Below are 142,634 nucleotides of genomic sequence, written 5' to 3' on the forward strand. Positions count from 1 at the left end.
TGCTGCAGCATGAGTTCGATCCCCAGCCCTGGAGCTACCCACATGGTGCAGCAGACCTCTCCTGACTCGCCCGCAGCTCCCCTCAGCCGTGTATTTCAGTCAGTCTGCCTGTTCTGCTCCCCATTCTGTCTCCAGTGAATCCTCTCGCCCCCCCACACCTCTGGCCTGTACCCCAATTCTTGTATGCATAAATAAATCAATCTTTAAAAAAATAAATAAAATCACCACACATCTTTAAATGCATCAGCTGCCGACGTGGCCACTCAGGAAACCGGGTGTCCAGTACCTGCGAGCGGGAACGCGGGCGCACCCCTCCTCCTACTCTGCCTCAGGCGCTCCCCCCGCCCGCGCCCGCTTCCCTCGAGTTTCACTTTCCATTCAGTAGGAAACGAAAGCCGGCGGCGGGGCGGGGCGGGGCGGGGCGGGGCGGGGCGCGGGCGGGGCGTGGGCGGGGCGTGGGCGGGGCGGGGCGGGGCCGGAGCCGGCCCAGGTGACAGGAGGACGCGGTCGCGGCTCGCGCCTCTCGGTTCCAGGCAAGGAGAAAGACGCCTCTTCGGAGCTTCCCCAGCAGCGAGCTCAGCGGTGGAGGTTGGCCTCTTGCGTGGCACTTGAGGCAAGTCTGGTGTTCATTTTGGAAGCCTTTTCCCCTAGGAGGTTCATGCAATGGGGCTCCCCTTTTATGCCACTTGAATGATCTAGGAGTTCGTTTGGGCTCTGCAGATTAATAGTGGTCTGTGATCCATCACGAACTTAGATTGGACCAAAGCTGATATATTTATATATTTATTATATATTTATTTATATATTTAGTTAGTTACATATTTATTTATATATAAATATATATAAATTATATATTTATATATTTATTTGGACTTTTTGCATGACTTTGTGGTTGGTTAATTTAAAAAGAAATCACGAAAGTGTTACAAGCATGTGTCATGTTCAAGCAATGCAAACAAATATGTAAAGTAGCAACGGATGTTTATCTTAATTCTCAGCTCAATGTCATTTTTGTGTAGACCTTATCAGAAATTTTTATATGTACAAGTCTTTTAAAAATTGCTTTGTAATTCGCTCCCTCCTCTCCCTAAGATAATAGTATGGGCATTTTTTTCCATGGCAGACTCATTTTAAAAGTGGTATGTAATATGCGAAGTATGTTATTGAAGTAATCTGTGGACATTTGTTTCCACTTTTTGCTGGAACAGAGGATGGAGCAGTGAATATCATTTGATGTACACATTCATGTGAACAGGCAAATATATTTGTGGAAAATTTCTAGAAGTTAGATTGTTGGATCAGTGCACATACAGATTGAGAAATTTTAAAGATTTCTGTCAAATTGTGCAAGTCACAGTATCTTAGTTTTACCCCACCCTTTTTGTTTCTGATGGGTGCTTTTTGCTTGTGCGTCACTCTACTGCATTAAGAGAAGAGGGTACTCTTCTGTACCCTCCTGCTTAAATCTCTGTTTTACTTTTTTCCTGGAAGAAAGCTATATTTCGACCCTTAAACATAAACTCCATTCTGTGATCTCTGAAAATCTGAGTTCAACATGTTTGAAAATTAAAACAGAGGCTTTAACTGAATGGGTTACAGAATTGAGATAATTGTGTACTTTGGGATGGTTTCAGAAAACAAAGTATATATGTTAAAATACTTACAAACATTTCTTTTAAGTGTTGTATATAGAGTGAGGCTGGTGGTTAAATCTAAATTTGCTTTGTTTTTTTTTTTTAAAGATTTATTTATGCATACAAGAGCTGGGGTAGAGGCCAGAGATGCGGGGGGTGAGAGGATTCACCAGAGACAGAGTAGGGAACAGAACAGGCAGACTGACCAAAGTACACTGCTGAGGGGAGCAGTGGGTGAGTCAGGAGAGGTCTGCTGCGCCATGTGGGCTGCTCCCTGGCCGGCCTGGGATCGAACTCGTGCTGCAAAGGCTGCGGACCGCCCTATAGTGCGGTGCCCAAGCCCTTGCACCACCAGGGAGGCCCTAAATTTGCGTTTTTTAATGTGTTTATTGGAAAACAGTGGGTGGGAGAGTATCCAGCTGTACACACCACCCTGGTTTATGGAACACCATCAAAGAACTTAACAAAAGGCTTCTTTTCACTATTAAAATGCGTTGCACAGCTTGGCATATTTCTATAATGATGGGCTTACAAAGGGGAAAGTTTAACATGTATACAGCCTCAAAGAATAAAAGCCCTAGCCCCATCCACATGGACTGTTTCTTTGGCGAGAGTAGCATTACGACTTCTTGATTTGGATTTTATCTGGTGTCTTCTAAGCTGTGGGCCCAGCACCTGACCATTTTCCAAGAAACCCACAATAAATGATTAAAAGTGGGGTCTAAATTTGTTGCTACCTTGCTTGGTTGGGTCCAGAAAACCGTGTGGCAGCTTGTACTGTGTTCCTGGCCTGTTAACTTCCTTCTGCTTCAGACATTTAAAGGTGAGACAGTTTTTCTTATGGTGAGTCTAGTTGTTAGTGAAGAGCTTAGAGAGACCCAGACCAGCCCAGTTTTCCTGTATCATGTTTTTTTGCTGTTTCTCCGAAGACTGCAGTTGATTCTGTGGCTCCTGTGGTGCTGAGCTTAACTCAGCAGTTTCTGTCCTTCATCTACCCTTATTTTAAGGGTAAACATTCCAGGAAGTGTGGGAGCTAACTAAGTTAGTTTAGTACTTTGGAACAAGGAAAAACAATAGATTTTATTTTTTATAACAATTTTAGGTCTACAGCAAAATTCAGTGGGAAATACAGAGATTTCCATCAGGCCTCTTGCCCCATAAGCATGGCATGCCCCTACTCTCAATATCTTGCCCCAGAGTGACTGGTTGTTCCATTGATAAAACCACACTGGCACATTGTTATCATCCAGTCTTCATATTTTACCTCAGGACTCACTCTTGATGCCACTGACAGGTGTGTAGTAACATTTGTCCATCATGATGGTGTCATTCCAAAAAGCTTCCCTGTTTTAAAAATCTTCTGTTGGAACCATGTTTTTGAGTCTGGGGTTGAGTCTGAAAATTCAACTTCCGTGGAATCGAGCCATGGTGGGTGCCTGGTAGGTGCTTTTCAGCCTCAGCTTGGTCCTTTGCGTCCCCTGCACCTGTTTTGCTTGCCTCGTTGTCTTAGAGCTGTAAGTTTCACTTTCCTGACTCTTGTCTGCTCTCTGTGATTGGCTCTAACTGTAACTACCTTTTTCTGCTGCCTCGGGAAAGCACTGGGGGCCCTTGCTACTTACTAACAATAGTACTTTGTTAAAATAAATGAAAATCAAAAACAAAATAAAGGGGGGCACTGGGGAAAAAAGAAAATGAATATTTACTAAGAAAAAAGTTGCTTGTTATGGGAGCTATTTAACATAATTTAAATAATGTAAGGCACTGATATTTTGGTGTATTCTACCTTTAGATGATCTCCTTTCCATTGCATTTTTTAAAAGATTTATTTATTTATGCATACAAGAGCTGGGGTACAGGTGAGAGGTGCAGGGGGAGTGAGAGGATTCACCAGAGACAAACGGGGAGCAGAACAGGCAGACTGACTGAAACACACTGCTGAGGGGAGCAGCAGGTGAGTCAGGAGAGGTCTGCTGCACCATGTGAGTAGCTCCCTGGCCGGCCTGGGATCGAACTCGTGCTGCAGAGGCTGAGGATTGCTTCGTAGTGCCGTGCTTAACCTCTTGAGCCGCCAGGGAGGCCCTCCTTTGCATTTTCTAAAAGAATTAAGAAAAATTCTAACATTTTGTCTCCACCCTAATTCATTAAATTTTGGATCTAAGAATAGCAACATTATTGCCAACAAAGGCTCCTTTACAAGATATTAAATCTAGCCCCTAAATGAAGTAACAGGAAATTTGGAAATTAAGAGAAATTATCAAGGAAAGGAAAAAGTGATTTGTAATCGCACCAAAAAAAGTAATTTGTCACCCTTTAATGATATTTTCTGTGTATATTTTATTTGTGTGCTTTTTAATTTTTGGTGTCTGTGTTTATATATATAAAGTTAGTATTATAAAATAACATTCATAGTACAATTTCTTTATACTTTTTTATTCAATGAATTATCATAGTCATTTCCCTTACCTTATTAAACAGTCTAAAATTTTTTTCCCTAAGATTTATTTATTTATGCATACAAGAGCTGGGGTACAGGCCAGAGTGTGGGGAGTGAGAGGATTCACCAGAGACAGAGTGGGGAGCAGAACAGGCAGATCTACTGAAATAACTGCTAAGGGGAGCAGCGGGCAAGTCAAGAGAGGTCTGCTGTGCCATGTGGGTAGCTCCCTGGCCAGCCAGGGAACGCACTCAAGCTGCAGTGGCTGTGGATTGCTTCACAGTGCTGTGTCTTAACCCCTTCCACCACCAGGGAGGCCCCAACAGTCTAAAATGTGAATTTAACCAGAGTATTCCATTTATGAGAGTATTCCATAACTTACTTAACTCTTATTATTGCATTTCTGTTTTGGGAAGGCCATATGAATAGTGCTGCAGATCTTGAATTTGAGAGGATACTTTTATTTTCTGGCAGCTGGCAACAAGAAACCCCCCTTTTAAAAAAAAACATTTAATGTTTATTAATTGGAAGACAAAGCAACCTTTAAAAGAATGGACAAAATAATATAAAAATGCTTCCACCATAATATCCTATTGGCTGCAATTTTTCTTATCAATGGTTTATTTGATTTTATCTGTAAAACACATAAAGGAAATAGATCATAAAAATGAATTTTGGTAAATAGTCTCTTACAAAGATCTCTATAGTGTCTCTTATTCTTTTCTTTTTTTTTTTTTTAATATTTATTTATTTATTTATTTATTTATTTATACAAGCACTGGGTACAGTCAGATGTGCGGGAGGGTGAGAGGATTCACCAGAGCCAGAGCGGGGAACAGAACAGGCAGAAGGACCGAAGTACACTGCTGAGGGGAGCAGCGGGCGGCAGGAGAGGTCTGCGCGCCATGTGGGACCCTCACCTGGCAGCCAGGGATAGAACCGGCGCCGCAGAGGCTGCGGGCAGCTTCGCAGCCCAGCGCTCAACCGCTGTGCCACCGGGGAGGCCCTCTTATTCTTTTCTGAAGCTAGACTCCTAGAAGTAGAATGGGTATTAATTGGCATTCTTCAGCTGCAAATGACAGGATCTTATCTCAAATTAATTTTTTTAAAGATTTATTTTTTATTTATTTATACAAGCACTGGGTACAGTCAGAAGCGCGGGAGGGTGAGAGAATTCACCAGAGCCAGAGCGGGGAGCAGAGCAGGCAGAGGGACAGAGGCACACTGCTGAGGGGAGCAGCGGGCGGCAGGAGAGGTCTGCGCGCCATGTGGGACCCTCCTCTGGTGGCCGGGGAGCCGCCGGGGGTTGAACCGGCGCTGCAGAGGCTGCAGGCAGCTTCGCAACCCAGCGCTCAACCGCTGCGCCACCGAGGAGGCCCTCAAATTAATTTTAAAAACTGTAGAGGGGACTCTAAATGGAGAAGTTTGGTGGCCAGGCAGCTTGAGGCTTGGCTGGATACAGGGCTTACGCTGGTGACCTCAGGAATCTGTTTCTGAGTTTCTCCAGCTCTTGGAGCCAGCTCCTTTCACTGGCTCTTTGGTGGATTTTTTCCTGTGCTGGAAAATATGGCTTGATTTATGTTCTTCCTTCTGAAAACACCGTGTAAGACGTTTAAGGGCTGCTGAAGATCAGCCCTGATTGGATCACATGACTTTTTCCAACAAACCAGCCCAACACTACTTGGTCCTGCATCCCGGAGTGGGTGTGGCTAGTTGGGATGAGCCCCAGCCAGTCCTCATAGTGTGGAAAGGACCTGGCAAGCCCGTTTGCTTGCTTCTTTGCTAGGGTCCCATGAATACATTGCATCCCCCGGGAGCTTGTTACAAAGGCAGAATATTAGGCCCCACTGCAGAGCCCCGGGACTGAAATCTGTATTCTGGCATGTTCCCTAGGTAGCTACCGCACAGAAGCTGCTCCAGCCAACACATTTGCTGCCCGGGTGGGGTGACCTACAGGTTTTAACGCAGCGCAGCTACTTTCAATGAGTTTCATGAAGGTTGTTTTCAAAGTTAGTCCACCAAAGGTGCCCGAGTTCCTGGTAGCTTTGTTTCCAGATAAGGAAGTCTCCTGCAGGAAGATGTCAGAAGAGGGCTTCCCAGTATTCATCAAAACCAAAGAAAATCACTTAGGACCCCACCCTCCTACAGTTAGTAGTTCTACTTTAGTGTCCATGCATTGAAAAACATGCAGAAATTTTGTTGCATTCAGAAAAGCTTTTGCAGGAACTTGTGTTATATAGTCACAGCACTGCCGGCATGTTGGCACCATCTGGCAGAACAGTAAAGGGCTGGGTGGTGATATCTGGTTGTAGTTGAAGTCACCCTCTCCCCACTTTACTTAAATGCACACCAGTTTCTGCATCTTTCCTGAAACTGAAAACTGCAGGATCTCTACAGCAGTCATCACATGAGAAATATTTGGTCCTGTGAACAAACTACAGGCATTAAGTGCTGCAACTATGGTATGAGTGGTGTGTGTGTATGTGTGTGTGTGGTTTATTGTTCAATCACTTACTAAGCTGACTATGGCTTAAGCACATAATGTCTCCTTTTCCACGGTTCTTATACAGCCCCTAAGTATACAGTAAGGCAACTCTAAAACCTCTCTGTGTCAAGTCATGTGCTCTGGACTGATGAAAAATAATGGAAATGGCTCACTGTCCTTCTCCTTCAGCTAGCATTTCTGCAATATCCATCTGTGTTGTAATTACTTCCTGAACATCCATACTAAAGGATGCAAGCAAAATACTGTATCGGGACAGGCTCCAGGATTTATGGATCCCGTGGTGAAATGAAAAACACAGTGGTCTTTATTAAAATATTAGTAGGAATTTCAAGAGGGCCACGGAACAGCATTTAAACCAAGCTGGGGCTGTTCTGAGTGCAGGTCTCTGAGTGCAGTGAGTTTCCACACGCGTGAAGCCAGCCCTGATGGTGTGTCTGTGATTCCTAAAGTATTCACAGCCTTTATCTTGTTCCACGTTCATGACAGTTTGTTGACATTCATATTTCAAAACTGCTTTTCCAGGGCCTCCCCTGGTGGCACAGCAGTTGAGCACTGGACTGCGAGGTTCACTCCCTGCGAGGTTCACTGCGAGGTTCACTGGACTGCGAGGTTCACTCCCTGGCCACTGGCGAGGGTCCCACAAAAAAAAACAAAACAAAACAAAAAAAAACCCACAGCTGCTTTTCCAATCATAAGTATTTTCTTTAATCAGATTTGCAGGCAGAGACCCTGGCTGAATTCCTCTTTAATCCACCATGCTCTTAAAGTTTTCTGCCGTGCATGGCAGAAAATCATTCAGGCATATTATTTTTAGAAACTATTTTCCAGAGCCATGTTGTCCCAAGGATTCATAGGTTGGGCAACTCTCGAAAGTTAAAGAGTTTCATTTACCATTGAATTCAGTGACAATCTAAAGCAATCATTTTAGCCCCCACGAAATAGACTAAAATACTACAAAGAGTTGTGGGCTTGATTCATTTGAATAGTCTGTTTTTTCTTCTATGGTCTTCAGATTTTTAATATTCTCAATTATACCTGGATTGAATGATAATTTATTATTGATTTTTAGTATTTTTGTTTTCCCTTTCATGATAACTTGAAGAATTCATAAACATTTTTCTTAAAGGCGCATGGCTTAAATGGGATTAGGTATTAAGATTTAAATGCCATTCTTAAAGACTATTTTGTTTAATATTATAACTTCTAGTACACAAGCAATGTTACAAGGCATGTAATTGATACACTCTTAACTGTTCTTCTAAAATTACTTTTAAATCTAATAAGTAGTTGCAAGCCCCCCAAAGATATAATATCCTTCATAGACTAGCAAATTTATTCTCCCTTTAATACATGTGATCTTTCTTCCTGACCTCTCTACGTGGGTACTCTCCATGTTTTCCACTAGGGGCCAGTGTCTCCATGCCCCACTTGGTTTGGTTTCTGTTTTTCACCAGAAGACAGTGCATTAAGACTTTGATGGCGCATCTGCCTTGAAGGCTAGTCAGTTAAAATGAGCTGACAGGTCATTCAGATTTTTCATCAGTTATGTTACCTCACCTTAACTGCTCCAGTAGTGCATATGCTATGTGCAGAGAGAACAGTGAGGCCCAGGCCTATGTGAGACTGTTTTCCTCAGGCCATTAGCCGACTCCAAGTCTGCTTAATTAATGAACTAATTAATCATAAAATAAACACTCATGAAAGCTTTTCACCTCAAACTAGAGGATCACTAGTCATGAGATGCTTTTCTCTGTGTCATGTCCCTGCCTCCCCATCAGAGTTATGCTTTAGCTTGGTGATTTTTCATGACCTATTTAAAAAGCTTTATCCACGCACACATATTGATGCTTCAGCAACATAATGTTCCATTCTCCTTGAGCTTAAATCCACAAAAAAAGTCATCATATATTGTCTTCTGAGAATTGCCTTTTTGATTTGACATTTTTCTCCTCCTGTCCTGGTTTTGTTTTTCTAATTATATTTCAAGTTCTTTCCAAAACAAGATCTTAAAATCTCACATCCACAGCTTTACTCTACACACGCTTGGGTTTTTTATTTGCAAACATTAAGCTCCTGGATGTAAGAGGTGACAAAGCAGGGCTGTCTCCATGGACTGGGTCCTTTGCTCATGTCAGGAGAGGAGGTAACAGAGGAATTTTGGGGTTGAAGTTTTATTCCCAAAAATAACATAATGTTTCCAAGGCACTGTGCTTTCAGATATTCTGGGTTTGGTTCAGCTGCCAGGTGAGCTGATACATTCACCTGGATAGCCAAGTAAGACCAGCTCCTTGAGGAGACTCACTCTATTTTTGGTCACTGAGAGCTGGAAAGGGTGCAAGAATTCTGAGATTCCCTGTAAATACTTCCCTTGGGAACGCAATGTCATGAATGAGGTCTTTAAACAAACAGCACTACTTTTCCTAAGTTGCTACTCAACCGCTGTGTTGTCTGTCAGAAGGACAGTCTTATTCTCCACCATGGCTTGTCTATTCTTCAAGATCAGTTCCCAGACAGACTCCAGATTTGGAAGATCTCAGGTCATATAAGATTCCACTATATGAAGTATTTTTACGGTTTGAGGGGTCACCTTGACGATGACACCACAGAAGGTCTTTCCCAGGTGACATCTTGGATTGGTCCCCGCACCAGTAAGCTCCCCCCAGTCATCGTTTGGGTGAATGCAGCAAAGGCAGGAAATGTTTATCCGGCACTTCCCATTGTGAGGCTCCAGGAATTGTGTGGGAATCACTCAATTTCTTTAAACCTGAGCTCTTTCCCTTTTCTTTGCTTTCTCTTCTCCAAAAATGCCTTTTTGGGGGCCTCCCTGGTGGCACAAGGGGTTAAGCACCGCACTATGAAGCAATCCGAAGCCTCTGCAGCACAAGTTCAATCCCCGGCCTGCCAAGGAGAGACCCACATGGTGCAGCAGACCTCTCCTGACTCTCCCGCTGCTCCCCTCAGCATTGTGATTCAGCCAGTCTGCCTGTTCTGCTCCCCACTCTGTCTCTGGTGAATCCTCTCACCCCCCACACTTCTGGCCTGTACCCCAGCTCTTGTATGCATAAATAAATAAATCTTAAAAAAAAAAAATGCCTGCTTTGCTGGGTGGCTTTGAGGACCTGATACGCCTTCCCCCTTTCCAGATTTTCTGGAAACAAAGGATTCTTCTTTTTTTGCTCTTGCTGCACCATCTCTCCAACACCCTCAATAGTATGTTTCTAAGATTTCTAAGATTCCTCATGTCGGACATATTCACTCGTGTAGTTCACTCGTATGTTCTGAGGAATATGATTTCGTTGTATTGATTTATTGCAGTTCACATACCTTCTCCTGTTGATTGAACTGAGTATTTGGAAATTTTCCATGGTTTTGCTTTTGCTAAACGTGTTGTTATGCACATTCTTGTAAATGTCTCCAGGGACGTGTGTTGGAATTTTGGGGTTGAAAAATGAATGTTTAACCTTACAAGATGATGCCAAATTGTTTTCTCAAGCAGTTGTACCATTTTATACTTCTCCCCTACTGGTATGATCTAAATGATTCTATTTATCCATATCCCCTCCCTCTTTGGTTTAATTGGAATTCTTAGTTGTTGCCAGTTGACATTATACAATGGTATCTCATTATGGCATGATTGCATTGCCCCAACTATTGGAGATCAATTTACTATAAAAATTAAAATTCTGGAACGTTTCCATTTTATTCCAATCTGAATTTGCATTCACCTTTGCAAACCAATTTGCATTCACCTTGGAACACACCCTTCTCTGCATCTTCTGCTCCCAACCACTGATCTTTTTTGCATATCACCTGCCTCGCCTCAAGATGACCCTTGTTTCAAACTATAATCTTTCCTCTTTAAAAGATTAAAGATTCACTTACTCTGTAATAGGGAAAGGGGAGTTTCCCTGCTCCACCCTAAAGAAGGGTGGAGCTAGCAGGGAAGTAAAGCTGAAGAAAGACTGGCAGAAGCAGCCAGGGAAAAAGCAGAGGACCAGAGGCACATGGAGCAGAGAGACATGTGACGAGAAGTCATGCTTGCTTCTCGGACTTGGACTTGCACCAGAGACTTGGGGAACACGGAAAGAGACGCTTAAAACAGAGATGGGTGAGGCCCATGGGGAGGCTGAGAATGGCAGCCTTTGTCTTTTGATTTCCCTCTTTTCCTTCCAGACTTCTGCCCCTTTCCTATGGGTCCCCACCAGAAGGTGCCTTAGACACGTACAAGCATTTGGGCCTCAGCTGCCCTGTTTTGGGCTCACCCTGTTTGTCATTTGCTCCTGAGGGGATGGGTAACTTGGGGTGCTTGATTTGGAAACTATATTCTTTCACTTCCACTTCTCTCTATTGCACACTCATTATTGCACACTGATTATATTCAAGTTCTTTTCCATTGAAGGTCTTATGCACTAGAGTATTTTTGTCTTGATGCAGCAGATGACAGAACCTATTTAGGGCAGGCAGGTTTCAGGGTCCCATCTGGGGTGCCCCTCATCTTGCCTACTAACAAGTCCATGAAATGTGTCTTTGTAAACATCAGTTAACATAAGTTACTTCACTTGATCGCTGAGTCCAAATGGGCTCCTCATACCCTATTGGTCAGAAGTGAGATTGTATGCAGGGCATTTAGCAACATATGTCAAGAAACTTAAACTTTATATATACTTTGACCTTGTAGTTATATATTTTTAAAAGATTTATTTATTTATGCATACAAGAACTGGGATGCAGACCAGAGGTGTGGGATTTGAATGGATTCACCAGAGACAGAGTGGGGAGCAGAACAGGCAGATTTACTGAAATTCACTGCTGAGGGGAGCAGCGGGCAAGTCAGGAGAGGTCTGCTGCCCCATGTGGATAGCTCCCTGACTGGGGATCGAACTTGTGCTGCAGTGGCTTCATAGTGGGTCATCTTAACCCCTTGTGCCACCAGGGAGGCCCCTGTAGTTATATACTTTAGGAATCTCTCCTAAGTTCAATATAGTGTCTCGGTCGCTGATCATCTGCTAAGTCATAGGATCACAGATTTATTTGCATGGGGATGAGACACCATTGAGGAAAAGTAATACATATGCCCCTGAGTGGGGAGAGGGGAGCCGTTGGGAGGACAGAGTGTTTTATGCTCTCAGCTTAGACCTGCGAGCCAGATTAATACCCTGGGGAGACAGCAGCTGCAGGAGGAAGTTGAAGCCCTTTCAGCAGGAACTTGGTGAACTCAAAAGGCAAAGGCACTGGGAGGAGCTGGGTGCCTCACACTTCCACACTGTGTGCCTGCTTGGAGATGAAAGGCAACTTTGGTGTGTTTATTGCTGTTTTTGGCAGTGCCCGGCAGATACCCTGGGGACACTACAGGGCAGGTAGTGGCAGGGTACAGTGGTTGTGATCTTGTTCCAAGAACATACAAGAGAATCTTGAGATTCCAGAACATGCTTGGGGAGAATTTACAGGTGACTAAAGTCTGTATTGTCAGGAGGAAGTAAAAGATCAGGGGAACTTGGGTATCGTGGGTAACACCACATCATAGAGAGCTGCCATGTGGTGTGTCCCTGGGTCTTTGGTTTGCATGAAGAAAAGTCAAATACATAGAGAAAAATTTTGTGCCTAAAATGTTCACTGTGTTATTTTTTAATAATTGTAAAAAAATTGAAAACAACCAGATTATTTCACAATGTTTTGTTGCTATATCAGGCATCTCAAATGATTTATAAAGAGCTTGTATGACTTGGAGAAATTCTTGTTATGATGCGAAATGGGAAAAGCAGTTTCCTATGTATATAGGAAAAAGGGTTGAGAAGACAGATATCAAGTGGTGGGTATCTCGAGGACCTGGCATTAAGAGTGATTTATATTTTCTTCATTTTGCACATTTTCTTGTGAAGTTAGCATTATTTGAAGTGTAACAACCTTAAAAATTGTAATAAAAACCCAAAATGTATATGTGTGTGTGCCTATGCACATACATAATGCATGTGTGTATATAAATATATATTGGGGGGCACAGTTGTCTCCAGAAGTAGCAGTGATTTCTCTTTCCAACCGCCATGGTGATTCTCCAAATACATAGTTCTGTTAAACACATTTGAATACTCTCTAGGTAGATATTGCAGGTTTCAGGTTTGGAAGGGAAATTAACCATCGCATCTTCTCACTCACTGGCCAACTCTTTTCTATACTCTCCTTCCTTTAAGGGTGGCCTCTGTGCAGATACCTCTACAAGGGACAAAGTACTGCTGCTGGAGCTAGCTCCCTGGCTCTGAGAAAGTTCTTATTTATTCTGAAATGAAATCTGTTTCTGCGTAGTTTTCACACATTAGGTTGTTTGATCCCCTCTCCCCGCAGGCCTCACAGATGAGAGGTCCTAGTTATGTCTCTTCTACGTGACAGTCCTTTAGTAATTTGAAGACAATGGTTTCGTTCTTCATGTTTATCTGTCCGTCTGTCCATCCATCCATCCATCCATCCATCTATCCAATGGTTATTTATTTGGTGCCCAGTGTCCACTGTGTGAAGTGTCATGGAAGCAGTTGAAAATACACTCATTTTTAGATCTCAGGCCAGTCACTAAGATTCTGAGATGTGCATATGGCAGTTTTATTGGGGAGTGTTTTGGGAACAGCACTTGGGAGGGGTGAGTGAAGCAGTCATGGGCAGAAAAGTTGAACTGTCAAACAGCTACAGCAGATACCTCAGCTGATCTTAAGGGGAGCTCTGGGGCTGACTCACCCTTCAGAGCTTTGAGGCAAGGTAAGGCTTTCTATGCCCCCACTGCTCACCCACTGGGTAGGGATTGGTCTAGCTTTCTTCTTGGGTGAATTCCCAGGAAGGGACTCCACTCGGAACTGTCCACCACCATCGCTCCCCTCAGCCTGGGGAACAGTGTGTGTTTTTCAGGAGAAACCTAGGCGGTGTGCCTTGTCTTCTACAAGTGGAGCAATAGCTGTTCTCCGCGGTAGGATATAGGGAGCCAATTATTTGAATAACTGTGTACAGAGTCCATGGGAGCACAGACAGCACCACCCAGGCCCACCTGCAGAGCCAGGTCAGACTTCCCAGAGAAGGAAACCTGTTTTAGGAGCTGGATGTCTGTAGGAGTATCCCAGAAGTCAAGGGTGTGGGAAGCAAGGAGCATGCTTCAGAGCAGCCTGTAGGCAGTAGCACACCAGCCCCCAGTGCTTGTCTGGGATTCAGTGCCCAGCAATGAGACACTTGGGATTCTGGTCTGCACCCCTCAGTGAATGTCATGCCTTGTGCCAAAATAGAGAACCTCAGGGCGGGGGAGAAGATACAGCAGCCTACTGTGATGATAAAAAAGGTGAGCGTGTGAGAGAAAGAATAGGGGTGTCTCACTTGTCATTTCTAGCCTTAGAGCTTCATGGGTCAATCTCGCCAAACATTTATCTCCCCCAGACTTGGCGCTACATAATCAGGACTGGTTGCCTGAATGTATTTTATCCCTCTCTTACCTCATCTACCTGTGTTTTCACAGACGTCCTGCCAAGCTGACGCTCATGTGAGGTCCTCCTGGAAGTGAGGTCAGATGGTCCTGAAGACTGAGCAGGCAGCCGGCAGCCTGGGTACTTTGGCGTGAACTCTAATGGGCCAGGTGTTTGAGATCCTGAGGAAATTAGCCCTGGCTGAGTCTCAGCATTTCTTGGCAGGATCCACTGAGAAGAAAGAAGACGAAGACATGAAGAGGAAGAGGGTGCAGCTGCGAGAACGCCTCAGTGTCCGGGACCGTCCTCATGGTCATCTCCTTGTTCCCATTTTTCTCTTTGCATAGAATCGCTTTGCTCACCCTTGCTACTCTGCAGCAGTAGAACTTTGTGATGCATGGCTGCCGGCCTCTCGTGCCTCCATTTCTCCATCTGTAACGTGGGAATGACTGCAGTCCCGGGTGCATAACTTGTTGAGAGGAAATGAGATCATCTGCAGAAACTGCTTCACACCAAATGCTTGCGTGGGGGAGCCTTCAGCTTTGGTGCTGATGCCCCTGGGTGCTAGTTTGTCTAGAGGCAAAGGCACTTATGCTGATCAGGAGTCTGAGCACCTGCTCTCCTGGATTTTTACACTCTTATTGCTCTTTCCCCAGGGACTTGAAATTAGTGGCTTCTCCCTACCTCTTAAAATCACTCACTTTGTAGGGTCTGCTGAGCCCAAGCTTGGGAAGGGGAAGTTTAGCTGCTAGTGAGTCAGAGAAATACTATCTTTGGGTTTGCTCACATCCTTTTAAGTGACTTCTGGCTTTCAAACTCTCCAGGTGGGTTTAGATGAGTTAGAGCTTCCCTAAAGCTTTCCTCAGATTTCCTCCAATGTGGTGGGGAATAGGCAGGCCCCTTTCCACTGGAGTCCAGAATAGACTAGCTGGGAAATTAGTCTTATCCCCATAGATAGTCATTTTGACTCAACTCTATAGGGGACAATTTGAATGAGAGGAACTTGTAATTCTGCAGGTTATGTGCTTTGTACTATTTCTTTTCCTTTGCTCTCGCAATTGTTGATACTACTGGTGTGACAATGAGGAATACACTTTCTTGTGACATCTCTTTCCTAATGGACTATGAAAACTTTTAGTGCTATTTCACTTCTGCAAGGGTCATACTTTACTCTTCAATTTATTTGCAAGATCCTTGGTGAATTCTTTGCTCCTCTGAGAGTACGTTGTAGGATTTCATGTTCTTGGTAGATTCTAGAAAAACACTTGAATTTTCTTAAGTCCCTTAGCTAGGTCTTATCCTCAGTGGTTTTGTTTCTTTTTATATAGGCCTAGTTGGTTTACACAATATTGGACGGACATGCTGCCTTAATACCCTGATTCAAGTACTCATTATGAACATGCGTTTCACCAAGATATTGAAGAGGTGAGAGTATTATTTAGACTGATATGCATATATATGATTTAACATTTTAAAATATTTAGTTATTCACAGCAACTTGGACTTTTATATTTTATTGTATTATTTTTATTTTGCAACCATGGTTTGTAGCATTTCTCATCTAGATGCACACCTCTTAAGATGTCTGTTACACCACCATCCCCACCAAAGCTCCCATAATCCTCTGCCATATTCCTCTGAACCCCCTCCCAGACTTGACCTCTGTTTTCCACCCTTCCCCTCAGGTAGCTTCAGTTTTCACTGTCAAATTTCAGGGTTGGTGTTGGTTTAGTTTTTCTGTTCCTTTGTTTTGTTTCTCCATATTCCACATATGAATACAATCATCCATTATTTGTCTTTCTCCTTCTGACTTATTTCACTTAGCGTGATCACCTCCAGTTCCATTCATGTTGTCACAAATGGGAACATTTCATCTTTTTAATAGCTGAGTAGTATTCCACTGTGTATATACACCACATCTTAATCCACTCATCTGTCTTTGGGCACTTAGGTTGTTTCCATATTTGACTAATGCAGATGGTGCTGCGGTGAACATGGGAGTGCATCTGTTCCTTCAGATTAGTGTTTCTTTTCCAATTTGTATTCCCTTTATATCCTTCTCTTACCTAAATGCTCCAGCTAGGATGTGTTGAATAGTAGCATTGAAAGTGGACATCCTTGTCAAATTGGACTCTTAGAAATCTTCTTCCTAAATTTGCCTGAGAAAAGCTTCTGTTCTGTGCAATGTGGACTACATATCATAATCACCTAATACATTTAAATAATATAAGTGCCTGGTCCCACCCCCTAAGTATTTTTTTTTTTTCAGTTGGTCTGGGGTGAGGCCCAGCTATTGGTACTTTTTAAGCGACACCCCAGTTGCTTTTAAAGTACAGCTATATTTGAGAGTCACTGATTTGGTTAAAAAGAATTTGGGGGCCTCTCACGGTGGCACAGCGGTTGAGCGCTGGGCTGCGAAGCTGCCCACAACCTCTGCAGCACCAGTTCGCTCTCTGGCCGTGCCCGCTGCTCCCCTCAGCCATGTGTTTCGTCAGTCTGCCTGTTCTGCTCCCCCTCTGGCTCTGGTGAATTCTCTCACCCTCCCGCAATTCTGACCGTACCCAGAACTTGTATAAATAAATAAATAAATCTTTAAAAAAAAAAAAAAAAGAATTTGGGACTAGAACAATGTTGAAGAAAATAATGAGTGTCTCTGTTGATTTTTCTCAAACAAAACGTATACACACATAAAGTATATTCCGTGTATACGTGACATGTATTTATGCCTTTTTTCTTCCCCACGTGCTCTCCTTTCTCCCTTGCATTGGCAGAGACAATTGAGAGAGGCTCAAATACATTCCTATCCCTTCACCTTGCCCTTTGCTCCCAGGATGTAGGTCAGAATCTGGCCTTTCCCTCTGGAATGCTTCGGGTTGGTCATTTTGCTGTGGACCCAGGACCTAGTGCCCTTCACGTTAGTGTGATTGTTGGGCAGGGTCGGGAGGGGGTGAGGCAGCAGTTGTGCCAAGCACCCCCTGCAGAGAGTACTCTATAACCGATTTGCTAACTTGGTGGTCCTCAGCTGTGTCTGCACATTTCAATCATCTGGGAAACTTAAAAATTCTGACTGCACCCCACACCCCCACCCCCCAGAAATTCTGATTCAGTAAGTCTACAGAGTATTTAACATGAATTTTTTTGTTTAAGTTCCCCAAGTGATTCCAATATATACCTAGCACTGAGGCTCATGGGGGTAAGGAGAGTCACGGCTGTTCTTTTCTTGGCAGGATAACAGTGCCACGGGAAGCAGAAGAACAAAAGCGGAGTGTCCCCGTCCAGCTGCTCTTGCTGATGGAGAAGATGCAGGACAGCAGGCAGAAAGCCGTGCGGCCCATGGAACTGGCCTACTGTCTCCATAAGCGTGACGTGCTGTGTAAGGCTGGGAAGCGAGCCCCCACCTCGCCAGGGTTAGCAAGGGCGTAGAAAGAAATGGAGCCTTCGCACACTGTTAATGGGAAACAGCACCTGTGGAAAACAACATAGAACTTCCTCGAAATACTAAAATGGATCTACTCTATGATCCAGAAATTTCACTCTTTTGTATCTACCTAAAGAATTAAAAAACACCTGTTTAAAGGGGTGTATGCACTCTGATATCACTGCAGCACTGTTTACAATAGCTAAGTTGTGGAAACAACCTAAGTGCCCAATGACACATCTGTGGATTAAGTGTGTAATGGATTAAGTAGAGGTGGCTTTTATACATCCACAGGGGAGTACTTCCTAGCTATAAAGGATGACTTGTCATTTGTGACAATACGGGTGTTGCTGGAGGATACTGTGCTGAGTGAAATCGGGCAGAATTAGAAAGACAAATACCACATGTTTTTACTCATAAGTGGAGTATAGAAGCAAACAAGGAAACAGACCAACGTAAACAAACAAAACAGCATCATAGGAATGGACTGTGGAGTTGAGGCTACCAGAGGGGAGTTGGAAGTGGGGGGTGAAGAGGCTCGGGGCCAGTGGTCTAAGGTGGAGGATGATCGGTGCTGCTGTAGTGGGCAGGTGTGGTCACCTGCATCTGCAGAGGAGCAAACCTAAATCATGTATAGTTTGTGAACCCAGGTTACATTGGTAAAAAATGTAACGTGGAAACACTTCCCCCTTTATTGATATTCTATATTTGGTGAGACATTGTTTTCATAATTTCATTATATTGAAATGGGTTTAATTCTTTGAATACAGATTAATCTAATGCCTTTGTCTACTGAGGCTGACATCTGACTGTTCTCAGTAACAGTTTCCATTGATTTTTTTTTTCCTGATGTGTGTGGGCCATACTTCTGTTTCCTTGTGCATCTTCTGGGGTTGTTGTTTTTTTTTTAATTTTTTGTATATTTCTTGTATTTATTTATTAAGATTTATTTATTCATACAAGCACCAGGGTACAGGCCAGAGGTGTGGGAGAGTAAGAGAATTCACCAGAGAGCAGGACAGGCAGAAGGACCGAAATACACTGCTGAGGGGAGCAGCGGGCAAGACAGGAGAGGTCTGCAGCACCATGTGGGAATCTCCCCGGCCGGCTGGGAATCGAACCAGTGCTGCAGAGGCTGTAGACAGCTTCACAGCACTGTGCTCAGCCCCGCTGCACCACTGGGGAGGTCTTGTAGGTTTTTTTTTTTTTTTTAAATAAACATTTCAGGTACTATTGTATGGCAGTGCTAGAAATTAGAACCCCCCAGTAGTGTATGTTGTTGTGTTGTTTTCACTGTTGCTATTTGCTTAGTGATTTTCCTGGACTAATCCTCTAAAACCTACATTCCCTGCTGTGTGTGGCCAGTGAGTCACTGTCCCAATAGCTCAGAGTTAACTACTGCTCGCTTTGAATGAGTAAGATTTCCAGTCTTTGCTGAAGGGCTCATGTGCCTACGGGGGGCTCATGTTCAAAGCTCAGGCAGTTTATGACACTTTGTCTTCATTTCTTTTTTTATTTTTCTTATTTTTTTCACTTTGTCTTCATTTCTTTTTTTTTTTAAAGATTTATTTATTTATACAAGAGCTGGGGTAGAGGCCTGAGGCGTGGGAGGGTGAGAGGATTCACCAGAGACAGTGGGGAACAGAACAGGCAGAGCTACTGAAATAGGCTGCTGAGGGGAGCAGCGGGTGAGACAGGAGAGGTCTGCCACGCCATGTGGGTAGCTCCCTGGCAGGCCGGAAATCGAACCTGAGCTGCAGAGGCTGCAGACAGCTTCACAGCACTGTGCTCAACCCGCTGCGCCACCAGGGAGGCCCTGTCTTGATTTCTTGTTTGCATAGGACCTCAGAATCAGCCAGCTATGAGAGACTGGAGCCCTCTGAGGTCTTACAAGGGCAAGGAAATAGCCTTCTATTAATAGATCCCCAGTAATAGGTCAGTTTTTAAAAGGCCCCTATAGACTTCCAATTCCCCAGAACTTTCTTTGAAGTTTTTAGCAATACTCTTTTGCCCCAGCTGGTATTGCAACCTTAGATAATGATGCTATCAAACAATTGCCACTGATTGCTTTCCACAAATGCCCTGGGGTGGAGTTTTAAGATCTGAGTTAGGTCAAACAAAAACCCCTTCCTTCAAACAGGGCTTTCTCTTGGAGCATTAAGGTAGGTGAAATAATGAAAAGCCTTGTTTTTTTAAAGATTTATTTATTTATACATATAAGAACTGGGGTACAAGCCAGAGGTGTGGGGGGGGGTGGGTGAGAGGGTTCACCAGAGACAGAGCAGAACAGGCAGACTGACTGAAATACACTGCTGAGGGGAGCAGTGGGCGAGACAGGAGAGGTCTGCTGCGCCATGTGGGTTGCTCCCTAGCTGGCCGGGGATAGAACTTGTGCTGCAGAGGCTGCGGATAGCTTCACAGTGCTGTGCTTAACCCCTTGCACCACCAATGAGCCCCGAAAATGCTTTTTTGAAGAGCACTAATCCTACTCTGCACCACTGCAGAGCTAAGAAGAAAGAATTGAAAATCAGCCTAAAAGGAAAGGCCTCTACTCCTTCTCTTCTTATTAAGGTTGTTTAGTATTTTTCATTGTGAAATAAACACTCCTAAGATTTTGGTAAACGTTAGGTTTATTTTTAGTGTTCTGAAAAAAATTTGACATGGACAGTTTTTGCCAGCACTTTCATTTCTTTTATAATACACCATGGAATGTTACTCAGCAATCAAAAAAGATAAACACGTGTAATTTGCAGCCACATGGATGGCGCTGGAAGGGATCATGCTCAGCCAAATAAGGCAGAAAGAAAACGAAAAATACCAGATGGTCTCACTCATAGCAGGAATTTAGAAAACCTAAATAAGGGACCAGGAAAAAGACTATAATAAAGAAAAAATCAAAATCAACAAGCAACTATAAACCAGAGACACACTCCAGGGGAGGGGGGTGGATTAGGGTCAAAATAAGGGGGGGTGCAATTATATGGGGAATATAACCAAAATTAAAATGCATACATTGTGCAAAAACGAAAAATGATGTAAGAAATTTTATAAAATAAAATATATTAAAAGTAAACAAAATAAACAAATAAATAAAGAGTGGCTTTATGGAGACTCGACGCCACCGTTCTAGGTGCCGTCTCACCTTTCTTTAGTTTCCACAGCAGTTTATACTCCTTAGCGAATTTTTCTTATTCTTCTTTGAATTATGACTATATGGGTACTTGTCCTCTATTCGAATATTTGTTTCTTGGTCACAGGGACTTCCTCCAGCATGTGCAATACCTTGCATATAGCAGGTTTAAGTAAATTATGGGTTGGGCAACTATCACTGTATGTCTTAGATGAGAGGGGCCTCTTGGTTCTGCTATGGTCACATGAGGCCAAATGTCTCAAAGTAGCAGGGTGATCTGACTTCCGCATGTCCAGGGTTGGCTCTGTGGCAGGCAGCCTTCTAAATTCCCTGGAGACAAAACAGTGCAATCTAGCCCACTTGTCTTTAAGTTTTAGGATTGTTATCTTAGAATTCAAGTGCATTAATCCACTCAACTAATCATAATGTTCACCTATTATGTGCCAGGTATTGTGCTGTTGTGTCAATAAGGGGTTCAGGCTGGCAGTGTCTTTGCATCCATGGATCTTATAGTTTAGAGAACAGATAGGCCAAATGAAAAATAAGGCAAACAGGGCCTCCCTGGTGGCACAGCAGGTTGAGCACTGCGCTGTGAAGCTATCTGCAGCCTCTGCAGCGTGGGTTCGATTTCCGGCCGGCCAGGGAGATTCCCACATGACAGGGAAGACCTCTCCTGTCTCACCCGCTGCTCCCCTCAGCAGTGTCCTTGGTCCATCTGCCTGTTCTGCTCCCTGCTCTCTCTGGTGGATTCTCTCACCCTCCCACGCCTCTGTCTTGTACCCCAGCTCTAGTATAAATAAATAAATCTTTCAGAAAAATAAGGCAAACAAAGTGAAGCCCCAAAATTGTAAGTACAAATTATGCTAATATCATGAAGGTAATAAAATGGCTTTGATATAGTAGATGTGAATATTTATTTAATCCTTTGACAATAATCACTTCAATGTCTTTGCCTTTTGGCAGACACCTGTTGTTTTATAAAATACTCCTCACTGTGTTTTTCATTTTCTTTGGCTTCCTGGATTTCCCTTGAATAATACTTCCCCCCACTCCCTGGCAAATACTTATTTTCTTAATGCAATACAAAAGTATTTTATTTACTCACCCCCCAAATTATTTTTATTGAGGTGACCTAGGTTTACATCTTTGTATCTGCTCTGGGGGTGATAGGTTCCAGCCTCTCCAAATGGATACTTGCACACTCTGCCCACCACTGGTACTTTAAATTCATTTATACTTCTCACATTTATACTTCTCACCTTTAACCTTACATTTTCTTGTATAACATATGTAGCATTCACTACTTAATTCCTGCCCAAGCCAGCATCATCAAACATTTCCTGTTTTCCTAGACACCTTTGGGGAAAACCTGGTTCAAATATGAGTACGAGGAAACTGCTCGATATTTAGGGGAGTGAAAGAGGAAAATGCATAAAAGAGACAGAGAAGTGAATGGCTGTAGGGGTCCAGTTAGAGAACTGGACTGGGGGAGAATCCATTCTGACTAATGGTTTTATCTTGGAGGTCCGTAGGGTGGGTGGCAAATTAGAGGACAGAAAGCTTATGTGCAGTGGGATCAGATTTTAAGTTTTAAGAAGAGTTCTCAGAAATCATTATCAAGCTTCTTTTTCATTTACTGAGCATTTAACATGGAACAGCCTGAAAAAGAGGGACGGCTGTGAAGGTGGGGGGTATTCGTGTGCATCCTGGTCGTCAGGGCAGAGGGCGTGAGATGTGTCCCCGGTGGCCTCACTTATCGGGCTGTAACTTTTCTCTTTGGCCAGTGTCTGTCCAGCATGATGCTGCTGAACTCTACCTTACAGTCTTGAACCTAATTAAGGAGCAAATCACGGATGCAGACCTGGTAAGATCCTAAAATCAGAGACTCAGAAGCTTAAGGTGCTGCTCACTTGACTCATCCAACTATCTTTAATACAATGTGCAGAGAGGAGTAAGATCCAAAACGTACATAAAACCCTTATCACAATTCCCTAATTTTACAAGTGTTCCTATCTTGTACCTTATGAGTACCAGCCTTATCCGTGGCTGGTGTTTGTGGAGCTTCTGTCTCATGACTCCAACTTCTGGAAACTGGCCGGGTCTGGTTTATTTATGGCTTTGTGGTAGCACTTTCTTCCTCTCTCCTGCAGGTGGAAAGGCTGCAGAGTCTGTACAGGATCCGGATGAAGGAGTCCCTGGTTTGCCTTGAGTGTGGCCTGGCAAGCAGCCAGTACAGTAACAGGCTCACCCTACCCCTTTCTCTTTTCGATTTGGACTCAAAGCCTCTGAAAACACTGGTGAGGGATGCCTCTTGGTGACTTTCTTATTCCCATTCCACCCCCTGAACAATGCTGCCCAGATTCCCTGGTTTCTTTAATCCACCCTTGGCTGAAAATTTTCAGTTCCTACTTCCCGTTTCCTTGTGTTGCTTCCTTAACAAATGCCCCTCCTGTTGTTTGCCCCCTATCAGTGGGTACTTTTTGAAATCCTACTATGTGCCTCGCATTGTGTCAGAATCTAAGGGGACATGGAGGCCTCCAGAGAACTTGAGTCCCCACCTGCAGGGCGAGGGGTCTCTCGATGGGGAACTCATCCTGCTGTTGTCTTGTTCTGGCACAGGAGGATGCCCTGCGCTGTTTTTTCCAGCCCAAGAAGTTAGCAGGTGAAAGCAAGTGCTTCTGTGAGAACTGTGGAAGGAAGACCTTTAGGAAACAGGTACTCACATGGGTGTTTTCGAGCAGGTTCCTCAAGAGTCTTCACAGAGGCCCTGAGGAAACCTTGTGGTGGTTGGGGGAGGGGAGCGGCATCAAGGTCTTCCCTGGGATCCTGGGACTTCTGATTTCCAGAGTTGTGTAGACTCCGCAGCGCCAGGTGGGAGGAGACTTTGAAGGAAAAGAGAAGGCCCAAGAGCAACCGGAAGAGTCTTCGCTTAGGGTTAGCCGAGCTCCCTGCAGCAGCCTCTAACTCACCTGGGTCCTGGCACTGGTGCAGAGCCCAGGGGCTGCCATGCCTTCTCAGGCGAGCCCAGCAGATTCAGCACACGAAGAAAATACCACCGACGCTGGTATTTCTCCGACCCCTCTTCAAGTGCCTTCGGACTTCCTGTTGACAGTGATTTTACTTTTTCAGGTCTTCAAGTTGTCCCATCTGCCTGAGACCTTGACAATCCACCTTCTGCGGTTCTCCAACAAAAATTCAAAGACAGAAAAAGTCTGCCATTCACTGTATTTCCCCCAGAGCTTGGATTTAAATCAGGTCCTTCTGGATGAGCAAGATCTCTGTGATGTGGAGGAACAGGTGAGATGCTCTAAACTTCCCTCCATCTTCCAGCTCATGAGACATCCTTGCGTGGTTCCTCCCCTCAGTTTTAAAACGCTTGAAGTCCCACTCACCAGAGATGGTGTTTTTGGGTGTCTTGTCTGTGGCACTCTCTAATCTCAGACATCAAGTCCTCTGCTGACTCTGCCCAGGACACACAAAGGGAGGAAAACGCCACAGCCTCTGTGATGCAGAGACACATTCATATATTCAAGGAACACTTACTTTTGTGTCCTTAAATCACCAGGCAGGGCCATGGTCACCACATAACACCACCCCTTTGTTGTCGACACAAGTGCTAAAGTTTGCATTGATACGCGTGGGTCTCATAGTTCTGAGGGAAAGAACCAATACTTCAGGACCTTCCTTTTAAATAAGATGTGTAGGGCCTCCCTGGTGGTGCAAGGGATTAAGACAGAACCTATAAAGCTGTCCGCAGCCTCTGCAGCATGAGTTTGATCCCCGCCCAGGGAGCTACCCTCATGGTGCAGCAGACCTCTCCTGACTCGCCCGCTGCTCCCCTCAGCAGTATATTTCAGTCAGTCTGCCTGTTCTGCTCCCCACTCTGTCTCTGGTGACTCCTCTCACCCCCTGCATCTCTAGCCTGTACCCCAGCTCTTGTATGCATAAATACATAAAATCTTTAAAAAAAATACTCTGCATAGATCTTCAACTAAAATAGAGAGTAACTTGAATCCCCCCCCTTTAGGTGACTTAACTTAACCTGCAGTGACTTCAGCCCTGTTCTTCCTCAATGATGCTGTTTGATGGTCTTAGGGTCATTATTCAGTTGTGTTGAGAGGAAGGACTAAAGTATCCCTGAGCGATGCGGAAATCCTTTTCACAATCCATCAACACTGTCTCTCCTGCCACTATTTCCTTTTCCTAGAGAATCACTTCTTATCTTGACTTTTTGTGTCATATCCCAAAAGGGCAGGTTTATTAGAAAACAAGGAAAGGAGAAGAAGACTTATACACAGACACGAGGTGCAGAAAGAGCTTCATTCAAAAGTATGGTCTGAGAAGCCTGCACAGGCAGAGGGGGCAGGCGTGGGGCGAAAGCTGCCTTTTCTTGACTTTCTACGGCTTAAGGAAGTAGAATGACTTGCTGCCAAATTTAATGGACACTTGCTCGTCTTTCTTTTATTTGAGCTCTTTGTGGTATTCTGTGTGACTTAGTCTACCCTCCTTCAAAACCAAATCTGTCTACCCATGCGTTCTCCCCCAGGGTGTCTTTCCTCATAGTCTGTCCCTTTTCTGACCCTCCTTTCTGTTGACATTTAGCCTTAATTCCATTCCTCTTCTCCGATTTTTGAATGTCATCTTATTAATGCTCAGGGTTTCAATGATCACCTCAAACTGGAGACTTTCAAATCTATTTCTCCTGAGCTTTCTTTCTCTTGAGCTTCATATCAGTGCACTGGATGTCATCACACAGCTCCCACATCTTCTGGCCCAAACAGCTCTGTTCCACGTTCAACCCCATAGCCCTGATATCTCTCTCTCTCCTACCTGGAATCCATCCTTACAAGCACCTCTTCCTTGCTCTCCTCCCAACGTCCAGTCAGTTTGTTATTTGTTATTAACATTATCTGTTATTAATTTATTAATTGTTAATTAATTAATTTATTAATTGTAATTAATTTATTAATTTGTTATTTAACCTGTTAAATAACAAATACTTTGTTATTTCTCCTTAATTTGCGGTGTCTGCCTCTTCATTTCTACCTTCACTTTTACTTCCTCAATACTGTATAGCATAGGGGTTAAGAACTTGGACTTTGAAACCAAACAGGTCTATTCTATTTATAAGCTCTGGCCTTTGATAAAGTACCTTGCCTTCCTGAGTTCAGATTCCATCTCTGCAAAGTAGGATTTATACTGGTCATCTACCTTATAGGATTGTTGTGAATGTTGAATAAATTAATGTATGTAAAGATTTAGCCAAATGTATAGTGAATGCCAAAACCTAGTTCATTATTATGTTAATAATATCATTTTTGTAACTACGCTGATAGTGATGCTCTAGGCTGATTCCTTTCTTTATTGCATTATTATAATTTATCTCACTGGAATGGCACATATTAAAAAAACTAGCAACAACAAATGTTGGCGAGGGTGTGGAGAAAAAGGAACTCTCCTGCACTGTTGGTGGGAGTGCAAACTGGTCCAACCACTATGGAGAGCTGTGTGGAGATTTCTGGACCTACTAAACATAGAGCTTCCATAGGATCCAGCAATTCCACTCCTAGGTATTTACCCAAAGGACACAGAAACATCAATTCCAAAGAACACCTGCACCCCTATGTTTATAGCAGCACTGTTTACAATAGCTAAGCTTTGGAAACAGCCCAAATGCCCAAAAATAGATGACTGGATCAAGAAGATGTGGTACATATACACCATGGAATATTACTCAGCATTCAAAAAAGATAAACACATGCAATTTGCAGCAACATGGATGGTGCTGGAAGGGATCATGCTCAGCGAGATAAGCCAGAAAGAAAAAGAAAAATACCGGATGGTCTCACTCATAGCAGGAATCTAGAAAACTTAAATAAGGGACCAGGAAAATGAATAACTATAAGAAAGAAAATATCAAAATCAACAAACAACTGTGAACCAGAGACACTGTATGGGGGGTGGGGGGCAGGGAAAGGAGGGCTTGGGGTCAAAATAAGGGGGTTGCAATTGTATGGGGAATATAAAAATAAAATTTAAATTAAAAAAATCAATCTTAAAAATAAATAATTTATCTCACTGGAAAGTTTCTGTCTCATATGGATTCTCACCCAGTTTCCAGCCACATTACTTCAGTATGTTCGTCAAACACAAATCTGATGATGTGCTCTCTGCTTAAAACCTTCTGAGCTCTCCCCATCACTCAGGGGAAAAATCCTAATTCTTAATTTGATCTTTGTAGCTTCTTCTTTTGTGTTGTCCCAGCACCCTCTCTGACTTCCAGTTCCTCAATATACTCTGCTCCATTATGCTGCTGGGTTTTTATAGTTTCTGTTTCCACATTCAAGGGGACTCCCTTCTTGTAACTGCCCTGTCACTCTTGTTCTTTCTTCAAAATCAATTCAAGCCTGTCAGCTCTGGGAAGCTTCCTTGGGTTCCTCAGCTGGTTGTTCCTTCTCCATTTCTTGGGCAAAAGTTGGGTGTTCTCAAATTAGCCTGTTAATATACCTGGTAGGGCCTCTCCTGGTGGCGCAGCAGTTGAGCGCTAGGCTGCGAATCTGCCCGCAGCCCGGGCGAGGGTCCCACATGGCACGCAGATCTCTCCTGCCGCGCCCACTGCTCCCCTTAGCAGTGTATTTCGTCAGTCGGCCTGTTGTGCTCCCTGCTTTCGCTCTGGTGAGTTCTCTCACCCTCCCGTGCTTCTGACTGTACCCAGTGCTTGTATAAATAAATAAATAAATAAATCTTTAAAATTATATATATATTTATATATATATATATCTCTGGTATAAGTCACAACATTAACTGGGAGATTCTTGAGGTCAAAAACTGTTCTGTAATTTCCTTGAACAAACCAGTGCCTGGCAAAGAGTAAGCAGTGAGTAAATGTGTGAGGAAATTGTAATTCCTTATTCTGGACGAGGGTGGGGAAGGTAGGGGTGAATGTTGTGTCACTTTGTGCCACCCTCCTTCCAGCCCCAGGGACAGTATGAACTCTTTGCTGTGATCGCCCACGTGGGAATGGCTGACTTTGGTCATTACTGCGCCTATATTCGGAATTCTGCGGATGGGGAATGGTTCTGCTTCAACGACTCCAATGTTTGTTGGGTAAGGAACATTATTCAAAATTGTCTCTTGCTCCAGATTAGCCACTTCCAATAAATTCTGAGTACTTGATTGTCTAGGGTCTCAATGTGTCTCAAGACACATCATGAGCCTATTATCTGTGTGGAAGACCTTTTGTGAGGTTTAAAGCCCTCTTTTTCATGGAGTCCCCATATAGTTTACAACTCTCTAACACTTACCCCAGGGTCTGGCAGTTTCGTGCTTATTGGGAAACTTATGGAAAACAGTTAGAAATAGCTAAGTTAGAGCTCTGGGCTAAATATAACTAAGTTTTAGCAGAGGGGACCAAAAGGAACCTCATATCTTATCTCTAGGTGATCCAGGTGTGGAGACTTTATAGGGGTGAGTTTGTCTGGAGCAGTGAGCAAGGACAAATTGTAGCATCCTATACTCTCTGGAAACCTAACAAGTGTCAATGGGCTGCTTCATTTCCTCCATTTGTGCACCTCCAGGTATCCTGGGAAGACATCCGTTGTACCTATGGAAATCAGTACTACCGCTGGTAAGAGAAATACCTGAGCAATGATTTGCTTACAGAAGGTTCTTATGGCTGTAGGAAACTCTCATGATTTAACTGCCACTTAGAGTTGTGTAACTCCCCAGTGACTAATGTTCCATGTTCATTCCACTGCACCATGCTTTTCTCACAATTTAGATCCCTTTTCTAATTATATTTACTATATCATCCTTCATTTTTGTACAATGTATGACTTCCCCATGAACTTCCCACCACCAGTTCACCCGTGCTCCATCACCATTGGCCCTTGTGCTCTCCCACCCCTGTCCTGATCCCTCTCCCTCTTCCTCCCCTACAGAATGTCTCTGGTCTATGGTTACCTGTTGATTTTGATTTTTACTTTATTATAGTTTTTTTTTCCTGATCCTTTATTTGGCTCCTCTATATTACTCCTATACATGAAACCATCTGATATTTTTCTTTTTCTTTCTGGCTTTTTTTTGCTGAGCATAATCCCTTCCAGCTCCATCCATGTTGTGAATGGCATGAGTTTATCCTTTTTGATTGCTGAGTAATATTCCAAGTGTATATACAATTTAGATTCTGCTAAAACTAAAGTATAAGTAGCTCCTCAAACATTGTATCCTATATCTTCCCTGCATGACTTGGCACGCGCAGTTCCTGGCCTCTATTGCTCTCTGAATTTATCATGGAGGCAAATGCCTACTCATGCTTTAACACTGCTCCTCATACCCTTTTCCTACTCTGTAAAGCCTCATCCATTCGCCAGGCAGGGAATCCTCATCTGCCCCATATTAAACATAGCTCACTTACAGCAAACACCACACTGCTTTGTAATCATTTTCTTACATGACTTTCTTTTACACTAGTTACTGAGCATCAGGGGCAGGGATCATTTTTTTCTTCTTTCTTGGTGTGGAACAGTGTCTTGCATTTAGTAAATATCATTAATATATTTAAAATTAAGAACTACAGAGGGGAAGCTGGAGAGAAAGGAGCTAAAGCAGAGACTAAGTTTCTCCAGCTGAGTTTCTGGGTTGGGGTGACATTGTATACCGGAGGTGACATTTAAAATGATTTCAGATGCAGAAGGAGGCCTGATCATTTGAAAAATAATGAATGAAGTACAGTTTGTTTTTTAAATATTCTTCCGGCCTTCAACCTTTCATCTTTCTCTTTGGTCCAAATATCTTCCATAGACACCACTTTCTGAGTATCAGCGATTCCAACATTATGTAGATCAGGGCTTGGCAAATTTTCTCTGTAAAGGGCCAGTGAATAAATATTTCAGGCTTTGTAGGTCATATTGTCTTTGATGCAGCCACTCAACTCTTTCCTTGAAACACAAAAGCAGTCACAGGTGATACACAAATGAATGAGTGTGACTGTGTTCCAATTAAATTTATTGGCAAAAATGGTCTGATTTGGCTCATGGACACTTTGTTGTTTGATTACATGTTCATTAACAGCAGCATAGCTGGCATTGTCACCAGACAAGGACAGAGGAAGATTTGCTCCAACAACTTGGACTTAAAATGAATCAATAATGTATCATTTAACTATTTCTGCTATACTGTTATTTTCTTTTTTTGCCTTCTAGGCAAGAAACTGCATATATTCTGGTTTATATGAAGAACGAATCCTAATGGCTATACCTTCAACCTTCAGAGACTCAAAGTATAGATGTCTTTACTATTCCTGTATATGATGACTCTTTTAAGCAATTTTGCATCGAGAAGAAGCACCCATTTCAAATTCATAATAACAATGGTCTATGATTTGCTTATGAAAAAGAAGGAAATCTTGTTTTTCTTTTGTGACAACATGGATAAACCTGGAGAACATAATGCTAAGAGATATACATCAGACAGGAAAATACTATCTGAACTCACTTATTTGTTCAATCAAAAAATGCTGAACTTATAGAGAGCAGAATGGCACTTATCAGCGGCTGGATGGTGTTGAGAACATGGTCAAAGGGTGCAAACTATCATTATGAGATAAATAGCATGCGGCTCTCATGAATAGTACTGTATTTGTGCACTTGAATTTTGCTAAGGGAGTAGATCCTAAATATTCATACCACATGGAGAAAAAAGGAACTACTTGAAGTGCTGGATGTGTTAACTGACTTAGTTAAGGTGAACATTTCACAATGTATATGTGTATAAAATCATCACTCTGTGTACTTTTCATATAAATACAATTTCATTGTCATTTATTCCTCAGTGTTTGCTAGAAAAAATGACTTATTACACTTGGAAAAATAATATTTAAAATTGCTTCAAATTTCCAGTCTTTAAAAAAAAAACAAGTTGTGGAAAAAAAACAAGTTGTAAAATAAACCTTATTTATAATCATAAATGATTGTCAAAATATTTATTGGTGACATGGGTCTTGATTAGTCAGAAAGGTCACTTTTGCCAGTGGACACCTGTCACATGGCTGAAGCAACATTCTGAGAGTGTCCTTCCATGCCAGGAGCCTATCTTTCAGTTGGGAGATTGTGCAGTCCAGGGACTGCTGATGCCAGACAAAACCAAAGGGTACCCAGAACCTCAAACTGTTATGGGGAAAAACCCAAGTTGCCCATTCTAAGGGTTTGGCCAACTGTACGTGCATAAAGGAGACTCTTACCGTGCTCAGTGATTTTGAATTGGTGAGAAGTACAAAGGCATAGAGAGACCATGTGTTATATATGTATATAGGAATACTACTCGGCCATCAAAAAGATAGACTCCTGCCATTCATGGCAGCATGGATAGAATTGGAGCAGACTCCCCTAAGCAAAATTAGTCAGAAGGAGAAAGACAAATGCCAGATGGCATCACTTATATGTGGACGATGGAAAGACAAAACAAATTGTCAGATAAATCCAAATGGTCAGAAAAATCTACACCTTGCACCGTGGCAAACACACCCAAAAGGGGGATCCTGTGCTCCTCTAATATGGACAATGAGGTGAACCAATATTAACTCTATAAAAAATATTTGAAAAAAAAAAAAACCTTCCTGTCTATATTAGAAAATGACCACGGGTTGGGCAACATGTCACCGCTCAGAGCCCCACAGTCACAAGAAAAATGTCACTTCCAATTGCAATTATTTTCTTCCCTTCAGCTCATCTTTTCGGTCTCATTGAACCTAATAGTCTCCTCTGGGTTTTAAATAATTGCCTTCAACGAGAAACTTCAACTGCTGCCCTAGAGAGAATGTCATGTACTTCCTAATAAGTTTGCTTTCTCGTTAACGGGAAAGCGCGAGCTCGGGACTCCAGGGCCAGGCCAGACGGAGACTTCAGGGAACACCGGGCAGCAGCCCCGCGGCCCCGGTGCCCGGCCCAGCCCTGGCTGCCGAAGCACAGACTTTCTGATGGGTTCCGTGGTGAATTCCTGTCAGGGACGCGCCTGGGACAGTGATCAGAATGAGCACGGGAGTGAAGAGAAGGTAAGTGACGTGCTCCTGAGAGCCTGACTTCTGAGCACTCTGTCAGCTGTGCGCAACAGGAGCTTCTGCAGGGAAACGGTCTTGGTTCTTCCACAGGGCCATTTGCGGTGTGGAGGGACCCTCCTCTGGTGAGGTGATCAGAAAAATGAGCCTGGACCTGTGTCTTTTCCGGTGCTTCTGATGCGGGAACTCTGCTAATTCCCAGCATTCAGAGATAACAAAGTAAAAGTAAAAGTGAAAGAAGGGAATCCATACACTGAGTGCCAAACTCCTGCGACAGAGTTGATACAATGCTGTGTCAACTCAGGATGGGAAAGACAGAAAACTCAGATAACGCTCCCTCCAGAATAATAAACAACATGGTAATGTCTTCCTGGATGTCCTGTGTTCCCCATATTTTTCTTCTTGGAAAGTTCTCTTGTGTTTTAATCTGCTGACTGTCCTCTCCTGTACTCCCACCCGCTGCCACTTTCTCATGCATTTCAGTCACTCTGGAATTTGAAGCATCCATTCCAATCTCTCCTCCCTGAGCCTGCGAGGGAAACTTGCCACGACCTGACACGACACCTTCTTTCCTGGATGGGACCCTGATAGCTCTGCTTTCCCGAGGAGGTGTTGTTTCAGCTCCTCGCATAGCCTTTCAGGAAGGTCTCTGCTTGCCACTGGTGACAGGGACACCTTACAGCCTGCCACACACCCTCTAGTACCTCAGCCTTGAACACATGGCAGAAAACTGACAGCTGGAATGAAATAAAGTCACCAGAGATAGGTAGTGGATTTGAGGGGTTACTTATTCCACTTCTTGGCCAGAATCCTACCAGGGTAACTGGTAAATATTTTCTGTTTTTAAACCCCTTCGTATATAGACCCTACTGAGACAGTGTGAATTGTCTGAGGCAAGATGGGGGAGTTTAGTTCTGAGAATAACTTCAAGGAGCCCAAACGTGGCTTCCATGCTTACAGCACTGAGAACTCTTTCCTGCTGACCAAATTCCTCCTTCACGCACCTAAGGTCTGAATGCTGCCTCTCAGCTTCTGGCACCCCTCAAGCTAACTTGTCAAGCATGACCTTCCACACACACCCATTTATTTAGTCCAAAACATCTTTAAACAACACCTCTGGGCAAGGATGTTCTAGAGCAGTTTTAAATCCTCTTTTCACACTTTTACCCTTCACCATGATGGACCACCCCATGATTCATGTTAGTTTTATCTTGTTCTCGCCCATTTGTAAACCTGACTTCATTCCACATATCAGAACGAAAGGAAACCAGGGTCTTCCGTGTAGGCAATGAAAGTTCAGACTTATTTCCTAATAACTTGATACAGAATAAAACTACAAACTTTATTCTTAGTATTTAAAGAAATCTCTCACGTCTATACAAGATGTTTAGGATGGAGGGGGAGGTGCCCTTCCCTGTCACGTAATATAAATAGTTGCTTCGTCAGTCAGAGAAAAGGAAAGAAAAACACTGGCCAAAGTTACTACAAAGTGATGCAGAAATATTCCTTAGTTGGAGACCCTGGGCCTGCCTAAGACCTGTACTCAGTGCCTCTCATGAGTGAGAGCAGAAGAACGGAAGCAATTTCAGAATAGCTAGAAAGCATCCATTCCTTCAAATGCTTTAAACCGTGCAAAGGAGGGAGTAAAGTCATGTTTGGTGGGTCCTCACCATGAGCTTACAACTGCAGGCCATGACAGGCTCAGGATGCAACAAGGTTTATTTACGAATGGGTGATTGAAATAGGGCAACTGAGAGGAAGGAAAGAATGTCTAAGGCCACAAGTGGCAGGTTTTCCTACCCCAGAGAGTGTCCACAGTGCCCGGTAACCCAAAGCAAAGGCTGCTCATGCAGGATGGTACTGTCCCTTCAACTAAGGCCTCCAGCCGGCGGCACACCGGTAAGTGCAGGACCAGAAACCAACTCACAGTTGCAGCTGCAGGTGATCACCACCAGGTGGTGGTGCTGAGGGGGCGCCCCAGCAGCCGGCAACACCTAACTGCAGGCGGGCCTGGGAAGTGCAGGATGCTGGGCGGCCAGCGCTGGAGCCAACAGTATGATACTTTTCAGACAAGTCGTAGTCAGGGCTGGCAATCAGTAGGTCAGCCACATATTGTAGGAGGTCACTTCGTTTCAGTTGGAGCGTTCGAAAATGCCCAGGCATGAGTTCCCCCAAAGAGAGAATTTGTATAACCCTTGCAAAGCACAGTCCAGCAATATTGCAAAGTAGTTTTGAACACACGGTCCTGTCATTCCAAGGCAAAATCTTGCTGATCCTGGATATCTACTAAGAAGCAGAGGAGCACATCCTAAGTCCAGCCCAAGTCCCCGGGTATGGCAGGCAGCAAGAATTCGAAACCAAGTAAGGGACCTCCCTGGAAGTCTCCTACTATGAAGCTAGCCACAGCCTCTGCAGCACGAGTTTGATCCCAAGCTAGGGATCCCAAGCTAGTAGATCCACCTGTTCGGGTCCCCACTCTGTCTCTGGTGAATCCTCTCTCACATACCCCCGCACCTCTGCCCTGTACCCAGTTCTTGTATGCATAAATAAATAAATCTTTAAACAAAAAACAAATAGGTTGCTCCAGTGTCCACTGAAAAGTCAGTCAAATGCACCCACCTACCCACCCAGCACCTGGGGGCTCCAAGGGGACAACTGCAATAGGCTTTTTCAAATCAAGTGGAAATCCTGGGCCCTGGGGTAGTATGCACACTGACCCTTCCTTAAAGGCTCTCCTATTCTGCTTTCTCTCCATGAGCCTTCTCTCCTCCTTCTGAACTCTGTCCTGTCTTCTCTCTCAACAAATACCATCTCAGGCCAGTCCACCAATCAGGAAGGATTCATCTGTACAGCACCCTCGACTTTTGTTAATTTCCTCTTTATACTGTAGTCTACTGTAGTCTTTTCCGTTGAATTGCTGTCATTTGACTAAACAAAATTTTTAAAAGATTTATTTATTTATTTATGCATACAAGAGCTGGGGTGGAGGGTAAGTGGAACATGCATATATCAAGGTACCTCCAAAGGTACAATGAAATTGTACCTCCAAAGTTATAAATGACTGATAAATTACTTAGATGAAATTAAAATCTACACTTTCTATAGATATCTTTGATCAAATCAAGGTTTTTTTCTACTTTCCTAACTTTTAAAAATCATAAATAAATATTAATTCTTCCGTACCTATTAAAGACTCTATGACTTTTCCAAAAATAAAAGAATAGGCAAAAAAACTAAATCTATGCAAGAAAATAGGAAGTAGATCAACAGAGTTCTCGCGAACCAGGGAGCTGGGACATACCTGGGGGAGAATGATGTTAGTTGTAGGTTTGTCATGTTTCAATTTCCTTGCTTGTAATTGCTTTATTTAAATCTTCTATTTCTTTCTTATTCAGTCTTGGGTGATTGTATAAGTCAACAAAAACAACCCACTCAAAAAATGGGCAGAAGAACTAAAAAGACAGTTCTCCAAAGAAGAAATGTAAATGGCCAACACAGAAGATGAATACTTAACACAATCAGAAAATCAGAAAAAAACTTACGTAAATCAATGAACTTATTCTTAAAGGATGATCTTTGAAGTGGCGCCTTCAGCTTTATCATCAATAAGTCATGCAGATTGACAGTGGTGACAACCCTATTCTTTCTCTAGCAACTCTACTTTTGGATTCTGTGACTGTCTCCTGGAGCTAAAGACAGCCCTACTGGAAGTTTGCACCACTCCTTACCATTTCTATATGATGGGATGTCCTGAGAAACTTCTCTCTTTCCATAGACAGTCTCTTTGGCATTATTTTATTCAGCACCATGATTTAAAGACCACCCATGTGTTTCTGACTTCCTAATTTATATCTGCAGTCTAAACGAACCTCAACTATAGACCTACACATTTACCAGATGTTATACACACATGTAAATGCAGCATATTCAAAGTAGAGTATATTCATTCATTCCTTTAAATAACTTGTTTATTAAAATACTTACTGTGGGTCAAGTATTCCATAAAATCTGTCTTCCGTTCTTTCATCCTCATGCATTTTTCTCATAGTCCTTATTGTTACACATGACTTGTGGCATAAATTGTGACTATCACACAAATAGAATGCATGAAAATCATATGTGGCCACCAGTTGTCTCCCCATACAAGACATTTGCATTTTCTCATTAAAAATAAACAAATGGGGACCTTCCCGGCTATGTAGCAGGTTGAGTGCAATGCTGTGAAGCTGTCCACAGCCTCTGCTGTGGGTTCGATTCCCAGCCTGCCAGGGAGATACCCACATGGTGCAGCAGACCTTTCCTGCCTTGCCCGCTGCTCCCCTCAGCAGTGTCTTCAGACCGTCTGCCTGTTCTGCTCCCCACTCTGTCTGTGGTGAATCCTCTCACCCTCCTGCGCCTCTGACTATACCCCAGTTCTTGTATAAATAAATAAATCTTTAAAAAAAAAAATGGCAGGCCTCCCTCATGGCGCAAGGGGTTAAGACAGAACCTATGAAGCTATTCACAGCCACTGCAGCATGAGTTTGATACCCGGCCAGGGAGCTCCACCCATGGCACAGCAGACCACTCCTGACTCGCCCGCTGCTTCCCTCAGCAGTGCACTTTGGTCTATCTGCCTGTTCTGTTGCCCACTCTGTCTCTGGTGAATCCTCTCACCCTCCACATCTCTGGCCTGCCCCCCAGTTCTTGCATGCATAAATAAATAAATCTTTAAAAAATAAAAATAAACAAATAAACAAATGGCTAAACCAGATCAAATGTATTTCAGTTGTTTGTATTTTAAACTTAGATAAAAACATAAAACAATAAAAAACATAAAACAAATAATAGTGCTCTAGATGAATGGGGGGGTGGGGTTCATTATGCCCTTCTCTCCCCTATCTCCCATTAAGCATACACAAAATCACTATTGCTCAATCAGCAAATTGGACCCTATCTTACACACTCATGTCAAATTTTAAGCTGTCACAAATGTTAAGAGCTCTTATCATATTTACCTTCACATGCAATACCAATCAAGGATCAATAATTTCCAACCACAATAGTATCACACTAAATCAGTCTTAATTGCAGGAACAGTATTTGCTTTCCAGAATTGATATATTTATTTGTTAATATGACATCAGATATCAAGCAATCAATTAAATCTGGATTTAACCTCTCTCAAAGGATGACATTTAAAGATAATATCTAGGGCCTCCCCGGTGGCGCAGCGGTTGAGCGCTGGGTTGCGAAGCTGCCCGCAGCCTCTGCAGCGCCGGTTCGGTCCCCGGCTGCTCCCCGGCCACCGGAGGAGGGTCCCACATGGCGCGCAGACCTCTCCTGCCGCCCGCTGCTCCCCTCAGCAGTGTACTTCGGTCCTTCTGCCTGCTCTGCTCCCCACTCTGGCTCTGGTGAATTCTCTCACCCTCCCGCGCTTCTGACTGTACCCAGTGCTTGTATAAATAAATAAATAAATAAATCTTTAAAAAAAATAAAGATAATATCTATTTCTCCCTAGGAAGACAAGTAGATGAGCAAGAACAAGATTGTTCATTCTGGGATCATTCATCTCAGTGTCTGGTACACAATTTTTACTGAAGAAATGGTGAATGGATGTGTTTTATTAATGCCTGCATCACATGTTAATTTTTTTTCCTCTAAATTTATTTATATTTTCTTACATTGTTGTTCATTTTTGTTTTTGTTGTTGTTGTTGTTGTTGTTATTGTTGTTTTAAAGATTTATTTATTTATTTATACAAGCACTGGGTACAATCAGAAGCACGGGAGGGTGAGAGAATTCACTAGAGCCAGAGCGGGGAACAGAACAGGCAGACTGATGAAATACACTGCTGAGGGGAACAGCGGGTGCGGCAGGAGAGGTCTGTGCACCATGTGGGACCCTCGCTGGTTACCGGGGATCGAACCGGCGCTGCAGAGGTTGCGGGCAGCTTCGCAGCCCAGCGCTCAACCACTGCACCACCAGGGGAGGCCCTGTTGTTCATTTTTGTACAGTGACTGGTTTCTCCCTCGGGTAGTCCCCACAGTTCTTCCACCACATCACCCCTAATCAATCTCCACAGTCCCTTGTGCTCTTCCCTCTCCAGTTTTGACTTCTCTCCCTCCCCCTCCCCTGCTGTAGACCTCAGATCTGTGGTCAGCTTGTAACTTTTTTTCTTGACCTTTTGTTTGGTTTCGCTATATTCCACATATATAAGTGAAACCATCTCATATTTACCTTTTTCCTTCTAACTTATTTCGCTTAGCATAATCCCTTCCAACTCCATCCATATTGCCGCAAATGGCATTAGTTTGTCTTTTCTGATCTCTGAGTAAAATTCACTGTGTAAATATACCACAATTTTTTGATCCATTAGTCTATTTTGGGGCATTTAGTTTGTTTCCATAGCTTAGCTATTGTAAACAGAGCTGCAATAAACATAGGAGTGCAGGTTATCTTTCAAATTAGTGTTTTTGTGTCCTTTGGGTAAATTCCTAGGAGTGGAATTTCTGGATCATAAGGTAGATCCATATTTAGTATTTTGAGGGTCATCCACATAGATTTACATAGTGGCTGGACTAGTTTTCATTCCCACCAGCTGTGTAGGAGAGTTTCCTTTTCTCCACATCCTTGCCAGCATTTGCTGTTGACAGTTTTTTTTTTTTAATAGGGGCCATTCTCACTATTGTGAGGTGGCATTTCATTGTGATTTTGATTTGCATTTCCCTAATAATCAATGACGCTGAATGTTTTTTCATGTGCCTATTGGCCATTTGCATTTCTTCTTTAGAGAAGTTTCTTTTTTGTTCTTCTGCCCAATTTTTAAATGGGTTGTTTTCTTTTTGTTGAGTTCTGTAAGCTCTTTGTAGATCTTTGCTATCAGTACCTTGTAACAGGTATTGTGTGCAAATATCTCTCCCACTCAATAAGGTGTCTATTCACTTTAAGATGGTTTCTTTTACTGTGCACAATATTCCGGACCTATATACTACTTTCTGGTGACTTTACCCTTTATTACTTTTCAGCATCAGAGTCAGAGTTAAGCTCAAGCATAGGGATAGGGATAGCACTAGCAGTAAGGCTAGGGTATAGGCAGGGGGTCTTTAGAAAGAAGGGGTGGGATTTTTGTATCACCCCCAATGTTTTTGTGATATAGGTGCTCAACGAAATCTACTCAGCTATTAACAAAGATGAAATAATGCCTTTTGGGACAATATGTATCTATCTGGGGGTGATTGTGCTAAGTAAAATAAGTCAGAAAGTGAAAGACAATTGCCAGGTGGTTTCACTCATTTACGGAATATGAAGTCTCAAAGAAAACAAATTGGCAAAATAAACACACACAAAAAGCCCTCTTAGACTTTGTGAAAACTATTTGGGTTACCAGAAGAGAACAGGGTAGGAGGAGGGAATAGAGTAAGGAAGGGGACAGAGTACAGGCACTGGAATCTTGGTGGAGGTTGATGAAGCCTATGTACAATATTTTATAGGGGCCTCCCTGGTGGCACAGGGGTTAAAGTCGGCACTATCGAGCTGTCATTAGCCACTGCAGTACAAGTTCTATCCCCGGCCAGGGAGTTAACCCACATGGCACAACAGACTTCTCCTGAGTTGCCCGCTGCTCCCCTCAGTGTGTATTTCAGTACATCTGCCTGTTCTGCTCCCCACTCTATCTCTGGTGAATCCTCTCACCCCACACACCTCTGGCCTGTACCCCAGTTCTTGCATGTATAAATAAATCTTTAAAAAAATGAAAAAAATAGAGTTGTATAACAAATATTAAGCCAAAAATTTCTGATTAAAAAAATGCTTTGACATACACTTATAAATCCCATTGTATGACTCATTAAAATAATTCTTTATGTACTTGAATTATCACTCTTTAACAAACCCTTAAAAATTCATCATATGGGCCTCCCGGGTGGTGCAGTGGTTGAGCGCTGGGCTGCAAAGCTGCCCACAGCCTCTGCAGCGCCAGTTCGATCCCCGGTCACCAGCAGGGGTCCCACATGGCACACAGACCTCTCCCGCCGCACCCACTGCTCCCCTCAGCAGTGTACTTCTTCAGTCTGCCTGTTCTGCTCCCCGCTCTGGCTCTGGTGAATTCTCTCACCCTCCAGTGTTTCTGACTGTACCCAGTGCTTGTATAAATAAATAAATAAATAAATAAATAAATAAATAAATAAATAAATAAATAAATAAATAAATCTTTAAAAAAAAATTTCATCATATGCTTAAAATAGAGACTCTAGAAAATTAAGACAAGTTTTCCAGGGGAGAGTTATATCCTCTCATTTAATTATTATAATGGAAAACCCTGTTGTGAAAATAAGGAAAACTTAAGTGTGCACTTGACAATGACCCAGACAGTGCTCAGTGTGTGTCACAGCTCAGCTCTCCAGGCTAATCCAGAAAGGGCGTTCTCAGCCCCAGAGTGCCATGAGGAAAATGTTCATTTTTACTTTCCCTTTTTTGCCCTTCAGGCCTAATAATCTTTTTTTTGAGTTTTAAAGTATTGCATTCTTTCAGAAACCTCAAATGCTGGACATAACCCTTGATGTTTCCTAAGTTTAACTTTCTAGTTAACTGGAAACTGTGAGCTCAGCTTCAGCTGGGACTTGAGGGAATACGGGTTAGTTACTCAGCTTCCCCTGGGCCCTTGACCCAATCCTTGGCTGCATAAGCGTGGATGACCTTCTGATTGGTTCCATTAGATTGTTCTTTCTTTCAGTGATACTTAAGAGTATTCAGAATCATAGAGAAATAAATGAAGAGACAGCGTTACTGCTCCTGAGATCATGTGAGGCTTTAATGAAACATTTTCCTGTTGCTCAGAATATGAGTTTCTGCAGAAGAATCATCCTTGTCTTCCCAGGTTACGTCCTGCTTTGCAAAATGACACCAATCTAAGATTAAGTTTCCAGGGTAATGATCCTGATTCTGTGACATAGCCAGTGATTCCAGAGTGTGGGTGATGAATTCTAATTTCCTTCACTTGCCAATGGCAAAGAGAAAAATCTCTCTACTCTTTACAGCATCAGACTCTTGCAACAGCAGTTCTTTTATAGAGAATACCTATGATTTGTCTACCCTGATCGCAAGGACAGAACATGTAGAGCTGCTGCCTCCAAGAAAAGCCAGGAAAATGGTAATATCTTCTCTGATTTTCTCGTGCTCCCTCTACACTCCCTGCAAAGTTGTATGGATGTTTGCATTCTATTGCCACTTCATGACTGATTTAATCCTAAAGCTGAGCTTCCTGTTCCACCCATTCCTCATCCCCAAACTAGAGCTGGAAACAGCTTAAGAGGCCGCCTCCCCTTGTTAGAGCTCTGATATCTTTTTCTCCAAAGGGTGTATTTGTACCAGCTGCCTGGGATGTTTCTCTGGCAAGTCTTGCTTCCCTCCCTGCTTAACATTGAGGATAGTCACATTCTAAAGCCTAGGCATGCACCCTCCCAGGCCTCATGGTCCAAAATACTAGCCCAAAGCTGATGCCTACAGTGAAATGCAGACATCAGTGGTAGAGAGTGGACTGTTTGTGCAGGAAAGGTAGCTCTGACAGTACTTTCAAGTGGATCAAGTTTGCCTGTGGTCCTTCCTGCTTCCAGAGCTGAGAGCCTTCTCCCCAGTTCAGAGTCTTCCCTCAAACACCTAGGTCTGAATTTTACCCCTCAGTCCAGCGGATCCCTCATGTCACCTTGTCCAGACTGACCTTCTACACATTCCCTTCACTCATTTCCTTTTTCCAAAAAACAAAAAACAGCTTTAAGCAATCAGTGTGAACAAGGTTCTTTGCCAGACCCCTGTAGAATAACTTATTTTGTGGAAAACTGTTGTCAAATAGCTGGTCCTTTGAAAAGGATTAACTAAGATAATATCTCCATCAGAGTTGTTCTTCTTAACGTTGGGGCTTGATCCTTAAGTCAGTGAAATAAATCTGTTATTTACCTATTAACAGCTGAATTGTGTTGATGCTTATTTTAGTGAATCTTCTGAGAGCCATAAACTCATAAATATACCCAATATCCTGCTTCTTCTCTTTGTAAGAAAAATCGATCAAATGACCAGGTATGTCATGGACTTGAAGTGTCTGTGTTGGTAAAGCAGTGACACTAACCCTCCTAAAATCCTTGTATATCTCCTACCCCTCCGCAATCAAAGTCTCTTATCTTTTTTCCTGTCTTTTCCTGTTCTCACCCCATATTCTAAAGTTGGAATCAGTCTTTTATATCTCAGAACTAAATGAAGCCAATACCTTTTCTTCCAAAGAGTGATTTATTTTTATGCTTAATTGATCTGGAATTTAAAGAATTTCCCCCGGTCGTTGAAAAAATCTCAGACATCACTTTAAGATCCTATTTAGAAAGAGATCAGGAGAGGGAGATTCCCTTCTCAGGGATAACTTGAAAATCACATGAGAAAAGTAGCTACAGCCTTCACTCACACAAAATGTGGATGCTGAGCAGGACAGAAAATGATTCTCCACAAATACTACAATGTTGTTAATGCCCCTGCAGACACCGTGGCAGTCCCACTTTGTGAGTGAACATGAAAAAGTGTAAGCAGTTTCCAGAAAAGCTGTATCAGTATCTAAATCTTTAGAGGGCCTCCCTGGTGGCCTAGAGGTTAAGCACAGCACTGTGAAGCTATCCACAGCCTCTGCAGCACGAGTTCAATCCCTGGCCAGGGAGCTACACATGGCCCAGCAGACCTCTCCTGCCTCGCCCGCTGCTCCCCTCAGCAGTGTATTTCATTCCATCTGCCTGTTCTGCTCCCCACTCTGTCTCTGGTGAATCCTCTCACCCTCCGCACCTCTGGCCTGTACCCCAGTTCTTTGATGGATAAAAGTAAATGAATCTTTAAAAAAAATAGATCTTTAGAAAGAAAAGCTTGCTCCCATATATCATTTTACTTTGCTTGTATAGATTGGGTCAAGATACTGCTTTCAATTTTATCCATGCAGGATTCTCAGGAGTAACCTCTCCAGCTGATTATGCTTCACCATCCCTGGATCTCAGCTAAAACCCTGCCAATACACAAAGGTGGACCTTGCCATGTTTGTGCTGCCACACAGGTAATCTACACCTGGGTCTAAGGCTTACGTGTGTACTAAGGGGTTAATGGTATCAGAATTTAAGCTTCTCTTGATATGTCAGCACCTAGTCATAGATTGCTGGCAAGGTTGGGTCAGAAACATGTCTGGATAAGCAAAATGAAGGACTTTTGTGTGACAAGAAGAATAGAATACTTAATGATTCTCACAATATCCACATAAGGCAGGAACCTTTACCCGGGACAGTGAATTACTACATGGCCACAAAAATTAGAGTTCAAAGTGATGTTTACTAACATCATCAAAATAACCTGCTGACCAGATGTAGTCAAGCACATATGAGATGCTAAAATAATCTAAAAGGTGACAGAAGCTAACAACTGGGGACAGGGTCAGAGAAACTCTGTGTAACCATTTTAAGTTGTGCTCCATGTTCCCAAGGAGCCCAGAGACTGCAGGGTGGAAAATGAGATGTAGGTTTCACATGAGAAAAGAAACGGAATTCAGATTATGACTTTAAAGTCCTGAGAGCAAGGAGCCCAGTGTTTGCACAGAGAACTCTGGCGAGAGCAGAGCTCTGTCAAGACAGACTCTCAGGAAGCAAGCGTGGTTTCCTGGTTACATTGCAAGAACCAGATGAGCTAGGTTCAGTCGAGCTAGGAGGGTGTTTGAAATGAAAAAGATGAGCAGACACCAAAAGACCTCCCTGCTATCAAAAATAAACAAAATGGCTCAACGTTTAAGAGCAGATGAGGAAGAACTCTGAATGTCAAGGTAAGAAACTATTTCTTACTATGGACTCAACCTAGATATTTGGCTGATAATTAGAAAAAATAATGCGATCTATTTCCTGTTTCTTCCACTTGTCAGCATAACATCAGACATCTGAAATGTCTGATTTCTCCCAGGTAAAACAGGGATGAATTTCCTTATCTAGGGGGGCAGGAAACAATTCCCTGCAAAATCTCACACAATTGCTTTGGTAAAATTAATATAGTGATTAAGAAAATGTGCTGTATTTAATATTGTGCTTTTAGAGTTAAATCATTATTTATGAAGGATCAGAGACCCATGATGACTGTCACGAGCCCCAAGCACTTTTGCCTTTGTGGTCCCTCTTTTCCATTAAAATGTGTACTTTATTACTGAAGTTATTGAGCCTGCATTATTCGCATTGTGCTTTTGATCTTTAAACATAACATTTCTTTATCAGCCATGGAGCTGTGTCTAATGGATGCTAATTCTGATAAGTAACTGGATTTTAAACCAAATGTATAATATATTTCTCTTTTCCCCTTGAGTTTATCAATCCTATATATGAAGGGGATAAGAGTTTTATAAATGCGCTGTGGATCTCTGCTACAATGTTAAGGATTTCCAAGCTATATGAAAGATGCACTATGAATATGTAAGTACTATGTACTTAAGTACTATGGACTCTAAGTACTATGTAAGTACTATAATATGTAAGTGCTATGTACTTAAGAACATAGGACTCTAAGTATTATGAATATGTAGATGAACCAGATATTCATTTTCTAGTAAGTCCCTTTGGAAAAGGTATAAGACTGTCTGACCCCAAGATTGGGGATAACAAAATAAAAACTCTCCCTGAGATGTAGCGAAGGCTGTTTTGAGATATCTGAGTGTAGAGTCCGGACCCAGAAGGGAGCGATGCATGAGAAGAGGGGGTGCTCTGGAGGAGGTAAGGGATCTCATCCTTCTGTTTCATTCCAGGAAAACACCCTCCACCAATGGCCTCTGGGAACCACAGTGTCATCACAGAGTTTGTTCTCATCGGACTGTCCAGCAACCCCTCCGTCGAAGCTCTGCTCTTTGTGCTCTTCCTGGCGATCTACGTGCTGACTACGCTGGGCAACCTGACCATGCTGTTGGTGATCAGGACCGATGCCCACCTCCACACCCCCATGTACTTCTTCCTGAGTAACCTCTCGTTCCTAGACCTCTGCTTGTCCTCCGTCACCATGCCCAAGCTGCTCAAGGACCTCCTGTCTGAGAAGAAAACCATCTCCATCGAGGGATGCCTAACTCAGGTCTTCTTTGTGTTTGTCACCGCAGGGACTGAAGCCTTTCTCCTGTCCATGATGGCCTATGACCGCTACGCTGCCATCTGCCACCCCCTGCTCTATGGCCAGATGATGAGCAACGAGCTCTGTGTCAAGCTGGTGTTGCTCTCATGGGCTTTGGCCTCTGTCAACTCAGTCGTCATTGTGCTCTTGGCTGTTAACCTGGATTTCTGCGAGTCCCAGACCATACACCACTACACCTGCGAGCTGCCCTCCCTCTTCCCTCTGTCTTGCTCTGATATTTCCATCAACATTGACATCTTGATCGTCATCACCCTACTGCATGTGCTTGGGACCTTCACCCCCATTTTCTTGTCCTACATACGCATCGTCTCTGCCATCCTGAGCATCAGCTCCACCACGGGCAGGAGCAAGGCCTTCTCCACCTGCTCCTCCCACCTCATCGCGGTGGTTCTGTTCTTCGGGTCGGGCTTGGTTCGCTATCTGATGCCCACCTCTGGCTCCTCCCTAGACATGCTCTCCTCCTTGCAGTACAGTGTGGTCACGCCCATGCTGAATCCCCTCATCTACAGCCTTAAAAACGTGGAAGTGAAGGTAGCTGTGAAAAAGACATGGGAGAAATTTCTGCAACATTTCAGGTAGTGAACGGGACCTGAGTAGTAGGAAATGAGTTTGTGTTACCAAGTGTTTGAACTTAAGGCAGAGGGGCCTCCCTGGTGGTGCAGGGGGTTAAGTCTCAGCACTGTGAAGCTATCGGCAGCCACTGCAGCACAAGTTCGATCCCCGGCCAGGGAGGGGACCCACATGGCACAGCAGACCTCTCCTGTCTCACCCCTGCTCCCCTCAGCAGTGTATGGCCTGCACCCCAGATCTCGTATGCATAAATAAATAAATCTTAAAAAAAAAAAAACTTAAGGTAGAATTCTGGACCACAAACTCTATACCACCTTCTCGCTGGCTATACTGATAATGAAAATTAAATACAAGAAATGTATCCCATTTAGATATGTAGACCTATGGTTGGTTTTTTCTTCTACATGCTCCTGCCTCCTCCACCTCTTTCTTTCTAGAACTCCTAGCTAAATGTTCTAGCTCCTGAATTAATAATTTATGTATCTCAACTTGTCACTCATTATTTTTGTCTTATTGATTTACTATGTAAAAGATGTTTTCCAATCTTTTGTCCTCTATTGTATGTAACTAGTTTTATAACTTTAAACAAGTCTTCTGTCTATGTTTATAATTTTCACAATTAAAATATGTTGTCCATACTTTTTGTAAATTTGTTAAAATTTGTAAATTTATTTTATTCAGACTTTTCTTTCCTCTGCCACTACAAGTCACTCCCCTTCTCCTTTGTTTTTTGGTGCTTGGTTTTCCGTGTGTGTGTGTGTGTGTGTGTGTGTGTGTGTGTGTGTGTGTGTTACATTCTGGGATTGGTTGGTTTGTCCTTGCATCTCATCCATGCAAGAAAAAAGATGTGAAACTTCTATGTATGAGAAAAAGCATAAAAGGAAAGGGTCAAACACAGTGATGACCTCAGCAGGGACAAGAATAGCTTGACTGGGGAGAAGTTGGCAGAGGAGAGAAGGGTGAGGTCAGAAGCTGTGGCAAAGAGAAGGAACAATGATGTCTGTCTGCTCTATGATTTATGATGGTCACGAGCGATCAACCCTTTACTCCTGGCCTTGGGTGACTACATAATTGGGAGAGTTAACTCATTCTCTGTACTTCACTGCTGCTAAGGCTACGTTTCCATGGTTCTGGCCTCATTCACTACTATGTTTGTGGGATGCCCTTGCTTATCACCTTGCCTGGGTATTTGTGGTAATGTTTAGCATCAAAAAGGAGTCTCTTGCAGAGCCATGGGACAAGGGGTTAAGCACAGCACTGTGAAGCTATCTGCAGCCTCTGCAGCACGAGTTCCATCCCCGGCCAGGGAGCTACCCACATGGTGCAGCAGACCTCTCCTGGCTCACCTGCTGCTCCCCTCAGCAGTGTATTTCATCAGTCTGCCTGTTCTGTTCCCCACTCTGTCTCTGGTGAATCCTCTCACCCTCCACACTTCTGGCCTATACCCCAGCTTTTGTTTGCCTAAATAAATAAATCTTAAAAAAATAAACTTAATGATAGTTTCTTGTATTGTGCACAATGTTCCAGACCTATATACTACTTTCCGGTGAATTTACCTTTTATTTACATATTTTATTCTTTACCCCTAACACTGAAGTTGATCCAAACCCTCTTAGAAGAAAAATGTTATAAATCACTATGCAAACTTAGTGATTTTTAAAGTGTCATTTGAATTCTTGCATAATACTCCAATGATTGATATAAGTAGGATTATTGCTCAGGCATATCAATACTAAGAAAAAATTATTTTGGAGCATTTCTCCACTTGTAAGTTTTGGTCATCATAGATATACTATAAATGGATAATGTGCTGTGACTATAATGGAGTATCTGAATGTTTTTTATATTAAATAGGTGCTCCATGATTAAAGGAACTGATACCCACTGACTACCTTGTGATAGCCAGTCCTACATCAAATGCTCATGATGCGTGCAGAAAATAGAAACCTTGCTGGATATAGCTAAGTCCTCCCTTAAATGTCATCCAAAATCCAGGGATAATTTGCTTTGTTATCAAGAAACAGCATGAGCAAGGGACACAAAATTTAAAGGCACACACTGTATTTCGGCTAAAGCAGGTGTTTTCAACTTTAACATGATTGATGTCTCCAACTGAATAATTCTTTGTTGTGGGGTCTCTCCTGAGAATTGTAGGTTTAGCACCATCCCTGGCCCAGCACAACTACCCCCCAGTTGTGACAACCAAAGCGACCTCCTGACATTGCCAAATAGATCCTGAGAGGCAAAACTGCACCCAAGTGAGGATCACTGCGCCAAGCATCTAACTCAGATTTCAATCAACTTCCCTCTTCTTGTGAGCAGATCGCAGACATGAAGAAATTCCGGAAATCCATTTTTCCCATTTTCTCTAGAACCCCAGACTGAACCTGCTTAAAGGAGTCTTCTCCATTCTTCATTCATTTAGACCCAAACTTCTGTGGATCCTCATGGCTCTTCTTTAAGAGGCTTCCTGGGGGGGCCTCAGCTACAAGCTTGCCTGGTTCTCGGTGGCCGCTGATGAGAATACAGGTCCCAAAGCCCATACATGGGGCCAGGAACAAGTCTTTATTATGAGGGAGGAGGAGATACACTGGTGGCAGCAGCAGCAGCCACAGCCCAGGAGCAGTAACAGCGGCAGCGCCCCCACTCCAGGCTCTGGCCGCAGCAGCAGTCCCGTGCCCCATGAGTGGCCAGTGAGTGGCCGTGAGAGGCCCCATGAGGCCCCAGAGGCCCGAGGAGCCCTATTAGCTTTCATGACTTGTAGACAAAGGCGGCACAGGGCCAAGTTTAGGCCTAGCATACAGAAGTATATTTCAAGTGGGCAAACCACACATCAAGCTTACACTGTTATGTACTGAGCTCTGCGCACACAGACTCATCTCAAGGCTGCATGTTATCAGCTAGGCCATGCGGAAGGTCATGGCAAAAACAGTCTGAGAAACTCTGGGAAAACAAGCCAGCAGGGAGACAACAAATTGAGTCCTGTTCCCCTGCATGACGCCCTTTAACCCCCTTCCTCCTAGGCTCAGGTGTGCATATTTGCACATGTGCACACACCCATGCTGACTGTGTGTCCACCGTCAGGTACGCGTGCCCTGCACTCACGCGCCCTCTGCGTTAACAAGATCAAGGCCGCAGGTGATGGCCACAGAGGCCAATGGCGTGAAAAGCCTGATCAACTTCCTTTACCCTAAGGCAGCTTTTGGGTGTACGATTTATCCTTCCTGGACACTACTACGCCACTATCTTTTCCTGCCCTGCAGTGTGGAGTCCTGTGGCCGTAACAATCAAACGGCAACTGCTCCTCGTAGATCAGTTGATATTAGAAGTAGGATTAGAGGTTTACCCACCCCCAAACTCATTTTAACCGAGGAAAACATAGGATGAAAGAGTAGTTTAGATAAAAAATGAAGTATGATTGTGATGAAAGGGGCGAAAATGACCATTGACGCCAGGAGGTTGTCAAGTCATCCTTGATTTGAGTAGCTCATGCTTAGAAATCAGTTACTGATAATAAAAATTTCCAGTGAGATCAGGAAATGATGAAATCTAAACTTCAGGATCTATCAAAATTGATTTGCAAGAAGCCTCAAGATGCTGGCAGATCTACTAAAATACAGTTCCATGGTTACCGCAATCAGTGTTAGCAAAATAACTGAAAACTCCGGCTTACCTTTGGTTGAGCTTCATCCTCTATGTCCGGAAGGTAGAGCTCTAACGGAAGGAACCAGGCAAGCATGCCAATATATTAGCTACACCTGTGAGGTAAATTCCTACTGAAAACGTAATTTAAGTGGGACAAGCTCACAGTGGAGGGCAAGGAAACATAATGAAAGTGATTGTAGAGTGAAAAAATTGAGAGATTTGCAGTGTGTTGAAAGAAACTCCCTGATGAGCCCCTGCTGAAGAATCTATTGAGAATTTTATTATTTTTTAAAGATGTATTTATTTATGCATATAAGAACTGGGGTATGGGTAAGTGGTACAGGGGGTGAGAGGATTCACCAGAGACAGAGTGGGGAGCAGAACAGGTAGATTGACTGAAATACACTGCTGAGGGGAGCAGCGGGCGAGACAGGGGGGGTCTGCTGCGCCATGTGGGTCAGCTTCCTGGCCAGGGATTCAACTCATGCCATAGTGGCTGGTGATAGCTTCATAGTGCTGCGACTTAACCCTTTGCACCACCAGGGAGGCCCTATTGAGAATTTTAGATCAAAGAACAATGTCCCTATCCCCAAACACTGTGGATGGAGAACATTTGCTAGCTCTTGAGGGAATTTGCGCTTACTCTGGATCTCTGAATGGCTGCTACCTTTGCAGGAATGGTTCATAGGAAATCTACTCATTTGCCAACCCATAAGCATCTGTCACAGATACCTACATATATGTGTGAGCTCCTACATCTGAGGTGTCTATCACATACAGTAGTGATTTTATTTATTTTATTTTTTAAAGATTTATTTATTTATTTATGCATAAAAGAACTGGGGTGTAGGCCAGAGGTGCATGGGGTGAGAGGACTCACCAGAGACAGAGTGGGGAGCAGAACAGGTGGATCTACTGAAATACACAGCAGGTGAGACAGGAGAGGTCTTCTATGCCATGTGGGTTAGCTCCCTGGCCGGGGATCAAACTTGTGCTGCAGTGGTGGTGCTCGCTTAATAGTGCTGAGACTTTAACCCCTGCGCCACCAGGGAGGCTCAGTGGTGATTTTAATAAAGACAGAAAGCATGTGCTCGTGTGGCCCTGCAAAGAGAAGACAACTGCACTCACTTCAGTCCTCTCTGGATTCCATGCTGTGAGGCAGCATTCATTCGGCTGTGATGCATCTGCTTACTTTAATGTTATCACTCTATTATATCCTTTTTCCTAAAAATAACAGATTTGCAAAAATTATTGTGGATTCTTTGAATCTTCTTTATCTGTAGAAAGCTGTCTAAGCCCTGGTAAGGCCAACCCAGTCCTATGTGGAGGGCAGCCCTAAAGCTCCCCAAAGCAAAATGATGGGGAGATGAAAAAAAACAACAACATCAAAAATGGCAGTATGAGACCACAGGGGAATACCACACAGATAGAGCATACGCAGAACCCATCACAGAAACATGGAAATCTGTTCACCCTACCGAAACAGAAAGCAAAATTGCCGCGATAAAGAAATTCAAAGAAATGGAAGAAAGTTCAGAAAAATGAATGAATGACTTAGAAATAAAAGCAATGAACAGAAGATTAAAATTGAAGCTCTAAATAAGAAAAATATGGAGATTCAGGATATGAAAAGAGCAATAGAGGGCCTCCCCGGTGGCGCAGCAGTTGAGCGCCACACTGTGAAGCTGTCCACAGCCTCTGCGTGACGGTTTGATTCTCCGCCGGCCAGGAGATTCCCACATGGTGCAGCAGACCTCTCCTGCCTGGCCTGCAGTGTCTTCACTCCGTCTGCCTGTTCTGCTCCCCACTCTGGCTCTGGTGAATTCTCTCACCCTCCCACGCTTCTGACTGTACCCCAGTTCTTGTATAAAATAAATAAATCTTAAAAAAAAAAAAGAGCAATAGAGAAGATGGAAAATTCAAGAAAAAGCTATGAAAGAATAGGCCAAAGGAAAGAGCAAACTGGTGTACTTGAAGATATGAATGAACAAAGAATCTGAGTCGAAAAGAAGAGAAACGAAATAAAAAAAAAAATTGAAGATATACTCTGAGAATTCTCCAACTCTGCAAGGAAAGGTGATATAAAAACCATTCAAGCAGTCTCTAAAAAGGTCTCCAAGGGCCTCCCTGGTGGTGCAAGGGGTTAAGCGTCACAGTATGAAGCAATCGGCAGCTACTACAGCACGAGTTCCATCCCTGGCCACGGAGGTGACCCACATGGTGCAGCAGACCTCTCCTGCCTCGCCCGCTGCTCCCCTCAGCAGTGACTTTCAGTCAATCTGCCTGTTCTGTTCCCCGCTCTGTCTCTGGTGGACAGAAGAACTAAATGGGCAGAAGAACTAAATCGGTACTTCTCCAAAGAAGACATACAAAAAGCCAACAGGCACATGAAAAAAATGTCATCACTTCTCAAAACAGACGTGCGTATCAAAACCACAATGAGAGACCATCTCACACCTGTGAGCCTGGCCCGTATCAAAAAGACCAGAAGCGATGAAGGCTGGCCAGGATGTGGGGAGAAAGTAGCCCTATTACACCACTGGTGGGAATGTGGACCACACCAGGTCCCGTGGAAAGTTGTGGATGTTTCTCAGAAGATTACAAATAGATCTGCCACGTGGCCCAGCAATTTCACTCCTTATATTCATCAACCTGAAGAATAAAAACACTAACTTAGAGCAAACCGGTACTCCCGTTGCAGCACTGTTCCCATAGCCTAGAGCATGAAGAGCCTAAATGCCCAAACACAGATGAATGGATGGAGATGTGGGGTGTGTGTGTGTGTGTGTGTGTGTGTGTGTGAAGAAACACTACTCAGCTATCAAAAAAGAAAGGAGCTGGAGCAGACTCTCCTAAGCAAAATTAATCAGAAGGAGAAAGACAAATGCCAGATGGCGTCACTTACAGGTGGACGATGGAAAGACAAAACAAATTGTCAGATAAATCCAAATGGTCAGAAAAATCTACACCTTGAAAGCTGGCTGTGGAACGGAGCAGCTGGATGAGAAGGGGGAGAGAGGAGCAAGAACACAGAAGTGGGGGAGCACAAGGGTCTGTGGTGGTGGATTATGGGTTCTCTGGTGGTGGATGCACCGTGGCAAACACACCCAAAAAGGGGGATCCTGTGCTCCTCTAATATGAACAGTGAGGTGAACCAATATTAACTCTATAAAAAATATTTGAAAAAAAAAAAAACCCTCCTGTCTATACTAGAAAATGACCACGGGTTGGGCAACATGTCACCGCTCAGAGCCCCGCAGTCACAAGTCACAATTGCAATTATTTTCTTCCCTTCAGCTCATCTTTTCGGTCTCATTGAACCTAATAGTCTCCTCTGGGTTTTAAATAATTGCCTTCAACGAGAAACTTCAACTGCTGCCCTAGAGAGAATGTCATGTACTTCCTAATAAGTTTGCTTTCTCGTTAACGGGAAAGCGCGAGCTCGGGACTCCAGGGCCAGGCCAGACGGAGACTTCAGGGAACACCGGGCAGCAGCCCCGCGGCCCCGGTGCCCGGCCCAGCCCTGGCTGCCGAAGCACAGACTTTCTGATGGGTTCCGTGGTGAATTCCTGTCAGGGACGCGCCTGGGACAGTGATCAGAATGAGCACGGGAGTGAAGAGAAGGTAAGTGACGTGCTCCTGAGAGCCTGACTTCTGAGCACTCTGTCAGCTGTGCGCAACAGGAGCTTCTGCAGGGAAACGGTCTTGGTTCTTCCACAGGGCCATTTGCGGTGTGGAGGGACCCTCCTCTGGTGAGGTGATCAGAAAAATGAGCCTGGACCTGTGTCTTTTCCGGTGCTTCTGATGCGGGAACTCTGCTAATTCCCAGCATTCAGAGATAACAAAGTAAAAGTAAAAGTGAAAGAAGGGAACCCATACACTGAGTGCCAAACTCCTACGACAGAGTGTCCCTTGGGGGGAGACTTTACCAATGCTGTGTCAACTCAGGATGGGAAAGACAGAAAACTCAGCTATCGCTCCTTCCAGAAAAATGAGAAACAGGAAGTCTGGTGTTAGTCTGATAGGTTTTCCTTTAAATGTCACCAGTTTCTTTCCCCTTTTCAGCTTCATTATTCTTTCTTTGTCTTGGACTCTTGGGAGCTCTACTGCTCTATGTCCTGCTGAAGTTTCCCTTTCACTATGACAGTTTGACATCCTGCCTGCTTCCCGTATGTCTATTTACATCTCTTGCTCAACTTTGGGCAGTTCTCTTTAATTACGTCTGAATAGTTTTTCAGCTTCCTTGTCTCTCCTCCTTCTGGGACTCCTTTGACTTGTACATGATTTCCTCAGGGACTCAGTGTTCTCAAAGTGTTTCTTCATTCTTTTTTCTTTGTATCTCTCTTTCCTTCACTTTCTTGGTTCTTTTCATATCTATGTCTTCAGAGTACTGATTCGTTCTTCCAAACCATCTGTTCTATTTTCATGGCTTTTCTGAAATTTGTATCTCCTTTTTTAAAAGATTTATTTATGCATACAAGAGCTGGAGTGTGGGCCAGAGGTGCAGGGGGTGAGAGGACTCAGCAGAGACAGAGTGGGGAGCAGAACAGGCAGACTGACTGGAATACACTGCTGAGGGGAGCAGCGGGCGAGACAGGAGAGGTCTGCTGCGCCATGTAGGTCACCTCCCTGGCTGGGGATCGAACTCGTGCTGCAGAGGCTGCAGATAGCTTCATAGTGCTGCGTCTTAACCCCTTCTATCACCAGAGAGGCCCCTTCTCTATTCATCTTTTAATATCCTGTACCTCCTCTATCCTTTATTTAAAGTTTAAATCCTTTTCTTCTTTTCATTGATTGTTTCTTGTATCAGTCTTTTCTTTTCTGGGTCTTTTCGTTTATTTCTGATTTGGTTCTCTGAGTGTTGTTCAAATTCTTTGACTCTCTTAAGTATAGTAATTTTGAATCCCTCATCTGACATGGTGGAAAATTCTCCTCTGTCATGGTTGTTGGGTTCTGAGTCCGATTTTCATTGTGTGTGTTGTTCCCTGTGGGCTCCTTGGCCATTGTGTTTTCCTTCTTCCCATTGTTTGCTGTTGCTTTGCTCTCCTGCAGCTGGTGTTTTTGTTGTGTATGAATCCTTCTCTCCTGCTGTTCTGGGCATTTACTTGATGTTGGACACAACCATGGGGGTCTTGTGGGATCAGGGGTGTCTCTAGAGCCTCCTCCAAGCCTCCCCCAGGCCTTGCATAATACAAATACCAGATGATTCCACACATATGTGGAATATAAACAAACAAAACTAAGAAACAGACAAAGCGACAGCAAAACAAAACCTAGAAATAGCACTGCAAAATTGAGGCTAAAAGAGATGGAATGTGGGGGAAAAGGCCCAATAGTCTATGGTGGAAGATTGTGGATGTTCAGTGATGAGATGGTATTGTAATGTGCAGCTAAAGAGGTGTGACCTGGGGCCTCCCTCGTGGAGCAAGGGGTTAAGCATCAGCACCATGGGGCAATCAGCAGCAACTGCAGCACGAGTTCCATCCCCAGCCAGGGAGGTGACCCACATGGCCCAGCAGACCTCTCCTGTCTCGCCCACTGTTCCCCTCAGCAGTGTATTTCAGTCAGTCTGCCTGTTCTGTTCCCCACTCTGTCTCTGGTGAATCCTCTCACCCCCTCCCTCCGCACCTCTGGCCTGTATGCACAAATAAATAAACCTTTAAAAAAAGGGGTGTGATCCTATGCCCCTAAATCAGGCACGGGGTTGTAAACCAATACTACCTCAATAAAAATACATGTTACCAAAAAGATAAAATTCAATTTAAAAAATGACACTAACAGTGGATCAACAAAAAGAAGTAAATGTGTTATTCACATAGCTAAGACATGGGAACAACCTAAATGCTCAATGACAGATGACTGGATACGGGAGTTGTGGTCTATACGCTCAGTAGAATACTACTCAGCTATCAAAATCTTGCCTTTCATTACAATACGTATAGAACTTGAGGTGATCAGGCTAAGCGAAGTAAGTCAGAAAATAAATGACAGTTATTGGGTTGTTTCATCTCATATGTGGAAAATAAATAACCAAGTCACAATAAAAACAACTCTTAGTCTCTGAAAACTGAGTAATGACCAGAGGGTTATTACCTCCGTCTTTCTAAGCTCAGCCTATTCTTCGGTGGAGACAAATGGTGGCTACGACATATGACTTCAGTGTACACTCACCCACCCTATTTCCTTTTTTTTTTTTAAGATTTATTTATTTATACAAGAGCTGGGTACAGACCAGAAGTGCGGGAGGGTGTGAGGACTCACCAGAGGCAGAGCAGGGAGCAGAACAGGCGGCTGGACCAAAAGCACTGCTGAGGGGAGCAGCAGGGGAGACAGGAGAGGTCTGCCGTGCCATGGGGGTATCTCTCTGGCTGGCTGGGAATCAAACCCACGCTGCAGAGGCTGTGGACAGCTTCACAGTGCTGCGCTCAAGCTGCTGCACTCAAGCTGCTGCGCCACCGGGGAGGCCCCTCACCCACTCTATTTTCTTCCTCTCCCTCCAGATAGAAAACTCAATCAGTCACTGAAAATTAAGCCCTTTATTCAGAACAGAGGTGGAATCCATTGAACTGAAATGTCATCAGGGAAACTGAGCAGGAATCTAGTGCACCAGCTGTGTGTCCCCGGAGAACAGTTCTCCAATGTCCAGTGTATCCCACAGGGCCCAGAATGCAGTGATAAATTAATGTCGAGGGGATAAAAAGAAGCAAACTGAGGTAGCCACAGGGAAGAGGAATTCTACGAACACGGACAGGGCAGATGGAGCGGGCAGGCACAGAGGGACAGCAGGCGTTACCACTTCTCACAGCGCCACTGTTCCAGCTTCTCAGAGCAGAGCGGTTTATGAGCCAACCTGATAACGGAGAATGAGAGAGGGGAAGTTGGTTGATGGGATCTCAGCTCGAACCCTCATCCAGCTTTATCCCCAAGAGGGCTGATGTGGAAAATTGTGGATGAAAATTACAGAAAGACTCTTCCAGAACAGATGACTCAAGACACTGAGCCACCTCATGGGGATGGGTCCATTTTTTACATCCAAGAAAACGGGAGCGCTTGGAGAGATAAGCAACGGCTCCAAGAGCTTGCTTTAGGGTCTGAGACTAAAGAAGTAGAATTAGATGTGAGAGTAGCTGAAGAAAGGCCCGGGTCTCCGCCCTCTATTAGGGAACCATTTATGAGGAAAATTATTAAACATGCGTGGAGGGAGGGAAGCTTAAGATCTAGAAAACTGAGTCTGCTCGATCAAGTATGCTGTGGAAACTATTCTAGCTTCCAGAAGATGAGGGGCGGGCAGGGGAGGGGGAGGGCGAGGGCCAAAACTAAAGGGTAAGAAGGAAGGGAAAGGAAAGGTAAAAAATATGTGGGAAATCACCAGTGGTCAATGCCTTCTTTATCAAGGATCTTCCGAGCACACATCATGTCATCCGTGAGGTCATCATCCAGGAACTCTGGCAGGAGGAACAGGAAAAGGGATGAGAAAGCGAAGTATTATCCATAGAGGTAATGGGTTTCTTTCCTGCCTGGGTCTAGAAGGTAGAGTCCTTCTCTGCGGGAGACTCACATCTTTGGCCTTCCTCTAGGAGGAAACAGGTACCTCCTCTTAGGTAGGGACTCCTTCATGTCTCTGGGCCATGGTTAGAGGAATATCAATTCATCAACTTATTTACTCTGAAAATGTACCCTGTCAGAGTCCACGACTCCCGGAGAGCTCATATTGTTTCCCTGTGAACTCCAAGGGACTGTAAGGATTTAGTGATCATGAAAAATTCGAATAGTGTCTTACTTCATGCCATCAATTCAACTCCCACAGTGGGTGCGAGGGCTAAGTCAGTCACGTCAGGTATGATTAACAGCAACAAGATGATCCCGGGGTAGGCTCCAGGGAAATATAGAAACGGGGTCAACAAGGCTACTCACTGTCACAGGACATGTCACAGATGTTCTTTGACTCAAGGTTCTGGTTGTCTTTACACCAAAGCTTGTTACTGATCTGAAAGAGTCCGTACTCTGTACTGCCGTTGTTGCTGACTACAGTTTGTGAGTCACAACCACTGCTGTGGAATATAATGCAGATCCCTGAGGGGAAGAGAAGAAAGAGGTATCACGAGATGTTCAGGCTCTCCAGTCAATGCCCCAGTTTGGCAAAGAACAGGGTAGCTTTTTTTAAAAAAAAGATTTATTTATTTATGCATGCATGCATGCAAGAGCTGGGGTACAGGCCAGAGGTGTGGGGGGTGAGTGGACTCACCAGAGACAGAGTGAGGAGCAAAAAAGGCAGATCCACTGAAATACACTGCTGAGGGGAGCAGTGGGAGAGACAGGAGAGGTCTGCCTCACCATGTGGGTAGCTCCCTGGCCGGGGCTGGAACTCAGGCTGCCGTGGTGACAGAGCTGAAACTTAACCCCTAAGCCACCAGGGAGGCCCAGCACAGAGTATCTTGACAGGATACAGTTTCAAAAAGAATCAGAAAGTGGGAGAAAGGACAGAGAGGGAAATAAGTGTAAAAAAAAAAAGTAAACATAAGCAGATAATATAAGAGGGTTATCAGATAACTGAGTAGACGTGGGAGAGAACAGGGGAGTCGTGGAGGGTGGAGGAGAGAAGCAAATGACAGGGTGTAACAAGCCCGAGAGAACTCACATTCTGGCAGAGTGACGCCCCTGTAGCCGTCCATCTCCCTCAGCTCCCGGGATAGCTCACATCTCGTAAACTGCTTGGCCTGGGTAGCAGGGAGCAGGATGCCCACCAGGAGCAGAGAGAGGAAGGACATCATTTCGGCTGCCCCCATGGACCTGAATGGGGACACCAGTCAACTCGAGCTCCTTTTATTCACAGAGAAAGCCTCGGGGGCCCTGGCCCCAAGCCCCACTTCCAGGAAGACGAGAAAGAGGAACTGGTCATGCCAACAAGACAAGAAGCCTGCCAACCTCCTGCCACAAGTTCACCACTTTTCCTTCCTCTCCCCCCCCCCCCCCCCCTCTCCAGTCTATAACTTATATTGTTCTCTGTTCAGAGAACATTCCAAGCCTCATCCTATTTCCCATTGGCTTTGTTTATACCTTCATTTCTGGAGGGTTGGTTCCAGGAAACAGGATGTCCCCGCCTCTCTCAGAAACAAAGGAGGCCTGGGGGGGGTGGGGGGGTAATACAAATGAGGCCATCAGAAAACACAGCGAGCATCCATAGCCAACTCCCCTTCCCCTCAGAGATGTAAAATATGGAAAAACCGGCATGTGACACCACATGCCTGGGCTCGGGATGAGAGCTGACACTTGTCCAGTCAACCAAGCCATCAAACAGTGTCCAGGGGGAGATCCTCAATATTGTGCTTCAGGAGCAGTTAGAGTGGCAACGGGGGTTTTGAGAAGCATAACTTGGATCCAGAGACCTGCTCATACAGAAAAATGAATAACTTGAAAAGTCTGTATGACAGTGTTTGGCTATCACCAGGCTCCCAAGCCTCCAGCCACCACCACCACCGGACAACCGGATCCTCTGTGAAGTAGGCATTAGGGAAAACTGTGTAAATCTAAGACTAGTAACATGTAATGGATATATGTTCTACACATGTATAGAAACTTGTGAAGAGCCTCAAAGTTGGCCACAGAAGGTGAAATGGAATGACCCAAGGCAGTAAGAAGATTGGACTTCAAGGACTTAAAGACTGCATTAGGTTTTATCTGGAGCCTATAAAGCAAAGGTTTGGATCTAATGCTTAAGTTCAGCCCTGCTGAGCAAGTAGAATTAAAGATACCAATTCTGAAAAATTCTGCTGGCGTCAAGCTGCATGTCACAGGGCTAATAACTGATAGTCTCCTTCATACCAGGACTTGCCCCCTATATCCCAGGCTCTAAACCCCCTTTTTTTTAAAAAAAAAAAAAAGATTATTTTATTTATACAAGCACTGGGTACAGTCAGAAGCACGGGAGGGTGAGAGGAGCCAGAGCGGGGAACAGAACAGGCAAACTGACGAAATGCACAGCTGAGGGGAGCAGCAGGCGCAGCAGGAGAGGTCTGCGCGCCATGTGGGACCCTCACCTGAGGCTGGGGATCGAACCGGTGCTGCAGAGGCTGTGGGCAGCTTCGCAGCCCAGCACTCAACCGCTGCGCCACCAGGGGTGGCCCCTAAACCTCTTTTCTTGTATCGCAGTGGGCATATATCCATCCTAACAACTGTTTAAGACTTCCAAACTACAGGTATAACCTGTTGTATAACAACTCATTAGGGTGAACTCCTCTTGGTTTTACTCTATCTCCCATACACTTGGATGACCAGCATATGCCGTAGTATGAATGAAAGGAGCGTGGAGGATCTAGGTCTGCCGAGATGAGCAGATAGTACTTCAGCAAGGCATCCAGAGACACAGCCAAAGTGCTGCCATTGCATCTTGTCCTCTGGTCCACCTGTGGACATTAGAGGGGTGCTTGAAGGACGGGGATAGGAATTCTATCACGTTAAGCCAGTGTGGCTTGCTATGGCTGAGAGTGAGAGGATGACTTTGAACTACATGGGAGAGGGACAGATAAGAAAAGTGAGGTCTGGGCCTCCCCTGGTGGCGCAGCGGTTGAGCGCTGGGTTGCGAAGCTGCCCGCAGCCTCTGCAGCGCCGGTTCATTCCCCGGCTGCCAGAGAGGGTCCCACAAAAAAAAAAAAAAGAAAAGTGAGGTCTGAGGACTGTATGCCAATAGTGAAGTCTTGTATATACTACTTTCTGCCCTGTGTTGAGTCAGGCACCACCACACTGACAAAGAAATGGGAGTCGTGGAGCAAACTGTTCTGCAGGATGCTCCTAAGAAGGTAGAACCTCGCCTTTTATTGAGGGAGTGATTGTGGAGTCAATTACTCAAGTCAGGACAAAGAGAAAAGTTAGGAAGAAGGGATGTATGTTTAGGTTAACTGCATTTTAGGAGAGAGGAGTCTGCAAACCCAATTCAGATTTACAGCCCAGTTTAATGGCCCAAAGTTTGAAGACCAAAATCAGACTTTCTGGTCTTTGCTTCTGGCAGCCATCTTGTTAACAAGGCATTCCACGGATGATGTCTCTCTGGACGCAAAGTTACCTATCCGTCCACGGCTCCCCAGGCCTTCCTGGTCATGCCTCATATACTCATTGTCATAGGAGATTAAGCATCTTGCTCTTGTTTAACTTAAGAGGCGTCTCTGCAGGGTCAGTAGTTAATTGATTGGGCCTAATGGACTTTGTACTGAAAAGCTGAACTGCATAGCCAAACTGGTGGCTTAAGCAGTTCTTTAATCCTAGCAGACCCACAGCCTGCGCTCGGACTAAGTGCCTGTGATAGAATGAAACGGTGGGCTGGGACCCAGGGCCCCTGGGTGCGTTCTATGCTTCCAGTCAAGAGTTCTGCCAGCAGCCTGCTTGCCTATAATTCGATTGCGTCTCTGCCCTTTCCTGAAAGAATAAAAAGCAGTATCTAGGTCTCCAGCATAGCTCAGTGCAGAAGAGAAAATAAATATGCCTCGGGGAAGAGGATGCATTATTTCCTTAGAAATGTTTGCAAACTAGCATATAAGGGCGGGGTGATCTGAAAATGAAGACAGACTTTAATGGGAACAATTACAATTCTTCACAGAAAGATATAGAAAGTAGAAAGTGAGAACAGCTAATGGAAAAGCTCGTGCCCCAAATCTCCTCTCTTCTGCAAGTGGCTGTCCAGGAACACTTCAGCTTTGTGAAGTCTTTTGTGTTTCCATGTGAATTTCAATGGTGTTATTTCTTTAAAGAATGCCGTTGGAATCTTGATAGGAATTACAATGAATCTGCATATTGCTTTGTGTAGGATGGCCATCTTAACAGTATTTGTTCTTCCAACCCATTCGCAGAACTATTATTTCCATTTCTTTGTCTTCTTCTATTTCTTTTAACAATGTCTTAAAGTTTTCTTTGTATATATTATTCACTTCTTTTGTTAACAAAGGTATTTAGATATTTGTTTAATTGTCAATGAGATTATTTTCTGGATTTCTTTCTCTTCAAACTTGTTTGAAATAAGAATGATTTTGTACCATGCCACCATACTGCAGTAAAGAAGTTATATTTTTTCTTTCCCAAATTGGATTCCATTTGTTTCTCTTGCCTGATTTCTCTAGCTAGGACTTCCAATGCTGTGTTGAATAGTAGTGGTGAAAGTGGACATCCTTGTCTTGTACCAGATCTCAGCTTCACTTTCTCAGACGCTGAGTCTGAGGTTCTTCGTAACAAATCCTGTTTTCCTTGTGTCTTACAGAAGCCAGGAACTTGGAGAGATACTACCCATATGTGCCCTTCTCGGTTTGTCAGAGCTGGGTTTGCAAACTTGAGTGGTCATCAGAATGCCTGCGGTGCTACAAAATGCAGATGTGGATCCTAATGGTCTCCTTGCTATCTGTTAAAACAAGAGGTTGTGGGCCTCCCTGGAGGCGCAAGGGGTTAAGACACAACCTATGAAGCTGTGCGCAGCCACTACAGCACAAGTTCAATCCCCGGCCGGGGAGATACCCACATAGCACAGCAGACCTCTCCTGGCTCGCCCACTGCTCCCCTCAGCAGTGTATTTCGGTTGGTCTGCCTGTTCTGCTCCCACTGTCTCTGGTGAATCCTCTCACCCCCAATACCTCTGGCCTGTACCCCAGTTCTTGTGTGCATAAATGAATCAATCTTTAAAAAAAAACAAAAAAAACAAGAGGTTGTATAAGCTATCCTTAAGTAGGCATGCTCATACCTATGTAAGTAACATCTGCCTTTGTAGATGAAGTGTATAATGAACTAGATAGAGCAGGAAGTCAAGCAAGCAGTGGGGACAAGAGCAATAGTGCAAGACCTATTAAAGGTAATCTCAAGAGACGTACTGCAGGGGAGGAGGCAGAAGAGGGATCAGAGGGAGGGAGGACAGAGGTGACGATGCACGGATGCATTGAAAGAAACTCTATGCATTGAAAGAAACACCTGAGGGGGAGGGAAGCAAATATTGTTTAAAAATGAACAATGATGTGGGCCTCCCCGGTGGCACAGTGGTTGAGCGCTGGGTTGCGAAGCTGCCAGCAGCCTCTGCAGCGCCGGTTCGATCCCCGGCTGCTCCCCGGCCACTGGAGGAGGGTCCCACATGACGTGCAGACCTCTCCTGCCGCCCGCTGCTCCCCTCAGCAGTGTACTTCGGTCCTTCTGCCTGCTCTGCTCCCCGCTCTGGCTCTGGTGAATCCTCTCACCCTCCCGCGCTTCTGACTGTACCCAGTGCATGTATAAACAAAACAAACAGATGAATAAATAAATTAAAAAAAAAAAAAATGAACAATGATGTAAAAAAAATTTAAAAAAAAAAAAGGTAACCTCAAGAATCCATCTGATGGGCCTTCTGGGTTAGTTTCAACCATTCTCTGAATGTAAACATTTAAACTAAAGACAAGGTGGTAGTGAACTGTTTCTCAGTCCAGTCCTCATCAGAAGGGAGTCCTTTTGGCCTCCTTGTCAGAATGCATTATAGTAAGACAACTCCCAGCTTGGGAACCTCAACCCCAACTTCCAGTTTAACGTTACCATTATATTCATCATCAAAATATCCTGACAACTTATGCTTAACTCTGTGATCCAGCATCAGGCCCAGTATCTCTGAAAGCTTTATATTCTCAGCTCGAGAATTTTGACATAATCAGGAATTAATTGTGACAAAGATCTGGGACTGGGAGAAGGGAGTGTAGAGTGAGAAAAGAAAAGGAATCTAGAACTGATACACTTCAATAATTAAGTCCCACCCCTTTCCATTTAGTTCTTACCGACTTTTATCTCATTCTCCAAACCACAACCATAGTGAAAGTGTATTATTCACTTCTTGGCATTTACTGTCCCTTTTCCATTAGAGACCTGAGGACCCAAAATATACCCGTATATTCTCAAATATGAACAAAACATGCATGCAAGTGATTGTTTTTACATTTTCATAACACTTTATTTAACATTTAATATAAACTGTACCAGTATTTTTATCTTATATAAGATAACTACTACGGAAATATACAGAAGTTAGAAGCAAGCTACATTGTTAAGGAGGGACCAGTTTTTGTGGCTATTTTCTCAGAAAAGTAATAGGTTAGAGTTCATGGAGAGCAGAGGGTTCACATGACCCAACTAGATGAGAGGTAAGGAAAGGCTAAAATGTAGGCTGTTAAAAAGAGATAACTAGACATGGCTCCACCAATATGCCAGAAGTATACGGCTCCAACCCAACCACTTACATAGATTCCTCCCAAGACTCTGGATAGCCCATTACAAAGATATCTCCTCTCAGCAGTCCCAAACATTCTCTGTCTTCCAGCAGCTCTGACATCACTCTCTCTTGTCCATAATGGGAAGGCACCCACAACATTTCAACATTACAGTCCCTTCCCCCAAATTTGGCTTTATGTGACTGCAGCACTTAATAACCCAGAAGAGAAAGATAGTCTGGGCTGCTTTTAATGAGCTAGTTAGAAAAACTTCTTTAAAGAATGGAAAATTCAAATCCTCCTTAGTCAGTTGGTTCCCAAAACAAAACTATCAACTGATAGAACTGGGATCTGGCTTCCCATTTGCCACTCCACTTTGAGGCAACAATGCAGATACTTTCTCAGAATTCCGAGATCCCTGTAATCTGCAGACATCTCCAGCCATCTGCACCTGGCCCTGTTAAAAGAAATAGAGGCACTTTGGTTACAAATTTATTCACGGTGGAGAGAGGCACAAATCTGACTTAACAATGCCCATATAAGACAGCAAACAAGACAGCAGAAAAGGAGTAACTAGCCAGCTGCTCTTCTCCATACTTTACTACCTCAACCTCTGTCCCATAGTCGGAAGTCATCATTTCTCCCAAGGGAAGATTCGTAGGCTGTTTCTTCCACATGAAATAGCCATTCTCTGCTGAGGTTCCAGAACAGCCAACAGATCACAGGAAGAGAGTCCTTTGGGCCTCTGTTTGAAACCAACAGCTATAGTGTAACTGCTGGTCTTCAGTCAGGGCCAATTTCCCAGCTCAGAAAAAAACAGCCAAATCTTCATTACGTTCTCTTGACTCTACTATGGAAACAATTCTCTCCCTCAAATGGAACAATTCAGGGGCCTCTCCGGTAGCGCAGCGGGTTGAGCACTGCGCTGGTGAAGCTGTCTGTAGCCTCTGCAGTGCGGGTTCGATTCCTGGCCAGCCAGGGAGAAACCCACATGGCACGGTAAGACCTCTCCTGCCTCGCCCACTGCCCCCCCCCCTCAGCAGTGTCTTCAGTCCATCTGCCTGTTCTGCTCCCTGCTTTGTCTCTGGTGAATTCTCTCATCCTCCTATGCCTCTGACTGTACCCCAGTGCTTGTATAAATAAATCAATCTTTTAAAAAAAAAGGAACAATTTAGAAGTCTGGCAAGATGGTGACACAGAAGACATGGGACTTGCCTAGTCCACATAAGCATAACCAAATTACCACAAAACCAAGACAACAACCCCTGAAAGATAAATGGTTGACTACTGCATGTATCATAAGCAATGGCATGACAGAAAGTGGTAGAAAAAAAATAAACTGTTGATAGTAATACAGGAGCAGTACAACCCACATGAAGGAGGCTATTACACAGAGTCCCTCTGCTATTGATTAAGGGCACAGGACCCCATCAGGGAGACAGAAAGACAACATTTCATGCGGATGGATGGGGAGAATCAATATAGTCAAAATGAGTATTTTACCAAAAGCAACATATAATTTAAATGTAAATCCCATCAAAATATCAATAATATTATCCAAAGAAATTGAACAAAACCACTGATATTTATGTGAAACCATAAGAAGCTTCAAATATCAAAACAAATCCTGAGAAAAAGGATGCTCAAAATGAATTCTAAGTGGACTAAGGGCTTACATAAGACCTGCAACAAAAAAATACATAGAAGAAAACATTGGTGATGTTTTATGACAGCAATGACTAAGATATTTTTGAAGACCTGACCCCTACAAGAAAAATAAACAATTGGGAATACCTCAAATTAAAGTTTTTACACAACGAAAGGAAATATAGATTATAATGACATTTGCACACAACCAATAAAGTGTCAACATAAACAAAAACCTATTCATAAAAATAACCCAATTAGTAAACGGGCAACAGATATGACTCACCACAGAGGCTATCTAGAAGACCAATAGATATACAGAAAAATGTTCCCCATCACTTTTAATAAAGGAGATTCAGGTCAAAACCCTAAGTCATCTCACATCTATGAGAATGGCACACACTAAAAAGATCCTCAACAACAAGTTCTGGAGAGAATACAGAGCAAAAGGAACCCTATTATATTGTTGGTAGGATGTAAACTGGTACAGCCATTTCAGAAAGCAATCTGGAGTTACCAAAATGGAAATACTGTATTACTCAGCAATTTCACTCTTGGGCATCAAATCAAAGAACATGAAACAATCAATGCAAAAAATTATTTGTGCCACAATGTTTACTGCAGCATTATTTATAAGAACCATGACAGAAACAACCTTCACTGACCACTGATAGGACTGGATTAAAATATGGTGCATCCACACGATGGATTATTCAGCCAAGAGGAAAGATGAAATGTTACAATTTACAGCAAAATGGAAGGAATTCAAGGAATTATTATAGTAAAGCAATTCAGGATGACAAAAATACTGGATGATTATACACAGAGATGTGTCAACAAAGCAAAATATATACATAAACTAATAAATAAAGGCTTCTGGGGCTAAAGGGTGGGGGGAAAAGGAGGAGGAAAGAGTCAAAGGAGTACAAGAGAATATGGTGGGGCAAAAAAGAACTGAGAATTTGGAGGAGTAATGTAATTTTATATGTCAAGAAAAAGAAACAATTTACCTGGATTTCTTGCCTCAACCTTCTCTAGTTAACTAAATAAATGTATATCCTGCTCTTTAAGGGCCCATTCTGAAAAACTGGAGCAACAGGGGCATTCAGGAACAGAAAGACTGTTCTTAATAGTACCTTCCTTACATGGTATTCACTGAGCAAAAGCCTCATGAGGCACCTTTAGTCTGATATTTGTGGTAACATCCCCAACTCCCTGGGAGTAGAGGCTGTTCAGCAGGGAACCCTCTGCCTGGCTGAGTCATTACAGGAGGAAAGCCTGCCTGGGTTGTTCTTCACTTGCCAAAATATCCACTGGGCCTTTGGCAATTTCTTTGACTGAATGATCTTCAAGGTTCAGTGAAGGATCAAAAAGCAAGGGTGAAGGAGGGTACTGCATACCATCACCCACAACATCCAGGTCCTAGGAAAAGAGAGAAACAAAGGTCTTTCAGCAATACTAAGGAAACCAGTAAGCTGAAGCTGACACATTTTCCAGCAAACCTCAAATCAAGTTTCCCATACTACCCTCACCCCTTCCTACCTTTCATCAAATATTGTCCCAGAATATCCAACAAACGAATTAAGATCAAAAAGCAATAAAAAAAATTGTCTTGCTGCCACGCCCAAAGAACAGAACATGCACTGGCTTTAAAAAGCATATTTTTTTAAAAAAGGAAAAATTTAAAGACAAAAAGAAATGGTGGTTACCAGAAGCTGGGGTGAGAAGGGAAGAGGGAGTTACATTAATGTACACAGGGTTTCTATTTAGGCTGCTGAAAAAGTTCTGGAAATGGATAGTGATGATTGCACAATACAGTAAGAATTATGTTACAATTATTTTACCACAGTAAGTGAAAATCTTAAAGCATCTTCCCTCTGAACTAATAATAGTAAATATGGACAATTAGCATAACTATAAATTAAAATACTGCTTTAAAAGACTGGGCAAAACGAGATGGTTGATTAATGTTTTATAGCCGGTGGCTTAAAACCAAGTCAGTGAGCAAAAAAGGAAAGTGGGAGTAAAGGGTAGGGGACAGAAAAATCTCCAACTCTCTCTGAATGGCTAGGAAATAACTATTTTGATTAAGTCCCTATCCCGACAGCCAAAGTCCCTGATTCTTAAACTGATATAGTCCAACTATGCTGTTAAAGAAGAAAAGGGCTTCACTGATGGGCTAGGGTTAAGTCTCAGCACTATTAACCACTGTGACCTGAATTCAGTCCCCGGCCGGGCAGCTGAACCACCTGGCACAGCAGACCTCTCCAATCTTGCCCGCTTTCCCCTCTGAAGTGTAGTTCAATAGATCTGCCCATTCTGCTCCCCACTCTGTCTCTAGTGAATCCTCTCACCACCCCCCCCACACTCTGGCCTATACCCCAGTTCTTGTATGCATAAATAAAAATAAATCTTTAAAAAATAAAGAAGAAAGAGAATAAGGCATTATATTCTACAGACTATGTTTCTTCCAACTGGCAATTCCCACTGGGTACTGAATGGCCAACAAATCACAGAAAGACACTGTTCTTGGCTCCTGTGTGAAACAAACAGTTACAGCAAATCACTGATCTCAATTCAGGACCTCAGAACCTCAGAGGCTCAGTCAATGTGTATGACTTTCACAGCACTACTTCTAAGAATTCACTGTAAAATTTTCCTTTCCAAGAGTAAAAAAATACCCAAGGGTTTATACTTCCTCAGCCTGATGCACTTTAGAGAGGCTTGATGTTTGCAATAAACCAGCTTCGTGAGAAACTCAGTTCTGTGATTACAAATGTTTGAAATCCTTCCCCTTTACTTGGTGTGCTAATTACCAAAAATGAAAATCACATCTTCATGGTAGTTAAGGTAAAGAAAAAGAATATAATTAATAGCTGCTCAGTTTAAACACAGATAGGGAAAAGGATATAGTCAACTATCTAACATCCACTTCAAAAGTGTCAAAAAACTCTGAAATCCACACAAATCACTTTTCTCACAGTTAAGACTATGACATGTTTTCTACAATTCTTTTACTATGCCCAATTATACAAAAACTCAACTTAAATTTTTTAAAAAACCATTCAAGCAGTGTACAAAAAGTTCTCCAAGAGCCTCCCTGGCGGCCCAAGGGGTTAAGCGTCACCTCTATAAAGCAATCCGCAGCTACTGCAGCACAAGTTTGATCCCTGGCCAGGGAAGTGACTCACATGGCACAGCAGACCTCTCCTGTCTCGCCCGCTGCTCCCCTCAGCAGTGTATTTCAATCAACCCCCTGTTCTGTTCCCCACTCTGTCTCTGGTGAATCCTCTCATCCCCCACACCTCTAGCCTACACCCCAGCTCTTGTATGCATAAGTAAATCTTAAAAATAAATAAATAAATAAATAAATAAATAAATAAATAAAAGTCTCCAAGACTCAGGATAACAATGAAATGCCAGTGTTTTCAAAGGAAAAGACAATGAAATGTCTTCTCATAAATTCAGTGGTCTATTGTAAGAAAAGGACCCTAACTTACAAGAGGAAGAAAGAATCAGCAGAAATGCCTATCCTAATAGGAATAGAGACTTAAGTATCAGGACACAAAGATAAAAATTCAAACTTTGTCCTGAGATCTCAAACCATTTAAAAAGTGCTGGCCCAAGGCAACAGGATTAAGGTATTAAGATGCTGCTTGCCAATCATCCTTGGATCCAAGCACAGAAAACAGACAAGTGTAATATCCAAAATGAAAAACTGCATTTTTTTAACCTATATTCATAACCAATATGTGGTTCTCCCTTAAGTAAATTACCAGAAATTACTATTACTAACAATTTACACAAATGCTACCTGAGTTGGAACATAAGCAGCAAGTTAAAACTACTTGGTGAAATTAATGTGATTAAGAAATCATTTTTCCCAACCTAAATTGTTATTAGTAAATATATTCAGATTCGGACAAAAATTCATTTATAAAGCGGATTTGGACATTTTTTAGAGAACTTTTACCTTCAAAGATTAATAAAACTGGACTTTTTTTTTAATTATTTATTTATTTATTTATACAAGCACTGGGTACAGTCAGAAGAGCGGGAGGGTGAGAGAATTCACCAGAGCCAGAGCAGGGAGCAGAGCAGGCAGAAGGCCGAAAGCACACTGCTGAGGGGAGCAGCGGGCGGCAGGAGAGGTCTGCGCGCCATGTGGGACCCTCCTCCGGTGGCCTGGAGCAGCTGGGGATAGAACCAACGCTGCAGAGGCTGCGGGCAGCTTCGCAACCCAGCACTCAATCGCTGCGCCACGGGGAAGGCCCCTAAAACTGTACTTTTTAATGCTCAATGTGATTTATAAAGGTACAGATATGACTGTAAGAGATGATCAAGTACAGATGACTGCTTATTATTTTTATACCTACAACAACAAAGGTCATCTTAAAAATCCACTGGATTCTCAAGTATATGGTTACTTCTCATACATTCTTTAAAAAATTCAAGTCACAGAGGGTGTAAAAATTTTTCAAAAATTCATGCCATGAATGGGCCTCCCCCGTGGCGCAGCGGTTGAGCGCTGGGTTGTGAAGCTGCCCGCAGCCTTTGCAGCACCGGTTCGATCCCCGGCTGCTCCCCGGCCACCGGAGGAGGGTCCCACATGGCGCGCAGACCTCTCCTGCCGCCCGCTACTCCCCTCAGCAGTGTACTTCAGTCCTTCTGCCTGTTCTGTTCCCCGCTCTGGCTCTGGTGAATTCTCTCACCCTCCCGCGCTTCTGACTGTACCCAGTGCTTGTATAAATAAATAAAAAAAAAAAATCTTAAAAAAAAAAAAAAAAAGGAATTATTTCTTTAAAAAAAAAAAAAAAATTCATGCCATGAATACGGATGAGACACGACGATATACTGTTAAATATTTTTTAATTAACCTTAAATGTCAACTTTTCATCTATGATCACAACTTGTGATCTTTATTATTTTGTGCATTCTTCAAAGAACAAACAATAGAATCTTCAAATATACTGAAAGTCATATTTTCTTAAATCTAGGTTAGGGAAAGTTATCTTTTAAGAAAAAAACACTATTAAAACTAATGTGGCAAAAACAGATGAAAGGGGAGGCAGCAAGAGGCTGAAGCAGATACTGATCCTAGAAACTAACAATCAGCTAAAATATGTTAATAGCCCAATGTCTATATAAAGCTCATGTGCTAGTTTCTACATATGCACATTATATCAGACTATTTATTGGACTCTATAAAGCAACTGATATCTAAAAAAAGAAGCCCCTCTCTGGGTTTTCTTAATATAAAAAGAGAAGGCAAACAGACAAAACTCTAAACTTACCCATCTAGGGTTATCTACTTAGTCTCTTCAATACAATACCATGAGAGAAATTTGGGGACGTAATGGAGTACACAGACCTTACGGATCCTTCCTAGTTCTCATATTCTGAGCCTGAATAAATAAACTTTTATCCTGCCCTGATATATCATTTTTAGGGACCAATACCCCTAAAAGCACCCAAGTCTTGTTTCTACCCTTAGCAAAATTATTTTAATCTAGACTAAATTTTTCAATTTAGATGTTTTACCTTAAACATGTTATAGGCATATCAAAATACCTTTACTATGAAATTCAGAAAATTTCTCTTTAGAATAACTAGGACCTTTATTTACAAATCTAAAGATTAAGCAAAATGCCAAGATGGAGATGCAATGTCAATTACGTACTATTTGATCCCTAAAATCAAACAGGAAGGTATTTCTGATCTGGGGGGGGCGGGGATGAAATCAGAAATGGATTTATGGGCTAGAAACAATTAAGGAAAAGGTTAAAAAACAGAGTGATGTATATACTTAATTACTTCGGGAGATCATTTTATTCTAGTCCATTCACAATAGAATCTAACAGTAGCCAGAGTTGAGAATCAATTCTTGGCGGGCGGGGGAATGGGGGATTCTTAAATCTAAAAACAAAAGCCTTTACTACAGAGTCAAAACAAGTTCATACTGTTAAGAGTAGCTAGCAGTATTTGTGTGTATTTAAGGTTCTTAAGGACTCATCTTGTGGTCGGGCACCAAATTCCTGGCTACAAGCAAATCCAACCACAATTTTGACTTCTCAACTTCACTTAGTTCAAAATTTCCCTTATCACTCCCTCAGAAAAAGATTTGCAATTTTAAACTGTCTCTAAATGAATACTGTAACATACAATCATACATACATCACTTCAAAAATTATACTATCAACTCTCTTGACCGCAAAAACACTAACCTATTCTCACCATTAATAAGTGAGGCCTTGCCTCAAGGGCCAACGAGAGCAGAGCTTCTCTAACTTACATCACTGAACTCCAGAGGTAAATTCTCAGTAGGCTGAAGCTCAGCAGCACTCAAGTACAGATCCATGGGGCCGGCTTCCAGATCGTCTGGCACAGACAGTACCTGCTCGGGTTTATACATCTGAGGAGGCAACTGGAAATGCAGAGGGCAGCAGGGATCCTCAGAGAGGCTTACAGGAACTGGTTTGTTGCATGGTACTTCTTCAGACCCCTGGCAGCATTTGAAGAGAACCTGATTCGTATCCTGACAAATATCTGTAGAAAAACGGTCAAGGGAAATAAAAATGGATGGAAAAGGAAAGTTGCCTGCCATATAAAACTCTAGTCATATACTACACACAAACTGGTTATTATCTGATACAGAACCAAATGCAGTCAGCAGTTTTAAAAGTTACTTCTCAAAGTGTCATTTACCACCATCTAATTGTGGTTTTAGCAGCATTTCAAAACCAGTCCCCAATACTAATCTTATTCTTCCCCTTATGAAGTTCGAACACAAAACATTTGAAACTACACTGCTAAGCAAACAGCAATGATAATCCTAACAATCTACACTTATTGAGGAAAAAAGTTCTAGTAGACTGCAAACAGCTTGCAAGAGGCCTTTTCTAACCCCTTCTAGAGTAAATCGATAAAATTACTGTTTATGTTGTTAAGCACAATGACAAAAAGCTTGCAAAAACTTTTTGAACCTTAATTCTAAAATGTTTACAAGATAAATTCATTTAAAGCAACCATGGACTCAGAAAAATAGAAGTTCTAATAATAGTAACTAGGTACCATAGCCTAACAGGAAATAAAAATAAATTTCCATGTCAGCTATTTTTTAAGGGGAAGTGTTAAGTATTAATGCAGGGGAGTCTTGTTATGAGGCCAGAGAGAAAGAAAGATAACTTTGCTGATGAGGGCCCATGGAAATGATGTGCCCCAGGAACATTCCAGGAGTTTTAACAACTTCTGTTAAGGGTAAAAGCAAAAGAGGTCTGTGTTTCCAAGCTGGCAAATAAGCTCTGTAGGATGAATCAAAATTGAAATCATGATTAGATAAAATAACAAAATCCAGTTCAAGTTATTCTACAAAATACATTTTACTTAAATGCAACAATTCTTGAAATCTTAGTTATAAGGCTATTTTTCTTAGATTAATGACAATGGTTTTTCAAATGGGGGCTTATATTTTTTAAACTACAAAGCAATTTTCAGAAACTGATGATGCCCAAGACTGGAATTATGGGTAATTTTCATTCCTAAAAATTTAGGGTAATTTTTAAATGAAAAAATCTAATGCATAATTCTTAAACTAAATAGAATTTCTTGAATGAAGCCATTTCTTTTTATGTATTCCTGGAAACTGTTACATTCTAAAGTTGGATTTTTCAGAACCTTGGCACAACTGGCAGGCACTATGGGCAGCCCTATGCACTGTAGGATGTTTAGCAACATCCCTAGTTTCTACTTCCTCATGGCCAGTAACATGCCTACGCATGAACTATGAGAAGCAAAGATGTCTTCACACATTGACAAATGAGGGCCAAACCCTAGCTGAGAACCACTCTAAAAGAACAGTAGCACAAACAGTAGCACAAATCAAAAGAATATTAAATGAAAATGAATCATCAAATGAACAAACATGAAGCTAATGGGATCGGATTTGCAGTTTCTATGTGCTTAAATAAATCTAAAGCCTTTAATGTATTTAAGAAGCCCAATCTCATTTAAATTAATATTTAAACTGGTAATTATTAAATGTTTTAATCACAACATTTTTCATGGAATTTGAAGGATGTTCACAGTCTCTTTCTTATTCACAATAGCCCGGGGGAAAAGCCCTCTCCCCCCACCTCCTCCCCGTTTCTGTTGAGATGCGGACAACAAAGACAAAGAGAAGGGAATGGGTGACCTACAACTAGAGTCTGGGTCCTTCACTTTCAGTCCAGTGCTGTCTCCATTAGACCAGAGTAAAGAGTTAACAGGTCACCAATGGCAGTCGCATCTTTCTCTGGGACAGGACTTAAGGAAGGGTAAGTAACTTTGACAACTATGGAGCCGAAAGGAAAATAGCATAAAAGAAAAAAGTAGTACTTCTCTTTTCAAATACATTTCATTTTCAACTTCACAAAATATTAGTATTTCAATAAGTTACTTAAGAACATAGCACTATAAGGAAAGTCTAAAATATTGTTTTTTTTCCTTTTTAAAGTAATTCAAGTTTACGCAAGAAAATCTGAGAAGTATAAAGCAAAGGAAAAAAGGGCACCCCGCCATCTAAAACCAGTTACATTTCTGTCATATTTCTTCCCTGTAATTGATTCACAAAGTAAAAATACACTGTCCAGAATTCCATATCCTATTTTTGTGATTATCATTTTCCTAAGTCATTCATAAATCTTGTTAAATGTTTAATGCCTAAACAACTTGCCTATTATTTTATAATTTTCTTTTCTATTCCCTATCTCAAAAAATTTTAATGTTGCCAGTTGAATTTTATGTAAAAACATGATACGCAATTTTCTCCTTAAAATAATTTTAAGGCAACATTCTATCAAAGATATGAATATTATCAAACTGCGTAATAAAAAGTTTTACTTTGTAGTCCCACAAGTGCTAATAAGGGCATATTTCACCATGCCCTCATCAACTTTTGAAATTCACTCTCTCATTAACTACACAAACATCAAATTTATAGGTTAAATAAGTTCCTTGTTTGATTTCCTAGTTCATTTATGCATAGTGAAGACAAATATTTTTCAACTGTCACTTCTACTTTTAAATCTAGCCATAGACAATCTTTGCCTAACTATGTTTTAAGCATTTATCTTTAGTTTTTAATTACTCTGCTCAAGTACCTTTTATATTAAGGATAGTAATCCTTTATAAGACATTTATCTCAGTAACTGTAATAGGTATATTCAACAGTTAATAAATAATTATAAACAGTTTCCCTTTCAAAATACAGAGAAGGTTCTCTCTTCCTATTAAAGAAAATACATTTTACTTCCCAGTATTTGGTATCTCTTGCCAAGCAAATGAAATCTGGCAAGATTTATGCCTTTCATATTATGAAGATCATCGTATATAACAAGTGCTTTTACTGTGAAGTAACTTTCTAATTAATGTCCAGAATAAAAATGCACTTTCACGATTCAATAAACAACTCAAAAAAGTTTTGTAGCCACAATAGAATCAAAAAATGTTACGCTGCTAAATTAACTGAGGGATGGCAATCATTATCCCATGATTTCTGATTTGAATGAAGTTTAAAATATACAAAGCAGGCCCCTGACATATTAAACGATTATACTCAAAGGAAGCTCACAGTTCAGAATCATTAATTGGCTTGTGTGGAAAATCAAAAAAAAAAAATTTTTTTTGGTAATAACTGGATCTAACAGTATTATAATTCTAACAAACAATTTGAATCAAGAATCTCTTATATTTTGTAATCCTAGTATTGTTCAACCACAAATAAATATTAGTCTATATCTACCACCAATCACTCAAATGTTTCTTTCTAATGAATTGACCATTACATTTCCAAAGTTCTGAAATGGCCAACAGACCATAGAAAGACTTTTCTTTAGGCTCCTGCTTGAAACCAACAGCTTCAGCAAACTGTTGGCCTTGATTCAGGGCCAAAGGAAAACAAATAGGCCTTCAAATAGGCCAACTACCACAGAGACTCCCACTAACCCTCAGTCTACCTAGCAAACTGAACAGAGTAAAAAGATACGGGTAAGGCAGTGTCTAGTCATTGGAAGAGACTGGTTGGAACAACGAACATCATCCACAAAAGCCAAGCACCTCTGACTAGAACGAGTGGTATGGGCCTAAAATGGAGAAAACAGATAAATTAAAATAAACCAACAAAAGAACAATCAATTATGAGACTACTTAGATATAACATGTAGGAAAGATACATCTTTAAAGGTCAGGAAATTCAACATTTAACAAATTTATTCATCAATACTATGCAAAACAAAAATTTTTAAACTTCATGTTAAAACAATGAGTCAACTCTGATCCTCTCCATATTGTAAGTGTAATACAGCCTAATAGCTGTCAAACTGTTTTGTCTTTTAGCAGAACCCTTTTTAATTGTAATCTTATATAGAGTTAGAATAAATAAAAATGGAATTACTATTACTGAAACAGAGACCAAGAGTTTGAGAAATAAAGTCTGCTTCTTAGCAACCTTACTTACTGAAATTCATTGATCCTATTTTCCACCTTCTAAAACAATTTCCCCAAGAAACTTAGGCTTAACCTGTGCCCATTTCTAAACTGAAAATTTTCTGAGCCAAAGAAACTAGAAACCTATGACAACTCAATTTGCAGATGAGAACAGAGGTGCGGAAAAGTTAAGCTATCACTATGGGCACAAAACTGATAAGAAGGGAACAGAGACTTGTCTCCAGAAGTCTAAGAAGTGTCCTTTTCAATATCAGAATTCAGAGCCAAGAATGTGTTTGAGGATTACCCTAACTTTGTAAATAAAACAAACACACAAAATTCAGAGGTGAGGGTTGTACCTGTTGAGCAGCCCCATCTGTGGCCAGGATTCTGCGTTCCTTAAGCTGCCTATGTAGTAAGGCTTCTACTCCATAGCGCTGTCGGTATCGCCGAAGACATTTTAGTCGCTTTAAGTTCTCTCGTTCTTTGGCCAAAAGTCCCTCTGGGCCAGTCAGGAGACTACCACCTGAAGAGTCACAACAATCAAGATGTTATTTGCCAAGCAACCAATCAAGCATGGTTCTCCAAATTAATAAGTAAACAGGGAAATCTTCAGTGACAAGATAAGCCATTTCAAAAGCAAAACCAGTTTCTCTCACCAAAGATGGCATACAGGTGACTAACAGATGCAAAGATGTTCTACACCACTTATCATTAAGGAAATCAAAATTAGGGAAATGAAAATCAAAGTTGTGATATTTTAACTTACACCTGTTAGACCTATTTACCAAAAAGTCAAGAAATAATAAGGGGGCCTTCCCCTGGTGGTGCAGCAGTTGAGCACTGGGCTGCGAAACTGCCCACAGCCTCTGCAGCACCGGTTCAATCCCCTGCCACTGGCAAGGGTCCCACATAGCACACAGACCTCTCCTGCCACCCGCTGCTCCCCTCAGTAGTGTATTTCGTCACTCTGCCTAATCTGTTCTTCCCCGCTCTGGCTCTGGTGAATTCTCTCACCCTCCCGTGCTTCTGACTGTACCCAGTGCTTTTATAAATAAATAAATAAATCTTAAAAAAAAAAAAAAAAAAAGAAATAATAAGGGTTGGAGGAGATGTGTAGTACAGTTACAAATACTAAGGATGTAACTCAGTGCTGTCACCATGGAAAATATAGAAGTTCCTCAAAAAATAAAAAATAAAACTACCACATGATCCAATAATCCGTATTTTGAGTATTTACCCAATTAAAAAAAAAAAACTAATTTGAAAAGATACAAACACCCCTCTGTTCTACGTTCAGCACTTACAACAGCCAAGATATGGAAACATCCCAAGTGCCTAATGACTGATGAATGGATAAAGAAGATGTAATATTAGAACACTACTCAGCCACAAAAAAAAAGATTAAGACAAAAACATATGATCTCACTATGTGTTGACTACAAAGAAAAACAAAAATGCAAACAAAAGAAATCCTTAAATTGACAGCAAAATGGTGGTTACCAGAGAGGAAGGTGGGGGAAGGGGAAGTGGAGGGGTCAACTGCTTGGTGGTAGATGTGACTGGGCATCTGATGGCAGCATGCTGTGATACACACAGCTGCCGAGATGAGAAACAATAACATGAAACCTATACAGAGGTCTAAATTAAATTTACCTTGATTAAAAAAAAAATTACCATCCACTCTAGGTATCAAGACAGAAACAATGCTAATTACTACTAAATCACACATTGAACCCACAATAGCTTGTTGGAACTAGAATTAAACTTGCCTAGAGCTTCATGTTCTATTCTGCGATTATGTAAATAGCGGCGTTTCTTCTCTTTGAGCAGATGCTGAAGTCGTTTAAACTGATCAATGTACAAGGACTGCAAACGAATGAGCTTCTCCCGCATGATCAGGGCCACTTCTTCTGCTGTGTAGACACCAGCATGTCTGGGACAAAGTAGAGAATTCAGCAAAACATAAAAAGTATAATGATAAAACTCAAGCTTAAAAGGAGATAATGACAGAAGTTAGGCTTATGTTATTCAAAGCAACCACCTTCTAGAGAGAAATCTTTTCAGATTTTACCACCCATTTCTGTTATTAAAAAGCCAAAAAACTCACCTCCAAAAATACACACTAATATAATGGATCGCCCAATATGGGGGAAATATTTTATTATCTTTCCTAGATAGTTGCATTATGATTAAAAAAGAAATACTGCATAATGGAATTTTCATTAACCTATAACCTTATTCCATTTAATACAAAAAACCACCGTCAGGAGAGTTTAAAAGGGTTCAATTTATTAGCATGTATCTTAATATATTTTAAGTTCAAATGATAATAATTACAACTTCAAATTTAAAAGCACATCATCAAACACTAGTCACAATAGGTTATTCACTGCCTTTATCTTCTTTTTTTGATAATAATTCCCTAGGTTATCTTTAGTTGCCAAAAGTCTAGATCCACACTGACTTTATTAAGTTTTGCTGGCAATTATAATTTTTTTCTTGGAAAGTTACTCCAGTGATTTATAAAGTCACACAAGCAAATGCGTTACAAGGCAATTATTTCATCCTTCTTCTTTAAGTAACTCAAAGAGATGAACTGCAAATTTAAAAGATTTTTTGGTTCCATTTATGTGATCATTTATATAAACAAAAAGTAAACTCAATATCTATCTTGACTTCATATTTTGAGTAAAAATTATTTCCTTTATTTAAAAGGCAATATGCACAAATTACATACTCAAATTGTTAATTCTAAAAACTGTATTTTCTTCAAAAAATAGTTAAGTCAGTGAGAGAGAATAAAATGATTCATTTTAGTACTGAAGCAAGCAATTTCTGTCAATTTCTTAAATATAAATAGGAACAAGTGAACACAAATTAAGAGCTAAAATATGAATAAAGTCAGCAAATTACAGAACTGACAAAACCTAGGACTGTAAGAAAATGTGACCAGATTTCAAAATATCTAATATCTAAACAAAGCGACTAGGTTTACTTCAGGAAAACCAACTATATCTACAACTCTAAAATACTGAGGCTTTAACCTAATATCAAGTTTGTTAAAATGAAATTAATTCCAGGGGCCTCCCTGGTGGTGCAAGCTCAGCACTATGAAGCTATCCACAGTCACTGCAGCATGAGTTTGATCCCTGGCCAGGGAGCTACCCACATGGTGCAGCAGACCTCTTCTGTCTCGCCCTCTGCTCCCCTCAGTAGTGTATTTCAATCAATCTGCCTGTTCTGTTCCTCACACTGTCTCTGGTGAATCCTCATCCCCCGTACCTCTGACCTGTACCACAGTTCCTGTATGCATAAATAAATTTTTAAAAAAATGAAATTAATTCCACTTTACCCAGTTATAAGAAATTTAGCAAATGGCAAGCCACTACAACTAGAAGTTATTACAAATCATGGGAGGGAAAGGTGGCACAGCAGAGGATGATCACCCTAATATGAATGCCTAGTTCATGTGACAAATTTATTTAAAGACAGTTGTTCCAGACAGCCATTGTTATTTATTAAATGTAACTAATTCCCCTTGCTCTCATATACACATGTTGGTTTAATTACCATTATAGAATTCATCTTCAAAAAAGAGGTGGTCATCTTATAAGTCCATTAGTGTGTCATATTAAAGGGCATTCTCACAAATGTCTTTGAGAAAATGAAGGCTCAATAACCTGAAATGAACTTTACCAAAACAAGCTCTGGACTGATGTTGGGGGAGATGGTGTCAGGAAGTTCCCTGCTTCACTCACCAGCAAATAATCTAAAGTATTCTAGACAGACACTAGACTGAGGATTGTATGACTGGGGCATCGAAGACCAACACAACAGAAGCAAAAAGGTGGGTGGAGAGAAGCACCTGCCGGGGCAGAAAATACGGTTTAAATTCTCACTCCCAAGATAGGACATTCCCAAAGACGGAAGAACTTTCATGTGGAAGTGCAATACTAACTGCAGGAGATACTTGTTAAAGTGCTGGGATGAGCCAGGTGGGCAGGACCTCAAGTGAAGACAAAGCACAGAAAGACACAACTCCCCACCCGCACTTCCCTCAGGTAATGGAGTGATTACCAGTATCAAGCAGATACAGAAACACTGAGCTGAAAAAGCACCAGGAAGCTGCACTGAAAGCTAGGCCACAAACTACAGAGAGGTGGGTCTGAAACCCAGAGAGCGCTACCAGTGCTGCCACAGGCACAAGCTGAGCACCTCCCCTTCCTCACTACAGATGAACCACTCCAAGCCCCTCACCCCAACCACAGAAGAGGAAGCTATAGATTAGTTTTCCCTGACATACAGTGCCATCTACTGGAAAAGTGGAAACTCTGCACCCTTAAGACACTTGAAAACATTTCTTAGAAATCCAGTGACAGGGAAGACAGAAAAATACAAAAAAAAGGTACCTTCAGTTCTCAGGGGAACACTACATCATAGAAAAAGATAAAAATCTCCAGAGACTAACCAAGAGGATCTTTTCTTCCCATCAGATACAGAGTTCAAAAGTGCCATGATAAAGACATTCAAAGAAACGGGAAACAGAGAAGCTGATCAAAGATACAGAAGAACTCAAATGACTGTTCTGGGAAATAAAATTAACAAACAGAAGGTCAAAACTGAAGCTTTAAATAAGAAAATAACAGGGGCATCCCCTGGTGGCGCAGGTGGTTGAGCGCCGCGCTGTGAAGCTGTCCGCATCTCTGCAGTGCAGGTTCAATCCTGGCCGGCCATGGAGAAACCCACATGGCGAGCAGACCTCTCCTGTCTTGCCCGCTGCTCCCCTCAGTAGTGTATTTCGTCAGTCTGCCTGTTCTGTTCCCCACTCTGTCTCTGGTGAGTCCTCTCACCCTCCCGCACATCTGGCCTGTACCCTGGTTCTTGTATAAATAAATCTATCTTAAAAAAAAAGAGAAGAAAATAACAGTCATGCAGGATGTACAAAGTTCAATATAGGAGATAAAAAATTCTAGAAAAAGCTTTGGAAGTAAAAAAGACCAAACAAAAGACAAATCAGTGACCTCAAAGATAATGCATTAAGAATCCAGGTAGAAGAAGAAAGAGAAATACATAGAAAAAATGAAGAAACACTTCAAGAACTGCCCTGAAACTTCATGAGGAAAGGGAAATACAAGAACAATGCGTGTGGGCCTCCCCAGCGGCACAGCAGGTTGAGCGCAGTGCTGTGAAGCTGTCCGCAGCCTTTGCAGCACAGGTTTGATTCCCAGCTGGCCAGGGAGATTCCCACATGGTGTGGCAGACCTCTCCTGTGGCACCCTCTGCTCCCCTCAGCGGTGTATTTTGGTCCATATTCCTGTTCTGCTCCTGCTCTGTCTCTGGTGAATCCTCTCACCCTCCTGTGCTTCTGACCTGTACCCCAGTTCTTGTATAAAAATAAATATTTAAAAAAAAAAAAACAATAGGTATCCCAGAAGAAGAGGGGAAGGAAGAGAAATATTAAAAAAATAATAAAAGAGGGCCTTCCTGGAGGTGCAGCAGGTTGAGTGTAGCGCTGTGAAGCTGTCCGCAGCCTCCACAGCAAGGATTCCATTCCCGCCCTGCCCCCTGCCGGGGGTTTGGCAAGACAGACCTCTCCTGTATTGCCTGCTGCTCCCCTCAGCAGTTTATTTCGGTCGTCTGCCTGCTCTGCTCCCCGCTGTCTCCAGTGAATCCTCTCACCCTCCAGCGCCTCTGGTCTGTACCCCAGCTCTTGTATAAAAATAAAAAATAAATCTTTAAAAAAATAAATAAAAGGTGCCCTGGTGGCGCAGCGGTTGAGCGCAGGGTTGCAAAGCTGCCCGCAGCCTCTGCAGCGCCGGTTAGATCCCTGGCCACCGGCAAGGGTCCCACATGGCGCGCAGACCTCTCCTGCCGCCCGCTGCTCCCCTCAGCAGTGTATTTCAGTAGATCTGCCTGTTCTGCTCCCCACTCTCTGATGAATCCTCTCACCCCCACCCCCACAGCTCTGGCTTATACCCCAGTTCTTGCATGCATACGTTAAGTCTTAAAAAAAAATCCCATAAAACGTTAAATTTACCAAAAAAAGGTTAATCAAATATATACATTAATAATTCCTGAGGTTTAAGCCAAAAACCCATTATATATGCATTCTCTAATCTAAGCACTTCTCAAACCTCCTCCCACCTGTAAGTCCAAGAAATTTCTCATTCTCTTCCCTATACCTTCTCACGTGTGAAATTTGAGGCCCCAAAATTTTCCCAAAATGAACCATATCCTGCCTTAAAGCAAGACAGTAATGAATCATGACACTTTAACATACAGATGCTGTCACGGTCACAAATACCTATCTTCAACCCTCCTAGGTTATTAATCAATTAATAGCAGGCAGTACTACATTCCACATACTGACTACATAAAATATTTAAAAGCCCTGTGTGGAGTTACAACTTACTTTAAGGGATCTTCTTGATCGCTGTCTATGCTATCAGCTTCACTGTCAGGGTCACCTCTCCATGTCTGATCCACAGAAATGGGTTCCTGCTCCCCATCACTCCAGCTGTCTTCATCTGAGGAATGGGAAGAAGACCATTAAAACTTCCCACCTCTTAACTCTACCACACAAAACTAGAGGGATTAACACATCAGCCCAAACCTTAAAAATAATTTTAAAAACTTAGCACAAAGGCACTGTTAAATAAAAACAGCTTTAAAAAACACAAGCCAGCTCTTTGCCACATCTACCACGAGAATGAAAACCATCCTCAGCAATCAGACTGTCAACATTCCAGAAAATGACATCTCCCTAAAAGGATGCAGTTATTATGAAGGTCCCCAGAAGCAACCTGCGAAGGAATTCTATCACATCAATGTCAAACTCAGTCTCCTTGGAAAGAAAATGAGGCTCAAGGTTGACAAATGGTGGAGAATAGAAACTTGCCGTTTGCACTGCCTGCAGTCATGTACAGAACATATTGAGGGTATTATACTGGGCTTCTGTTACAAGATAAGGGCTGTATATAGTTCCCCATCAACGCTGTTACTCAAGAGAATGAGGCTCTTGTTGAAATTCAAAATTTCTTGGGCAAAAAATACATTCACAGGGTTTGGATGAGATCATGTTGCCTAGTCAGTATCTCAGCCCAGAAAGATTAGTTGATTCTTGAAGGAAACAACACTGAACTTTATCAACTTCAGCTGGTTTGATTCAGCAAGCCAGAACAAATAAAAACAAGGACATCAGACAATTTGGAATGTTGTCTGTTTCTGAAAAAGAAATAGTTCAGCAGGCTGATGAATAAGATTTAAATTGTCCTGCTAGAGCAATATACTGGATAACTTGTAATATTTATCTTTAAGAAGCAACAGAAGTTGTTACTGATTTAGGGGGAAAACACAACCCAAGTAAGATTACTTATAATAAATGACTTAATCATGTCTTCAAAAGGACAGAAAAGCCAACTCAAAATTACTTGTTTCCTAAAATTATCTCATCTAGCAAAAAGGTTAAGAATAAAAACATCAGAGAAGAAAATAATCATTAACTCAGGAAAGTAAATCTAAACACAATTCAAACTGAACAGAACTAGTGAGAACAGCAAACCTTGAATTCTCACCAAATTGTGAAGTGCCATAGATGTTCAAGGCACTGAGCTATACCAGTATGTTTTTTCTTAACTTTCTTCCTTCCTTTCGAAGATCCTTACCCAGAATTCGGCTAGCTTCGCTGCGGCTACTTTCTGGAGTCTGAGATCCTAGCTCTGTCTTAGCATATGAGCTCAGCTGGCACAAGAGTGTTTCACCCATAGGCCCTGGATTGGTCTTCTTCATTTGAGCATGAAGTGCCAGGGCATTCCTTCGGGCATGCTCAGCACAGAGTGACACCCTATGGAGACAAAATAGCAACACGTTATACTCAGGTATCAGACACATTCCTTCTTCAAAGAGTTAAATGATGTTTGTAAGCACTGTTGTCTAAATTATTTTTAGCAAATAAAAGTGACTATTATCTTCATTTATAAATTTAAAAGGCCAGTGTGGCAGAGTAATTTAAGTGACCCAAGGACACTGATTTGGTATTACCAAAGGGACATACAAGTAACAATCTATTGCTCTACCCATCAAACAAAACATTCCAACTATAATAATGCTGACTGGTATCATCCGAAAACAAATCAGAGATCCACTTTCATGTTTTCAAAATTGGTTCTGGAAGGCAACTCTGCATTTTACTTCACATCAATCCATAGTTAGTAATAAAATGAAACAATTTCAAAATCAGAAGAGACATGCAGAATTACCTAGTTTTCACATGAACATCAAATATGATAAAATCTATGAAATCTTTCCAAGAACATACATGTATACAATTCTGATTATTACTTAACAAAGTTCAGGAACAACAGTAAAGAGTCATGAGCCCCAGGGTTAAGAATTGTCAGAATAGGCCTTCATTTAACAGAGAAAGGAAAACACCCAGAGATGAACTCGCCGGCCCAATGGAAGTGGCTTTCTTCGTCTCTACCATTTTAATTTTTTCTATTTTCCACAACCCCAACTGCACAAGCAAGTGATCGAAAAACTCGGCAGTTGTGCCCATGCCTACATCATATCACAATCCGCTTTCATATTGAAAGTACAAAAGACAGGGCCTCCCTGGTGGCAAGGAGTTAAGCATGGCACCACGAAGTGATCCACACAGCCTCTGCAGCATGACTTCTATCCCTGGCCGGCCAGGGAGCTACCCACATGGCACAGCAGACCTCTCCTGACTTGCCCTCTGCTCCCCTCTGCCTGTCCTGTCCCCCACTCTGTGTTTGGTGAATCCTCTCACCACCCCGCATCTCTGGCCTGTACCCCAGCTCTTGGACGCATAAATCAGTCAGTCTTTAAAAAAAAAAAGTACAAAAGACATAAAGACACATATACCCATCTTTCTTCTCAGGCTTTGGGGCAGCGTTGGGGCATCTTTTTCCATTCTTCGTGGATATGTAACTGCACTGCTTGAAGGGTGCATTCTTGTCCTCAAGGATATGCTTAATGCAGAACTCCTGCCCTTCCAGACGAGGCTGCGAGCACGGGCGATGACTGAAGGAGCAAGACAGGGGCTCCTGGGACCTGGGCACGGGCGTGATCCTCCCGCGATTAGTCGGCAAGACGTGAATCCGAATCCTGTTCATACCAAAACCTGCAGGTCATAGAAAAGATGAGCAAGGCCGTATCCTTCCCGGAAGCCGGAGCTCCACAGCCCGCGGGCGGCTCGCGGGGAGGCTCTGAAGGGCCGGCCAGGTCCCGTCCCGCCCCGTCCCTCCCGCGCCCCGGTCCCCCGCCAGCCAGCGGCTCCCCGCGCCCGCCCGCCCCCCGTTAAAATCATCTCCAGGGCCAGCCCCGCAGAAGCCGGAGCGCCCCGCGGGGCCACGTGGCCGCGGCCGAGCCCCAGCAGCCGCCCGAGGCCGCCCCCCCGCGCGCCGCCTTTGTCCCGGCCGCCTCGGAGCTCACTGCGGCGGCCCGTGCAGGCGCCATTTTGTCCGAAGGCTCCAGACCCCGGAGAATCGAACGCCCAGGAAACTGTAGGAGAGAGACCCTGCCGCTGGTCGGGGCAGAGCAGCAGTTCCAAGCAAGCAGAAAGGGCGAAGCGGCAGGCTAACTGCTAACGCGAACGGCGAGCGCGGCCTCCATCTTACCTCCGCCGCGCCGCGCGGCGCCGCTCCCCGAGCGGCAGGGCCACAGCTTCTCCTTCGGCCCGGCGCCTCGCCGGGCTCGCCATCGCTGATTGGCTACCGCGCCTACGGTGGTTTGTCACTATTGGTCGCGGTCGGCTGTCTATCAAGCCTCGGAGGGCGGGGCGCTGAGAAAATACGTGCTTGGAGGGCCTCCCCGGTGGCGCAGCGGTTGAGCGCTGGGTTGCGAAGCTGCCCACAGCCTCTGCACCGCCGGTTCGATCCCTGGCCACAGGGTGAGGGTCCCACATGGCGCGCAGACCTCTCCTGCCGCCCGCTGCTCCCCTCAGGAGTGTGCTTCGTCAGTCTGCCTGCTCTGCTCTCCTCTCTGGCTCTGGTGAATTCTCTCACCCTCCCGCGCTTCTGACTGTACCCAGTGCTTATATAAATAAATAAATAAATAAATAAATAAATAAAATCTAACAAAAAAGAAAAAAAGAAAATACGTGCTTGGAGTGGGCGAGACTAGCTGTCTCTCGCAGCAACCCCGCCCCGGCAGAGAGACTCGGAGGGCTCCCTGCCCGCGTTGTGCTCTCTCTTCCTAGCAGGATGCTTGCTGTCCACCTCACCTCTTCGCCGTTTTCAGGGAGGCCTGTCTGTGGTTAGGTCCCTGCCCCCTACACAGTGGGTACAAACAAGGCCAGGAGCTCCTGGTACACTTGGCTCCTCACAGGAAGAGGCCTACGTTTTACTTCGAGTTCATTTACTGAAACATTTTTAAGTATTTTCTGAGTTTGGAATTAATTGTCAGAGCAACCTAAAGTAGAGGCTGTTATCTCCATTTTACAGGGAAAGGGAAAGGCCCATATCTAGTTCATGGGCAAGAAGGCAAATGTGAACCCCCAGACCCTTGCATGTCATAAAAAGCATTGGACTAAGACTAAGAAATGTTAATTATCAAACAGGGCGATAACTAGTCAAAGGACAGCGGCCAATAGAGGGCAGGTCACTGTCTATGGGCTCTTCACTGGTGCACATAATTGCAAGACCACTCAGGCATAGGGAACCACAACTATGGGGTTTATTTAACTAACAGGGGAAACAGGGAGTATCTAAGGACACAGGTGATGGGCTATCTAAACCCAGATAGTGTCCACAGACTCCAAAAGGCCACTCATCCAAGATGGCGCCATCCCACTGACAAGACTATGGAGCTGGTGGCCTACAGCAAGAACTTAGCCTGGATCTAACTGACCCGGTAAGCTAGAGGTGCTCACAGAGGGGGCCACTGAGTTACTGCCAAAGCAGCCCACAGCAACAGTCTGACATAAAAACAGGGATTCCAAGCGCTGGACCAGATGACAAAGGAGGCAGCAGCACCAGGTGGTGATTCCACCAGACAACTATCAACTCTCAGAAGTGACCTGGCCACAGAGTGCCCGTCTCCCTTCAACAGCGCTAAACAGCACTGGCCAGTCATGTCAGTCACTAGCGTTAGAGCTTTTGTAAGTTGGTGACCCACAGCAACAACAGACCGCTTCCTGAGCAATCCTAGAAGGTTCTTTCCTGAAATTCATTTTTCAACAAATACTTTTGGAGCACCTAATTGTCAGGTCCTGGAGATGCAAAGAGAACAAGAAAGAGAACTCTGCTCTTTTGGGACATGGACAATACAAAAATAAAATTAACAGCAATTGATTTTTATACTTAAGCACACACACCCAACCTTAAGGGTATAAAGAAGACATTTTTTAACTGGGAATCACAGAGGTTAATAGAGGTTAGGAAAGAGGATACTTGAAGGAAAGAATTTTTGAGAATTTTGGGAGTGGCTAATTTAGAGAGGAAGTGAGGGAGGAAGGGAGAAAACAGGAAAGCATGCCAAACTCCGCTTTTGTAGTCATCCTCATCTTAGTAAATGACAACCCCATCTTTCCAGTTGTTCAGGCCAAACCCTGAAGTCATCCTTAACTTCTCTCCCAACTTTATAGCAGATCCCACTGCCTCCAGCTTCAACGTAACTTCTCATTACCTTCAGCACTTCCAACCCGGTTCAAATCGCTGTCACCTCATTCAGCATCAGTCTCCTTACCCTGCATCCTTACAGTCCATTTTTTTTTTTTAAAGAGGCATGTATTTATTTATTTGTTTGTTTGTTTGTTTGTTTGTTTATACATGCACTGGGTACAGTCAGAAGTGCGGGAGGATGAGAGAATTCACCAGAGCCAGAGCGGGGAGCAGAGCAGGCAGAGGGACCGAAGTACACTGCTGAGGGGAGCAGCGGGCGGCAGGAGAGGTCTGCGCGCCATGTGGGACCCTCCTCCGGTGGCCGGGGAGCAGCCGGGGATCGAACTGGAGACGCAAAGGCTGCGGGCAGCTTCGCAACCCAGCGCTCAACCGCTGCGCCACCAGGGAGGCCCATCCTTACAGTCCATTTTTAAAACAGCATTCCAAATGAACATTTCAAACCCAAGCTAGATCAATCCACTTCGTTCCTTAAAATGCCTCAATGGTGCCATTTTACCATCTTGACAATGTTTTACAAGCCCTACAAAATCAATCCTATTGCCTTTAACATCGTATCCTACTACTCTCCACTCATTTCCATACTAGCTACACTAGCCTCACCATTCCTCAAACATGCCAGTATCTTCTCATGTCAGATGCTTGCACTTGTTTCCTACAATGATCTTACTCCAACCATTTCCATGGTTTGCTCGCTAACCTCCTTAAGGTCTTTGCTGAAATGCAATTTCATGAGGCCTTCCCTATCTTATATCCAATTTCAACAATCTTACCTACACACACGTTCACACCCCTCTAACCCCCTTCCATTTCAAATTATTCAAAGTACTTCTTATGTATTTTACTTATCTTCCCTAGAACTTTATTAAATTCTACAAGGGTAGGCTGCTCATTTTATTTACTGCCATAGTCCCCATCAGTAAACAGTACATAGCACCTAGAAGGTACTATTTTCTAATGAAGGAATAAATGAAAAGCTGGATAGTCCCTGAAACTACTTTTCAGAAAGCCGTATCAAGTATTCAGATTTAACTTCTCATTACTGTGGTCTTTTGGTTATCTTTTGGTTTTGAGTGTTATGTGAAATGAATAGGTTGAGATTCTACCATGCAAAAAAAGGCAGCATAAGTAGGACAGGTGACAATCCTTAAGCTAAATAAATTTTTCAGAAGTAGGATGATTATAACACATGCCTCTACCAACTCCACCGTAGTCAGAGAAAGGGCTTAAAACTTTCTACAGAAGATTGAATAACAGAGATCAAGTCAAAATCATTTAGCTCTCAAATATGTCAGCGAGACTAGGATGATATAGGCAATGATATGAAATGTAGCTCTACATTAGTTTAGCAAACCCTATAATCAGAACTGTTATATGCGAATTTTTTTTTTAAAGAGGCATGTATTTATTTATTTGTTTGTTTATACATGCACTGGGTACAGTCAGAAGCGCGGGAGGGTGAGAGAATTCACCAGAGCCAGAGCAGGGAGCAGAGCAGGCAGAAGGACCGAAGTACACTGCTGAGGGGAGCAGCGGGCGGCAGGAGAGGTCTGCGTGCCATGTGGGACCCTCCTCTGGTGGCCGGGGAGCAGCTGGGGATCGAACCAGCGCTGCAGAGGCCGGGGGCAGCTTCACAACCCAGCGCTCAACCGCTGCGCCACCGGGGAGGCCCTATACGCAAATTTATTTGTTTTCTTCCAAAGGATGAGCTGATATTAACTTTAACAAAAGCAAATCACTAATTTTATAATTATATAATATCCATTCCCACATTCATTTACTGCTTCTCTATCTTCCCATTCAAACTAGACCAGAATACCCACAATGTCAGCAATTTCCACAAAAGTTTCAAGAGTGGTACAGATATAAACTTGCCTTATTTAAGAAAATAGAATAGAACTCAAGTGATTTTTTCCAAGTGTTTCAACTACAGCTACTGCTTTGTTATAATTTTGGAGGTTTTAGCATAAAAATTCTTTCTCTTTAAATGTGTCACTTACAATTCTTAGTTTGTATTGTGATTTTGTATCCCAGAAGAGAGGTGAGGATTCATTCAATTGTTCTGGGTATGACCAAAGTTTATCTATCTACCAAATGCAGTGTCTATATTAACATTTCAGATTTTTCTAAAAACTAAGTACACAATTACGAAGCACATTAATAATGCTTGCTAGATAAGTAGTATGTGCTGCTAACATCTATTAGGATATTTTTCTGTTTACCATTAACTCTGCCAGGTATTCATGCAACAGTGAGGGCTTTTCTCTGACATATTTTATACTATCAGATTAAGTTCACTGTGATGACCAAATAGTAGGTCTTTCCAATGGATTCAATTCCCACCAGATCCTATGCAGGAAGAATGTATCCTATTACCAAAATTAAACCCATAACCATATCAATAAAATAATAAGACTAGTCTGAAGACTCAGGACACATAACGACCAGGTGAGTGTTTTGTCATTAACATTTATTGATGGGATGGATAAATACAGATTGAGAAACATACTTGACAGCAAGATATCAAACTGATAGCCAGACTATAAAATGTATACAACATCCTTTTTAAAAATTTTTTAATTTTTAAAAAAATTTTTTACAAAGAGCCCTTACTGTAATAGTCACTTACATCTTATTCACATAACAGCAGTAGAGATCCCAGGGGGGGTAGCATCCAGAACTGAGGTGCCCCAAGGAGGACAGAGGCAACAGCAGAATAATATACTAAGGACTCTTAAGAGCAATACAAAGAATACAGACAAAAATTTTACCACAAAATTGTACCTGAGTGACATAGATTGGTAAAAGTGTTTTTATGAAACTTTTTCTTCTTTGCTCTTTGGTCTGATAAGAAAACGGACAGTTTCAGGTGTGTAGAATAGGGTGGGGGAAAGGTTAGTTTCGAATCCAGAAACCTAGGTTAACACTCAATTAGGCTGTTGTATTCTTTTTTTAGGTGCTTAACCAGCCAGCCACTTCCATTTTGCAACTAATTCCAACGTGATCAACCATTAATTAGCTAGTCTTCAGCATTCAACTGAAGAGTTCCTGACGACCTGATGGAGACATACTTGCTCTGGCTTCAATTAGCATGCTGTCAAGCATCCCTCTCCATACTTAACATGGCAACAGAAAACCCAAGTATTTCTCTTTTCATTCAACCATGAATATACACTCATAAAAGGGAAGAGCAGACATTTTTTTTAGTAAACATTCATTTTCTTTCCCTCCCTTTTCCAATGATAAGTTCTTAATAAAAACATTAAAATGGAGGGCCCCCCCCCCACTTATAAATAATTCTCATTCCAGACCACTCTACCAGGCAGGATTACAGTACCATGTTTGTTTCAGACTCACATCCATAGAGGAGGGGAAAAAGAAATAATAAAATTTGACAGTGTGGTACAACATGAAAATTCTTAAACCATCAGGAGTAAATAGTTAAAGGCTGAGTGGTAACAAACAGCAATACAAGAAATCGGGTAAGTACTAGTCACTGAAAGCTTAGTGGAGCTGTGGAGGGCTTCTCACCATGTGATGGGGTACACGGACAGCTTCAATTCTCCCGAACCCAAGAGAATACTGGTATTCCAATTTCAAGATGTTCTAGAATCTCCCTTTTCCTAGCATTAGTATCAAAACGAATCATCAACAAATAATCCCTTAAAAAATTAATCTGTTCCCAAAAGATGGGAAATACACGTTTAAAAATTCAACCACCATCCTGGAATGTAACTCCTCTAAGTGCCTCTCTGTCCAGAAGTAAGGTATGAGGGGCATGCATTTTCAACATGGGCAATTAGGTAGCAGAGCTTAAGGAAATCCAGTACTGATGTTACCATGATTTTATTTCTGTAACTTAATTGATTACTATTTTCAACTGGAGATTTAAAATTGTTCTGTCAATACTGGTGAAGCCAATAATACAAAACTATGAAAAAGGATACATTAAAACACTAAATATTACTAAAAAATAAAAAAGGCAGCTGAGAGTCTCAGATATAGAAAGCACATTGATTCATGAGTGGGAAGGCTAGACTAATTCCTACATATCCCTTAAACCCAAAAAGCATAACTGATAGCTCAGAAGACCAATTTAGATTTACATTAATGCTTCCCTAGTGTTCAGCTAGCAGCTAAAAGCTAACAGGTATCAAATTAAAAGTGTAAGAACAATTCACAGGTACTTGTTTTAGCCAGCATGAGACTTAAGCAAAGTTTTAGGAATGACACCTATGGAACTTTAGGCTCCAAGTCCGCTTATCACCACTTATTTTCGATAGTCTAGATTAAAAGGAGGGAAAAGAGCCATGTTTACTAGACTAACCCTGGATGGATGTATCTCATTTTTCACCCACTGAAGGTGCAGTCATAAAGAAAACACACTGTAGAAGCCACACAATCCTTTGAAGCCTAAGTTTATGGAATCTGGACACTACACATGCTAGTGGACAGGCGCACATCTGCTAAAAACCCAGAGGTAATGTGGCAGCTTCATGCAGAGCCCATAAGGAGGTTCATGACATATGCATAGATCTAAAAGCAGACACTGTAGGTATCTTAGTATTAGGAGGCATTGATATAGAAAGCTTTCTAAACGACCTGTATCAACAATGATCTACTAATGCAAAAGTCAGACTACACAACACGAAGCATCTCTTGGCTCTAGTAAGCATTTTTTTCTACTTCATTCCTGACAAAGTTTTAAGGAACAAAGTATAAACTGGCATGGAAAACTGCTATGAGCCAAGTGGATATGTGTGCCGCTGTGGGGAGGAAGTGCATGTGATTAGAAAACATGTGATATTTGATGAGAAAAACTAAAACCTGGAAAAGACATTTTCATTATCAGTGATCATCAATTCCATAAAGATATCAATGCAAACTAAATAACCTTTTGGGAGGGTCAGGAAGGAAATCAGACACCACCAAACAAAATCTAAACAAATGGAAAGTCCAACTTTAGTAAACACACCACATATCTACCAATTACCTAGCACAACACAGATAGTATCAAGGACAAAGAGAAATATGTCATCTATAAAAGTGAAGTGACATTCCAAGTCCAAAGTATTACCAGTTTATAGGCCAGCGGAGAACTCATTCTACAAGCAACGGCAGGCACTCTAACAGTAAAACATGCAGAGATGCAGGAAACTAATTCACTTTCATTAAGGTTTATTCTACAAGCTTCATCCTCTATTAAGCCAGTGCATCATCAATTCCAAATGCCTCACTTTTCTCCCCAATTTGTTCTTAGGAAGCAGCAGCACATGTACAACTCCTGTCTCCCAGACTTCCAATAGAAAAAAAGTCCATTTCTTCATAAAGAATATTTGTTATGAAGGAAGTTGCGTTAAAAACAAGATAAAGTGAAATCACATCATCTCTTCCATAGCAAAAAATGTCATGAACACTATCACATCAAAAGATCTGTGGCTTGGTGGCATTTTCAGTTAGACAGCTTGGCTTGGCTTTGAAGTCCTTCTAGTCCCTTCAAAGGTTTCTTCCCTCAAGAAAAATGTTCACTCCTAAAATCTGGGATAACTAATCGCCTATATAGAAAAGGATTCCTGACCCTTTTCTTTCTTTCTTTCTTTAATACAGGGCTCTTCAATATCTCCTTAAGAAATTCCGCCTAAGAGCTAAAATCACCAAAGATGGGAAATCTAGACATAACAGTATCTGTATGCTAGGCTTGTCCACTTCACACCAGTAACTTCAATTTACAAGCTCCAACCTGAAGTCGCATGGTCTGCAAAAGCTGAGGATACAGCATTTCCCTTAATTACACAGATAAGAAGAAAGTCTTACATTCATAATGTAATTAAAAATACAATGTCCTAAAATACTCTTATTATCACAATTTCATTGTTTTCATCCTCTACCTCCAAGGCTTCTCCCAGAACTATTCTTACATATGGTCTGGGTTTTATAGGCAGGATATATATAGATATTCCCCTCCCCCTCAGAGACCCTGGGGTTGCTCTCACCTGAACACTTTCCCAAAGCCTATGTTGAAAAAGACACACCTGATTTGTAGGGCAAAAGCTCTCCAACCCTTCCTCCTCAACCCCACCTGTCTGCATCAAAAGGAAAAAAGGGATATAAAGGAAATTTTTATAATATCTGGAGTCAGATCACTGGCTGCATTTGCCCAACTAGAATTTAGAGGGCAACCACTGAATTACAACATGAAAGGGAAAACACCATGTCCAAACGCAGGCCTTTCCCTTCCTTTATGTTCTAAAAGCCACACCACATTCTCTGGTGAATTGTTGGGGAATGAAAATGGTGAGGGGCAGGGAGGGAAAGATAAAAACATGATTTTTAAACACACACACTTAAAAACACACATACCCACGCTGACATACACACTTAAAGGTCTGAACACTTCAAGTGGCCAGAGCCAATTTTAGAACTCATGGCCAAAAGTCTACCCTCCCCTCCCAACAGACCCTCACCCTCCCGCCTCCCTCACCCACCCCCAGGAGTCACTGCTATGTATCTCATACACACAGCAAAATCCCTCCCCAATTATATAAAAAAACTAAACAGATAACTTACTTTCTTTAAATTATTTTTTAAGTCTCTTAAAAGATTTTGACGATTAAATACTTCCTCTCTTCTGATATATTAAACACCAAAGAATGCACAACTGTTTGATAAAACAAACCCTCCGTATTTTAGTCCTGGCAAGAAGAGGGAAGATATATCAACTTTAGTCAACCTACGTAGGAGGTGGAGTGGCCAAGAATAGAGAAACGTATTCTTAATCCTTCACAGCTTCAACACCTTCTTAATTCTCTAATACCGGTAAAAACTATAATAAAATAGTTACATTTCTGAGGCAGCAGATACAATAACCAAGGCCTTCTACCACCCTCCCACCTACATCTCAGTATCAACTTATTCCTTAGCCTAAGAAGGATAACATTTCATAAGGGAAGAAATTTTCTTAGTCCAGAATCAGTAGTTTAAAAAAAAAAGCATTTTTTTAAAAGAAGTTTTTTTCCTTCTCTTCTTTTTCTCTTTTACTTAGGAAGGGGTGGAAGTGGTGGAGGAGGTTCTGACGGTAGAGGTGGTAGCCGGGGTTTGTCTGTGTTGCCAGATCTGGAAGACATTCCACCAGCCCGTGGATTGAGATATTCGCTATAATGAACAAATTCAAACGTAGGGGGCGGAGTGGGCTGAACACCCTGGGCGCTGAGGAGAGAGTGAAGCATATTCACAGTATCTTGATAGTCTATCGTCTGGCTTGTGTTGTGACCGTTGGCCCCAGCGGGGCCTTTGTCCAGTTTCATATGAGGAGCTCGAGTTTTACAGCTGGGCTGTGAAAAGGGAAGGCCACTTGTGTCTGAGCTATGCCCAGGCAACTGGGTCACAGGGAGAGGCGGGAAGGAGAAGTTTATGGAAGAGGACTTAGTACTCTTGGCAATCTTGGCGGGATGATCAAATAGCGGCCCTCCAGTCTCTTCAGTAGGGCCCCTTTTACGAGTAGAACTAGAAGAGGAGAAAGAACTAGACAAGCTGTAAGTTTTGTGTGCTATGGTGCCTGACTGGCTACTATGTTTTGGATCACCTGGACGTTTGTTCCCAGTACCAGCTGGAAGCTGTGAGTGAGAGTGCTTGTGTGAGTGGTGATTATGATGATGATGATTAGACAGGTGAGTCTTGTGCTTTTCTTTGTGCTCTCGACTCTTGGAGGCACTGTCATCTACAGAACTGTGTTTGTCCCCTGTAGCGTGGACTTTTATGCGCATTTTTATCTCCTCTGGTTTTGAAGGGACAGTCTTGTCTCCACTTGCCACAGGGATTCTCATTTTGAGAGCTGTTTTATCAGCCTTTTCCAGAAAAGGCCGCTCAGGATTTTCTGAACCCTCCATTTTCAGGATGACTGAAGAATGACTGTCATGGTGAGACAGGAGATTCTGGGCAGCAAAAGCATACTGTGACTTCACATTGGCTTCCATGTTTTCCAGTTGTCTCTTCTGGGCAGCCAACTCTTCTGCATGTTTTGCACGGTATTCCTTTAGTGATACTTTTGCCGATGGCGCACTCTTACTGTTCTGCTTACTGAATGCATTTGAACCATCCTGTTGCAAGGAATGATCAACTCCCATAAGTGCTAAATTCTCACTAGTCCGATGACCCTGAGCAGGTTCTAGTTTAAAAGGAGGTTGGGAGGAAAGCCAACGGTCGCCCTGCAACATCTCCACATTGCTTAAGTTGCCAGATGTCTCTTCGGTGGCTGGAAGGGAAGGCACTGCACTTGTGGTAGAAGTCGACATGCTCATTAAACCCGCAATAGTTGTGTCTGACGAGCTCTGTGAAATCATATTAAGGATCGTCTGCTCTGAAGTGTTTTCATCTGCTCCTCGGTCATCTGCTTTTGTTTTCTTGGCAGCCTGGCATGCCTAGAATGAAGCAAATGGCATCTCTTCATTTCAGGTAATTTATTAACTGAAAAAAAAACACTGAAATGAGTAGACTGTGTTGTTTCTGAAAGTCCAACTCTTGAGTGTTTAGCTCTCATTGTCTTGTTTGACCCTGAACATTCTGGATAGTCTACAAGCTACTCTAACATGAGATCTGATAAATATTTCCATTAGGAGATTTTACAAGCTTCAATCAGGAATCACAAAAACAGGATCTCAAAGAAATATCTGCACTCTGATTTTATTGCAACATTATTCACAACGCCTAAGACATGATAGCAATCTAAGTATTCAATGGCAGATAATGAATATGTGAAATATACATAAAATGAAGTATTTATTCTAAAAAAAGGAAGCGAATTCTGAGAAGATGACAGAGTGAGATGTACCAGGAATCTATCTCATACCTAGACAATAAATGTACTGGCAGAATCTTTCCGGTGTAACTATTTTGGAACTCTAGACTCTGCTGAATGCTTGTAACTCCTAAGGTAAGTCTTGGACAGTAAAATTGAGTAATTTCAGCTCTCAGCACAGTAGCAACTACCCACCTAACACCCTATTCCTAGGGTAGTTTGCACACAGCTTGTGGGGGGCCATAATGGGCAAAAATGGATCTTATCCTCCACATAGCACAGATGTGCTCTAATACTTGATTACTGCTCTGAAAGCAGCAGGTAGTCATTGTTGCTGCACCTCCCTCCATTATTGGTTAAGCCCTCCCTCTTTCAGCTAAGGTGACTTGAAGGGACATTAAAGGACTAACATCCCTTATCTCTCACATTTATTTTCTGTTTTGTTGTTGTTTTTCAGGAGCCAAACACTAAAGAGTAGGACATTCAAAAACAGCACATAAAGGAAAAGTGAGCATGCATACCCAGGAATAGGCTCAGAAAAGATCTGAGACGTGCTTAAAGTTATACTTCAGGCAATAAATAACCCTCTTCAAGGAAGACCCTATACAATCACCTCAACAAACACAAAAAAATAAAAACAGTAACAAAGAGAAACAAACCCTGAGAAAGGGAGAGGAAATTTTCTAGAATTAGTACATTATTAGAGTCAAACTTCAATATTCAAATCACAAAATATAAAAGAAACAGGAAAACACAGTCTATTCAAAGGAAAAAATCAGCAGAGGTGGTCCTTGAAAAAGATATAATGGAAAGACTTTAAAATAACTCCCTTAAAGATACTCAAAGAACTGAAGGACAACATGAATAAAGTCAAGAAAATGATATGTGAACAAAATGGATAAGTAGAAATAACTGAAATGAAAATTTTACTAGGTTACTAGGGATTCAAAGGCAAGTTTGAACACAGAGAAGAAAAACCAGCAAATATGAAGATAGGAAAATGGAAATTATTGAATCTGAGGAAAAGAAAGAAAAAAGACTGAAATTAACAGTCTAAGTGACCTATAATACACAAGTTGACCAAAATATGCATTACAGATATTCCAGAAGAATGGTCTGAGAGACTATTAGAAGAAATAATGGCTGAAAACTCCCCAAATTTGATGAAAGATACAAACAAAGAAATTCAATGAATTCCAAGTAAGATAAACTCAAAGAGATTCACACTGAGACACGTTATAATCAAACTTTCCAAAGCCAAGAGTGCAAGGGATCCTCAATAAGATTAGCAAATTTCTCATCAGAAACTTTGGAGGCCAGAAGACAAGGGGCCAAAACATTTCAAGCACTAAAAAACAAAAACCCCGCCAGGCAAGTATCTCTTGTTCAGCAAAAACATCCTTCACAAGTGAGGTAGAATGAAGACATTTCTAGGTAAACAAAAGCTGAGGGAGTTTGTGGCCACTAGACCAGCCCTACAAGAAATGCTTAAGGGAGTCCTGCAAGCTGACTAGACAGTAACTCAAAGTCATACAGAGAAATAAACATCTTTACAAAGGTAAAAACACATGTAATTATAAAGGAGCATTGTTATTTTTATAAAGATTAATTTAATTATTTTTGCATACAAGAACTGGAGTGTAGGCCAGAGGTGCAAGGGGTAGGTATGTGTGAGAGGATTCACCAGAGACAGAGTGGGGAGCTGAATAGGTGGATCTACTGAAATACACTGCTGAGGGAGCAGCGGGAGAGACATAGAGGTCTGTGCCATGTGGGTTAGCTACCTGGCCAGGTATCAAACTTATGCTGCAGTAGTTGCTGATAGCTTGATAGTGCTGAGACTTAATTCCTTGCACCACCAGGGAGGCCCCAACAGCATTATTATTAACAATGGTTTGTAACTGCACTTTTTGTTTTCTACATAACTTAAATATACATTTAAAGGGAAAAGTGCAAAAAGTTAGTATTACTATAACTTTGATTTGTAACATGAATCATTTTGTTTGTGTAATTTTAGATCCTAATGAATTAAAAAAAATCAGCTTATGTTTGGAGGGTCACATTAAGTACAAAGCTATAATTTTATTATATTAACAATTAAAAGGATTTGGAGATGTAGCTATAAAGGAGTTTTGGATGTTACTGAAGTTTAAATTGGTTAATTTTAAGGCCTTCCTGGTGGAGCAAGGGGTTAAGCACAGTACCAAAGCTATCCACAGCCTCCTCAGCATGAGTTCAATCCCCAGCCGGCCAGGGAGCTACCCACATTGGTGCAGGAGACCTCTCCTGTCTTGCCCACTGCTCCCCTCAGCAGTGTATTTCAGTCAGTCTGCCTGTTCTACTTCCACTCTGTCTCTGGTGAATCCTCCCACCCACCCCCCACCCCCGCACCTCTGGCCTGTACCCCAATTCTTATATGCATAAATAAATAAATCTTTTATTTTTATTTATTTTTTTTAAAGATTTATTTTATTTATACAAAAGTCTGGGTACAGGCCAGATGCGCGGGAGAGTGAGAGGATTCACCAGAGACAGGCGGGGAACAGAACAGGCAGACTGACGAAACACTCTGCTGAGGGGAGCAGCAGGCGAGACAGGAGAGGTCTGCTCCCCATGTGGGTGGCTCCAAGGCCAGCGGGGATCGAACCGGCACTGCAGAGGCTGCAGACAGCTTCACAGCACTGCACTCAACTGTCTGCGCCACCAGGGAGGCCCCAATAAATAAATCTTTTAAAAATAAATAAATAGGTTAATTTTAGAGTATTATAACTTTAGGATGATATTAGTAGCCATAAAGAAAATGGCCGTAGAATATACACAAAAGGAAATAAAAGCTTTAAATTTCACTGGGGAAAAAAACCCAACTACATACAAAGAACAGTAATACAAGAAAGGACAAAAAGCTGTAAGGCATACAGAATGCAATTAGCGTAACAACACAAAGTCCCTTTAAATGCTCCAATGAAAATATAAGGCTTGGCAAAATACAGTGCCTACAACTCAGAAGAAATCCAAAAAACCAAACAGGTTTAAAGTGAAATGATGGAAAAAGATGTACCATATAAACAGTAACCGAGAGACCAGAGATGACTGTACTAATATTACACAAAGGAGACATCGTAATGCCCAGTTATCAATGAACAAAGTGATAACATTCATGCAATTATTGACAGGCCATCAAACCATCTGAAGCAAAACCTGACAGTACTGAGAAACAAGCAGATAATTTAATAGCTGGAGATGTCTATAACTCACTTTATTACAATGGACAGAACCTGATAGCAGATAAGGAAATATAAGACTTAAACAAAAATTTAATCAACTACATTGAATAAATATATATAGAACACTGTACCCACCAACGATAACATACTCATTCTTCTGAAGTACACAAGGGACATTTTTTCTAAGATAGAACACAAACTAAGTATCAACAGACTTTAAATGAGAAAATTACACAGATGTGAAATCCAAGCAGCACAAAGAGCTCCAAACAAAATCATACTAGACACATACCAAGACATGACAAATACAGAATATTAAAATATCAAGAGAAAAAAGGGGTAACCTATAAGGGAACACCAATCAGATTGTCAACAGACTTTTCAGTAGAAACATTACAAGCATGAAGGAACTGGGAAGAGGTATTAAAGTACAAAAAAAACAAACAAAACACTAAAACCTTCCAGTCCAAAATTCTTTAGCCAGCAAGATTAATATTCACATAGAAGGTACTAATAAGGAGCTTCACTGAAAAGCAAAAACTGAAAGAATTTAAAACCACCAAGAAGCACATGAAATTCTAGAGAGATTATTATAAAGCAACAGAAGAATGAACACTGAGGTAACAGACACACAAAATCACTTAACTTGGAGGAGGAAAGTAACAATGTGGTCCATCAAAAAGATTCAGAGACCAGACCAACCAATGGACACACAAATAACTCATTATACAGTAACCATAGTAGAAACCTCACACTAGAATTTATAGAAGTAACACATAAGACAAAGGAAATGGAATTTAAACAAAACAAAGCAAGAAGCCTTCAAAAAATAAAAAAGACAATTCAAACCACCAAAACATGAAAGAACCCACACCAAATTAAAAAAAAATGGCAATGAGCACTTACGTTTTAATAACTACCTTAAAGGTAAACAGTCTGAACGCATCAGTGAAAAGATGTGGAAAGGCTGACTAGTTATCAAAACAAAGTCCAACCTTCTGTTGTTGACAAGAAAACTATCTTACCAACAAAGACAAGCACAGACTTAGACTAAAGACTGAAAGACCCTTATATACACAAGTGATAAACTCAAAAAATCAGAAACAATTATGCCTGATAAAATAGACTTCCAAATAAGAAAGGTAAAATGAGATAGAGACCAACAACTTACTATGATTTAGAGGCTAATAGAGAAGAAACAACACTCATAAATATACATGCACTGAATGATGGAGAACCAAACTATGTAAGATAATAACAGAACTTAAGGGACATACTGATAACGCAATAATACTAGCAGACTTTAATATTGGACGAATCAAAGCATAAAAAAGGAAACAATAGCCTTAAATGAGGAGCTAGACCTCTACAGAACACTCTAGCCAAAACCATTACATATACACATTTCTTTCGAGTGCACATGGAACATTTTCAAGAACAATTTTTTTTAAAGATTTATTTATTTATTTATACAAGCACTGGGTACAGTCAGAAGCACGGGAGGGTGAGAGAATTCACCAGAGCCAGAGCGGGGAGCAGAGCAGGCAGAAGGACCGAAGTACACTGCTGAAGGGAGCAGCGGGCTGCAGGAGAGGTCTGCACGCCATGCGGGACCCTCCTCCGGTGGCCGGGGAGCAGCCAGGGATCGAACCGGCGCTGCAGAGGGTGACGGGCAGCTACGGGCAGCTTCACAACCCAGTGCTCAACCGCTGCGCCACCGGGGAGGCCCCAAGAATAGACAATATTTTGGAACACAAGGCAATTGTCAATGAAACTACAAAGATTGAAATTCTATCTAGTATTCTCTCTTACCATAATGCTGTAAGTTCAAAATCAACTATAAAGACATCAAATATTATGAATAGAGACTAAACAATATGTTGGTTAACAGTAATTGCAAAATTAATAAAAAGAATCACAAATGAAAGCGGAGAAATGACCACAGATAGTACAGAAATAGAAAAGAGCCTACTATGATCAATTATATGCCATCAAATTCAATACCCTTGAAGAAATGGACAAATTTCTAGATCTATATAGTCTATCAAGACTAAGCCAAGAAGGGGCCTCCCCGGTGGCGCAGCAGTTGAGTGCTGGCTTGCGAAGCTGCCCGCAGCCTCTACAGCGCTGGTTCGATCCCCGGCCACCGGAGGAGGGTCCCACATGGCGCGCAGACCTCTCCTGCCGCCCGCTGCTCCCCTCAGCAGTGTACTTCAGTCCTTCTGCCTGCTCTGCTCCCCGCTCTGGCTCTGGTGAATCCTCTCACCCTCCCGCGCTTCTGACTGTGCCCAGTGCATGTATAAATAAATAAATAAATCTTTAAATAAATAAATAAAACTTTAAAAAAAAAAAAAAAAAGACTAAGCCAAGAAGAAAAAGATTAACTGAACAAACCAATCACAAGCACAGAAACTGAAAAAGTAATAAAATCTTGCAAAAACAAAAGCCCAGGACCAGATGGACTTACAAATGAACTTTATCAAATCTTTATAGAAGAAATAAGCCCATCTTGCTCAAATTGTTTTTAAAAATACAGAAGAAGGAATGTCCTTAATGTGCTGAAACCCTAATACTGAAACTAAAGACAGCATAAGAAAATAAGATTACAAACCAATATCCTTGAAAATTTTATCAATGCAAAAATCTTCAACACTGATAAATCAAATTCAGTAGTCTGGGCCTCCCTGGAGGCCCAAGGGGTTAAATCTCAGCAGTATCAAGCTATCGCCAGCCAGTGCAGCATGGGTCCCCAACTAGGCGTTGACCCACACGGCACAGCAGACCTCTCCTGTCTCACCTGCTGCTCCCCTCAGCAGTGTATTTCAGTAGATCTGCCTGTTCTGCTCCCCACTCTATCACTGGTGAATCCTCTCACACATACTCCCCCCACCCCCAGCACCTCTGGCCTATACCCAATTCTTGTATGCATAAATAAATGAAAATAAATCTAAAAAAAAAAAACCAAATTCAACAGTATACCAAAAAATTATACACAATGATTAAGTGGGATTTATCCCAGAGACAGAAGGGTTTAATATACATAAAACAATTATTATAATACATAATAGCAACAATAGAGACAGAAATATAATATCAATAGATACAGAGAAAGCATTTGATTAGATTCAGTACACATTTATGATAAAAACTAACAAAGATGGGAGCAGCAGTAATTTATCTCAATGTAATAAAGGTCATATATCACAAACCACAGTCAATGTAACACTTAGTGGTGAAAAACTGAAAGTTTTCCCTCTAAGATCAGGAAGAAAACAAGGAAGCCCAGCTACCACTTCTGACTAACTTAGTGTTAGAGATTTTGGCCAGAGCTGTCAGACAAAAACAGGAAAAGAAGAAGTGAAACTATCACTATTTGCAGACTACATGATATTTATACATAGAAAGTCTTAAAAACACCATCAAAAAGTTATTACAAATAATAAATGAATACATCAAAGTGGCAGGTTACAAAATCAACATACAAAAACCCATAGCCTTTTTTTATATGTCAACAACAAACAGAAACAAAAAAATTTAAGAAAATATTTCCATTTATATATAATAGCTTAAGGTAAAATTAAATACCTGAGAATTAACTTTAAGGAGATAAAAGATCTATACAACAAGAACTACAAAATGTTTACTAAAGAATTTACCAACATAAGGAGATGAAAGGATATCCCATGCTCACGGATGGGGAAAATCAATATAATCAAAATGACTACCCTGTCTAAAATGATATATAAATTTAATGCAATCCCTACCAAAATACCAGCAATATTTTTCAAAGAACCTGAACAAAAAATATTGAGATTTACATGGAACCACAAAAGGCTTCAAACTGCAAACACAAGAGAGAAAAATGGAGGTACCACACTACCTAACTTCAAACTTTACCATACAGCGACAGTACTAAAAATAATATGTATTGGCACAGAAAGAGATACATGGATCAGTGAACAGAACATACAGCATCTATGACCATAAAATGAGGAAAAGACAGTCCCTTTAATAATTGGTGCTGGGAAAATGGGAAAGTCACACATAAAAGATTGGATCACTCATTAACTCCATATACAAATATACTACAAATGGATCAAATATAAGACCTGCAACAATTAAATAAATAGAAGTTAACACCGGCAATATATTCCATGATAGCAATGATAAAGATAGTCTTGGTGACTTGATCCCTATGGCAAAGGAATTAGAAACAAAAAATAAACTGGGATTATATCAAGTTAAAAAGCTTGTATACAGAGAATGAAAATAAAACCGATTAAAAAGGCATACTATTGAATCAGGGAAAATATTTAAATAATACATAACTGATAAAGGATTAATACCCAAGATATATTAAAAAACTCATACAATTCAACAACAAAAAATAAATAACCCAATTAATAAATGGGCAGCATATATGAACAGATAATTCACGAAAGAGAATATCCAGAAAACAAAAGGATACATGAAAAAATGTTCATTGTTGCTTCTAATAAGAGTCAATGTAAGAATGGCATATGTTAAAAAGACCTGTCAGGATATAGGAAAAAAAAAGAATGCTATTGCATTTTAGGTGGGACTATAAACTGATGCAGCCATCATGAAAAGCAATCTGGATTTACCTTAAAGAACTAAAAACGGAAATACTGTATGATCCAGCAATTCCATTCTTGGGCATATATCCAAGGAACATGAAAACATCAACACAAAACCCACGTTACACAATGTTCACAGCAGCAATATTTACAACAGCTAGGACATGGAAGCAACCTAAAAGTTCACTGATGGGCAGCATCAAGAAGTCAGCAACACTAAGGTGTACTATAAAGCCATAACAAATAATGAAATGCAGACATTCTCAACAAAATGGAGGGAGTCTGAGAGAATAATGTGTAGCAAAGCAAGTCAGAATGATCAAAAAAAAACAACTGTACATTCATCTTGTTACAATGTGTGGTAAGAAAGAAGATTCCTCAGCTTCCATGTGCAGAACAATGAGAAGTCTGGAGGGACTATACCGCAAACGTGCAGTGCAGCTCCCAGGGCAATCTCGTTTTTATTTAGAATCAGTCAGAAAATAAAAAAGATCAAAAAGGCAAGCAGGAAATGGGAATGTACAAGTGTGTGGGGGATGCGTAACCAGCTGGCTCCAGCCAAGGTTGGAAAATAGGGAGAAAGTCCAGGAAAGTCTCAGTGTTTATGCTGCTCTAACCATAACACCTACTGCTGTTTCTGCACATGCTGTTGTCAGCCTGTATAGATCCTCACACCAGGACTTTTGCTCTGAGAGGTTCCTTATCAACTTTCCCTGTTTCTGCACACTGAAGGGCACAGAATAGTCAAAGCAAAGAATAATCAAGGCAAAGACACAGAATAGTTGAGGCACACGATAATCCAAGCTCCCACAGACATTTACATAGCAGATAATTCAGCAACATAAAACACTTCCAAAAACCAGTAGACACTAATAAACATTATGAGGGCTCTAAGGATAAGAGGGAGGGTAGAGGTAAAGGGACAAGGGTAGGGTATACTAGGGTGGAGGAATAAAGATGGGGGATTAAAAAATAAAATAGAGAGCGGCTCCCCGGTGGCGCAGTGGGTTGAGCACAGCGCTGTGAAGCTGTCCGTAGCCCCTGCAGCACGAGTTCGATTCCCGGCCAGCCAGCCTCTCCTGTCTCGCCTGCTGCTCCCCTCAGCAGTGCTTTCAGGCTGTCTGCCTGTTCTGCTCCCCACTCTGTCTCTGGTGAATCCTCTCACCCTCCCGCACCTCTGGCCTGTATCCCAGCTATTATACAAAAAAAAATAAATCTTTAAAAAAAAATAAAATAGAAATTCAATGAGGAAAAATAAATGATGCACCAACTCTCAAAATCATTTACATAAAAAACAAACAAAATAAAAAACAAGAGGGCCTCCCTGGTGGCACAAAGGGTTAAGTCTCAGCACTATGAAGCTATCAGCAGCCCCAATTCAGGCCAGGGAGGTGACCCACATGGCGCAGCAGACCGCTTTGGTCTCTCCCAGTGCTCCCCTCAGCAGTGATTTCAGTCAATCCACCTATTCTGCTCCCCGCTCTGTCTCTGGTGAATCCTCTCACTCCCCGCACCTCTGACCTACACCCTAGCTCTTATACGTATAAATAAATCTTTAAAAAAATAAAATAAAAAACAAGAAAGATCTCAAATTTAACAAACTAACTTTACAGCTTAAGCAATGAGAAAAAGAACCAGCTAACAGAGAGGAAATAAAGTTATGGTAAAGATAAATGAAATAGAGAAGAGAAAATAGAGAAAATCAATGAAACCAAAAAGGCAAACTACTTACATCACAAAAAAGGTGGAGACATTACTAATGAGTCTACAGAAATACAAAGAATTATAAGAGTCTCCATAAATAACTGTATGCTAAGAAATTGGATAACCTAGATTAAATGGCCATATTTCCTAGAAACACAAGGGACTAAAATCATGCAGATAAAGAAAATATGAATACACCTATAGCTGTATTCGAACTTTATGAAAACTTCAATTTATGCATGAAAACTTACTATCCAAATAGTAAAAAGGCAACCCACAGAATGGGAAAAAATATTTCAATTCATCTATCTGATAAGGGATTAATATCCAGAATATATAGATAACTCCTAAAACTCAACAACAAAGCAACCAACTCAAAAATGGGCAAAGGACTTGAATAGATATTTCTTCAAAGATAGACAGTCAATAAGCACATGAAAAGATGCTTAACATCATTTATCACTAAGGAAATGCAAATCAAAATTACAGGATACCACCTCACACAATTAGAATAGCTACTATCAAAAAATAAAATCATAATAGTTGGTGAGGATGTGAAGAAATGGCGGGCTACTGGTAAGGTAAAATGGTACCATTACTGTGGAATAGGGTGGGGAGGTTCCTCAACAAATTAAACAGAACTACCATCTGATCCAGCAAGTCCATATCTGCGTACATACTTAAAAACATTGAAAACAGGGTCTCAAAGAGATATGTGTACACCTAGGCTCATAGCAGCGGGTTATTCACAATAGCTAAATTGTAACAGCAACCCAAGTGTGCACTGACAGACGAATGTGTAAACAAAATATGGTATATACATAGAATCTTATTCAGCCTTTAAAGGGAACAAAATTCTACAATATGCTACAACATGAATAAACCTTGAGGACACTAAGCTAAGTGAAATAAGCCAGTCACAAAAAGACAAATACTGTATAGTTTCATTTACATGAAGTATTTAGAGCAGTTAAAATCATAAAGACAGTGTAACAGTGGTTGCCAAGGGCTGGGGATATGGAGAGTTACTGATTCACAGACTTATTAAATCAAGTCTTATAAATGAAGAGAGTTATGGGGATGGATAGCAAAATGATGGCTGCACAGCACATGAATGTATTTAATACCACTCAACTATACATTTAAAAATGATTAAGATGTAATTTGTATTCTAATCACAATTAGAAAAAGGAAATACTGCCATTTGCAATATTTTTGTGAATGCAATATTGCATTCACTTGGGTGAACATGAGAGGATCTTTGCTAAATGAAATAAAGTAGACATAGAAGGACAAACATTGTTAAGATCTCACTTATATGAGATGGCCAGATGACTGCATCACAAGTGTTGCATAACACAAAACACATTCTGCTATCACCTACAACCACTAACTTCTGGGCCAGTATCCACGCTACAAAGTTGAAATCATGATTATTGCAAAACTTAAATTAAAGGAAACTCCAAACCTAGTTTACATATCCAATACTAGTATTTTTACTGGTGCAGTCAAACATGGCGCGCAGACCTCTCCTGCCGCCCGCTGCTCCCCTCAGCAGTGTACTTCGGTCCCTCTGCCTGCTCTGCTCCCCGCTCTGACTCTGGTGAATTCTCTCACCCTCCCGCGCTTCTGACTGTACCCAGTGCATGTATAAATAAATAAATAAATCTTTAAAAAAAAAAAAAAAAAAAAAGAAAGCAGTTTTGTTGCACAAGCTGACAGCAATAATTCTTACCCTCCAGTTTCGAATTCGTTTGAGTCTATTGGGGGTTTTCTCCAGAATCTGTAGAAATTCATGTGTCAGTTCTACAAATGAAATAGAACATTTATGAAAAATTCAGACAGGCAGAACTTATGAAACAAGAATAATCTCAACTAACTATTTTTGTCTGAATTATGTCACCTTTAGCCAGATAAGTACTTTGGCCAAGTGCTTTTCAAGGTCCCTTACTCTAAAACTTACCATCTAAAAGTTCCAAGGTCACAGTGGCATCAACATACTCCCACCAGTGCTTCCCATCAGTTGAGACTGGGATCTCCCAGTTGGACCACTTGCAAGCCAGATGAATGCAGACACAGGCCACCACAGGAGGTGTGTACTGCAGACTAAATGTGGTCAAATGCAAGCTGACATCAGAGGGAAGGAAACAAGAGTGACATGAGCTCTCAATTCTGAACCCAAAGTTAAAACTCTCCATTAATTAAAAAAAAAAAAAAAAAAGTTCAAAAATACACTGGAGAGCAAAGGGGCTAGAAAACCCCAAGCCAGAGCATTGATTCAGCATACAACATGACTTTCCATTAACTCACCTGCTTGGGTAACATTTCTAAATTTTTTTAATACACACTATTCAAGCCACACATTTATTAAGGACCAAAACAAAAAAACAGACTGGAGTTTCCTTAAGAAAATACCCTGAAAACTATCTTGTCTTTTGTCAATCATAGGTCTGGTCCATTTAAAACAATGACTAGACAGTCATTCTCTCATGTGTAAATGTGCTTGATTGATAATTTAGTTTTGGGTTTTTTTTTTAATTTCTCCTATCAGGTGACAAAAATAAACTTGTGAGCTCTGAGAGTCATTAAATTAGTATCTTTGGTTTCTATGAAAAAGTAACAAATTGGAGGTGAGAACGAGTGAGTCATCTGGTAATACAAGTTATGTGTTTATAATTTTCTTGAAAGGGAAAAAACCCCACCTCTTTAAACATATCCATGTTCATTTATTTGGGAGTGAGGGAAGAAAAGGAGTCTTTTAAAATATAATTGTTGCAGAATCCCCCAAATGAGATTTTCAGTTGCTGTCAACAAACCCCAAGTTTCCCAAATTTTCAAAACTATGTTCTTGGATATATTATTATATTTTTGTTCTTGGATACTTTAAAGCAAAGTAACACATGCAGAATTAAGTATTTTATCAAACAATTAACACCAAGTAATAATATCACCCTGGCAAACTGAGAAGTACCATGGAAATAGGTACAACATGAAAACTGTGCAAAAATAAATACAAATTTAAAAAATTAAAATTTGCAAAAGGAACGTCTATAACACTTTGTAACAAAGATCCACACATGGGTCTTTGGGTTCCAGTTTACTAATGATAGATCTGACATATAACCCTCAAAAAATAATAATTCCAACCCAAGTAAGCACCTATTCCAAAAATAGAAGGGAAAAACATTAAAATATAAACCTGTTGGTTGCCATGAAGTAAGAAGTCTGTGCTAAGTCCTTGCTTGCTAAAAGAGAAAAGGGGGTGGGGGAGAAGGGGGAGGGAAAAAGTTATTAATTCCATTCATTCCCAACAATTATTTACTAAACATTTAATATTTGCAAGACAGAAAACATAGTGGTGAATGAGGCAAATGAAATCTCTGGCCTTTTGATATTTACATTCTACTGAAGGAGAGATTAGCAATTTTTAAACATAACATTAATACTCAAGCTTTATTGTGTTCCTCCAAATATCTGAGGTACTTGTTTAAAATGCAATTCCTGGGCCTCCCTGGTGGCACAATGGGTTAAGACACAACCTATGAAGCTTGCCACAGCCACTGCAGCATGAGTTCTATCCCCGGCCAGGGAACTAAGCCACATGGTGCAGCAGACCTTTCCTGACCTACCCGCTGCTCCCCTCAGTAGTGTATTTAGTGGATCTGCCTGTTCTGTTATCCACTCTGTCTCTGATGAATCCTCTCACCCCCCACACCTCTGGCCCGTACCACAGTTCTTGCATGTATAAATAAATAAATCTTCAAAAAATAAATAAATAAATAAATAAAATGCAATTCCTGGGCATCCTCCCCAGAATATGACTCAATGTTTGGAAGACACATCATTTTTAAGAAGTAACCCAGGGTAACATCACAATCAAGAATCCCTGGATATAACTGAGAAAGTTATTTTTGCTAAAAAAAAAAGTTTTAAATTGAGTAACCTGTGATTTAATCCCTAAACCATCAAATAAATTATTTAACCTATTACAATTAAACAAAAAAAAAAAAATACATTCCTACTGCTCTGGAGGACAAAGCAAATTTTAATCTTCTTAAAATTTGATCTTCTCAATATTAACAAATATTCATTTCTATTTAACCCAACTTTTGCTTAAACCTTTTAATACTTTGAAAATATAAAGAACAAATCAGGAAAACCTGGAGAACTTTAATACAAAATGATGCTAAAAATTGGTGTGGTCCACAAAACTATAAAAGGCACTCAATGGTGTCTAACTATCTTGACAATACTATTTAAACTAAATAGTGGAACTAGCTTTCAAGCAATTATTAACTACTAAGGCTAAATTAGAATAAAAAGAAAGTCTTGCTAAGGGATTGTCAGCAAGGAAAGAAGTTCAAATAAATTCTAGAAGATGCTCTGGATGCCTTTAAGAGCGTGTAGGACAATAACACTAGAATCAAATTAAGATCCCAACCACAAGACATCCTTAAATTTGCTGTTAAGATACTTATGATTTAATGACTTCTCAAATTTTACCTCAGTTTTGACCAAACATCCTTAAAAAGTTAACTCTCTTTAACTGAAGAGCACCTAAAAACATTAATCTTATAAGAACACAACCGAAATTCCTGTCAGAATCACTCATTTTGATTTAGACAGGCCTTTCAGTTTAACTTTTGAATAAAACTGCTATGTTTTGTCCACAGCAAATCACGCCCTCCAAGTGATGGGGAAAAAAACAAAACAAAACAATTTAAGACATTAATCTCAGGTTGGGATTACTCACCTCTAACAAGTTGAGTGCACTTTACCACGTGTGTATGTGGGTGATCAATTGTTAGTTCAAAGCCTTAAAAAAACAAAAATAAACTCTAATGATAATCAAGACATTTTATACTTCTTATATTTGAATCATCATTAAAGGTCTCCATTTTCCTCTACCCAAATTCCTATTCAGAACCTAAGAGAAACACACAGCGATGCAGCAAGCTCTTCTCTTAGACACATATCTCAAACGCTGTTTATATTTTGAGCCAGAAGATACCACTAAGATAATAAAGCCAATGCAGTCTCAAGACCCTGGGGAACAAATAATCCCTAAACAAAACAATTTCTTGGGGACAACAGAATAAGGCTGGAAGAGGTGGACATTTAAATGATTACTATCTTCTAAAGCTGACCCTTGAGAAAACTTTAAAACCTAGTCCTCTCTCACTTAGTTTTGCTCCTTTTCATTACATTTTTGTTCTAAATTATTTTTTTAATGAAATTTTTCTTACATCCTTGGCAATTTTTTGCCAGTGGAGGATTTCTCCCCTCAGGTGTGTTCGCCGTAGCTCTCCCATCACCAAAGCACCCATAGTCATCCACCATAGTCCACTGTGTTCTCCCCCACCCCAACCCCATTTTCACCCATCATCCTCACACTCTCCCCCTAGATGCCTTAACTTTAAGGTCAGCTTTCGAGGTTTTTCTTTGACCCTTTTGTTTGGTTTCTCTATATTCCTCCTTTTCATCATCTTAATTGTAATAGGTATCATCAATTTTAACCAAGCCCAAATGGTCTTTCTCAAAATTAGAGTGGATCAGTGTCCATATACATTTTTTTTTTTAAGATTTATTTATTTATGCATGCAAGAGCTGGGGTGTAGGCCAGAGGTGCAGGGAGGGTTAGGAATTCATCAGAGACAGAGTGTGGAGCAGAAAAGGCAGAATGACTGAAATACACTGCTGAGGGGAGCAGCAGGCGAGATGAGAGGTCTGCTGCGCCATGTGTGTTAGCTCCCTGGGCGGGGATTGAACTCATGCTACAGTGGCTGCCAATAGCTTGATAGTGCTGAGACTTAACACCTTGCAACACCAGGGAGGCCCGTCTACATGCAATTTTCATGAAGTTTCTCTTTTTGCATATATGGATAAAACTTTCTAGATTAATGAAATGTTACTGAGAAACTTACATGATGTGAATTATTTTAAATAACTGATTCCTGCAAATTGGATCTAACTGGTTTTCACATTGAAATATTAAAATTTATTCTGGGGCCTCCCTGGTGGCGCAAAGGGTTAAGCACCGCACTATGAAGCAATCCACAGCCTCTGCATCATGAGCTCAATTCCCGGCCAGCCAGAGAATAACCCATACGGCGAAGCAGACCTCTCCTGTTTTGCCCGCTGCTCCCCTCAGCAGTGTATTTCAGTCACTCTGCCTGTTCTGTTCCTTGCTCTGTCTCTGGTAAATCCTCTCACCTCCCGTATCTCTGGCCTGTACCTCAGCTCTTGTATGCATAAATTAATAAATCTTTAAAATAAATAAATAAATAATAAAATTTATTCTGCCAGAAAAATGTTATTGTCCCCTAATATGCGGTTACATTGAAGATAATTTAAAGTAAAATTTAATAAGCAGAAATTAACTTCAGAAATAAACTTTGAAAAACTCATTGTGTGTGTATGTATGCAATAAATACAGCTGTACAAGTAACTTTCCATAAAACTCGTGAGCTCTCCCCCCACCCCAAGAAGAAATGAAAGCCCAAAAGAACTAGAAAAAAAAATCTTTATTTTTCATATTTGCTAAAGCTTTTAAAGGTAGTCTTTCTGATGAAAATAACTAATAACAGAGCATCAAGAGGATTGTTCATTAATCACTACAGCTTGAATTCTACTTATACTCTGCTATTCTAAATACTTACCAATTTTAGAAACAATGCTTATTATCTAGATATGACAGACTACAAAAACCCATAAAAGGAAGAATTATATAGTTTCTGCCATTGTTTATTAAAAAGTTAAAAAATGTCATATCTTAAAAAACAAATCATAAACCCTAGAACCTAATTTATTTCAAAGGCAAACTATGCCTTCATTTTTGCTATATATAGTACAGGCCAAGATTAAATTCTGAACTCCACAACTCTATAGTTAGAAAAACCTTCTCAAAAGATTTTCTTTTCCATTTAACAAAATTTTAATTCTTATCATTACCTATTTTTTAACATTTTCTGGGAAATAAACATACCTAAAGTCTGCAGAATTATGCTTTCTAATATCACCAGATCTTGAACTTGTTGTAGGTAAGCCTGCAGGTGAGAAGACAGATCAATTATTCCCCCACAATATATAAAGTATAACCCATTCCAATAACCCGTCCCAGGGAAATTAAAGACAAAAAAGTAGTGAAGGAGTTAGGAGTTATGGTAGGAACAGAAATATAATTCTTATCCCTATTCAGTAGATTCTCCTTTTAAAAGGAAAAAAAAATGATATATTGAGAGTTAACACTTTATTCATAAATGGCTATTTAAAAAGCACCAGTGATTTGGATAATTTTAGATTTTAAAGTTCATGTGATATAAAGAAAATTAAAGAAATATCTTTTTACAACATTATCAAAAGATATTTGCAGAGCCTTCCTATATCACTGCAAGCAAGGGAGTCCTACTAAGCTTCCCCTTTGGGCTAATGCTAGATTTCTAAGGTTCATAGGGAAATAAAATTTTCCCTCAGATTTGCACTGGTCAATACTGGAGCCACTATCCACACATGATCACTGAACAAATGAATTGTACCTAGACTAAATTACAATGTGTTATGAGTGTAAAATACACCTGGTTTTGAAGACTTAGTTTTTAAAAATAGTGAAAACAATGTGAATTATGTCATTAATAACATTTTAGTAATTTTAGATATATTCATTAAATAAACTAGTATTAAAATTAATTTCACTTTTATTTAAAGGTTTTATTTTGTTGTTGTTGTTTGCAGGCTAAAAATTAAAATTTATGAAGAAAAGGTTATCATTTATTCTATGGCAGGAGAAGCACATGTCAAAACAACTGGCTACCTAAGCAGCAGTCAGAGGAAAGGTACAAATTTACATTACATTAAATTTACCACAGTTGCAAACACTACACCATTGATTAAAAGAAAACCATTTCAGAAGTTTTTGGGTTTTTCTTTTCATTCCCATGAAAACAACATTTGCCAATTACAACCACCATGAGTATTAGTAAACAACAAAACACAGAGAGCCCTGGAGAACTTCTGTCCCTGCAAGGATCATACTTGATAGAGGCAAAGGTGCAAATGAATAGCAAATGTGCCTTCCAGTCAGGCAGGCCAGGAAAATCAGCCAGTCATCTGGGACGGACTTAAGACTGCAGGGGTAAAGACAGCCACAAGGACATATGTGATAGAGTTGGGGTCTTCAAACACAGATAAGCAAACCACCTCATATTTTAAAATTTTAAATGAAGTTTACTGAAAGGTTAAAAGTTTTACATGACATGTGACTCCTATCATATTTATACTGGACAGCACTGGTCTTGAACTCTAGCAGAGCAAGACTTGGGTCAAGAGTGAAGAGAGACAGGTGATATAAACTTTCCACTTAACTTTATGATCTTGAATATGTCAAGTAAGGACTTAAAGACTATGTTAGCTCTCCTTCCATATGGTGAAGAAAATATCTCCTCTTAATCATCTCACAAAATTCTTAGATAAGAAGTTATGTAAATACATTTTAGCGAAGGAAAAAAAAGGTGAAGATTTATTTTATTAAAATAAAATTTTGTTTTTATGATCAATTCATTGGAGCAATGGCACTTACTAATCTCAAATCTAACTATAAGTCCAGAGCAATAACTCTTTTCAGCAAGAGCTACAAGTGCAGCCCAAAAGAAAAATGAAGGCAGGGGCCTCCCCGGTTGCGCAGCGGTTGAGCGCTGGGTTGCGAAGCTGCCTGCGGCCTCTGCGGTGCCAGTTCGATCCCCGGCTGCTCCCCGGCCACCGGAGGCGGGTCCCGCATGGCGCGCAGACCTCTCCTGCCGCCCGCTGCTCCCCTCAGCAGTGTGCTTCTGTCCTTCTGCCTGCTCTGCTCCCTGCTCTGGCTCTGGTGAATTCTCTCACCCTCCCGCGCTTCTGGCTGTACCCAGTGCTTGTATAAATAAATAAAAAAAAATAAATAAATCTTTAAAAAAAAAAAAAAAGAAAAGAAAAATGAAGGCAGCAAAGACACTCCTATGCAAAACAATTAATTCATGATTTTTGAAGTCAGTGAGTGGGGAGTGATGAATTGTGAGAAAATGAAAAGTCTGGCACTTGTAAGTAGTTGGAGAAAAATTATGGATTTCTATTAATTATGGATTATTCCTAATATGGATTATTAAGTATCTCACACTGGATGCATCAGTCATCCTTTACTAAGCAGATAAATGGAGTTGTATATTAAGACACATTAAAGAAATTGTTTGTTTTTTAGGTTGGAAGGGTTTTCATTTTTGTTTTGATATTAGCCCCTAATTAGTCAGGAGAATTTCACTTCTTTTTTAAAAAAAGATTTGTTTTTATTTATTTATGCATACAAGAACTGGGGTGTAGGCCAGAGGTATGGGGGTGGTGAGAGGATTCACCAGAGACAGAGTGAGGAGCAGAACAGGTGAATCTACTGAAATACACTGCTGAGGGGAGCAGTGGGCGAGACAGGAGGTCTGCTGTGCAATGGCTGGGGACAGTTTGACAGTGCTGAGACTTTAACCCCTGCACCACCAGGGAGGCCCCGAGTTTCACTTCTTTAAGTCAAGGAAGGATGGGAAAAAAGCCATGTGTACATGCATATGATGATAAACGTATGAAAATATATATACCAGAACTGGATGACCTTTAACTTTGACTTTGAATGGTTTTTAGATTCTTTTATAATGAACATATAAAACTTTTGTAATTTCTCTAAGAGTTTAAAAAAAGTAACAGAGGGCCTCCCCGGTGGCGCAGCAGTTGAGCGCTGGGTTGCGAAGCTGCCGGTTGAGCGGTGGGTTGCGAAGCTGCCCACAGCCTCTGTAGCACCGGTTCGATGCCCGGCTGCTCCCTGGCCACCGGAGGAGGGTCCCACATGGCGCGCAGACCTCTCCTGCCGCCCGCTGCTCCCCTCAACAGTGTACTTTGGTCCTTCTGCCTGCTCTGCTCCCCGCTCTGGCTCTGGTGAATTCTCTCACCCTCCCGCGCTTCTGACTGTACCCAGTGCTTATATGTATGTATGTATGTATGTATGTATAAATAAATAAATAAATAAATCTTTAAAAAAGAAAAAAAAAGTAACAGAACTCTTTTTTAATTTCTAACAAAAATCCGTACAGCTATTCTTTGTAAAGAAATCATAGTGGTGAAAGCTGGAAATTATCCTCAGAACAAAGAATGGCTTTCATACATACGCATATGATAAAATGCTCTCAACATTTAAAGAAAGTGGAGAATTAATAAGATGGGAAAAATATGGGATATAATAAGTGAAAATAACAAAATATATATATATGAATAGTTGCAGAAAAGAAGCTGCAAATAGTAATGGTTCATTTAAATATCTGTGGTCCAAATTCCTTCTGGGTGATACATTTTCTCCCGTGTTTTTCTGCAATTTCCAATTTTATTACAATGAATAAAATTAACTTTTTCCATACAATTTCTTTGATTTTTTTTATAAGGAAAAAACAATAAAGGTCCCTTTAACAGCTACTATTCCAGACTCAGTTATAAAACTAATTAAAGAAAAAAAAAGTTACATGTAGTTAATTCCCTACCTCACTCCTGGTATCCGGAAGTGATTCCTGTGGATGGAGACAAGCATGTGCTACCTTGATGACATGTTCCAATTTTTTTGGCTGTTCCTCTACTTTTGCTGCTAGAAATAAGGCTGCTGGAGCCACAGACTGGATGGAAAGAAAATAAATCACATTTATTACTTGTTTATTTCTAGATCTAAAACAGAACTAAGTCTCAAATCAAGCCCCTTGTTTGCCCCAACTTCATCATCTCTTATTTGTTTTTAATTCTACTTACATGTCTGGCCCTCTCCTATCTATTAGTCCACTTTGGAAAACCAAACCTTCAACAAACTCATTAGAAGCTCTACAGACGACTTTATATTTTAAGTAAGATTCTTTATTATAAAGTTTGTATCAAAGCACTCCACTTTTTTCAAAGGAGTAAACTGAAACATCCAATGAATTGTACACTTTAATAAAACAATGAATTTGTTGTAACTGAATGACCTAATTATGTGGAAACACAAAGCTTTAAGAAAGGAATTTGAAATACAGTATTATATATCCAAGAGGTGATACATAAAAGGCACTTGGGGGAGAAAAACTCAGACACTAATCAATGTAAGAAATTAGAGTAATATAACAGAAAGGTAGCCTAGTGATCTGGGAAACCTCAGGAATTAGTGTTATGGCAGGATTCTGTCAGGTTATCAGGCAGCACTCAGAGAGGAGAAGGGAAGTTCTTTATTAATGCTGGCGGGCTTTACACCAGTGGGTTCAGAGGTGATTTCTCACCAAAGTCTGGGCCCCCAGCAATTAAGCAACAGAACATTTATTGTCTAAAGCAAGGGGTACAGTCAGCTGGGATGTATGAATCAGGAGTGTGGCCTTGAACGTGTTATCAGCTATTCCCTGAAACTTTCAGTACATACAGGCTATGTCCCAACTTCAGCAAATCAACAGGTCAGCTTGACATTTTCCACTTCATTCGATTTTTAACAAGAGTGAAACTAAAGATTTTAGAAAAAAATCAAAATACAGTTTAAAAGATATTAGAATGAGCAATCCAGTGGCAGGTGGGACTAAAAGAAGAAAAACATGAGATACACTAAGTGAATTTTGGCAAAAGAAAAAATGTTATTAATCCAGACATTAAAAAGTAAAGTTGAGATTAAGCACCAGCAGTAGAAATAAAGGGGAAAAAACACAGGCATCACATTGGAAAAGTAATAGAGCTTCACTAAATATATGGGTATTTGTATGCACAAAAAAAATTCTAATGGGATATACTGAAATATTAACAGGATTATCTCTGAAGAGTAGGTTATAGGGAAATCATTTTCTTTTTTATTGTCTTTAATTTTATAACAAATACATTGATAGGGAGAGGAAAAACAGTAACAATATAAAAATTAACAGAACTTTATAACTGAACAAAGAAAATGAAAAGGACAACTCACTAAAATATAAGCCTCCAAGGGACTAAAAATATATTTCAAAGGAGCTAACTAAAATATGGGCAGATAAGGCAAGATAATAAATTCCATTAAATGAAAGACTACAAGAGATAAATTTCAATCTAATTTTTGTACAATTAACAATATAAGTACTCACTGCTCCCCATGGAATCATTTACCAAGCTAGCTTATCAAAGAAGCATTTTTCCATCAAAAGAAGTTTCTAAAAGGAATCCTTACACCAGTTAAGAGTATAAGATTTTTTCATTTTAAAAGAATAACAGTTAATATTTATTTGTTTGACATGTGCAAGCATGCATAAATTAATTCACTTATAGCCTATTAACCACTCCATAAAATAAGCACTATTACTGACTCTAAAGAGGTAAGAAACTGAAACAAAGGTAACTTGCCAAAAGCCATACAGCTAGCAAGCAGTGCAGCAAAGATCCAAATCAAGTTGTAAAAGAGCTGACTCCAGAACCTATCCTCTTAACCACAAAGCTTGGCCTTCTAAGTGTCAACTAACAAAAGTAAAATACACCAATCAAATTTGTTACCTATTAAAATACATCATATTTTAAAATATATAAAATGCAACACACACACAGTTGATCACCTCTATTTTTACATTCCCCTATTTGAAAACATTTAAGACAATACATATAGAAATTCAGTTAATGAGGTTGAATTTCTTCTCAAAAGGAGAATTTAAGTGAAAATAGACCAGTCAATTAATAACCACAACTTCCAGCTTATTGATTCAAGCAGCGGCTACATATATAGAATAATGAAAAAAGTAACCAGTGCACACTTCAGATCTTTGTGCTGTTATACTTTAATGCTTAAGACTTAAAAAAAAAAAAGGCAGGAGTTTAGGGTCCAAAACATCAGAAACAAAGAGCTACAACAAAATGAGATAAGTAATCACAGCTCTAACATATAGAGAACTCATAGATAAGAAAATCAGAACAGTAACGGTAAAGAGAATCAACAATTTTATTAAAGTTAATTTTTCAATTTTATAACAATGACCAACAAGCTCACCATCATTAATTGAATTGTAAATTAAGAAAACTTAGGAATTCCCTCCATCTTTGTCAGCACTGTACCACCTAGTTGATAAGCAGGTAGAACTTAGTATTTCCTGAAGTAAAGAATATGCGTTGCCAGTGAGGGTATTAGAAAAAAGGAACCTCTCTTATAGTGCTAGAAACAATATATATTGTATAATCTTTCAGTAAGGCAAACTGACACAACAAAAAATCTTAAAATCATACCCTTGGACATAGCCATTTACCTATGGGAATTTATACTAAAATAGTGACATGTCACATGTATGTACAAGATTATCTTATGTAACATAATTTATAATGTATTAAACTAGACAAACCAAACATTTACAATAGGGAACTGGTAAAATAAATTACGGTCCCTATACAAGGAAATACTATGTGACCAAATAAAATTTTGAGAAACCAGTATGAAAAAATATTTAATATAGACCATTAGGTGATGTGCACTAAGAATAGTGTACTAAGAAGTGTTTTTTAATATAGAAATACAGTTCCTTCCCACTTAAAAAAAAAAAGAAAGAAATACATATGCACAGAAAAATGTCTGGGACACTGCATGTCCAAAAGGTCTTCAATGATTAACAATAGAGGGTGGCATAACAGACAAGTTTTGGCTTTTAACATTATACATTTCTGTATTTTAATTATAATGCATGAGCATTTACTACTTCTGTAATAATATAAAAAAAATAACAAAAAGCACGGGAACTTGATAAGCATATATGTCAATGGCACTATAATGTACTAAGTCCTTTCAAATTTGAATATGGATTCATCACAGCTAAATTCTTAGAATTCACATAGCACAACGGTGATATTTTTGGTATCCATTAATTCCAGAATGTGCTTAAAATCAATTCTCTAAAGATAACAACACCAAATTAAGTGGTGTTGGAAAAAAGTCATGCCATCCAAGAGTATCTCTATACTGGATAGTGGCCAAATCATTCAACAAGTTTACTGAAGATACTTTGGAGAATACACAGAAAAGTGAACTTCTGCCCTTGCTAAGATTAATACATAGGAAAAAAGGAAAGTCGCAATAATTTAAAAAGTAAAAGTAGTCAATGTGTGTGATACAGAGATAAAAGAGATAGAAGGCAAACTGATCTGAGATATATTTCATCTGGATTTTAAATTTTCACCATGATAAAAGGGAAGAATTGTAGAAAAACTTTGTAACTACCAAGACAGCTATGGAGTTCCTCTTCAAATGTATTCTTTACCCTTACCTTTTCATCTAGTACTATCCGACTATATCATTAAATACTTATCTCTTAAAAACGGTGTACTTGCAATAAGAGGTAGAGTTGAAGTTAACGGTAGAGGACAGTGAGGCAGGCTGGATTACCAACAAAAATACAGAAAACTTAATCCACAAATGTAAAGGGTTTCTTCTATTGTTACTCCCAATACTGTATCTGCCAATGCCTTAAAATATAAGAATATCCAGCTACCCGTTGCACAGAAAAAGAACTTAAAGCCCATCATGCTAAGGATAAATCTGAAACACTTTTCATTAAAAGTGTAACTTTTAAAAAATAAAATCGAATATTTGACTCACAAGTCCATATGCAGTGTTCATCAAGTTTAGCCTTATTATCTTGGGATTTTATTAAACAAACATAGTCTTACCTGCAACTGGGATATCACTATGCACTCGCTTCCAAGTCATTTACAACAATGTTAAATAGGACCATTTCAGAGAGCAAAACTGAAAATAGTACTATTTACAGTTCTGTCCAGAAAAAAAAAATCCCTTTATTACTATTATTTTCTTTTCCCAATCTTAAGTCATCCCCCCGTTATCACATAATGTACCTTCCCCCTCCAACCAACCAATGATTGGAATTTTAAGCAGATGTTCAGAATATCTAAATAATTTACATTTTTTTCTATGATGGTATTATTACATAAGCACAGTTTTCTTTTTTCTTAAAAATTTATTTTTATGTCTTTATGTATACAAGAACTGGTGTGTAGGCCAGAAGTGCAGGGGGTGAGAGGATTCACCAGAGACAGAGTGTGGAGCAGAACAGGTGGATTGACTGAAATACACTGCTGAGGGGAGCAGTGGGTGAGACAGGAGAGGTCTGCTGCACCATGTGGGTATCTCCCTGGCCAGGAATCAAACTGATGCCCAGTGGCTGGGGATAGCTTGAGAGCACTGAGATTTTAACCCCTGAGCCACCAGAGAGGCCCAGAATGGTTTTCTTTTTCTTTTTTTTTTTTTATAGAGGCATGTTTTATTTATTTATTTGTTTGTTTGTTTGTTTTGTTTATACATGCACTGGGTACAGTCAGAAGTGCGGGAGGGTGAGAGAATTCACCAGAGCCAGAGCGGGGAGCAGAGCAGGCAGAAGGACCAAAGTACACTGCTGAGGGGAGCAGCGGGCGGCAGGAGAAGTCTGCGCGCCATGTGGGACCCTCCGCTGGTGGCCGGGGAGCAGCCGGGGATTGAACCGGCGCCGCAGAGGCCGCGGCGCGGGCAGCTTCGCAACCCAGAGCTCAACCACTGCGCCACCGGGGAGGCCCTGGTTTTCTTTTTAATGCTCTTTTCCCAACCCAAAAATGCTAAATTTAAGCGTTCTTTTTTTTTTTCTTTTTTAAAGGTTTATTTATACAAGAACTGTGGTACAGTCAAAGGCGCAGGAGGGTGAGGGAATTCACCAGAGACAGAGCGGGGAACAGAACAGGCAGAATGACCAAAGACACTGCTGAGGGGAGCAGTGGGCGAGACGGGAGAGGTCTGCCGCGCCATGTGGGTTTCTCCCTGGCTGGCCAAGAATCGAACCCTCACTGCAGAGGCTGTGGACAGCTTCACAGCACGGCGCTCAATCCACCGCGCCACCGGGGAGGCCCAAAGCATTCTATTTCTTTATTAGAGAATCCACCTATTCTAAGGATGCAGTAAAACTACCAAACAACTAGCTAGATACTTGACAAGAAAATCTGAAGGCTGGATTCAGAACTGCAGTGTGACACATAATCAAAGTGATGAACCCTAAATTCTAAACTTCAAATATCAGCAGCAAAGATCAACCAAAAAGAAATGAGGTTGAAATCAATCACAAAAGAACTATATCATATAAAAAAATTATACTTACATTTCGATGAAACTGTGTAAACGACTGTATCATATAGAAGCGATGCATGTATACTATAGCAGTGTTGATAGTCAATTGAGAGCTAAAATGTTCAAGTTAAGGTCCCACAACAGGCAGGCAGGCAGGCAAGCAGTACAAGTCCAAAAAATCCAACTTCTATATCCTCCCAAAGGGATCATGTGACCAAGTACAGTAAATGCTAAATGAAAATAATACTTACCTCTCAAAATTAAAGAGGTTTGTCTTCTTTAACCAAATTATTAACTATCCCTCTTCTGGGAACAGTTATCTAGAAGCATTCAGAACGGTCCAGTACTTGACATACCATCACAGGCTATCCTACAATACAGCTTTTAACAAAACTAGGCTGCCCCTAAGTCCTAGTAATAGAATTGTTTACCTTTATACCAAGGTTAAGAAAGCACCAACAGCCACAACTGGTGTGTGCCCAGACCCACTTTCAAGGAGTTCATGTTGTGAGAACTAAAGTTCTTATGAGGCTGTCAAAAACGAAAAAAACGGGCCTACAGTGTCTCCATGTGGGCTAAATGTGTGTGGGACAGGATCAAGCAGGTTTTTCTTATTGAGGAGCAGAAAACTGTTGTGAAAGTGTTGAAGGCACAGCCCAGAGTCAGAAGGCCAAATAAAAAAAAAAAAGTTTTGAGAAATAAAAGAAAAATGATTAACTGTCAACTGACACTTACCTCAATGCCTACACACACCAGTTACTCAATACAAATTTGCTAAACAAGCAACACTTTGCAGCATGTATGGACTATGAAAAAAACTATGTAAGATCTAAACCTTTCTTTTTTTTTTTTTTTTTTATAGAGGCATGTTTTTATTTATTTATTTATTATATTTGTTTGTCTTGTTTATACATGCACTGGGTACAGTCAGAAGCGCGGGAGGGTGAGAGAATTCACCAGAGCCAGAGCGGGGAGCAGAGCAGGCAGAAGGGCTGAAGTACACTGCTGAGGGGAGCAGCGGGTGGCAGGAGAGGTCTGCGCACCATGTGGGATCCTCCTCCGGTGGCCGGGGAGCAGCCGGGGATCGAACCGGCGCCGCAGAGGCCGCGGGCAGCTTCGCAACCCAGCGCTCAACCGCTGCGCCACCGGGGAGGCCCAAGATCTAAACCTTTCTATCTATCATTTACCTACTGAAAATCCTGCAATGGTGATAATTAGCTCAGAATATGTCTTCACATGATTTACAATACCCTCAATGTTCTGGTCCTAAGTATGTTTTTACTATCTCCTCACCTTCTAAGTTCCAGCAATTAACTTTTCAGTTCCACTTCTCTCCGACAACCAAATCTTATAACACAGTGAAAATGGGACCAGAAACAGTGTAGAATGGTTTGATACTCATTTACTTAAAAGACAATGAGGAGTATAAATACCAAGAAGTTCCATGATGTAGCAAGTTTAATAACATCACGCAAGGGCTAGTAAGCACTGAAACCACATCTCAAACTAAAAAGGTGAACTCAGTAGTGACCCGATGCTTAAGAACCAAACAAGATATGGGCGATAAACAGGACACCTCTTCTGAGGTGAGCATAACCTTAACAACAAAACAGTAACACTTAAATGAAAGTTGCACCCCAGAGTAATTTTTCACGCTCAGGGTGGAATTTTAAGTCTCTATTAGTTTTTTCCTGCTACAAAATAAGTATATTTCCTAACAAAAATGCTTGGGGAAAAGTCACTAAACTATCTTTGTAAGTATGAGGAAAATGAAAACACATCAGCACTACGAGTAACTTGACCCAATATTTTGTAAACGATTTTTAAGGACATTCTATTCAAGGTTCTAATCCCTACAAATCTAAACGGACACACTTCCTTCCCCTGGAATTCTATAAAATTCTAACAGTAGTTACTCTCTGAACATCGGCGTGCCAAGCACTAAGCCGGGCATAAGATCAAAGGCGAGGTGTACCCCTCTTTTTTTAGGACGAGAAAACCACGAAATTGACAGGTTACTTTAACAGCACTTATGGGGCGGAATGGATTTTGGACCACAGCTGGGATATTAATTCTGGGTCATCCTTTACAAACTCTTACGGAACTGAATTTCTCAAAACTATCTGGTGAAACGCACAAAGCCGGGAAGGGCACGAATTCCCAGCAAGGGCTGGTGGCATGGGCCGGCGAGCGGGAAATTAACTCCGCCTCGCTTCCTCCGCACACACTGAATTTCAGCCCGCTCCGCTGCGGGTCTGCGGGGCCTGCCCAACCTCTCCCCGCTTCCTTCCCCGACAGAGTCTAAGCCCCAGACGCCCGAGCAAGGCGGGACTCCCAAGGCCGAAGGCCTAGGCCGCAAGGATACACGTTAAGACGTTGTCCCATGTCCTGGAGCAGATTGGCCGCCTGCTGGCGATAAGAAAGTTCTTTATCTGGATCCAGGCCAAAGCGACGGGACGGGCTGTTTTCCAGCTGCTCTCGAGTAAAATACCACCGTTTGTTGTTGTTCTTCCTCTCTCCCTCCATAGTGCTTCAAGCAGAAGGCAGCGGCGAAGGCTGCAAGCACTTCCCAGCGTCACCTAAGCGGCGACACACATCCGCTGTTCGGAGGCAACTGCGACGTGACGAATTTCCGCTACAGGCGGACGGCTAGGTTGTGACACGCTTCCGCGCGGAGCGCCGGTGGACGGGGCCCACTTCCGGAATGGGCCTCGCGACAGCCCGTAGCCCAGTTAACAGCCAGTAGGCGACCGGGAAAGACCTTGGAGCTAGGACGCAGGCGCCGGGCTGGTGACCCTTGGGAGTTGGGTGGGGTAGAAGTTCTCGTTCAAAATCACGCTTTCTCTCGCGAGAGCTGAGTGGAGCGTTCGCGCCCTGGGCGAGGCGCAGAGCGATGTTGCGGCGAAGGGAGGCGCCCGCCCGCGCGCCGCCGGGCGGCTCTGAGGAGGCGGCGTGGTGGTGGTGGTGACTTAAAACCAGGCAAATGGAGGAATTTGCAGAGAGAAAAGGTGAGACTGTCAAAAACTGGGAAAATAATCGAAGAGTAGCTGTATTTTTCTTTAGCGTAACGTGACATAAAGCAGCTGGAAGCCGCCTCCATACCCCCCGCATCGTGTTTGGCAGCCGTGTCAAGCGTTGAAAAGCCGCTTTGCAATGTGTGACTAAAGCCTTGGGGACATTCCTGCACTTCTCCGAGTTAAAGTAATAAAATGATAATAGGACTGGTCTGTCCTTAGCATGATGTAGGCACCACGCTGACTTTGAGATGTCATGAGTTATTTACACGGCCTGATTTCAAGAAGTGGGAATTTGCAAATCTGATTTACAAACGGGGGTTAAAACTGTTCTTTCAGCGAGGAAAGCTGCACCACTGACTCCCCTGAGCATGCACAAACTTGTAATTTCTTGTCCTCGTTCAAGATGTGTCGCAGCTCCAAGGCTGAATAGCTGATCCTGGGCGAAATGTTAGCCTCTGTGCCTCTTGCATAAAAACAGTACTTAGGTTTTAGATTGCGAGAAGATTGAAGATTTAAGTAGTCGAAAATATTTATAATAGTGCCTGGCACAGAGAAAATATCTAGTGGATGTGTCTGTAGTATTTATTATATTATATTGAAATTGAGGGTAATGACACCGCCTTCATTTTATATCCCTGCCTAGTATAGGCCTAGTCCTACTACTCAATAAATGCTCACACAACACCCTATAATAAAGAAACTGATGTTAGTTTGCCCTACACTACAAGTATGATGCCATTGTTCTTTCCGTTCAAGCAAACTGTACTCACCTTGATTAAATTTGAATAATACTAGAATCATTTGTCTTTTTTTTTCTTTTCGTTTCTACCCGAGTGCTCCCACTCAGTACCTTTGAGTCTAATTCATGCTCAAACATTTTCTTCCATTTCACACCCTTTTCTCACATACTGCCAACAATTAGCATTAACTCCATTTTACCCAGAAAAAAAATTGAGGTTCAGAGAGACTTAGATTTTTAGATTACATTTTGAAAACATAAGATTTCAAACTTCTTCCATCACAGTTTTTTAATAGAATAAGTACTTTTTCAGTTGTGAAGTCATATATATTTTAAACAGCCAAAACTATTTGAGACCCCTCTTGCTGTGTGATTTTTTTATTAAAGATTTATTTATGCATACAAGAGCTGGGGTGCAGGCCAGACATGGGGGGGGGGGCAGGATGAGGGGATTCACCAGAGACTGTGGGGAACAGAACAGGCGGATTTACTGAAATACACTCCTGAGGGGTGCAGCAGACAAGACAGGAGAGGTCTGCTGCACCATGTGGGTCACCTCCCTGGCCAGGATCAAAGTCTTTTAAGTGTCATATCTGCATCTTACAGAATATCATCTGGCACACAGCAGGTGTTCAGTTCATGTTTGTTTTAAAATGATAGTATCCTTTAGATAAATTTCCCTTAAATCTTAAACCATTGGAATTTCCCCCTTTTTTTCAATTTAAATAGGTATCTTTCCTATAAATCATATCTATAAGATTCCTAGTCACTAAACTAATCTTGTTCAGAGTGCAAGATTACACTATTTCATGGTTTGATCTTAATTTTGTATTGTATTTACGTCATATTTCAGTCATGTCAAACATGACCATTTTTTACTGTTAAGATAATTTCCCCCTACAATGTTAGTATAGTCTCCAAAAATGTTCACACTCAGTAACACACTGAGCTTAAAATTTGGCTTTGTGTGTACTGGCAAATTAACCACTGGCTATGCAGAAAAAAAATTTTATGTGTATGTATATGCATGTAAGTAGATTATAAAATTTACTGATACATGTAGCATACAATTTATAAAAAATATAGTCTTTCATTGTAAATGAAGCAAACATTCTTATAATTCTTTTAAGTTACCAGGATTTTTTTTTAACTTTGCCACTTTTTTTTTTTAATTTATTTTTGCATAGAAGAATTGGGGTTTAGGCCAGAGGTGAGGGGGTGAAAGGATTCACCAGAGTGGGGAACAGAATCAGCAGATCAACTAAAATACACTGCTGAGGGGAGCAGCAGGCAAGCCAGGAGAGGTCTGCTGCACCATGTGGGTTTCTCCCTGGCCGGGGATCGGACTCATGCTGCAGTGGCTATGGCGAGCTTCATAGGTTGTGTCTTAACCCCTTGTGCCACCAGGGAGGCCCTAACTTGGGAGTTTTATTAGAAACTATTGATGTTCTCTTTGTTGTGCACAATTGTCTGTGGAGACGGCAGAACCCATTAAATCCCCTGGTGCCCCTCAGTCTTCCCACTAACAGATTCAGCTGTAGTTAAAGGGCATTTGATTAATTGTTGAAGACTAGACATGGATTAGATTGAGAAATATTTTTAAAACTCCTGGGGTCCCAATCTTAAGGGATACCCCAGGTTTTTGTGTTTTACCTCCTGGAATCCCATGGGTCTCACCATGAAGATTAGAGAAAAATCCTGTAATTCTTCCAGCAGGACGAGGGGAAAAGAAGCCATTCAGAAATTCGCCCATAGCAAACAAGCTATTTAACAGAACCAAACCAATGTGAGAGAAGGAAAATACCCAACTCCAGCCTCCTGTGAGGCTTCTTGTTTTTCCTGGGTGGGAGGGACGATGAAGCATTTGTGAAGGTCACAGCCCAGGGACACAGGCTCACTAAAGGACAGACGTGACTACAGAGAGCTTCCCCCCCCCCCCCACATTTTACCAACATCAGTAGGGCTCTATATAGAATAGCACAGGATTACAACTGAAAGAATTATAAAATCAGGCCCTATTTAAGGACTCAAGAAATAACAAGGGTGGCGGCGGGGGGGGGGGGGTGAGATGGACATCAACGGAAATTTTAGCCTGTGACACCAACAAAAAGTAAACACAGTGTAACCCCCAACCAATTCCTTTTACCCAATACATCATGTCTGACTTTGAACAAAAAAATTACAGTTGTGCTAAAAGGTAAAAAAAAATACAGTCTAAAGAGACAAAACCGGCATCAAAACCAGACTCATATACTGCAGAAATTTTGCAATTATCAAACTGGGAATTTAAAATAACTAACATGCTAATAGTAAAAGTGGACAACATGCAACAACAGAGTAGTAACATAAGCAAAGAGATAAAAATTCTAAAAAAGACTCAAAAAGAAGTGCTAGAAATCTAAAACACAGAAATGAAGAATGCCTTCGGTGGATTTTTCAGTAGACTGGACACAAGCAGGAAAATAATCAATGAGCTTGAAACTCTCACTAGAAAGTTCCCAAACTGAAAAGCACAGAAAAGAGTATAGGACATCCACGTACAATAAACTCATGAACATAAGTAGTAAAATAATTAGGAAGAGATGAGTTCTTAATGTTAGCTATTTTTAATATAATGTTCAGCTGTAAATTCAGATCATTTTAAATAATGGCTTATTAAAAGGAACAGCTTGCTAAGTTCCTGAAGATTTAAGAAGCAACTTTCAAAAGTCAATATAGGGGGCCTCCCTGGTGGTGCAGGGGTTTACGTTTCAGCACTGTCAAGCTGCCCCCTGCCAGGGAGCTGACCCACATAGCAACAGCAGACCTCTCCTGCCTGGCCTGCTGCTCCCCTCAGAAGTATATTTCAGTCAATCAAGTATATTTCAGTCAATCAGTTCCCCACTCTGTCTCTGGTGAATCCTCACACCCCCCACGCCTCTGACCTACACCCCAGCTTTTGTATGCATGAATAAATAAAATAATGACTCACTGGATGTGCCATATTCAGATTTAAATAGTTTGTTGAGGTTCTATCATATGCAGGGGAAATTTGCATATGTAGTTCCATTTCACTCTCATAGCTCTATGAAATAGATGTTACTGCCACCTTTTTTTTTTTTTTTTAAGATTTATTTATTCATACAAGCACTGGGTACAGTCAGAAGCATGGAAGGATGAGAGAATTCACCAGAGCCAGAGCAGGAAGCAGAACAGGCAGAAGGACGAAGAACACTGCTGAGCGGAGCAGTGGGTGGCAGGAGAGGTCTGCGCGCCATGTGGGACCCTTGCCGGTGGCCGGGGATGGAACAGGCACTGCAGAGGCTGCGGGCAGCTTCGCAGCCCAGCGCTCAACCACGGCGCCACCAGGGGAGGCCCACTGCCACCTTTTTAATTATAAAACAGGCTCTATTCAAAATCAGACACCTGGAATATGGCAAAACTAAGATTTGCACCCAGGTCACTGCTCTGTCCTCACTGCCTTCTGAAGCTTATGGTATTAATTAGACAATAAAAAGGGCACTGACACTTGAAACCTCCATTTTCCTGAAGTTATTTAGGCTAGTCCCACTCCAACTCCACAATGAAACCCCAAAATCTTGTGCCTATCAGAGAAAGGCAGTGTCAGTCATGGAAATTCTTCTGGACATTCCATGGTTACCGAACACAGTGTCCAGTGCCCCAGCCTGGACATTCCAGAAGAGGACAGGGAAGAATTGTGATGGCCTTCTTCAACTTATATCTATTGGGTTATCAAAATTTCTTTCACAACAAAAAAAGGAACACAACCGAAGAAACAAGTAAGGGAAATATAGAGGCGAGAATTAGAGGGGCTACTTCCTAGACATTTATTTTCTTACCTTGGGTTATAAAATTCCCCCCCCATGACTGTAAGCACACTAAGTTAAAATTATGGCGTTGGGAGAGTATCTTTCAGTTTCCTTCTGTCATTTAATATCTTTATTAAGTCATCCTTCTCCTGTCACTTAATAACCTTATTAAGACATCCAGTTTAATCAAATTAATGTATTGTTATTCATTCATTTGCTTATTATTTTCAAATAATAGCTAATTTTTTGGTTATATTTATTGAGGTAGTGTTGATTTACATCACAGTATGTGTCTTAGGGGTATAGTTTGCACCTCTACAAATGTATGTTATTTCACCATCACAAAAAGCCCCAGTGAGCCTCCATTGGACACCCTTTTCCCCTTTGCTAACACCCCACCACATTGTGCCCCTTCTGGTAGACTTAGTCATATGCCAAAGTGTTCTTTGTTTTCACTCTTCTGTTTTCACTCTTCCACTCTCCCTCCGCCTACCCTATCCTTCTGGATGCCTCATATTTATGATCAGCTTTCAAGGTTTGTCTTTGTCTTATGGTATGACTGTCCCTGCCTTCCTTTGGGTGCCATTTGATTGTGCAATTGTTTTCTATCCCTTTACTTTCAGTCTGTGTTTATCCTTGGACCTGATGTGTGTTTTCTGTATTCAGCATAAAGTTGGATTGGGTTTCCTGATCCAACTCGATGCACTGTGTCTTTTTATTGGTGAGTTCAGTCCATTTACATATAGAATGAGTATTGATAGGTGAAAGTTTGCTGCTGTCATTTTGTTCGTAGTTTTTTAATTGCTTGTTCAGTTTTTTGGTGGTTTTTCCTCCCTTTGGTTTAAATACTAAAACTCCTTTTATTTTTTTTGGAGGTGGGGTTTAGTAGTTGCAAACTCCCTAAGATCTGTCTGAGAACATCTTTATTTCTTCCTCATTTGTTTTTTTTTTTTTTTTTTTTTTTTTTAAAGATTTTTTTTTTTTTTTAATAGAGGCATGTTTTTATTTATTTATTTGTTTGTTTGTTTTGTTTATACATGCACTGGGTACAGTCAGAAGCACGGGAGGGTGAGAGAATTCACCAGAGCCAGAGCGGGGAGCAGAGCAGGCAGAAGGACCGAAGTACACTGCTGAGGGGAGCAGCGGGCGGCAGGAGAGGTCTGCGCGCCATGTGGGACCCTCCTCCGGTGGCTGGGGAGCAGCCGGGGATTGAACCAGTGCCACAGAGGCCGCGGGCAGCTTCGCAACCCAACGCTCAACCGCTGCGCCACCGGGGAGGCCCATATTTCTTCCTCATTTGAATGAGAGTTTTGCAGGATGGAGAGTATTCTTGGTTGGCAATTTCCATCTTGAAGTATTTTGAATGTTGCTCAAGTCTTTTCTTGGAGCATTTCCTCAGAGAAGTCTGATGTTAATCTAATGGGGTGACCTTATGTGTTATGTTTCTTCCCCCTTGCCAGCTTCATTATTGTTTTCTTTGTCTTAGACTCTTGGAAGTTTTACTACTGTATGTCGCACTGTAGGTTTCTTTTTGTTAGGTACCTTGGTGTTCATTTTGCTTCCTGTATTTGTGTGTTCATTTCCCTCTAAGTTTGGGAAGTTTTCTTCCATTATTTCTTTAGTGTTTCAGTTTCCTTCTCACTCTCCCTCTGGGATGATTCTTGTAGTTCCTTTCCTCATGGTATTGTCAAAAGGTAATTCTTGAAGTGTTTCTTCATTTTTTTCCTTTTTCTCTGTTTTTCTATTATGAATCTTTCCACATTTGCATCTTTGAGCGCACTGATATGTTCTTGCATTTTGCTTATTCTACTTTCTTGACTTTTTCCAGATTTTTTCATCTCAGCTGTTGAGCTTCTTACTTTTTTGCATTTTTTTAAAAGATTTATTTATTTATACGAGAACTGGGGTACAGGCCAGAGGCGCGAGAGGGTGAAAGAATTCACCAGAGCCAGAGCAGGGAGCAGAACAGGTAGACGGACCGAAGTACACTGCTGAGGGGAGCAGCGGGCGGCAGGAGAGGTCTGCTGTGCCTTTTTTGTCTACCTACACTTCAACCTGTTTTCCATGCTCAAATCAGCCACACTCTTTCCTGGACCCTCAGCTAGGATTTTAATAGCAACAATAAAAATGAACCTATTAATACTAATAATTTTTATTATTAGTATTAGTAAGAGGTAACACTCTTACTATAATGATAGTTTAAAGTTTTTTCTTTGAAGAGAAATAGGATTTTTTTCCCCCTCCTAGTACGTATGAATGTATTCATTTAAAAGGGTCCACCCAGGGCCTCCCCTGTGGCGCAGTGGTTGAGCGCTGGGCTGGGAAGCTGCCTCTGCAGCCCTGGTTCGATCCCTGGCCACTGGGTGAGGGTCCCACATGGCGCGCAGACCTCTCCTGCCGCCCGCTGCTCCCCTCAGCAGTGTGCTTCGGTCCTTCTGCCTGCTCTGCTCCCTGCTCTGGCTCTGGTGAATTCTCTCACCCTCCCACGCTTCTGACTGTACCCAGTGCTTGTATAAATAAATAAATAATCTTTAAAAAAATAAAAATAAATAAAAGGGTCCACCCCAGCTTTCCTCACTGTAGTCATGATGAAAACTCAAGAGGTGAGTCAGCACATGTAACCAAATATTCTGCTAGTCCCTGCCTCCTTCCTTCCTTTTCCTCCTAATAAAGAAACCAAAATAGAAAAAAAGAGAGGAAAATGGGGTGTGGAGAACATATTTGGCCTACCCTCAACTTTAGAAACTCGGTTTTCTCAGGTGCCCAAAGTTGTTCAGATGCAGGGGGCTAATACACACTAAATAAATTCAGAGTGCCTCAGTTTCCTCACCTGTAAATGGAGACAATAACATCTGCCTTAGGGATTTATTGTGGAGATTAAATGAAATGATATATGTAATACACCTATGACACAGCACATAAAACTGCACAACAGATCGAGGAAAGTTATGAATTATAATAGGCATGTTAATATTTACATACAGAATATATACCTTTCCCCTGACTGATACACCTTCATCCCCTTCTCAGCAATACTCGCCAGGATAAGGTACCTGCAAAGTAATTATTTTAATCATAAGATTCCTTAAGGGCAGCAAATGTTGATTGGCTTCAAAGGTCGCCTTCCAGTCCCTGAAAGATCGTGGTCAGCTACAGCTTCTCACAGAAGACCACCTTTGCCTAGTACTAGAACACTCATGTCTACCTAGCAGTAGATTCCTGCCCTCCCAGATTCACCCTAATCCTAATCCCAATCCTGGCTGCCCCTGCAGGTTCAGCCTGGCTTCCAGAGTTTGTTCACTTTATGCTCTGGTGTCTTGACTGCTGAGCTCTCCCTTCTCTGTCCTGCCCACAGTAGCATAGCCCTTTGGCTGAGTCTCACTACCTACTTTGAACACCCCCTTTCCTGTCTACTTCATACCTGGCCCAAGAATATCTCAGTCTTGATTTCAGACAAATTCCCCCGCCTTGTTATACAAAAACCCTAGGTCAAGGTAGACTTCACCTTGACACTTCTCTATACTCTGAGAATTGTCCACTGACAGGCATCTTCGGGGCAAATCAATGGGGGTAGGTTGTAAGAAGAGATTGTACTTGTTCTTGTCTTGAGACAAAAAACCTCACTCTGCCTAACTCCTCAGTGACTGCCTTCTAGACACAGACATGACGACTTACATGCTCTGCACATGCTAGCAGCCCCCACCCCCCAGTCCCCACCCCCCCTCCCCCCATACACACAGTTGCCTTGGGCATTCATCATCCCAGAGGAATTCAAACTCCGAGTTGCTCTTCCAGTCCCAAATGAATCTCTTTAAAGAAAGGCTCTATCTCAAGTCTTTGATAAAAGCTGAGCACATCGCACTTGAGTTCTCATTTTCTGGATCTGTCAGAGGATAAAAGGTGGCATCTCCCACCTTGGTTGGAATGTCCACTGCTCAATCTCCTTGGTCTCCTGGGCCTGTCCAAAGCTGGTTGTTGACGCACTGGTCAGGAGAGAGCTGGGGATGCCACCCTTAGAATCCAGCAGAGGGCACTATAGTTCTGACTTTACAGACAGAAGCGAGCAGGAGCAGCACAGATCAGCCAAGAACGAACCGGCCAAAGTCGTTCCAAATGGATAGACCCACTGAAGTTATAGAATGTATCTTGGAAACAACTTACGAGTTTTGTAGCTGCTCTAGACCACCATCTCCTATCACTGAAGCTAGAGCAGAGTGTACTCAAGCTATTTATACCTATCAGCTGACAAAGCCCAAAGTGGACCCAACAACAGGGTGGGTGACTGTCTGTGTTGCATCAAGCAGGCCACTTTTTCCACAGGGGTTCCGTCTCCACCCCCACCCCCACGTCCCCCGGGACTAGTTCAATCCACCAGCAGAGTATCCTACCAGGTTCTAATCCTACCTATCTGTTCCCACCTATGCTACCACAGGGAATGATACCCTACATTCCAGTCACCCTAGGGAGGCAGGGCTCTGCCTCTGAGTCTAAGTGAGGCTATCATATCTCCCACCCAACTCAGGTTGCTCCAGGGTAAGCAGACACTCCTGACAGGACCCCATCGACAGGGGACCCCATTAAGAATATTTATTCTGTCAATCCATGTTTTCCTTTAGTCCGGGCCTTTCCTAGAAGCCCTGATTCAATTACTTCAAGAGCCAGTTTAGTGTGGTGTTATGAGCATGAGTTCTGTAACAAAACTGCTTGGGTTAAACTCATATCTTTTCCATATGATAGTTATGTAATTTGGGGCAAATTACTGAACTCTGGGCCTCGGTTTTCCCATTTGCTAAGTAAGATAATAATAGTGCATATTTTATAGTTATGCCAAGCATATTCAGTAAGTAGCAGCTCTTTTATTGCTGTTATCTCTAAAAGATCTGAGTCGGCCATTTTATATCAGCCTTTGCAGCCAGCACTAAACCTCCCTGTTATCTTGTGCCCCATCTTACTTCCCCTCTGCTAAGAACCCCAAACGAGTGCACCACTTCAAGGAAAACATTTTTAGATGTGGAAGCAAAGGAACTCTGCAAAGTGTGCCGTGGGATTGGTCTAATTCCCTGGGTTCCTGCTCCAATCCACTTCCTTCCAAAGTACTGACAATTTCCTCATAATAGGGAAGACAATAAATGCAAGGTAGGCTTTAAAACACTTCAGCCAATTTCAATCTATCAACGCTCCAGCCAACTTCAAGGGATTAATGCCCAGCACCGGGTAATAACCTCCCAGACAGGAATAGTCTTCTTGTTTGTTTTTTATGTGCGGTCATACCACAGCCTTTTTCCTCAAGTTGATCTTGTATGAATTTCTAGTCAGTGTGGTATTACTCAGCTTGCGGCAACACCCACTTCAAGACAACTGCAACATGTATTAAATATTTTTTCACTATGTATTAAGCGTCTGTGACAGCCAAGCAGATACCCTAACCTGGAAGTCAGAATTCTGAGTGCTACTGAAGTAATCTATTCTAAAAATTCTGCAACCTGAAAACATGTGGTCAGTCAGTCACAGTTCCAACTCATGAGCAAGGGAGTAGATAACTAAGACCTTGTGACCACCTTGAAAGCCTAGAGTTCTGAGAAATCTGCAACATTAAATTGGGTAAGTGGAAGATCCACCCAAGTCCTTTTACACCACCCCAGATGTCCTTTCAAAGCATTAAATGTGATCTTTTGGCAACTCCCAACTTATGGCCCAGTTCAAAAAGAAGCTCTTTGGGATACTTGCTATTTATTTACCACCAAAAATCATATGAAGCTTATTAACTGGCTGGATGAAGAACCTCTCCAAAATAATGGATTCATCTACCTTGTCACAGTAGAGTTTGCTCATAAAGAACTCATTGCATTGCCTCCACCCAATAGTGCCCTTTCACGGTAATTTGGCATGACTCCCCACCTACCCCTTGCCACCTTTCACCCCAGGGGGCTTCTAAACCTTGGCAGATTGGGGAATTTATGGGTTTCCAAGATCATTTTCCAGCTTGCCAAACTGAAGCGAGGAGCATGGCAACTGGTGCTTGATTCAGAAGGAAGCCATGTAAGGGAGTGACACCGTCCGGCAGGCCTCCAAGCATGTGGTTAGCACTGGAAATCGAAATAATAGAAAACATCATTTGGTTGTACCCCAGAGGACAGTCTGAGGCTTCAGGGCCAGATAAAGAGCTCTGCTGTCATCTGTGTCCAGACCAATTTTTATCCCAGTTGAGGTCCTGTTGCCTGCTAGGAATATGCTCTTGCTCTTTTTCCTCAGTCTGCATCTACTTTGCTACAGACATCGTGCCACACCTACTTTGCTCAAAGTCAAACAACAAAATCAAGTGACAATGCTTCCCGGGAATGACCTCTCATTGCTGTGACTTATGATGAAGTACGAACCTAATTCAATCCAGGTTCCAGAACTCTATTCTGCTGCCTCTCCATGTCCTCAACTGTTGCGAGAGGATTCAAGCACTACCCCCCCTTTGGTGGTGTCATTATCTCAAAGAGTATTCAAGCTTTTTTCCATTGATGTGCAATAGTGAGAGAGGGGGGATCAAGATGGTGAATCAGTAGGGCCACGCCCAGAAGAAGAGGAAAAGTAGGAACTGGGGAAGAACTCAGGAACAGAAGTGGCATTCCCACTCTCCATCAGAGATGAGTCAAGGATCTTTCTAGAGAAAATGACAAATTTTGATATAGATTCTAACATGCCCAGGATTCTGAGATGCAAGTCAAATCTAGCCTATTTAAGCAGAGCATGAATTTATTAAAAAGAATATTGATGAGATTACATCACACTGAAAAGCTTCTGCACAGCCAAGAAAAAAGGAAATGAAAAGGCAACCTAAAATGGAGGAAAGTATTTGCAAACTATGTTGCTGATAAAGGGTTAATATCCAATTTAAAAATGGGGGGAAAAAACTGAATAGACATTTCTTCAAGGAAGACACAAAACTGATCAACAAGTATAGGAAAAGATGTTTCACACCACTAAATTATCAGGAAAATATAAATTAAATCCACCTCACACCTGTGTAAGTAGCCTAGTATTAAAAAAGAAAAGATAACAAGTCTTTTATGAGGACGGGGAGAAAAGGGAACTCTTCAGCACTGCTGATGGGAATATAAATTGGTGCACCACTTGGAAAATAGTATTATGAAGGTTCCTCAAAAACTTAAAAATAGAATTATCATATGATCCAGAAATCCCACTTCTAGGTATACACCCAAAGGAACTGAAATGTAGATATCAAAGAGATAACTATACTCCCATATTCATTGCAGTATTATTCACAATAGCCAAGACAAACAAGCAACATAAATGTCCATCAACATATGAATGGATAACGGAAATGCATATACAATGGAATATTATTCACCCGCTAAAAGGAAGGAAATCCTTCCATTTGCAACAGCATAGATGAATCTAGAAGAGAGAATGCTGAGTGAAATAAGCCAGACACAGGACAAATACTGCATGATACCACTTATATGAGGAATCGAAAGAAATCCATCTCATGGAAGCAGAGAAGAGAATGAGGATGCCAGAGGATGAGGGGAGTGAGAGGGAGGCTGGGAGGTGGCAGTCAGAGAACAAAGTTTCAGTTATACAACATGATTAAGTCCTAGAGAGCTATAAAGCCTACAGCCTACAGTTAATAGTAAATTATGTACTTAAAAATGTACTAGGGTTGATCTTACGTCAAATGTTCTTATCACAAAATAATAACAGTAAGTAAAGTGAGGGGGCAAGGGATGTGATAGACTTGTTTATGGCATAGATTGTGCTGATGGTTTCACAGATGTTTTATTTCAAAACATTTATTTATATATATTAAGTAAGTATATCAATTATAACTATCAGAGTTTTAAAAAAGAATATTGGGAAGCACATAAACATAGAAGTGTGGCTCTCCTGCCTGTGTGTGTCTGTGCAGGCGTCTCTTAAACCTACTACTTTAAAAAATGCAGCTCTTTCTGCCTGCTTGTCTGCGAGTGTGCTTTCCTTCCTACATAATAAACCTGTCCTTTTGGATATTAAAAACAAAGATGTAGAAGCAAGATAGAGCCCAAGCTTGGCAGATAGTAACCAGAAGCAATGTCCATAGTCATGCAGGCCCGCTTGGCTGTAGATGCTATGCTGTTCAGTGCTGTGGTGGGTACCCTGGCACCCAGGGTGCCGGGCCTTGAAACCAGAATTAGCTTCATTGCTACCACTTCCCAGCAACAGAAGAAAAAAAAAAACTTGACCCGGTCCCTTGCTTCTTTGCAACCTCATCTTTGCTTCAAATCTGGGGCAGATCTGTTTGATTGGCCTTACACAAAATTATTTGCCCAGGCCCTAGCTGCAAGAGAGGCAGGTTATCTTAATTGGTTCAGGCTGGTATAAGAATATACTGCAGACTGGGTGGCTCATTATAAACAAGAGAAATGCATTTCTTACAGTTCAGGAGGCTGGAAACCTGAGAAACATGTACCAGCAAGGTTTGGCAAGGGCCCTCTTCCAGGATGCAAACTTCTCTCTGTATCCTCACATGGCAGAGGTAGCAAGCAAGCACTCTCAGGCCTCTTTTATAAGGACATAATTCCATTCATGAGGGCTCTACCCTTGTGAGCTAATCATCTCCCAAAGGCCCCGTCTCCAAATACCATCACCTTGGACATTAAAATTTCAATGTGTGAATTTAGCGGGGACACAACCATTCAGACCATAGTACTAGGTAAGGAAGATCTAGTCTTTTCAGCCTATATAGTGAGATACAGGTTTTGCCTTTGAGAGGGTTTGCTAACCCCCATGCTAAGTCTATACTGCACTGCTCTACCCTTCTCTACATCACTTTTCTAGCCCCATCCACTGTTACTCTCTACTGTATTCAGCACTAATCAGGCTCAGAGTCAAAAGCAAGCTTCCTGAGACCTCTCTATTCTACCACACTGGCTATCCTGCTGCCCAAAATATTCTTCCTGATACGATGTCCCAGAAACTCCTACGTTTCCTCCAAAATTTAGCTCAAACATACTTTCCCTATTAAACCAATTGAAGTTTTTAAATATGCCAATCCCAGGAGTGTCCATCCTGATAAGGGGCCTTTTTCACCTGCACTAAACCTAAGTATCTGTCAATACCCTGATTCCAGCAGGAGGCCACTCAGAATCCAGGAGTCAGGGAGGAGCAGAGTAATGCAGGAGGACTTGTGATTCTTTTGTGTCACAGGCATTGTGATTTCACACTTGAGAACCTGAGAATGAGTAGCTAGGAGAGATCCCTGACAGGTGCCTGGTTGGCATGGAGATAAGGGAATCAGAAAATCAAATTGTCCCATTTGCCAAGTGCTTAGAGTAAGTTGGCTCTCATTTCAGGCCAGAAGGAATCGGTGCCCACCAGGCTGCCACCGATTATCTCAGCAGATGGGAATTACTCTGTGCATCAGAATAGCCACACAAAGTACCGTGAAGCTGTGCAGAAGGTGTTGTTAAAGACATGTAAGTATCTTGGAGTAGGTACCATTTGAAGGGCAGAAGGATCTCAGATATGTCTGAGTTCTTAAAAAATGACTGGGTGTGCAGGCACAGGGGCATAAAAAGAGCCAAGAAGAGAGACTAAGAAGAGGAGAAAGTAGGTGCGCATAATAAAATAATAGTTGAGTCACACTTGGAAGCAGAAGACCCGGGTTTAAGTCCTAGTTCTGCCTCTTTTGAATCTCTTAACCTTGGGTACTCACTTATCCTTTCTTCTTTTTCATTCATTTAAAAAAAAAAATGCCTACCCTACTAAGCTTAAAGAATTGCTGTAAGGATCAAATCAAAATTGACAATTTAGGAAAATACTTTGCATATTATGTGCTATGCCTGTGAGAAGTGGTAGAACAAGTACTAGCTCTGGAATCTGATTGAACTGAATTTAAACGCCAAACAAGTTGTATAACCTTGGGTAAGTTCCTTTTAGCACTTAACCCCTCTGATCCACCTGAAAATGGTAATACTATCGCACTGTTGTGGAAGTTAGAGAAAATGTACATTTTTTTTTTAAAGATTTATTTATTTATGCATACAAGAGCTGGGGTACAGGTGCGGGGAGTTGAGAGGACTCATCAGAGACAGAGTGGGGAACAGAACAGGAAGAGTGACTGAAATACACTGCTGAGGGGAGCAGCAGGTGAGTCAAGAGAGGTCGGCTGTGCCATGGGGGTTGCTCCCTGGCCGGGGATGGAACTCGTGCTGCAGTGGCTATGAATAGCTTCATAGGTTGCGTCTTAACCCCTGCGCCACGAGGGAGACCCCGAGAAAATGTACATTTAAAAAAGCACCTAGGACAAATAATTGACACATGTGATAACTTCTGAGAATCTCCGGGAATATTTTTAGGTAAACAAAGCTGACCCCAAAAAGATCACATAGTATATGTGATTTATATAACATTCTTAACATGACGAAACTACAGAAATGAAAAACAAAGTGTTGATTGCCAAAGGGGAGGGGATTTAGCTATAAAAGGGCAAATCCAGGATGATGTGGTGATGAAACTGTTCTGTATCAATATGTTCCTGTCCTGGTTGTAATGCAGTGCTAGCATTTTGCAAGATGTACCACTGGGGGTGGGGGTGGGGGGTTGGGTAAAGAGTTCACAGATCTCTCCAATCATTTTCTTGTAATAACTATATGTGAATCTATAAATATCTCAAAATTAAAGTTTAATTTAAAAAGCTAACAGGGGCTTCCTTAGTGGCCTAGGAGTTAAGTCTCAGCACTATCACCGCTATGGCCTGAGTTTGATCCCTGGCCAGGGAGCTGACCCACAAATAGTACAGCAGACCTCTCCCATCTCACCCTCTGCTCCCCTCAGCAGTGTAGTAAATCCGCCTGTTCTGCTCACTCTGTCCCTGGTAAATCCTCTCACCTCCAGCCCCCACCCCTGTACCTCTGACCTACACCTTAGTTCTTCTATGCAAAAATTTAAAAAAAAGTGAAAAATAAATAAAAAGCTAAAATACTTTCAGAAATTTTCAAATATGCATGAAGAAAAGTAACTAGAATTTATTTCTAATAGTAAAACTTTTTAAAAGCTTATTATCAATTAATAGGAAAACATCTGCTCAATGGAATATTAATTTTTTTAAACAACTATAAAAGATGAGGTAGCCAGATTATAACTCTACATTTCAAAAAAACCCACAAGTTTAATACACTGGTATATCCAAATACAAAGATAAATCTAGATGATATTATTTCAAAAATTTTAAAACACCTAATACAACATTTAGAACTGCATAGGCACTTAATAAATTATATCAATCAGTAGTATGTAAACACAAGGTGTTATCATTGTTTTAGAGAATTACCTGGAATGAGCAAAAAGAAGGATTTGTTTTGGAAAGGAGGGGAAAGGGTTAAAAAAAAAAAAAAACCACAGTGGCCCCATCTTGCACATTTCCCAAGTGGGCTGAGCACTTGTTTTTCTACCATCTTGGTATTTGGAGATGGCGTTCATAGAGATGGGCTGACTGGCACCGGGGAGAACCAAGACTGACTTAAGTGACCGTGAAGGGCGTGAGGTGCTGGAATCCGGAAGCGAGGCTGGGTGTGGTGCCCGAGTTCTCAGGACTGCTCGGCACCTGGTCAGACCCAGTCGCCAGGCTGGGTGGCTGGTGCCCTGAAGCACAAAGGGAGCAGACAACTCTCACAAGAAATGGAGTAACTGCCTTCCTCCCAACCATTCAGTTCCCAATCAGGTCTTCAAAGTCCCCTTGACTGATGCTCAGAACTTCAGCTTCTGGCGGTCCCATGATCCAGGAGTGCGCCCGGAGAAGGCCATGCCGTGGATCCAGAGCCCCCGACACAGCCTCATCAAAAGCCCAATGACCAGGTCAGCCTGGGAGAGGTGAGGGCAGGGAGATGAAGTATTCCTGCCCCTCACTTAAATCCTTAGAGACTTTCATCTTTACCCCGAGTCAGGGGCCAGGGAAAGCTAGCCCCACAATCTGGGCGGTGGCGTCATTCAAATTTGTCTGTCTTGGCGTCTCACCTTCTGGGTATGGCTTCTGAGCAGACGTGAGAGAAGCGTCGAAGCATTCCTGTGGGGGTCCCGGGTTGTTTCCAGTTCCTTCCGCTCCCCTGCAACCACCGTCCACAGGCACGGGCCCTACTGCCTCAAACACCTGCCCATTCTGCCCTGAGGCAGCCTCTGGAGCGGTTTAGGATGGATAAAGACACACACACGCTCACACACTCCCACTCCCACACAGGCACTCCAGCCTGGCCAGGCTCAATCTGAGACTGACCCTCTTTTCCAGGTTTATGGATCACGCCATTCTCAATGACAGACTCTTCAGCCTGTACTGAGCCTGCCAGAGCTCCAGAAGCCCAGCATGGACTCTGCAAGCACAGAGGGGAAAGAGGAGGGGAAGGGTGTCCTGGTTCAGCTGACAAATTGGGGGCAGAGAATGGGAAAGGCAGAGTAAACAGATTGGACTAAAAGTCACCGTGTGCACTGGAAGTGAGGGGGAGGGAAGCCATTCCAACGTGCAAATTCCTGTGAGCTCAGGGGTGTAAAAGATTCATGAAGGAGCCAGAACTTGGGGTTTGGTTGGGCAGGGCCAGAGCACTAGAAAAACTACCACAGGGGTCTTAACTTCACGCATGGCAGGAACCAGAGCAACAAATACGGGCACACGCACCAATGGCCGTTGTGAACTGAAGAGCTAGAAAAATTCTCTGAAGATACCGCGGCTTTACCTCGGCAGAGGAAAAACCAAAGGAGAGCTCTGGCCACAGCCAAGACAGGTGCGCAGCTGCCCCCTGCATCAGGACCTGCCACTCTCACAACCCGGGGCCCAGAACAACTGCACCGAACAGGAAATTTTACAAAGAGTCTGATTTTATTGATACTTAAATATATTAAATATTTCACTGAAATACATGGTACACCACCCTCCCCCCCCCCAGTGGTTACATTATAAAATCAAAATCCAGGGGCCTCCCGTCCACTGACGTCCCCCCCAACTGAGGAGGAAGGGTGCAGTGGGAGCCCAGGGGAACGGCGTGGCTGGCACTGTGGTATAGGGAGTCAGGGTGCAGACAGGCACCTCCCACTGGCAAGTAGCAAAGACGAGTCCACCCAAGGCTGAGGTCTTCCCACTCCGGGCCACTTCTATTTTCACCCCCATTCCAGGGCTCCCGGCGGTCCCTTCCTATCTGGAGATATGGCTATAGGAAGGGAGTGGATTTTCTGGCTAGACCCACTAGTCTTTTCCTCTTTTCCTGCCTTGGCTAGTAAAGTGCCTGATGGCCCATTTGGTTGATTCACGGGGATCCCACAGGGTGGGCAGTGTCAGGAACCAGGCTTCTCCAGGAGCGAGATCGGGAAGGGCAAGAGTGGCACCTGCCCTTTCCATGCCCCAGCCCTGTCACCCTCTCTCCCCACCTCTCTCCTCACCTCCAAGATAAAGCGATCTTCAAGCACAATTCAGGCTAATGCCTCTGGCTTAAGTAGGTACAAACAGAGAAACCAAAGTACCAACTAATTCAGGTCAGAGGGAAGGTTACGGGACAGGGGTGCAAGGAAGGCAGGGACAGAAGGGAACCCAGAGTCCAGCTTCCTGACCCTCTGGCCAGCCCACGGGCTTCATGGAGATTGGAGAGCCAGGAACACACGAGAGCCAGGCTAACAGCGGGGGAAGGCCTAGTTTCAGGGTCCCCTGCCACGCTCCCTAGTACCGAGTAAGTGGGTCCTCAGAG

At 41.8% G+C, this 142,634-nt stretch overlaps 7 protein-coding genes, 3 non-coding genes and 1 pseudogene across 23 annotated transcripts in view; 4 read left to right on the forward strand and 7 right to left on the reverse strand.

Moving 5' to 3' along the window:
* Positions 1–14,068: 14,068 nt before the first annotated feature.
* Positions 14,069–30,414, forward strand: USP18 (ubiquitin specific peptidase 18). 2 transcript variants are annotated; one of them, XM_037515354.2, is made up of 11 exons: positions 14,069–14,148; positions 14,233–14,319; positions 15,336–15,432; positions 17,235–17,380; positions 22,340–22,419; positions 22,706–22,852; positions 23,175–23,270; positions 23,685–23,852; positions 27,531–27,662; positions 28,133–28,182; positions 29,759–30,414. In XM_037515354.2, exons 1-11 carry the CDS (start codon positions 14,112–14,114, stop codon positions 29,802–29,804), a joined length of 1,086 nt encoding a protein of 361 aa, XP_037371251.1. In that variant the 5' UTR covers positions 14,069–14,111; the 3' UTR covers positions 29,805–30,414. The 2 variants fall into 2 exon arrangements, with proteins under 2 accessions (XP_037371251.1, XP_037371250.1); XM_037515353.2 differs by lacking the exon at positions 14,069–14,148 and having other exon boundaries at positions 14,165–14,319.
* Positions 30,415–44,400: 13,986 nt separating this feature from the next.
* Positions 44,401–45,336, forward strand: LOC119247060 (olfactory receptor 8S1-like). Its single transcript, XM_037513278.1, has one exon. The coding sequence runs from the start codon at positions 44,401–44,403 to the stop codon at positions 45,334–45,336; it is 936 nt and encodes a 311-aa protein (XP_037369175.1).
* A 10,176-nt stretch (positions 45,337–55,512) lies between these two features.
* On the reverse strand, positions 55,513–57,798 carry LALBA (lactalbumin alpha). Its single transcript, XM_037515355.2, has 4 exons — positions 57,611–57,798; positions 56,887–57,045; positions 56,342–56,417; positions 55,513–55,822 (listed from the first exon to the last, which is right to left on the reverse strand). Exons 1-4 carry the CDS (start codon positions 57,756–57,758, stop codon positions 55,762–55,764), a joined length of 444 nt encoding a protein of 147 aa, XP_037371252.1. The 5' UTR covers positions 57,759–57,798; the 3' UTR covers positions 55,513–55,761.
* Positions 57,799–62,874: 5,076 nt separating this feature from the next.
* On the reverse strand, positions 62,875–84,973 carry KANSL2 (KAT8 regulatory NSL complex subunit 2). Of its 7 annotated transcripts, none has more exons than XM_037514647.2 (10): positions 84,920–84,973; positions 84,165–84,423; positions 82,943–83,121; positions 81,691–81,805; positions 77,048–77,211; positions 75,635–75,801; positions 74,836–74,932; positions 71,209–71,360; positions 66,117–66,236; positions 62,875–63,624 (listed from the first exon to the last, which is right to left on the reverse strand). In XM_037514647.2, exons 2-10 carry the CDS (start codon positions 84,413–84,415, stop codon positions 63,499–63,501), a joined length of 1,371 nt encoding a protein of 456 aa, XP_037370544.1. In that variant the 5' UTR covers positions 84,416–84,423; positions 84,920–84,973; the 3' UTR covers positions 62,875–63,498. The 7 variants fall into 7 exon arrangements, with proteins under 7 accessions (XP_037370544.1, XP_037370543.1, XP_037370542.1 ...); XM_037514646.2 differs by having other exon boundaries at positions 66,097–66,236; XM_037514645.2 differs by having other exon boundaries at positions 71,107–71,360.
* On the reverse strand, positions 63,828–63,964 carry LOC119248509 (small nucleolar RNA SNORA2/SNORA34 family). Its single transcript, XR_005125941.1, has one exon. It is a non-coding gene; the product is annotated as a small nucleolar RNA SNORA2/SNORA34 family (small nucleolar RNA).
* On the reverse strand, positions 67,274–67,401 carry LOC119248510 (small nucleolar RNA SNORA2/SNORA34 family). The gene has a single exon (XR_005125942.1). It is a non-coding gene; the product is annotated as a small nucleolar RNA SNORA2/SNORA34 family (small nucleolar RNA).
* Positions 74,605–74,741, reverse strand: LOC119248508 (small nucleolar RNA SNORA2/SNORA34 family). The gene has a single exon (XR_005125940.1). It is a non-coding gene; the product is annotated as a small nucleolar RNA SNORA2/SNORA34 family (small nucleolar RNA).
* Positions 84,974–93,412: 8,439 nt separating the features above from the next.
* On the reverse strand, positions 93,413–124,097 carry CCNT1 (cyclin T1). The gene is made up of 9 exons (XM_037514651.2): positions 123,720–124,097; positions 121,386–121,467; positions 115,782–115,910; positions 112,226–112,286; positions 109,994–110,056; positions 108,440–108,485; positions 107,204–107,367; positions 106,976–107,046; positions 93,413–95,337 (listed from the first exon to the last, which is right to left on the reverse strand). Exons 1-9 carry the CDS (start codon positions 123,878–123,880, stop codon positions 93,955–93,957), a joined length of 2,160 nt encoding a protein of 719 aa, XP_037370548.1. The 5' UTR covers positions 123,881–124,097; the 3' UTR covers positions 93,413–93,954.
* Positions 121,582–123,659, forward strand: LOC119248153 (60S ribosomal protein L34-like; annotated as a pseudogene).
* A 225-nt stretch (positions 124,098–124,322) lies between the features above and the next one.
* TEX49 (testis expressed 49) lies at positions 124,323–141,791 on the forward strand. Of its 2 annotated transcripts, none has more exons than XM_037514653.2 (4): positions 124,323–124,362; positions 138,261–138,383; positions 140,619–140,763; positions 141,191–141,790. In XM_037514653.2, the coding sequence occupies exons 1-4, from the start codon at positions 124,338–124,340 to the stop codon at positions 141,237–141,239; spliced, it is 342 nt and encodes a 113-aa protein (XP_037370550.1). In that variant the 5' UTR covers positions 124,323–124,337; the 3' UTR covers positions 141,240–141,790. The 2 variants fall into 2 exon arrangements, with proteins under 2 accessions (XP_037370550.1, XP_037370549.1); XM_037514652.2 differs by lacking the exon at positions 124,323–124,362 and adding an exon at positions 128,768–128,889 and having other exon boundaries at positions 141,191–141,791.
* ADCY6 (adenylate cyclase 6) overlaps positions 140,168–142,634 on the reverse strand; it is a 22,081-nt gene continuing 19,614 nt past the window's right edge. For all 6 annotated transcript variants that reach the window (XM_037514660.2, XM_037514655.2, XM_037514661.2 and 3 more), the window contains one exon: positions 140,168–142,634. This exon is cut by the window's right edge and continues 1,529 nt beyond it. The gene's annotated coding sequence lies outside the window, so the exon portion shown is untranslated.

Source organism: Talpa occidentalis, unplaced genomic scaffold (assembly GCF_014898055.3).
Source record: "Talpa occidentalis isolate TD23 unplaced genomic scaffold, MPIMG_talOcc4v2.1 talOcc4.16, whole genome shotgun sequence".
NCBI lineage: Eukaryota > Metazoa > Chordata > Mammalia > Eulipotyphla > Talpidae > Talpa > Talpa occidentalis.

Excerpts from the sequence above, each read along its gene's own strand:
- LOC119247060 (XM_037513278.1), top strand. The coding sequence starts at position 44,401 with ATGGCCTCTGGGAACCACAGTGTCATCACAGAGTTTGTTCTCATCGGA.
- LALBA (XM_037515355.2), bottom strand. The coding sequence starts at position 57,758 with ATGGGGGCAGCCGAAATGATGTCCTTCCTCTCTCTGCTCCTGGTGGGC. Across the intron at positions 57,046-57,610 it reads GGGCGTCACTCTGCCAGAAT|GGATCTGCATTATATTCCAC; the intron begins GTGAGTTCTCTC and ends TCTTCCCCTCAG. Across the intron at positions 56,418-56,886 it reads CTGTGACATGTCCTGTGACA|AGTTCCTGGATGATGACCTC; the intron begins GTGAGTAGCCTT and ends TCCTCCTGCCAG.
- CCNT1 (XM_037514651.2), bottom strand. The coding sequence starts at position 123,880 with ATGGAGGGAGAGAGGAAGAACAACAACAAACGGTGGTATTTTACTCGA. Across the intron at positions 121,468-123,719 it reads ATGGGACAACGTCTTAACGT|CTCTCAATTGACTATCAACA; the intron begins GTATCCTTGCGG and ends TGAACATTTTAG. Across the intron at positions 110,057-112,225 it reads CATAATTCTGCAGACTTTAG|GCTTTGAACTAACAATTGAT; the intron begins GTATGTTTATTT and ends TGTTTTTTTAAG.
- KANSL2 (XM_037514643.2), bottom strand. The coding sequence starts at position 84,415 with ATGAACAGGATTCGGATTCACGTCTTGCCGACTAATCGCGGGAGGATC. Across the intron at positions 75,802-77,047 it reads AATAGAACATGAAGCTCTAG|GTGGTAGTCTCCTGACTGGC; the intron begins GCAAGTTTAATT and ends GTGACTCTTCAG. Across the intron at positions 74,933-75,634 it reads CAGATGGGGCTGCTCAACAG|GCCCATACCACTCGTTCTAG; the intron begins GTACAACCCTCA and ends TCTCCATTTTAG.
- TEX49 (XM_037514652.2), top strand. The coding sequence starts at position 128,811 with ATGGCCTTCTTCAACTTATATCTATTGGGTTATCAAAATTTCTTTCAC. Across the intron at positions 138,384-140,618 it reads GAAGGTGTTGTTAAAGACAT|TTCCCAATCAGGTCTTCAAA; the intron begins GTAAGTATCTTG and ends CCAACCATTCAG. Across the intron at positions 140,764-141,190 it reads ATCAAAAGCCCAATGACCAG|GTTTATGGATCACGCCATTC; the intron begins GTCAGCCTGGGA and ends CCTCTTTTCCAG.
- USP18 (XM_037515353.2), top strand. The coding sequence starts at position 14,169 with ATGGGCCAGGTGTTTGAGATCCTGAGGAAATTAGCCCTGGCTGAGTCT. Across the intron at positions 15,433-17,234 it reads TTCACCAAGATATTGAAGAG|GATAACAGTGCCACGGGAAG; the intron begins GTGAGAGTATTA and ends TTTTCTTGGCAG. Across the intron at positions 17,381-22,339 it reads CCATAAGCGTGACGTGCTGT|TGTCTGTCCAGCATGATGCT; the intron begins GTAAGGCTGGGA and ends CTCTTTGGCCAG.